The 144179-nt window shown below is 47.4% G+C and overlaps 1 protein-coding gene across 5 annotated transcripts; it reads right to left on the bottom strand.

The window, feature by feature from the left end:
* Positions 1–54574: 54574 nt before the first annotated feature.
* On the bottom strand, positions 54575–135590 carry LOC119970583 (isocitrate dehydrogenase [NADP], mitochondrial-like). Of its 5 annotated transcripts, none has more exons than XM_038805424.1 (11): positions 135421–135590; positions 120313–120404; positions 104153–104318; positions 89867–90027; positions 85975–86118; positions 84172–84308; positions 72825–72976; positions 63232–63344; positions 59623–59720; positions 58647–58739; positions 54575–55268 (listed from the first exon to the last, which is right to left on the bottom strand). In XM_038805424.1, exons 1-11 carry the CDS (start codon positions 135506–135508, stop codon positions 55184–55186), a joined length of 1329 nt encoding a protein of 442 aa, XP_038661352.1. In that variant the 5' UTR covers positions 135509–135590; the 3' UTR covers positions 54575–55183. The 5 variants fall into 5 exon arrangements, with proteins under 5 accessions (XP_038661352.1, XP_038661354.1, XP_038661355.1 ...); XM_038805426.1 differs by having other exon boundaries at positions 135342–135504; XM_038805427.1 differs by lacking the exons at positions 104153–104318; positions 120313–120404; positions 135421–135590 and adding exons at positions 99346–99373; positions 99508–99567.
* Between the last annotated feature and the right edge of the window lie 8589 nt (positions 135591–144179).

Raw genomic sequence — 144179 nt, 5'->3', positions numbered from 1 at the left:
CAAAGATGGCCGCCGCCAAGATGGCCACCCCCATGACTCACACGAGGTTGATGACACGTTGGAAGTAGGCATGTCTGGCCGCCGCGCGGCTGCGTTGCGGGGCCTGTGAGGCCGAGAGCTTGATTTCTGGGCCTGGTGAGGCTTTTGTTTGCGGCCTTTGGGCCCAGCCAGGCAGACTTTAGCAAAGTGCCCCTTCTTCCCGCAGCCGTTGCAGATCGCAGAGCGGGCCGGGCAACGTGGGTGCTGGCCTTGCCCACAGAAATAGCATGGGGAACCCCCGGAGTGAGTGGATTGCCGCGCAGCGCAGGCCTGTAGCGTGGCCACGTCTGGAGGGGATCGAGAGAGGTTCGCAAGGTCCGCGGAGTATGTACGGAGGTTACGGTGGGCCGTTTCGAGAGAAGAGGCGAGCGTTACCGTGCCTCGGAGATCCTTTGCCCCATCTTCTAGGAGCCGCTGCCGGATGTACGAGGACCTGATAGCGGACACGAAGGCATCACGAATATGTAAGTTCATGTGGACTTCTGCCGTCACTTCTTTATGATTGCAGTTCCTCGCGAGCGCAGTGAGTCTCTCCACATATTCGTCTAGAGTTTCCCCGGAGCGCTGGCTGCATGTCGAGAGCAAATGTCTGGCATGTACCTCGTTAATCGGCTTTACGAAGCGTTTCTTTAGTATTTCGACCGCAATTTCGTATGTCGAAGCGTTCTCGATCACGGAGGAGAGTCGGTGGCCCCACCCGGGCATGTAGTAAGCTCAGCTTGCGAGCGCCATCGACTTCAGTCTCTGAGGAGTTTAGATAGGCCTCAAATCACCGAAGCCAATATTTAAACATTTCTGGGGCCTCCGGCGACCGAGCGTCTTGGTTGAGTTTCTCCGGCTTTAGAGCGCTGTCCATCTTGATGTGTCTAGTAATTAAATTGAGATACCCTCAATTACGACACAGGAGAGAAGATTGGTAATTCAAAGGCTTTAATTACCAGAGAACCGGACAGCTGCCGAGAAGTGTGGTCACAGCATGCTGCCCAGTGAGCATCACCTTATATACCGTTTCCTGGGGGCAGAGCCAGAGGCCGAGTCCCCCAGGGTTCCAAGCCCGGTCTTAAAGGGCCAATGTATTAAAGGCAAGGTACAGTTACAGCAGTTACCGATAGCATTCATCACAAATATGAAAATATAAATTGAAAACAAACTGCTGGCTGATTAGTGTCTGAGAGGAAGGTAGGGTACTGTCTGCATGTCAGTACTGAATGAAGGATCGGATCCAAAATGGCCACCTATTTCTCTTTTTGACCTTGCCCTTTAATGATCATTCTTCAAGTATTTATACTTTTTAAAATGTCCTAAGAGGACATTTGTTAATACTGGCTGTTGATACAGCTGTTCTATTGCAGTATGGCAAAGCTGACAACAAAGTACCCCGTTGAAAAAAAAATAGAACCTGATCCATCAACAAATAATAGACATAGCAGTGTTTGTAATCAGACAAAAAGAAGATTGGAGCATGTGAGGAGGAAGATACGCCTCTGTGTTAACTGGGAGTGACCGGATTCAATCCCACGAGGCTCTGTATCAGCACTCCTCACTATTTCCTCTTTGCAACATGCACAATGTGAAACAAGGAGATTGACCATTTTCTGGACTTTTCAAATTCCTTTTTCTCTGCGCAACTCGCAGCTGAGTTCCCTTATTTCTTCAAACAAAGGAAAGGAAGCGGAATTGAAAACTCTACCCTCGTTTCCCCGAGGGACTGAGTTCACACAAGAATGACCGACATGGAAAAAAGAGGGATTATAAGAATACAATGGGACACAGCACAGCACAGCACAGAGAGAGCTGCAAACATCTGACCAGCTCACAGAAAGTTTGTCTACAAGCTGAAATTTTAATTACATATTTCCAGAAGCAACATTCACGCACAAACAATACACACAAACCCACACGCACATAAACCCACACCCATATAAACACACATACACACAAAACACACATGCACACACATACATACACAGATACACAAACCCACTCACAGAAAGCTACATACACATGAACTTACATTTTAGGTGGTGGTGGCGTAGTGGTATTGTCACTGAACTAGCAATCCAGAGACCCAGGATAATGTTCTGGAAACCCAGGTTTGAATCCCATCACAGCAGATGATGAATTTTCAATTTAATAAAAATCTGGAATTAAAAATCTAATGATGACCATGAAACTATTATTGATCGTTGTAAAAACCCATCTGGTTCACTCATGTCTTTAGGGAAGGAAATCTGCCATCCTTACCTGGTCTGGCCTATGAGTCGTTCCAAATCCACAGAAATGTGTTTGGCTCTTAAATGACCTCCAAAATGGTGTGGCGGTGGGTTGCTGACGGGGACGGGAACTTCCGTGAGAGACCAAAATCACATTTTACTTCGGTGGGATGTCTCGCTGTGACTGTCCTTACCCCCTCACCCCTGCCAGTGATGTAATGGGAATCCCAAAGTTGAACGTAAGGAACCCAATTATAATAAATTTGAACATAGTTATCAGGCCTCAAAGCCTCCACCGTTAGATATTCCATTCACCTCATCTGAGGGCACATCGGAATGAATTACAACTGATCTCCAACGTAGTGCACCTGGAGAACAGGCCTCCCAGAGGAGCTCAGGTGAGTGCATTGCTCAGGGGTGGGGGGGGGTGATGACCAGGCACAGTTCATGCATCTCTCCCTCACGCTACCCCCAACACTGACCCCCAGGCGCTGCCTCCTGGCAGCGTGAGCTGACGTGATAGGGTCTGGGGAGTGGGTGAGTATGGAGAGTGGGGGGGGGGGGGGGGCATATGTGGGGGTCTGTGCGGATGGGTGTGGGGGGTGGTGTTTCCATATTACTGTTTGTGCACCAGGATGGTCTTTAAAAATGGTCTTTAAAACATTCAGTTGCTGTCGAGCCCACCCCACCAGCGTGATGTCATGGGACCCGCCCCTTTAATTTATATACACTAAGTTCCTAGCAAGAAGGCAGAGACAGCTGTTGTTGGTGCCGGTGGCTTTGTTGCCCGCCCGCTACCACACTCTGCAAAAAAAAGGTAAGATTCTGCCCATGGCCAATTTGCCTGTTCAAACCTCAAAAGGGATGAATTTGGTGAACCCAGCCAATTGATAGGTTTGATCGTACCTCTGGTGTAATCCCATTCCCTGGAAGGACATGTACTTGGAAGTAGGGAGGAAACTTGGCCAGTGCTGTAGCAACAGTGGATTCCGGCTGCCGTCCAATAACAATAATCCAAATCCTCCTACTGATCCCCGACTCAATGTCCCGTAAGCAGAAAATGGACCTATTTACCGGATCACTGCCCTCCCGGAGGGGAGCAGGACACAAGACTGGAAGGCACATTGTTTGTGCCTATCTAAATGCAGACACATTTGCAGATACACACACCTTTGTTCACAGATACATACAGATACATTAACGTATTTGCATTAATTGCTATTTAAAAAGGATGCTAACTGATTTATTTCAAATTACAATTCATTCTGATATCTCAAGTCATATAGTAGGCATAGGGATGTCACCTGAACACATTTGTTGTAAATATAACACACCACAATTTCAACTCTAGAGATTGTTTTTAGTAATTCCCAAATTACTAATGTTTAACAATGAAAGTAAAAGATTCTGCAGATGATTGGGAAGCTTTTACAACTTTAGACCTAAACAGCAAGGTCCTTCACTGAACTTAGTATCAGAGAGATTGAACATATTTGGATTGTGCCTCATTTGAATGTAGTTTAAGAGCTCCACAGTCAATTGAGTGCCTTGGCCACTCGCCATTTATGGGAAAGTGAAATATCTTCTGGTTTCTACACTGGACTGGGCTTGGGAGGGGACCAAGTCTGCAAGGGGGCCTGAGAGGGGGAGGTGGATGGGGAAGGAGCTGGTCTGGGGATGGAGATGTGGAGTGGGACAGAACAGGTCTAGGGTAAGGAACAGGACTGAACCTACACTTGGGGCAGTGAGGGGGGAACCAGGTCAGATTAAGGATTGAAGATGAAACCGATCCCAGTGACAGGTCAAGAAAATGCTGACAGTGGGCACCAGTATATTTACAACGAGCCATTCTTTACAAACCTACTCAAAGATTGCACGAGGTGGGTTTCGGGGCCTAGATTTTCTCAAGGCGGGTGGATAGAGTAGGGAAAAAGTGTCCTGAATAATGAGGGGAGGGAGGTATGCATGCTGGAGTTGGGTTCACCATCCCCAGAGACAGTTTGGAGGCAGTCAGAGGGGCTGCTGAGTGCCGAGGTGGGCTTGTTAAAAAAGCCGCCTCAGTGTTCTGGTTGTATGTTAGATCCTTTAAGCCCTCCTCTTACACACCCTCACCCATTCCTTGTACCCTATCCATGTCGGCTCATGCCAACCCATGCCTTTTACCCATCTGCATTGCTCCTCATATCTTCCACACCAATCCATACCCTTCTGCCAAGTCCCCACGGCCCTGCAAACCCTCCATGACCTTCTACCCACACCCCATCTCCCCCTTATATGCTCCATACCAATTCATGCTCCTCTGAGCTCCTCGCTGCCCATACCCTCCATGTTAACCTATGTCCCTCACTCATCCCTAATGGTCCCTTTTAGTTTCTCTGCAAAAGAGTGCCAAGATATGATGACCCATGCCTCCACCCCTCCCTCCGTCCACCACTCTTTGACTTTGCAACTTCCATAAAAACTCACCCATTATACACCATAGGCAGTCCTTAGGAACCAAGATAAGATGAAATAAAATAAAGTTCCAAGTATCTGTAAAATATATGTGTGTGCATAATATATATAGAAAACACTCATTAGTAAAAGCCAATTATATTCATTTAAATCCCCTTAAGTACTTAATCCCTTATAAAACAAGAGCAGGAATTTATCAAGGCGCACTCTCCCCCCACTTAGTCCAACCCTCCCCCCCCCCCCCCCCCCCCCCCCCTACCCCCCCCCATGAGATTCTTCCTAGTGGAGCTGGTGAGCCATTGAAATCCCCATTCTCATTGGCAGGATCAGAAGACCCTGCCAGCGTGAGGTGCTGGGAAATTCTGGCCAAACATCAAATCCCTTAATAACCTCTTAGAGATGCCAATCAAATTATGAACTTACAGCCCTACCATTCTGATAATGACAGGTTGTGAAAGTAGTCAAACAGTACACTATAATGATAACCCTCGGGTTATGTCAACAAACAACATAGAGAGTTCATGTACCATTTTTTCAATTCAGGGGAACAGCAGGCTGTTTTTCCTTAAATTCATAGGTCATGAGTTTAAAACAACTTGAGGGGCGTGATTGAATGGCCTCATTGTACATGACTTGGTGACGCGACAAGGACATTGAATCTCATGATTGACATATTTAAGTGAACCATTAGGCTCATTTAGATATGTCTGCGCCATATTCTCCTGGTGCCCGTAAACATCGACTGGGAGACCATGGTGCCGTTTAGCACTGGTTTCCACAAACATGGACCAGGCGTAATGGCCCCTGAGAGTGGTCTCCCATTCCATTAGAGACCCCTGTGTGATCAGGCTCTGGGCATGATGGTACCCTCGCACTCCTGCTGACACCCGGGCACCTTGGCACCGTCAACCTGCCACCCTGGCAGTGCGCTGTCAAGATGACAAGGACACTTGTTGGGGTGCAAGGCTGGCAGTGCTAAGATGCCTGGGTAACAGGTTGCCCAAGCCTTGGATTGGGCCTTAAGAGGACACGGTAAAAGGTAAGCTGAGTGGGGGAGGGGGGGGGGGGGTCTGGAGGAGGTGGTGGGGTGGCTGAGGGGGGTTGAGGTGGTATTTAAAAGTGGCAGCCCAAGAAGAGCTGTTGGCGGTACTAGGTGCCCCAATTGGGCTGGTAGGAGTGGTGGAAGGGCTGGAGATGATGCAGTCAGGCAAGGCCCCAGGCCCGGACTGGTACGCAGTGGGGTTTTATAAAACATTCTCAGGGGTTCTGGGGCCTTGTTGATAAGGGCGTTTAATGAGGCCAGGGAGTGGGAGGTGCTCCCCCCGACGATGTTCCAGGCCTCGATTGCTCTCATATTGAAGCGGGATAAGGATCTGAAGCAGTGTGGATCATACAGGCCGATGTCCCTGTTAAATGTGGATGCCAAGTTATTGGTCAAAATCTTGGCCTTGAAAATTGAGTTTAGGGTAGCACAGTTGCTTCACAGCTCCAGGGTCCCACGTTCGATTCCCGGCTTGGGTAATTGTCTGTGTGGAGTCTGCACATTCTCCCTGTTTCTGTGTGGGTTTCCTCTGGGTGCTCCGGTTTCCTCCCACAAGCCCCAAAAGATGTGCAGTTACGTAATTTGGACATTCTGAATTCTCCCACTGCGTATGCGAACTGGCGCCGGAATGTGGTGACTAGGGGCTTTTCATAGTAACTTCATTGCAGTGTTAATGTAAGCCTACTTGTGACAATAAAGTTTATTATTATTATTATTATTAATAATAATCCCACTTTCCCCCCATATTGTTTGATTCTCTTCGCCCTAAGTGCTATATCGAACTGTGTCTTCAAAACATACATGTTTTGGTTACCATGCTTCCTATGGTAACCAATTCCACAGGCTCACCACTCTTTGGGTGAAGAAATTCAGATGTGCCAGCAGTTAAGCTACACTGGACCTGAAAATTAGGCCAGCATTTACGCCCTCATGGTGGCTTCCATTTGCCCAAGACCCTTTGCAGACTTCAACAGAAAATAAAATTGGGCGAATAGTTCAAGACAACCAGTTTTGCAGCACTATGGAAGTTGTCCCATTGGGCTTTTGAGCCTGGAAGAATGTATCCGAGAGCTGATCTCCTAAAACATTGAATATCTAAAAAAATGATTGTGAAAGTGAAATGAAACTATGCAAAAAGATGCTGTTCCACTGATTATAATTTATTGTCAGAGATGTAAGGTTCAATGCCAGAGACAGTCCAAGAAGCTTGAAGGGACAGTTTCCCTTTTTTAACAGAAAGGGCATGATGGAAAATTAGAATTTCTCATGTTGATGTTATGATCTTTGTTTGCTGCTATCATTCCCCCTGGGAATGGGCAACTAGGGAAGCAAATTGCCAGTTCTGAGGAGTGAGGGCTTGAGGTTGACTCAGAAACTAGACTCAGAGTGATAGCCAAACATGGTGGTCAACTAAAGCAAGTTAATGGGAATATTTGCTGTAAATCAATTAGATAAAGTACCAAAAGCTAGCTTCTTGGAAGACAATTCATCAGAAAAATGTGCATTAAAGAAAGATCATTTAGCCCAATAAATCCATTTCTTCTGTGAGTTATCTATAACTGACCCAATCATGAACAGTACCAAACTTTACTAACCTCTTGAAAGAAATGTTCCAAAATAAATTTGACTGCAAATAATGCAAAGTGAATCACTAGACTATCTAATGAGCCTTACAATCTCCATTATTCAACCCTATTCAGATATTTTTCACTGATACCATTTCTCTGATCAAGCCACCATTCATGGAGTGTCTGATTTATTCATATAACCTTTAGCCTTGTTCTAACCAGATGTTTGTCCAATTCCTTTTTTAACATGTTAACCAACATCCTATTGACTGGCGGTCTTTTGCATACATCCATTATTCTGGCAAGAAATCTTCCAATCTCTCTCTCATGTCATTGTAACCTTATTCATTTTGTATTTGGACCCATTAGATCTGTGTTAACAATCTAATTTAAATAGTCTGGCTGCCTCTATAGCACAAGAGTCAACACATTTATTCTCTTTGTGAACAAGGAAAGAGCAACCACTTTCTACAGAGTTGAATTAATGTTCCTATTAATTGGCATATATCTCAAGCTGCAGGTAGTGACAAATCTGGGGCGAATTCTCATCCATTCAGGGCAGCGGGATTTTCCGGTCATTCTACAATGAATGGGAGATTTGGCTGAAGCCACATTCTCCATCTTCGCGAGCAGTGGTAGCGGGCCGGACTTGCAACGGAGAATCCGGGCCCTGGTTGTCCCAATTTAGGGTTTATCCACCAGTCAAACAATAGCACTAGGACCGACACTTTACAAACTTCCAAATTAAATCAGTAACCAATCAGCAAACAACAAATACAGTACAAGTAGAACGTTAGTTATGTAGGCTTCATAAACCAGACTGCTCGGTACTGAGGGGCATGAAATGGCGCATGAGCACTCCTCTACTTCCACAGCATGTTTCTCCTCTGTGTTGGTTAATGGATGATCCTTCTTCCTCTTAGGATTTTCTTTTTTTAATGATTTAAAAAAAAAAATTAGAGTACCCAATAAGGGCAGCACAGGAGCATAATAGGAGCACTATGACTTCACAGCGCCAGGGTCCCATGTTCGATTCCCGGCTTGGGTCACTGTCAGTGTAGAGTCTGCACATTCTCCCCATGTCTGAATGGGTTTCGTCCGGGTGCTCCGGTTTCCTCCCACAAGTCCCGAAAGGTGTGCTGTTAGGTCATTTGGACATTCCAAATTCTCCCTCTGTGTACCCGAACAGGCGACGGAATGTGGTGGCTAGGGGCTTTTCACTGTAACTTAATTGCAGTGTTAATGTAAACCTACTTGTGACAATAAAGATTTTTTCTTAAAAATATATTTTTATTCTCCATTTTCACATTTTTTTCAGAATTTACACCCCACCAACAAACAGTAAACGGTAATGAATACAATGTCAATCCCATTATTTTTTATTTTTAAAAATAAATTTAGAGTACCCAATTATTTTTTTCCAATTAAGGGGCAATTTAGCCTGGCCAATCCACCTATCCTGCACATCTTTTGGGTTGTGGGGGTGAAACCCACGCAGACACGGGGAGAATGTGCAAACTCCACACGGACAGTGACCCAGAGCCGGGATTCGAACCCGGGTCCTTAGCGCCGTAGGCAGCAATGCTAACCACTGTGCCACCGTGCTGCCCTGTCAATCCCATTATTAACAACAACGATCCCATCCTCCCACCACCCCTCAAACAATGGCCCACCTGACAATATAAACATCAAATAAAACTAAACTGCCCAAGGAGGAAAAAAGAATAAGGAATCAGGAATCTCCCCTGGTCACCGTTGACATATACAGTCAACCCCCCAACACCCCCCTCCCAATATTCAATGCCATCCAGTCCCCGAAAGAGTACCATGAATGGCACCCATGAATTGTAGACACCCCCACCCCCCTCCCAGACTCCTCCCCTCCACTTCCTCTTGTAAACTCCTCCCCCAACCTCGACTCCTTCCCCCAACTTTTCACCCTGGCTAGACTCACCAAAACCTGTTCTACCAGGCTCCGATGGCCGCAGCCCTTCCCCCCACCTCACTCCCGTTCACCGGCCGGTTTAAACCGGCCAGCCTGGAGGCCCTCGCCCGGGTCTCTTTCCCCCTTGCCCGGCCCAGGAAAACCCAGAAATCCCCTTTAGCACACAACCCCCGCATACACACCCAAGCCCCAAAGAACCATCATTGCAAATGAAAGTCCCAACTCTTCCCTTGTCCAAATATACAACGTTGACTCATTTAGTACATACACCAACATGCAGTGAAAACATAAAGTTACATGAGGCTACATCGGGACACAACATGCTCTCAGTCCCATTTCTCAAGTCTGGCACAGTCATTCTGCCTTCGCAAACTCCTCCGCCACTTCCGCCGTCCCAAAATAAAAGTCCTTGGATTTGTAGGTTACCCTCAACTTAGCTGGGTATACAATGCTGCACTGCACCTTGCTGATGCACAGTGCCTTCTTCACCTGGCTGAAGGCAGCCCGCCTCCTCGCCAGCTCCACCGTAAAGTCCTGGTATATACGTATACCAGCTCCATCCCACTGCACTGAGGGATTTGGGTAGAATACTAAATTGGCTGACAAGTAGCAGATGTCAATTCATGAAAATGCAAATGTTCATAATAGAGAATGGTGAAGGGGAATAAGCAGGGATAAAATAACTCATTAATTTTCAGAAAGGGGCAATGAAATTGTACAGAGCACTGCTCAGACCTCAACTGTACGCCAGTTCTCCAGTCCTCTTGTACCACCCTGGGTCCAAGGAAGAGTAGAATATCATGGCCAGTGCCCCACAAGGACACAAGCAATAGTAGGAGCAGACCAAATGGGATATTGAGCCTACTTCACTATTAAATATGATCATGGCTGACCTTCAGCTCCAACTCCATTTTCCCACCCATTCCCTTCATTCCTTGAGACCAAACATCTGTTTATCCCAGCCTTAAATGTATTCAATGATGGAGTAGCTACAACCCTCTGGGGTAGAGGATCCCAACTCTTTGAGTGAAGTAATTTCCCCTCACCCCAGTCCTAAAAGATTAGCCCCTTATCCTGAGACTGTGCCCAGTGTTATATATCCCTCACCAGCAAAAACAATCTTTCAGCGTCCACCCTATCAAGTCTGTTCAGCATTTTGTAGGAATCAATGAGGTCGCCTCTCATTCGTCTGAACTCTAGAGAATGATTCCCAATTAATCAGCCTCTCATAGAACAACCCGCTCAACACAGGGCCCAATCTAGTGAACCTTCAGTGTTTCGGCTCCAATACAATCATATCCTTTCTTAAATATGCAGACTAAAACGGCATTCCAGATGTGGTTTCTGTGGCGCTAACAATTGCACACAAAGACGAGAGATATGTACAATCGAGGCTTTATTGCTGTGTGATGCTATTCCTCTGGCTGAAACTGTAGAATAGGATCTCAGTGACTCACGCGCATATTTATACACAAGCTCCCTGTGGGCGGAGCTAGCCGGCAGGGGCTTACCGGAGGAACCTGTATTACAGGTACAGCCATACACCCCCCTACTGCAAGTACGCATATCTACAGTGGTTATCACACATTCACCCCCTGTAAAAATGAGTCCGGCGGGGGCAACGTGTAACTATAATACAAAGGATGATATATTTACAAAAGGGTTCAAACAAAGAAAACCAAGAGTCCATCCGGTTAGCAGGTTACAGGTTGAGCCGAATCGGCGGTCGAACGGTCCACTGTGATCGGCGTAGCTGTGGTGGCGACGTCGGCCCAGGCGGTGATGGCAACGATGTTGCAGGTGCTGGCGGTGTTGGTGCTGGCTGCTGGCAGGATGACTCCGAGAGCGAGCCAAAATCTTCCGTGTCCTCCAGTGTGGGCAGGGGGACGAGGGATGGACCTGGTGGGGATGAATACAGGGGCGCCGGGGAAAAGGAGGGTGGCGCGGAGGGGGGGAAAAGGGGCGTGGGCATGGGATCGGCACCTGAGGGAGCCAGGTCCCAGAGCGAGACTGTGTCCTGGCGGCCGTCGGGGAACTCCACGTAGGCATACTGAGGGTTGGCGTGGAGAAGGCGTACTTTGTCCACCAGGGGTTCCGCCTTGTTGTGCCGGACATGCCTACGGAGAAGGACTGGGCCCGGAGTCGTGAGCCAAGTTGGGAGCGACACCCCGGATGTAGACTTCCTAGGGAAGGCAAAAACATATTCATGGGGTGTACTGTTAGTTGCGGTGCACAGTAGTGACCGCATGGAATGGAGCGCATCAGCGAGGACCTGCTGCCAGCGAGCGGCTGGGAGGTTCCTGGACCGTAGGGCCAGCTGGACGGCCCTCCATACCGTCCCGTTCTCCCTCTCTACCTGCCCGTTTCCCCGGGGGTTGTAGCTGGTCGTCCTGCTGGAGGCGATACCCCTGCTGAGCAGGAACTGACGCAGCTCATCACTCATGAACGAGGATCCCCTGTCACTGTGGATGTAGTCGGGGAAACCAAACAGAGCGAAAATGGAATCCAGGGCCTTGATGACGGTGGCAGACATCATATCCGGGCATGGGATGGTGAAGGGGAACCTAGAAAGTTCATTGACCACACTAAGGATGCAGGTGTTGCAGTCGGTGGAGGGAAGGGGCCCTTTGAAGTCCACGCTGAGGCATTCAAAGGGGTGGGACGCTTTCACCAGGCGTGCGCGATCTGGCCGGTAGAAGTGCGGTTTGCACTCGGCACAGACCTGGCAGTCTCTGGTGACTGTCCGTACTTCCTCGACGGAGTAGGGCAGATTGCGGGCTTTGATTAGATGGTACAAGCGAGTGACCCCCGGATGGCAAAGGCTCTCGTGCAAGGCATGGAGCTGGTTCACTTGTTCGCTAGCACATGTACCTTGGGAGAGGACGTCTGGGGGCTCGATGAGCTTGCCGGTGCGATACAAGATCTCGTAGTTAAAGGTGGAGAGCTCGATTCTCCACCGCAAGATTTTGTCATTCTTGATCTTGCCCCGCTGCGTGTTTTTGAACATGAAGGCTACCGACCGTTGGACAGTGAAGAGAGTGAATCTCCTGCCGGCCAGGTAATGCCTCCAGTGCCGCACCGCTTCAACGATTGCCTGGTCCTCCTTTTCAACAGAGGAATGTCGAATTTCGGAGGCGTGGAGGGTGCGTGAAAAGAATGCCACGGGTCTACCTGCCTGATTCAGCGTGGCGGCAAGTGTGACATCTGAAGCATCGCTTTCTACTTGAAAAGGCAGTGTCTCGTCTACTGCGTGCATCCCGGCCTTGGCTATGTCAGATCGAATGCGGGCGAAGGCCTGTTGTGCCTCGGCCGTGAGGGGAAAATGTGTGGACTGGATAAGTGGGCGGGCCTTGTCCGCATATTGTGGGACCCACTGGGCGTAATAAGAAAATAACCCCAGGCAGCGTTTGAGGACCTTGTGGCAGTGGGGGAGTGGAAGCTCCATGAGTGGGGGAGTGGAAGCATGCGGTCAGGGTCGGGCCCCAGTAGTCCGTTTTGGACTACGTAGCCGAGGATGGCTAAGCGGTCTGTGTGGAACACGCACTTCTCCTTGTTGTACGTGAGATTAAGGAGAGATGCGGTGTGGAGGAATTTAGAAAGGTTGGCGTCATGGTCCTGCTGGTCATGGCCGCAGATGGTGACATTGTCGAGGTACGGGAAGGTGGCCTGCAGTCCGTACCGGTCAACCATTCGGTCCATTTCTCGTTGAAATACAGAGACTCCATTTGTGACGCCGAAGGGAACCCTAAGAAAATGGTACAGACGACCGTCTGCCTCGAAGGCAGTGTAGGGACGGTCCGATTTACGGATGGGGAGCTGGTGGTAGGCGGATTTCAGGTCAATAGTAGAGAAGACCCGGTACTGTGCAATCTGATTGACCATATCAGAAATGCAGGGGAGAGGGTACGCGTCGAGCTGTGTGTGCCGGTTGATGGTCTGGCTGTAGTCCACGACCATCCTGTGCTTCTCCCCGGTCTTAACCACTACCACCTGGGCTCTCCAAGGACTGTTGCTGGCCTCGATGATACCCTCCCGAAGCAACCGCTGGACTTCGGACCTAATGAAGGCCTTGTCCTGGGTGCTGTACTGTCTGCTCCTGGTGGCGACGGGCTTGCAATCTGCGGTCAGATTGGCAAAGAGGGAGGGAGGCTCGACCTTGAGGGTTGCGAGGCCGCAAACGGTGAGGGGAGGTAGGGGTCCGCCGAATTTGAGGGTGAGGCTCTGGAGATTGCACTGGAAATCCAGGCCTAGTAAGAGCGTTGCGCAGAGGTTGGGGAGAATGTACAGGCGGAAACGGTCGAATTCCACGCCCTGTACAGTAAGTTTAACAAGGCAGAAACCCCGGATCGGGACAGAGTGGGAACCGGAGGCGAGAGAGATCTGCCGGTTGGCAGAATGGACCGCAAGGGAATAGCGCCTTACAGTGTCCGGGTGGACGAAGCTCTCGGTGCTCCCGGAGTCGATGAGGCAGGAGGTCACATGGCCGTTGACCAGCACCGTTGTGGAAGAGGGTGCCAGGTTGCGAGGACGCGACTGGTCGAGCGTAACGTAGGCGAGTAGCGGGCGATCAGCAGTCGAGTCTGATGAGTCTGACGAGGAGCGATAGCAACCCGTGCCCCGTGGCCCCGTCCCGGGGAGGACAAAATGGCGGCATCTGGAGTACCTGTGTGGAAGGAGATGGAAGAAGATTCCCAATACATTCCACTGTGCACCTTGAGTGAAGCAAATTATAGTTGATCACATAAAATGTACCAAATCATTTTACAAAGACAGAGACCAAGCAATCCAGCAAGAAGGATTAGAAGAGTTGGCCAAAAGCTAAATTAAAGAGATGGTTTTTGAGGAGAAAGTAAACATTTGTTCAAAATGGCTGTAAACCTTACAGAAAAGAAAGGATGCAAATTAGTTTAGATTGTAAGAGCAGAAGTGCATGCCGGAGCATTTCATTTGTTCTTGGAGTCTGAGCTTTGTTGGCTGGGCCATCATCTGTTGCCCATCTCTAATTGACCTTGAGAAGGTGGTGGGCTGTCTTCTTGAAATGCTGGAGTCGATGTGATGTAAATACACCCATAGTGCTATTTTATTTCCTGTAGTTCTTTTATACAACTGAATGGCTTGCTATGCCAATTCCGAGGTCAGTTCAGAGTCAATCGCGTTACTGTGGATCTGGGGGATTGCAGATTCCTTCCCTGAGGGACGTGGGTTTTTGTAACAATTTAATAGTTCCTTGATCATATGTAAACAAACTAGCATTTTATTCCAGATTTATTAACTGAATTTAAATTCCCCAACTGTCATGGTGGAATTTGGACCCATGTCTCTGGAACATTAGTCGGGACCTCTGAATTACTAGCCCAGTAACATTACTGTTATGCAATATTTCCCATGGGTGTGAATGTGGTTGTTGAAGGAGGATGGGGTAAGCTGAAGGATGGATTTATAGAAGAGGACACAAGGGTTTTGAATTGATATACAGATGGGGTCGAGGCCCAGTGAAGGTTGGCAAGCATAGACATTGCGACAATGTGGTAATGGGTGTAGCTAAAATAATTTTTGTTAATCAGTGCATTATAAAAGGGTATCACTCAAGACTCTGGCAAGGGGAGTGTAATTGATTCTGAATGTGGCAAAACCATAGCTGAACGTTTTTGCAGAAGTGTGTATGAGATAGTTGCAGACACCAGTGACGTTTTGAAGATGGGCACTAGTGGTCTTGATGGTAACAAGAATGTGGGATTTGAATGATCTACAAGATCACAAGAAATAGGAGCAGTGGTAGACCATATGACCTTTCAATGGAAAACAATCTTTCAGCGTCTGCCCTTTCAAGCTTCTCAGAATTTGTTTTTTAAATATTTTTATTCTCCTTTTTCACATTTTCTCCCAAATTTGCACCCACCAACAATAAACAATAATCAGTAACGAATGTAATGTCAATCCCCATATCAACAACAACAATCCCATCCTCCCAGCAAACCCCAAATAACTGGCCACATGGTAACATAAACAAATGACAAAAAGGAATCAGGAATTACTCATAGTCACCATTAACATATGCAGTCTCTCTCTCTCTCCCCCCCTCCATGTTCGGTGTTATCCAATTATTGAAAGTGCACAATGAATGACGCCCATGAATTGTAGAACCCCTCCATCCTTCCTCTAAGTTCAAACTTAAGCTTCTCAAGAGTCAAGAATTCCAACAGGTTGCCACGCCAAGGCACAGTATGGAGAGGCTGCTCTCCATTCCAACAGGATCCACCTTGGGGCGAAGGCGACAGCATCTGCCACCGCACCCGTTTCCAACCCCTGGCTGGTCCGACACCCTGAATATGGCCTCCTTGGGTCCCGGGTCCAGCTGAGCCGGCTCATCCTCACCCTTGTGAGGTGTGCTCTATGTATCATCTTCAGCTGTATCAGCCCCAACCTCGCACACGAGGTGCAAGCGTTCACTCTCCGGAGCACCTCACACCAGAACCCCTCCTCCATACCCTTTCCCAACTCTTCTTCTCACTTTGCTTTGATCCCTTCCAGTGGTGCCTTCTCCTCTGTCAAAATAGCTCCGTAAACCACTGACACTACCCCCTTCTCCAAACCCCCTGTCATCAGCACCTCCTCCAGCAATGTGGAGGCCAGCTCCACCGGGAAGCTCTGTATCTTCTTCCTGGCAAAATCTCGAACCTGCATGTATCTAAATATTTCCCCCTGCTCCAGCCCATACTTCACTCGCAGCTTCTTCAATCCTGCAACCAACCCCCAAGAAACAAATCTTTTAGTGTCTTAATTCCCGTCTCCTCCCATTTCCGAAAATTTCCGTCCCACTTCCCTGGCTCAAATCTGTAATTCCCCTGAATCAGCATTTCTTTTGACCCTGCCCCCAATCCAAAGTGTTGGCGAAACTGCCTCCAAATTCTGAATGAAGCTATTAAGCTATTATTACCGGACTCCCTGAGTATTTCCCTTGGGCCATTGGGAGCGACGCTATTGCTAGCGCCATCAATCCCGACCCCCCACACAAACTCTCCTCCATTCAGGGAAATAGATAGAGTAGACACTCAGAGACTTTTTCCTCAGGTGGAATAAACCAAAACAAGGGGACATAAATTTAAGGTGAATGGTGGAAGATATAGGGGGATGTCAGAGGTAGGTTCTTTACCCAGAGAGTAGTGGGGGCATGGAATGCACTGCTGGGGAAGTAATTGAGTCGGAACCATTAGGGACCTTCAAGCGGCTATTGGATAGGTACATGGATTACGGTAGAATGCTGGGGTGTAGATTAATTTGTTCTTAATCTGGGACAAAAGTTCGGCACAACATTGTGGGCCGAAGGGCCTGTTCTGTGCTGTATTTTCTATGTTCTATGCCTAATTTCTGATTTCTAACTGTTATCCAATCCTCTACTGATGTTAATGTATCTCTGCCCCCACTTCACCTCACCCTGCCCCCCACAATTTCACGAGCCCTTACCTTGCCTACAAACCTTCTGTGTGGCAACTTATTAAATGCCTTTTGGAAATCCAGGTATACCACATTTACTGGTTCCGGTTTATCTATCCTACTCGTTACATCCTCAAAGAGCTCTAATAAATTTGTCGGACAGAATTCCTCTTTAGAAAAACCAATTGCCAAGTAGATCTAATCATACTATGTTTTTTAAAGTGCATTGTTAAGACATCCTTAATAATAGATTCCAGCATTTTCCCAACAACAGATGTTAGGTTAACTGGCCTGTAGCTCATTGCCATCTCTCTCCCTCCTTTCCTAAAAGGCAGTGTAACATTTGGAAACTTCAAATCTAATGCGATTACTCCAGAATCTAAGGAATTTTGGAAACTAATACCAGCATATGCGTTATCTCTGCAGCTATCCCGAGGGTGGAAGTGATCAGGTCGTGGGATTTGTCAGATTCTAGTTCCTCAAATTTCTCCAATACTTGTTTTCTGCTGATTTTAATTTCCATTCTTTTTAGTCATGAAGTTAGTCTATTTCTGGTATAAAACTTCTGTCTTCTACTGTGAAGACAGACACAAAGGCCCAGATTTTCACTCACGGGTCAGATGTGCAGATATGGGAGAATTCCATGTAATTTGTTCATATTACTCCCATTTTCTATTTTGTTCCTCTTTTATCAACTTTTTGGTGGCCCTTTGCTAGTTTTGAAAACACTCCCAAACCTCAGACTTGCTACTGTATTTTTGCAACATTTTAAGCCTCTTTTAATCTAATATTATTCTCAGCATCCTGAGTGAGCAACTGATGGGCCACTGTAATTTGCACTCTTGTTTCTCTCAGTATCCTTGGATACATGTCATTCGGTCCTGGTATCTTGTCAACGTTAAGCACAGACAGCCTATCCAATACCTCGTCCTTGTCAATTTTAACCTCTTCAAACGTCTGAACTACCTTCTCTTTCATCATGATCTACACAGCATCTTCTCCATTGGTAACGACAGATCATTCAGCACCTTTACTAATCCCATTGTCTCCATGTTAAAATCCCCTCATTGATCCTTAATCGACCTAACTCTGAACATTACCACCCTTTTGCTATTTACAACTTATATGTCTATAGGAGACTTTTGCATTTGCTTTTATGTTAGGTACTGGTCTCTTCTCATATCCTCTATTTGCTTCTTTTTTTTACTCATTCAAAGGATTTTGGCTTTGCTGGTTAGGCCAACATTTATTGCCCATCCTGAATTGCCCTTCAGAAGGTGGTGGTGAGCTGCCTTCCTGAACCGCTGTAGTCCATGTGGCGTAGGTACAGCCACAGTGCTGTTAGGGAGGGATTTCCAGGATTTAAAGTGTCATTGCCTGACACTTGTGTGGTGCAAATGCTACTTGCCACTTATCAGTCCATCTGGAGGAATTTAGATGGATGGAATAATGATGGAGCTAATTCAGGGAATGGAATCATTTTATTGGGAAAACAATATATTGGACTCAATAAAAAGTCTCATCAAATGAAGAATTCAACTACTTGGCATGTTTTTACAAATCAAACAGTTTGATGTTGCAGCACTTTAGAGAAAATCAATCATTGTTACTTCAGTGACCTAATTAACTACTCCAGGAGGGGGAAAGGGGAGGGATGCAGTGGCAGAGAGGAGCTTGCAACTGCTTTTGGAGTGAAGACAGAAGATTCATTTATAGTATTATGGACCCCTCTACTCACCATGAAGGGTGATTAATGGCTTGTAATGTTTTATTTCACATCTTAATATGGTACCAACAGTAAATCAACCGAGGGAGTCTGAGTGAGATAGAACTTTTCCATTGTTTTGTCTGCTCTAGGTCGCTGAATGTTCATTATTCACAAATGATATATGGTACAATGATGAATTTATTTCAATTTAAATAAATACATTGTGTGCTGGCAGGGATTCAACTCTTGTTATTAATCATTGCTGTAAGCGTTCAGCCAATGTGTTTTAGGACTTTCATGGACAAAATAGACTGATTTAAACCTAAATCTTCCTGCCCGACTCCCCTGGCTGGACAGACGTCTCACATAAATACTGGGTGACCAAATTCAACCGAGGTGCTCAAGTTTAAACACTGCTAAAAGGAAATGAAATAATTGCAAAATTCAAACAAGGGTTTACAGATATTACAGATTTTGATCGAGGCCTACAAAAGGGAAACTACATCTTTCATGGTTGTTTTTCCAGATGACTATGAATAACAATCTTTTAACAACCATGTTTGGAGGTATTTGGGCATGTTTAAAAGGTGCATATTTTGATGAAGTAATATCTGTAAATACTTAATTGCAGCCTTCTAATTTCTGAATTTAACTCAGGGAAATGGTTAATTGTCAGGCAGATGGTGTTGGTGTGGGGTTGGTGAGGTTTCATTTACAAAAGTTAACCAGGATTTCCATCTGAGCCCGTCACCAGGAATGCATGATGCCCAGCAATGACAGTGGGGATGGACACCACACTTCTGCTCTTCCTGTCCACATGAAAATTTTTTTAAAAAAGTTTTAGTTAACTTTTCGATCCAGTCCTGGGCCTGCTGCTCCTTTGCACTCAGTGCCCCTGACACAATCGACACTGGGCATTTAACATGGCTGTCCAGGTCAAAACGACATCAACCCACCCCAATTTTAAAATTTCAATGAGACCCTCCCCTGGCAGACATGAGACCCTCGCTTGCTGGCTAGAATTTTGCAGATATAATCCTTTATTCTGCAGAACTCCCCTGCTAAAATGGCCTGTGGTCGGTGAGGATTGAAGGAGTGGATCACTTTATTAGGTACCTGGATCTGCATCTGAAGCGCTCTAACCTACCAGGCTATGGACCAGATGCTGAAAAATTAGTTTAAAATGGACGGCTAGTTTCATTTTTCTATTTTATGGCTGACTCAGACATGATGGGCCGAATGGTCTCTTTCTGTACCACAACTATTCTATAGTTCTAAATGTAACACTCTGCATTCCCCGAAGCATCAAGAAGTTACAACCAGAGCTCTAACAATGTTTACCACAAGGGAAGGAAACATCACAAGGGAACTGTCTTAACTAATAGCGCTAAACATTCTCAGTCATTGCAGCCACATGGCATAAAGTACACCTCATCAATCTCAGTGTTTCAATCGCTGTTCAACATCGTTGAGTCAAAGTTGTTCAATAATACTTGCAAAAATCCTCAATCTCTGAATACACAAATGTTTGCCAAGTAGTTTTTGATAATTGCCGTTGAATCTTTAAAGTCTAGACGACAATGCATTCAGTAAATAACGATTTTGGTAAAAAAAACTATTAGCACTGTTGACGTAAAGGAATATTTACTGTGCAACCTGGAAGCATCAAACCGCACACCACTTCGAAATGGTTAATTTCTATTCCTTAAGCATATGTTGTTTCTCATGTGAATGTTCTCAGATCAGATACAATATTACTGTAAATCTAGTCAAAACTGCTGTCTGAATTCCCACAACTTCTTTCTGTTTCTCCCACGTTGTGTGAAGAGAGACATGAGACCAAAACCATAAAATTGTTAGCTACTCACATCCTCTTCACAGGTTCCTGTGGGTGAAAATTATCTGTGCTTCATTCTGTTAAATATTATCCAAAAATAATGATCATCATTATTCTCCAGCAAAGAAAAATGATGCCTTTTATTCCAGCATTCTCCACCTTTATGAGACTTGGGCAAAATTCGCCACCTCGCGATGCCGCAAACAGTAAAATCGAGGTTCAAGCCTGGTGCCATGCTCTGGTCCCTCATTGGTGCCAAGGTTTGTGCCCCACATTGGTGGCAGCATGCAAAACCAGCATTCACATGTATTTAAACGTGATTAGCGGGTTGGACACTGTATGCCCTTCAGTGATGCTCCGCTCCTCTCAGGCGGACGTCTCGCGGGCATGAATTACTACAAGTATTTACAAACGTGGACTGGGCGCCACGGTTGGGGAGGGGGAGCAGGAGCGGGAGCGGGAGCGGGAGGCTAGAAAACACTGAAAAACCGTTGAAAACTGCCGGGCTTGCTGGCGGATGGCTGCCCGGGTTGGGGGCAGTTGTGGGTAGTGAACTGGTGCCAACTACATGGACTTGGGATGTCCCTTTTGGGTGGCCTGGCTCAGACCACCATTGCTGCAGTCTGTCTTTTAAATGCACCCCTTTGATGCTACTTCCTCTTTCCTGGCTGCTCACAGTGCTGAATGATTCCTGTGTCCCTTAAAAGCTCAGAAGACCTCTGGTCATCTGGGAGCCCACCCAGAATGCCCCACTGGACAACCTCATTGATGAGACCATCAATTCACGCGACACATGGTTAGAAGTAAACAGTGGTTTTAATCGTCTTACAACAGAGCCTGCCTGTGACAAGATGAACTCTAGATGAACTGGCAGGCAGGCTCTCAGCATCAACCTTTATACTTCCGGTTAGGGGGAGGAGCCGTGGGTGGAGCCAAGGGTGGAGCCCAGTACAAACACCCGTACACTCCCAGTGCATCTCCCCCTAGTGGCAGAGCAGCGCAACTGCTCGCGTGCCGAGCTTACAGAGACATAGTAGAACATGTTGGGGCTGGTTTAGCTCACCAGGCTAAATTGCTGGCTTTTAAAGCAGACCAAGCAGGCCAGCAGCACGGTTCGATTCCCGTACCAGCCTCCCCGGACAGGCGCCGGAATGTGGCGACTAGGGGCTTTTCACAGTAACTTCATTGAAGCCTACTCGTGACAATAAGCGATTTGCATTTTCATTTCATTTCATGTGTAATACAGTGTGAATTATGCTACTGTGATTCACCACACTCATACCTCAATTGTACCATCAAGGGCAAGCTCAATCAGGAGCCCACCAGGTGTGGGCACACCTCAGCAGCGCTGCCGCATTGCAGAGGAAGCAGGGGATCAGCATAATTTACCCCAACCAGAAGATACCTGCACCGCAGTCTTTGGAACCCTCCCTGTTTCTCTGCCCCTCTCCGGGCAGAGGACTCGCCACCGGATCACCAGCTGTCTCTTCCTGGTGAGATTGACAGCACTAATTGCCTCTGCCACCACCTACCAGGCATTGTTCAGGAAGGCAGGCTTGAGTCTGCGGTCCACCCAGGGGGACCTCACTGGCATGAGCTTGGGGTCCCCCTCAGACTCCCGACCTCGGGGGGGGGGGGGCGGGCAGGTCTCCTCTGAGCCATCTGGCTGCAGTGTGTGTGTGGTAAGTTGAGCGCTTAAAAACCAGCTTCAGCTGCCAGGCTGTTTGGTGCCATCTCCAGCCCCAGCTGTCAGAACGCCCACTGGGCCGGGAATTGCTTGGAATTTGTGTCAGCAGAGTGTTGGCTCATTAGCATATCCTAACTTGCTCCCTGAATAACCGCCCCACCCACCAATTGGAACACGAACCGCCCGCAATTCAGTCCCAGGGTCAACACTTAGGGCGGGATTCACTGCCCGCCTGAGGTCAAGAGACCTTTGTGTGCTCCACGTCTTGCCGTGGCGATCTAACAGTGGGGGGAGCGGAAGAATCCAGCCCTTAGTCTCCGAAATGGAGAATTTTGCCCCACATCCAATTAATTTTGCTTCATTAGAGGAGAATGTGCATAAATATTTACTTTGGAACATGCTTTTAGTAGAACACACATAAGGTGGCAGTTCTTTTGATCATTTGGTGAATTTAGTCAGGGAGTAGGTGAACCACAGAGCAGAAAGAGGCCATGTCCAATTCCTGTGCTGAATTCACTGATCTCAGCTGGGCTGAGAGTGAGGATTTTACTTTTGGCCTTGGCACCCTTGAATTTGGGAAGAAGAAATATCTGCCATGATTTCTGCTCCTGGTCACTATCCAGTGGATTTTGGGTGAGGACAGAGTTGGGAGAAGTCATAGGAATCATAGAAATTTCCGGCACAAAAGGAGGTGCTTGATCCATCATGTTTGCATTGGCTGACAGGTAGCTACCCAGCCAAATGCATTATCCTCATTGAAATCTACTTGTTATGTCCTCAAAAAATCTAATCATTTAGGCAGGAATGGTCTTCCTTTACACCGTGCTGACTGACTTGATGAATCTGTTTCATAGAATCTGTATTGTGCAAAAGGAGCCCTTTCAACCCATCGAGTCTGCACCAATCCTATAATGAGCACTCTACCCACGCCCATCCCCGTAACCTAATCTGCACATCTTTGGACTGTGGGAGGAAACTGGAGTACCCACATTCACCCAGGGCCGAAATTAAACCTGGGTCCCTGGCGCTGTGAGGCAGCAGTGTTAACCGTGGTGCCACTGTGCTGTCCTTCTAAACGAAGATTTATCTCATCTTAAAATAGTTTCCAATAATTTTTCCAGTACCAACATTAGGCTGATTGGCCTGTAATTCACAGTCTATTCATTTTGACCTTTTTAAACAATATTACAACATTAGCTGTCCTCCAGTCCTCTGGCACCACAACTATAGTAGCAAGTCTTACAACACCAGGTTAAAGTCCAACAGGTTTGTTTCAAATCACTAGCTTTCGGAGCACTGCTCCTTCCTCATGTGAATGAAGAGGTATGAAGTGGTTGCGCCCACTCAGAGCCCAACCCCCTCCCACCAGAGCACCCCCCACCCCCCGCCCCCAGGCCAACCGACCTTTAGATGGTCAAATTTTCTATCCCACTCACAACAATTCCCGTGGCGTGTGTGACCGGAACGTCAACCTCAATGTCTCAGTTATAGATATATTTTACTCCCATGTATCTGTGCTCTCAGTTCATTTGCCTTACTGTTTAGATCTCTTGTAATGAAGGATACCATTTAGCACCGCCAAACTCACTTGTTTATTTTCTAACCTGTTTCTTCGGCTTTCCAAATGCGTTTATTCATTTTCTGCCTTCCATTTCCAGCTCTTCTCCATTCTGAATGTACTCCCAGGTTCCCAATTCTTACCAAGCTCATTTAAACACTTCCCAAAAGCACAAATAAAACCTTGGATGGCACTGCTGCTTCACAGTGCCAGGGTCCCGGGATCGATTCTGGCCTTCAGTGGCTGTGTGGAGATTCAGTGTTCTGCCCAAGTTTGCATGGATTTCCTCCGGGTGCTCCAGTTTCCTCCCACAGTCCAAAGATGGACAGGCTAGGTCAAGGATGGGCAAACTATGGCCCGCGGGCCGCATGCGGCCCGCCAAAGGTCTTTATGCGGCCCACTAAGATCAAGTCATCAAAAAAAAAAATTTTTTTTTAATTTTTTTTTGTAAGGTTAATGGGGGGGCTGTTGGGTTACTGGTATAGGGTGGATACGTTGACTTGAGTAGGGTGATCATTGCTCGGCACAACATCGAGGGCCGAAGGGCCTGTTCTGTGCTGTACTGTTCTATGTTCTATGTTCTATATGAGGCGCCCAGAATCATAACCGGGTGAAGCGCCATTTTTGAAAAGTAGAGAAAAAGAGGGCTAAAGGCAGGATGCCGGCGGGGGAAGCGCTGAGGTATATGCCGCACGCTAATTGGTTACAACCGGGACTATTAATTAATATACTATGCGGCCCTATAAAATTGTGAATTTCTGAATGCGGCCCTTGCACGGAAAAGTTTGCCCAGCGCTGGGCTAGGTGGATTAGCCATAATCAATGCACGGAGTTATGGGGATAGGGAGGGGGAGTGAGCCTAGGCAGAGTAGTCTTTTGGAGGGTCAATGTCTGAATGGCTCCCTTCTGTGTGTAGGGATTTTATGGACCTCCTATAAGGACTTGAAAAAATTATTTCACGGAATGTGGGCATCCGTGGCTGGGCCAACATTTATTCCCCATCCTTAATTGCCCTCGGGAAGGTGGTGGTGAGACACCTTTTTGAACCGCAGCAATCCAAAAGGTGTAGGTACATCCACAGTGCTGTTAGGGAGGGGATGCCAGGATTTTGACCCAGCGACAGTAAAGGAACAGCAATCGAGCTCCACATCAGGATCGTGTGTGAATTTGAAAGGAATTTGCAGTTGACAATGTTCTGATGCATCTACTGTCCTTGTCCTTCCAGACCGTAAAGGTCTCGAGTTTGGAACGTGCGGTTGATAGAAGCCTCATGAGTTGCTGCATCTTGTAGACGGTGCACATTGCTGCCGCTGTGGTGGAGGGATTGAATGTTTAAAGGTTGGATTGGTTGGCAATCAAGCTGCTTACCCTGTCTTGGATGGTACGAAGCTTTCTGAGTATTGTTGGAGCTGCACACATTCAGGAAAGTGGGAAGTATACCAACACATTCCTGACTTGTGCCTTGTAGGTGGTGGACAGGCGTCAGAGCGTTAGGAGATGAGTTTCTCTTAGCAGAATTCCCAACTTCTGACATGCTCTTGTAGCCACAGTATATTCATGGCTGGTCCAGTTCAATTTTTGGCTATTGGTGATCGCCATGATGTTCATAGTGGGGGATTCAGCGATGTTAATGTCATTGAATGCCAAGGGGAGGTGGTTAGATTAATATCAGAGATGGCCATTGCCTGGCACTTATGTGGCATGCATGTTACTTGCTACTAATCAGCCCACAGCTGAATATCATCCAAGTCTTGCTGCAAATGCAAACAACACTCTTGACCACTGCTACACATAAATCAAGGGCGTCTACCATTCCATCTCCCGACCCCACTTTGGAAAATCAGACCATAAGACCGTGCTTCTTCTCCCGGCATACAATCAGAAACTTGAGCGGGAGAATCCTGCTCAGAGGTTTGTGCTGTGCTGGTCCAAGGAAACAGAAGATCTCCTACGTGATTGCTTGAAGACAGTGGACTGGTCCATATTTAAGAACTCAGCGACGAACTTAAATGAGTTTGCCACCACCGTCACAGACTTCATCAGCAAATGTGTGGATGACTGCGTGCCAAAGAAAGCAGTATGTACGTTACCCAACTGAAACCATGGCTCAATCACGAGATTGACTCCCTACTGAAGGACAGATCTCAGGCATTCAAGTCAGGCGAGAAACAAGAAATCCAAGTTAGGCCTCTGCAAAGCCATCTGGGATGCGAAGAGAGAATATCAGACCAAGCTAGAGTCACAGACTAGAGTTACAGACTCTTGGTGATTGTGGTAAGGCTTAAACAACATAACGGGCTACAAAGCAAAGCCGAGCAGTATCTTCAGCAGGACCACAGCCTCCTCCTCAATGCATTCTATGATCGGTTCGAGCAGGAAACTATCGATCCGCTGTCGAGTGCCCCAGCAGCCCATAACACACCCATATCCACCATCACAGCTTCCGAAGTCAGATTGGACTTACGGAAAGTGAAGCCTGGGGTGGCGATGGGTCTGGAAGGGATCCTGGTCGTGCACTCAGAGCCTGCGTGGACCAGTTGGCAGATGTGTTCACGGACATCTTTAACCTGTCCCTACTCTGCTCCGATGTCTCCACCTGCTTCCAGAAGACTACCATCATTCTGATGCCAAAGAAGAACCAGGCAACGTGCCTCAATGACTACAATCTGGTGGCCTTAACTTCAGTGAAGTACTTTGAGAGGTTGCTCATGAAGCGCATCACCTCCATACTCCCAGAACGCTGAGATCCACTACAATTCGCGTACCGCCGCCACCAGTCCACAGCAGACGCTATCTCCCTGGCCCCACACTCATCCCTAGAGCATCTCAACAATAAAGACTCCTGCATCAGACTCCTATTTATTGACTACAGTTCCGCCTTCAACACCATGATCCCAGCCAAGCTCATATCAAAGCTCCAAAACCAAGTACTTGGCACCTCAATCTGCATCTGAATGTTCGACTTTCTGACCCACAGACCACAATCAGTAAGAATGAACAACAACACCTCCTCCACGATAGTCCTCAATGCCGGGGCCCCGCAAGGCTGCGTACTTAGCCTCCTACTGTATTCCCTCTACACACAGGACTACGTGGCAAAATATGGTTCCAACTCCATCTACAAGTTTGCTGACGATACGACCATAGTGGGCCGGATCTCGAATAACGATGAGTCGGAATACAGGAGGGAGATTGAGAACCTAGTGGAGTGGTGTAGCAACAACAATCTATCCTCAGTGCAGCAAAACTAAAGAGCTGGTCATTGACTTCAGGAAGCAAAGTACTGTACACACCCCTGTCAGCATCAATGGGGCCGAGGTGGAGATGGTTAGCAGCTTCAAATTCCTAGGGGTGAACATCTCCAAGAATCTGTCCTGGTCCACCCATGTCGACGCGACCACCAAGAAAGCATAACAGCGCCTATACTTCCTCAGGAAACTGAGGAAATTTGGCATGTCCACATTAACTCTTACCGACTTTTACAGATGCACCATAGAAAGCATCCTATCTAGCTGCAAAACAGCCTGGTATGGCAACTGCTCGGCCCAAGACCGCAAGAAACTTCAGAGAGTCGTGAACACAGCCCAGCCCATCACACAAACCTACTTCCCATCCATTGACTCCATCTACACCTCCCGCTGCTGGGGGAAAGCGGGCAGCATAATCAAAGACCCCTCCCACCTGGCTTACTCACTCTTCCAACTTCTTCCATCGGGCAGGAGATTCAAAAGTCTGAGAACACGCACGGACAGACTCAAAAACAGCTTCTCCCCTGTTGTTACCAGACTCCTAAACGACCCTCTTATGGACTGACCTCATTAACACTAGACCCCTATATGCTTCACCCAATGCCGGTGTTATGTAGTTACAATGTGCACCTTGTGTTGCCCTATTATGGGCGGGACTCTCTGACCCCGCGTCGGGTCGGAGAATCCCCGTGGGGCGGTGCAAAGGGGGGGGGGTGCCAGTGAGGGGACCGGGGGCGAGGTGAGGGGACCGGGCAGGGTGGGGTTGGGGGTGCCGGTGAGGAGACCGGGGGTGCTGATGAGGGGGCCGGTGGTGCCGGGGAGGGGACAGGGGGGTGGCATGGGGGGTGCCGGGGAGGGGAACGGTGATGTCAGTGAGGGGACCGGGGATGCTGGTGAGGGGACCGGGGTTTCCGGTAAGGGGACCAGGAGGGGGGTGGGTGGGTTGCCGGTGAGTGGACCGGGGGTTGCCGGTGAGGGGACCAGGGTGATGGGGTGGGGGGTGCCAGTGAGGGGACCGGGAATGCGGATAAAGGGACCGGTGGTGCCGGGGAGGGGAAGGGGGGTGGCGTGGGGGGTGCCGGTGAGGGGACCGGGGGGTGTTTTGGTTGGGATGACCGGGGGTGCCGGTGAGGGAACCTGGGGAGGGGGGGGGGGGGGGAGGGGGGATAGGGTGGGTGGGGGGACAGGGGGTGCCGGTGAGGGAACCTGGGGAGGGGGGGGGGGTGCTGGTGGGGGACCGGTGGTGCCAGGGAGAGGGGTTGGGGGTTGGGGGGGTGCCAAGGGTGGGGACCGGGGGGGGGTGGGGGGCTGCCGGGGAGAGGACTGCTGGTGAGGGGATCGGGGGGTGTTTTGGTTGGGATGACCGGGGGTGCCGGTGAGGGAACCTGGGGAGGGGGGGGAGGGGGGATAGGGTGGGTGGGGGACAGGGGGTGCCGGTGGGGGACTGGTGGTGCCAGGGAGAGGGGTTGGGGGTTGGGGGGGTGCCAAGGGTGGGGACCGGGGGGGGGGGGGGGTGGGGGGGCTGCCGGGGAGAGGACCGCTGGTGAGGGGACCTGGAGCAGGGACGTGCCAGGGAGGGGGCGGAGGCTGCCTCAGAGGAACGTGCCGCAGAGGGGCAGGTGGCAGCCGCGCAGGCTGGAGGGCCGGTTGCCCGACAGGTCGATGAGGAGGAGGAGGAGGAGGTGATGGTGGTTCCACAGTGACGGAGGCGCCCGATGAAGCCCCATGTGTACCGGCGCCGCACATCGTACCAGGACCCCACGGACCGGGCATGCAGCAGGAGATTCAGGATGAGGCTGGAAACCGTCACCCATATCTGCCACCTGATGGAAGATCTGGCACTGCGTGGGACTGGGGCGTGGATACCCTATCCCTGTGGCCGTCAAGGTGACACGGGGTAATTCCAGTCGCCAAGTGGGGACCTCTCCGGCATCTCCCAGGGTCGGTGCACCGGTGCATCTGGGCAGTGACGGACACCCTGTACAATATCGCAGACCGCTACATCCAGTTCCCTGTGGACTGTGACCATCAGAATGCCCGGGCAGCAGGCTTCGCTGCCGTGGCCAGGATACCCATGGTCCAGGGGGCAATCGATGGGGTGCATGTCGCCCTGCGGCCACCAGTGGATAACAGGACCGTGTTCATGAACAGGAAGGGCTCCTACTCCATGAACTTGCAGGTGGTCTGCGACCACCGGATGAGGATCATGCATGCCTGCGCCCGATACCCAGGCAGTGTGTACGACTCGTTCATATTGGCACAATCGTTCATCCCAGGCATGTTTGAGAGCAACCCCCCCCCCCCCCCCCCCCCCCCCCCGGCTGAGGGGCTGGTTGCTGGGCGACAGGGGTTACCCGTTGCGGCCGTGGCTGATGACACCTATACGGAGGTCACAGAGTGACGCGGAGAACAGCTACAATGATGCCCATGCAGCAACCAGGGGTGTGATAGAGAGGTGCTTTGGGCTGCTGAAGATGCGCTTTAGGTGCCTGGACCGCTCTCGAGGGGCCTCCAGTACCTGTCGGATATGGTCGGCCACATCGTTGTGGTCTGCTGCATCCTCCACAATATAGCCCAGCAGAGGGGCGATGTGCTGAAGGCAGAGGGGGGGGGAGGGGGAGCAACATGACAAAGGGCAGGCCTCCCCTGATGAGGATGTAGGTGAGGGGGCAACGTGTGGGACAGATGGGCTGCACAGGGACGACAGGCTCCCCACCGATACCGGCTGGGCCAACGGGCACGGGAGGATTTGGCAGTCGCACGGTTCACAGACTGGAGGGGGGGGATTCTTTGACCATGGGCACGGACAGCACAGTATGGCACCACGCCACCACCTTTACCCCACCCACCACCCCGCACACCACCAACCACCCCCACCTTGCCCACCACCAACCACACTCACCCCGCCCACCACCAATCACCCGCACCCCGCCCACCACCAATCACCCGCACCCCGCCCACCACCCTCACCCCGCCCACCAATCACCCGCACCCCGCCCACCACCAACCACACTCACCCCGCCCACCACCCTCACCCGCCCACCTCCAATCACCCGCACACCGCCCACCACCCTCACCCGCCCACCACCAATCACCCGCACCCCGCCCACCACCAATCACCCACACCCCGCCCACCACCCTCACCCGCCCACCTCCAATCACCCGCACCCCGCCCACCACCAATCACCCACACCCCGCCCACCACCCTCACCCGCCCACCTCCAATCACCCGCACCCCGCCCACCACCAATCACCCGCACCCCGCCCACCACCAACCACCCTCACCCCGCCCACCAATCACCCGCTCCCCACCCACCACCAACCACCCGCATGCACACCAACCCTCCATTTCACATCCACCTGCGGCGCAAAGGACAGGGGTCACACGCTCTCCAGTGGAAGCAAGTCTATTGCATGGCGTGGAGGATGATGACAACCTGCTCTGTGATGAACTCCGGGCTCTACATCATTAGGGAGTGTCTGACTCATGGCCACAGTAACACCCTCCACCTGGGTAGTTCCTGCATGTGGCCTGGACACTGCGGCGCACGGGCCCGTCGTCTGCCCGGGGACGGGGTGACGAAGGCGATGCGAGGCTTTGGGGGGCGCATGCCACACTCACCTGAGCTCGACCTCCTATCACACACACTGGCACTGACATCACACTCCACCCCCACAGGCATTAGACAGAGTACAGAGGCAGCTTCTGTAGGTGTGAAAATGATTTTAATTACGAACAGTTCATACACCAGCCCTAGCCCCCATAACTAATCTGTGCCCTGCACCCATGACAACTTACTCTGTGTCTGATTTTCTGGACTTATGGGCCCTATGACTACATCTTGGGGGTTCCCCAGATGGTACAGCAGAACTGGAGCTGTACTCCTGTGATTCCTGCCCTGTGACAAGGGTCTCCTTTGTCGTGCGTTTCCTGGGACGGCCCAGCCGGGATGGGCCAGGCTGCGCCTCGGGTGGTGTGCTGCCAGCCTGTTCTGCCTGTTGCCCACCATATGTTCCTGGGAGGGAAGCGGGGGGGGGGAGTCAGAGGTGTCGTGGTGTTCCGGGACCTCCCCTGCGGGCGGACCCGGAACGGGCTCCAGCATCTCCTCCTCCCTTGAGGTGCCCGATGGACCCCGGGCCTCTCCATGGGTCGGAGATGCGAACGGACCGGCCATCCGACGCCCCCACGACACCTGGCGCTGCCAGTCCTGGAGGCCCGCCCTGGTATCAAAAAGGGACTGTAAGTTTTCAGCCATGGAGCTCAGGAAGTTGGCCATCCCTGTCTGTGTCTGGGCGACGCCGGACAGCACCTGGGCAATGGTACCAACGCCCTCAGCCATGGCCTGTTGACACTGGGCCACTGCCTGCAGAGACTGGGCCACTGCCTGCTCAGACTGGGCCACGGTGTTGAGCGCCTCTGCCATCTGCAGCTTGCTCTGGCTCATGGCTTCCTGTGAGATGTCCTGGGCCATGGACGCCGCCTGCACGGATAGCCCCAGGCCTCGCATCCTGCTCCCCATGTCTGACACCGTCGCACCCATTGCTTCCATCGTGGACTCCACCCGTGTGGTTTCGGCCTGGATGGCACGCATGACCGGCACCACTCCCAGCTCCTGCACGTGGGTGGACTCCTCCACCTGCGTCTGCAGCTGTTGCAAGCCGGCCGTCACCCCCTCTACTTGTCCCAGGGTCCCTGACTGCATCGGGTCTATGGGTGGGTGTGGAAACTCCAGGAACGTGGGACCAGTCTGGGCGGAAGCTGGTTGCTCAGGCTGGTCTGCCTTCCGACTGTACGGCCCCTCGGCTGCTCCTACCTCCACCTGTTGCAAGACAGCTGTGTTGTGCGCACCAGTGAGTGTACCAGAAGCCTCATCGCTTAAGTGCCCAACCGAGGTGGTGTCTCTGCGATGGTGGAGGCTATTGGAGATAGCAGTGGCCTTCCGTGGATGTCCACATCGGACCCAAAGTCTGGAGTCCCCTGGGGTGGTGAGTTCTGTCCATCCGTCTGTCTTTGTGTGTCCTGGGTGGATGTGTCCTGTCTCCCGGTGTCCTGGTGGATGTGTCCTGTGTCTCTGTGTTCTGGGGGATGTGTCCTGTGTATCGGTGTCCTGGGTGGATGTGTCCTGTGTCTCTGTGTTCTGGGGGACGTGTCCTGTGTATCGGTGTCCTCGGTTGATGTGTCCTGTGTCTCGGTGTCCTGGGTGGATGTGTCCTGTGTATCGGTGTCCTGGTGGATGTGTCCTGTGTCTCGGTGTCCTGGTGGATGTGTCCTGTGTATCGGTGTCCTGGGTGGATGTGTCCTGTGTATCGGTGTCCTGGGTGGATGTGTCCTGTGTCTCTGTGTTCTGGGGGATGTGTCCTGTGTATCGGTGTCCTGGGTGGATGTGTCCTGTCTATCGGTGTCCTGGTGGATGTGTCCTGTGTCTCGGTGTCCTGGGTGGATGTGTCCTGTGTATCGGTGTCCTGGGTGGATGTGTCCTGTCTATCGGTGTCCTGGTGGATGTGTCCTGTGTCTCGGTGTCCTGGGTGGATGTGTCCTGCGTATCGGTGTCCTGGTGGATGTGTCCTGTGTATCGGTGTCCTGGGTGGATGTGTCCTGGGTGGATGTGTCCTGTGTCTCGGTGTCCTGGGTGGATGTGTCCTGTGTCTCGGTGTCCTGGGTGGATGTGTCCTGTGTCTGGGTCTCCTGGGTGGATGTGTCCTGTGTATCGGTGTCCTGGGTGGATGTGTCCTGTGTATCGGTGTCTTGGGTTGATGTGTCCTGTGTCAGTATCCTGGGTGGATGTGTCCTGTGTATCGGTGTCCTGGGTGGGTGTGTCCTGTGTATCAGTGTCCTGGGTGGATGTGTCCTGTGTCAGTGTCCTGGGTGGATGTGTCCTGTCTCACGGTGTCATGGGTGGGTGTGTCCTGTGTATCGGTGTCCTGGGTGGATGTGTCCTGTGTCTCGGTGTCCTGGGTGGATGTGTCCTGTGTATCGGTGTCCTGGGTGGATGTGTCCTGGGTGGATGTGTCCTGTGTATCGGTGTCCTGGTGGATGTGTCCTGTGTATCGGTGTCCTGGGTGGATGTGTCCTGTGTCAGTGTCCTGGGTGGATGTGTCCTGTGTCTCGGTGTCCTGGGTGGATGTGTCCTGTGTATCGGTGTCCTGGTGGATGTGTCCTGTGTATCGGTGTCTTGGGTTGATGTGTCCTGTGTATCGGTGTCCTGGGTGGATGTGTCCTGTGTCAGTATCCTGGGTGGATGTGTCCTGTGTATCGGTGTCCTGGGTGGATGTGTCCTGTGTATCGATGTCCTGGGTGGGTGTGTCCTGTGTATCGGTGTCCTGGGTGGATGTGTCCTGTGTCTCGGTGTCCTGGGTGGATGTGTCCTGTGTATCGGTGTCCTGGTGGATGTGTCCTGTGTATCGATGTCCTGGGTGGGTGTGTCCTGTGTATCGGTGTCCTGGTGGATGTGTCCTGTGTATCGGTGTCCTGGGTGGATGTGTCCTGGGTGGATGTGTCCTGTGTCTCGGTGTCCTGGGTGGATGTGTCCTGTGCCAGTGTCCTGGGTGGATGTGTCCTGTGTCTGGGTGTCCTGGGTGGATGTGTCCTGTGTATCGGTGTCCTGGGTGGATGTGTCCTGTGTCTGTGTCCTGGGTGGATGTGTCCTGTGTCTCGGTGTCCTGGGTGGATGTGGCCTGTGTCTCTGTGTCCTGGGTGTGTGTGTCCTGTGTCTCCTGGTGTCCTGGGTGGATGTGTCCTGTGTCTCTGTGTTCTGGGGGATGTGTCCTGTGTATCGGTGTCCTGGGTGGATGTGTCCTGTGTCTCTGTGTTCTGGGGGATGTGTCCTGTGTATCGGTGTCCTCGGTTGATGTGTCCTGTGTCTCGGTGTCCTGGGTGGATGTGTCCTGTGTATCGGTGTCCTGGTGGATGTGTCCTGTGTCTCGGTGTCCTGGGTGGATGTGTCCTGTGTATCGGTGTCCTGGGTGGATGTGTCCTGTGTATCGGTGTCCTGGGTGGATGTGTCCTGTGTCTCTGTGTTCTGGGGGATGTGTCCTGTGTATCGGTGTCCTGGGTGGATGTGTCCTGTCTATCGGTGTCCTGGTGGATGTGTCCTGTGTCTCGGTGTCCTGGGTGGATGTGTCCTGCGTATCGGTGTCCTGGGTGGATGTGTCCTGTCTATCGGTGTCCTGGTGGATGTGTCCTGTGTCTCGGTGTCCTGGGTGGATGTGTCCTGCGTATCGGTGTCCTGGTGGATGTGTCCTGTGTATCGGTGTCCTGGGTGGATGTGTCCTGGGTGGATGTGTCCTGTGTCTCGGTGTCCTGGGTGGATGTGTCCTGTGTCTTGGTGTCCTGGGTGGATGTGTCCTGTGTCTGGGTCTCCTGGGTGGATGTGTCCTGTGTATCGGTGTCCTGGGTGGATGTGTCCTGTGTATCGGTGTCTTGGGTTGATGTGTCCTGTGTCAGTATCCTGGGTGGATGTGTCCTGTGTATCGGTGTCCTGGGTGGGTGTGTCCTGTGTATCAGTGTCCTGGGTGGATGTGTCCTGTGTCAGTGTCCTGGGTGGATGTGTCCTGTCTCACGGTGTCATGGGTGGGTGTGTCCTGTGTATCGGTGTCCTGGGTGGATGTGTCCTGTGTCTCGGTGTCCTGGGTGGATGTGTCCTGTGTATCGGTGTCCTGGGTGGATGTGTCCTGGGTGGATGTGTCCTGTGTATCGGTGTCCTGGGTGGATGTGTCCTGTGTATCGGTGTCCTGGGTGGATGTGTCCTGTGTCAGTGTCCTGGGTGGATGTGTCCTGTGTCTCGGTGTCCTGGGTGGATGTGTCCTGTGTATCGGTGTCCTGGTGGATGTGTCCTGTGTATCGGTGTCTTGGGTTGATGTGTCCTGTGTATCGGTGTCCTGGGTGGATGTGTCCTGTGTCAGTATCCTGGTGGATGTGTCCTGTGTATCGGTGTCCTGGGTGGATGTGTCCTGTGTATCGATGTCCTGGGTGGGTGTGTCCTGTGTATCGGTGTCCTGTGTATCGGTGTCCTGGGTGGATGTGTCCTGTGTCTCGGTGTCCTGGGTGGATGTGTCCTGTGTATCGGTGTCCTGGTGGATGTGTCCTGTGTATCGATGTCCTGGGTGGGTGTGTCCTGTGTATCGGTGTCCTGGTGGATGTGTCCTGTGTATCGGTGTCCTGGGTGGATGTGTCCTGGGTGGATGTGTCCTGTGTCTCGGTGTCCCTGGGTGGATGTGTCCTGTGCCAGTGTCCTGGGTGGATGTGTCCTGTGTCTGGGTGTCCTGGGTGGATGTGTCCTGTGTATCGGTGTCCTGGGTGGATGTGTCCTGTGTCTGTGTCCTGGTGGATGTGTCCTGTGTCTCGGTGTCCTGGGTGGATGTGGCCTGTGTCTCTGTGTCCTGGGTGGGTGTGTCCTGTGTATCGGTGTCCTGGGTGGATGTGTCCTGTGTATCGGTGTACTGGTTGGATGTGCCCTGTGTCCCTCGGTGTCCTGGGTGGGTGTGTCATGTGTCCCTCGGTGTCCTGGGTGGGTGTGTCCTGTGTCCCTCGGTGTCCTGGGTGGATGTGTCCTGTGTATCGGTGTCCTGGGTGGGTGTGTCCTGTGTCTCGGTGTCCTGGGTGGGTGTGTCCTGTGCCAGTGTCCTGGGTGGATGTGTCCTGTGTCAGTGTCCTGGGTGGATGTCTCCTGTGTCTCGGTGTCCTGGGTGGATGTGTCCTGTGTCTCGGTGTCCTGGGTGGATGTGTCCTGTGTCTGTGTCCTGGGTGGATGTGTCCTGTGTCAGTGTCCTGGGTGGATGTGTCCTGGGTGGGTGTGTCCTGTGTCTCGGTGTCCTGGATGGGTGTGTCCTGTGTCAGTGTCCTGGGTGGATGTGTCCTGTGTCTCAGTGTCCTGGGTGGATGTGTCCTGTGTATCGGTGTCCTGGGTGGATGTGTCCTGTGTCTCGGTGTCCTGGGTGGATGTGTCCTGTGTCTCGGTGTCCTGGGTGGATGTGTCCTGTGTCCCTCGGTGTCCTGGGTGGGTGTGTCCTGTGTCAGTGTCCTGGGTGGATGTGTCCTGTGTATCGGTGTCCTGGGTGGATGTGTCCTGTGTCAGTGTCCTGGGTGGATGTGTCCTGGGTGGATGTGTCCTGTGTCTCTCGGTGTCCTGGGTGGATGTGTCCTGTGTCTCGGTGTCCTGGGTGGATGTGTCCTGTGTCTCCGTGTCCTGGTGGGCGTGTCCTGTGTATCGGTGTCCTGGGTGGATGTGTCCTGTGTATCGGTGTCCTGGGTGGATGTGTCCTGTGTCTCGGTGTCCTGGGTGGATGTGTCCTGTGTCTCGGTGTCCTGGGTGGATGTGTCCTGTGTCTCCGTGTCCTTGGTGGGCGTGTCCTGTGTATCGGTGTCCTGGGTGGATGTGTCCTGTGTATCGGTGTCCTGGGTGGATGTGTCCTGTGTCTCGGTGTCCTGGGTGGATGTGTCCTGTGTCTCCGTGTCCTGGGTGGATGTGTCCTGGGTGGATGTGTCCTGTGTCTCGGTGTCCTGGGTGGATGTGTCCTGTGTCTGGGCGTCCTGGGTGGGTGTGTCCTGTGTCTCTTGGTGTCCTGGGTGGATGTGTCCTGTGTCTCGGTGTCCTGGGTGGATGTGTCCTGTGTATCGGTGTCCTGGGTGGATGTGTCTGTGTCTCAGTGTCCTGGGTGGATTTGTCCTGTGTCTCAGTGTCCTGGGTGGATGTTGATGGAACCATCAATTCAGCGAACACGTGTAGTTGGATCTGAACAGAGGCTTTAATACACTTGCAACAGAGCCAGCCTAGTCGTCCACAGAAGTGGCAGGATGGAGCAGTTGAATAACTGGTTTGGCGAGCTGAGTAGCTGGCTGGGGGTGCTGAGTAATTAGCTGGAGCAGCTGGATAGTTTGAGTAGTTGACTGGGACAGTTGGGCGGCCGGCTGTGGCAGCGCGATAGCTGGGGGGCCTTGCGGCACAGGCTTGGGGGGTCCTCATGCGGGGTTAGTGGGGTCCGCGGGAAAAGAGTTGAGGCTGCGGAAGGAAACTTCCATCGTGATAGCAGCCTCTACGGTAGTCTCTAAGCCCTGGGCCCCATTTTCTAATAGCCTCTGGCGTACATAGCTAGATTGAAGGCCCGCTACAAAAACATCCCTCACAGCAAGCTCCCTATGTTCGGCCGCGGTTACAGCCTGGTAATTGCAGTCATTTGAGAGATTGTTCAACTTGCGTGCAAATTCAGCTAAACTTTCAGTAGCTCGTTGTCGGCGAGTCGTGAACACATGGCGGGCAAAGACCTCGTTCATGGGTCTAATATACATTTTGTCCAAAATCGCCAGCGCTGCGGTGTAGGAACCGGCTGGATTTAGTTGTGTAGAAATTCTGTGGCTTACCCTCGCGAGCAATAGGCTGAGGTTTTGTTCCTCCGTAGTTTCAGCGGTGCTGATTTTGGCCAGGTAGGCCTTAAAACATTTCAGCCAGTGGCAGAAGGTTTCTTTCGTCTCTGCATCCTGCGGATCGAGTTCTAGACGTCCTGGTTTTAGAGCAGATTCCATGCTTTACTTCGGCAGCTTCTTAAGTGTATTAAATTGATGGAACCATCAATTCAGCGAACACGTGTAGTTGGATCTGAACAGAGGCTTTAATACACTTACAACAGAGCCAGCCTATTCGTCATTGAACTCCAGGTGAACTGCAGGCTGGCTCTAAGTCACTAATCTTTATACATCGGTCCCAGGGGGAGGAGTCCTGGGTGGAGCCAAGGGAGGAGCCCAGTACAAACTCTCGCGTACTCCCAGAGCGACTCCCCCTGGTGGTCGGACAGTGCAACTGCACTTACAATGGTGGATAGTGAACATTTATACACAGAGTTATATTGGCAACTATATACAGCATTGATCTTACAACGGGTAGATAACGAACATATATACATGGAGTGATATTGGCAACTATATATAGTGTGAATCACATTCACCACAGATGTGTCCTGTGTCTCAGTGTCCTGGGTGGATGTGTCCTGTGTCTCGGTGTCCTGGGTGGATGTGTCGTGTGTCTCGGTGTCCTGGGTGGATGTGTCCTGTGTCTCAGTGTCCTGGGTGGATGTGTCCTGTGTCTCGGTGTCCTGGGTGGATGTGTCCTGTGTCTCGGTGTCCTGGGTGGATGTGTCCTGTGTCTCGGTGTCCTGGGTGGATGTGTCCTGTGTCTCGGTGTCCTGGGTGGATGTGTCCTGTGTCTCGGTGTCCTGGGTGGATGTGTCCTGTGTATCGGTGTCCTGGGTGGATGTGTCCTGTGTGTCGGTGTCCTGTGTATCGGTGTCGCTGCACTGGCACTAGATGTGGGCGGCGTATGCTTGATGGGTCCGGGTCTATCCCTGGTCCATGATCACCAAGGAACTGGATGGGGGCAGCGTACACCTGATGGTCTGGGTCTATCCCTGGCTTGTGGGCACCCCGGCACTGGATGTGGGCGGGGTACACCTGATGGTCTGGGTCTATCCCTGGCTTGTGGGCACCCCGGCACTGGATGTGGGCAGGGTACACCTGATGGTCTGGGTCTATCCCTGGCTTGTGGGCACCCCGGCACTGGATGTGGCCGGGGTACACCTGATGGTCTGGGTCTATCCCTGGCTTGTGGGCACCCCGGCACTGGATGTGGGTGGGGTACACCTGATGGTCTGGGTCTATCCCTGGCTTCTGGGTACCCCGGCACTGGATGTGGGCGGGGTACACCTGATGGTCTGGGTCTATCCTGGCTTGTGGGCCCCCCGGCACTGGATGTGGGCGGGGTACACCTGATGGTCTGGGTCTATCCCTGGCTTGTGGGCCCCCCGGCACTGGATGTGGGCGGGGTACACCTGATGGTCTGGGTCTATCCCTGGTGTGCGGTCGCCCTGGCATGTCCTGGGGGCGGTCAGCATCCGCAGGGCCAGGTGGATCGCCATGTGGTCCTGCAACACACAATACAGCATGTGTGCTTATACACGCGGGGGCGTGGGGGGAAAGGGGGACATGGGAAGGGGGATGCGTGAAGGAGGGGGGGGAAGGGGATCAGAGGAGGGGTGGAGGGGAGGCAGGCAGTGGGGTCTCACTTGGTGGTGCACCCCCAATCTCTGCATCCGCGACCTCCCGGTCCTCGGGTCCGCCTGCAAGGTCCAGGGCTCTCTCTTCATGAACGGTGAGGAGGCACAATTCAGGTGGGCACAATGGGGGGGGGGGGGGGGGGGGGGGTACTCACCCTGGCTGCCCTGACTAGGTCATTGACCTTCTTGTGGCACTAGCTGCCGGTCCTGGCTGTTACGGCCACAGCGCTGACGGCCTCTGCCACCTCCCTCCACAGACGCCGGCTGGTGTTTGGAGCGACCCTGCGGCTGTGTCCGGGAAATAGGGCCTCCCTCCTCTGCTCCACTGCGTCCAGGAGCACCTCGATGTCGCGCTCCTGGAACCTCGGTGTTGCGCGGCCATCTTCCAACATTGCTGGGGGGCTCTCCGCCGGTGGGCATCTTTTGAAGAGCGACACCAAAGGCGTCTCTGACGCCATTCCACGCTTAGCGTGATGCCGCTGCTATCCCCTTCCGGCGCGGAGAATTTCAAAACTTCCAGTCGGCCCGACACCGTAGTGGCTCGCGCCACTTTTGATGCCGGCATCTAGTCATTGCCGCGATCGCGGAGAATTCCGGCCTATGTATTTTCTTTATCTTTTCATGTATTTAATGATCTGTTGAGCTGCTTGCAGAAAAATACTTTTCACTGTACCTCGATACACATGACAATAAACCAAACCCAAAGAGTTGATGGGGATGAGAAGAAACGGTGGGGATGAGTGGGACATTTCCTTAAGTACATAATTATCTTCTAGTGCATTATCTGTTAAGTATCAAACTAGAATTGTTAGTGATTAGAGGGCCCCATGAAGAGATAGGTACATATAAATAGGAATAGGCCATTCGGCCCTTCAAGCCTGTTCGGGAAGTCCCTTGGAGTGGGTTTTTGCAGGTGGTCCTCATGTGTGCCAATTTCTGTGTATAGAAAATGTGGAGAACTTTTTGTTTATAGAAAATGGATGTAATTGTATTTATACAGTGCCTTTGCCCCAAAATACTGTCCACCATCAATGGGCTACCTTGGAAGCATGGTCATTTTTGTGAAATACTGACAGTTTGTGCATAGCAAGCTGCCGCAAACTACAAATTAACAACCTGTTGCTCTGTTTCAATGACATTGGTTAAGGAAGGAATGTTGTCTAGGACAAGTGAAATACGCATTCTGCTTTGAATAGTGTCATGTTTATGTTCACCTAATTATGTAGATAGGACCTCGTTTTCATGTCTTATTTGAAAGATGGCATCTCTGTCCATGTACCATTGCCGAGGTGCTGCGCTGAAGTTGGTGCGGATCAGAGGCTTTCGAACGAGGAGAATGCCAATCTGATTGCAGCAGATCCTTGCCTTTGTGTTTTGTGGTACTTTGAATTGACAATGCCTGGGGTGTTCAGGTGACATAACCTGGGTGTCACAAGTTAAGTTGAATAAAAACATGTTGCTTCACTCTGTTCAGGGAGGCACAGAACTAACACCACAAGCAAACTAAGCTCAAAGCTTATAACACGATTGTTAAATGAGTGGTCTCCTGGAACATGGAATTAGGTGTTCTCTTAATCATATAGAAAGTTTCACCTCAACTCCTCTAGGTTGTGAATAGTTCCGTTTTAAGGGCATGTCCTCGTACTCAGTTGTTTCAGGGAGCACATCCCCTTTCACATTCATTTAAATCACTTGTTCCTATGTGGTCCGAAAATGAAATGGATTAAACTTCACTTTAATTATTTTTAGGTCTATTTTTATGCAGCAAAAATTTCAAATACTAATACATTGTAGCAAATCCAATTACATATTGATATGGTTGATAACCTGTAAAGATTGAAAGGAAACATTTACTATTGTTCTGTACACAAAAAGCAGGACAAATCCAACCCAGCCAATTACCGCCCTTTCAGTCTACTCTCAATTGTCACCAAAGTAATGAAAGGGGTCATAGATCATAGAATTTACAGTGCAGAAGGAGGCCATTTGGCCCATCGAGTCTGCACCGGCTCTTGGAAAGAGCACCCTGCCCAAGGTCAACACCTCCACCCTATCCCAGTAACCCCACCCAACACTAAGGGCAATTTTGGACACTAAGGGCAATTTATCATGGCCAATCCACCTAACCTGCACATCTTTGGACTGTGGGAGGAAACCGGAGCACCCGGAGGAAACCCACGCACACACGGGGAGGATGTGCAGACTCCACACAGACAGTGACCCAAGCCGGAATCGAACCCTGGACCCTGGAGCTGTGAAGCCATTGTGATATCCACAATGCTACCGAGCTGCCCAGGTCATCATCAGTTTTATCAAGCAGCACTTGCTCAGCAATAACCTGCTCACTGATGCTCAGTTTGGATTCCATCAGGGTCACTCAGCTCTTGACCTCATTACTGCCTTAGTTCAAACATGGACAAAAGAGCTGAATGCCAGAGATGAGGTAAGAATGACTGCCCTCGACATCAGGCAGCTTTTGACAGTATCAAGGAACCCAAGCAAAATGGGAGTCAATGGGAATCAGGGAGAAAACTCTCCACTGGTGGGAATCATATTGGTACAAAGGAAGATGGTTGTGGTGGTTGGAGGTCAATCATCTCAGCTCCAGGACATCACTGCAGGAGTTGCTCAGGGGAGTGTCCTAGGCCCAATTGTTTTCAGCTGCTTCATCAGTGATCTTCTTTCCATCATAAGGTCAGATGTGGGGATGTTTGCGGATGACTGCACAATGTTCAGCATCATTGTGACTCCTCAGACACTGAGGCAATTCATGTGCAAATGAGCAAGACCTGGACAATATCCAGGCTTGGGCTGACAAGTGGCAGGTAACATTTGCGCCATACAGTGCCAAGCAATGATTATCTTCAAGAAGAGAGAATCAAACCATCACCCCTTGACGTTCAATGACATTATCATCACTGAATCCCCCACTATCAACATCCTGGGGGGGTTACCATTGACCACAAACTGAACTGGACTCGCCATATGTGGCTACAAGAGTATGTCAGTGGCTAGGAATCCTGCATGAATACCTCACCTCCCCAAAGCCTATCCGCAACCTACAAGTCACAAGTCAGGAGTGTGACGGAATGCTCTCCACTTGCCTGGATGAGCGCAGCTCCAACACCACTCAAGAGGCTTGACACTATCTAGGACAAAGCAACTGCTTGATTGACACCCCATCCACATTCACTCCCTCCACCCCCCACACACTGGCAGCCATGTGTACCATCTACAAGATGCACTGCAGTAACTCACCAAGGCTGCTTTGGCAGCACTTTCCAAACCCACAACACTACCTTCTAGAAAGACAAGGGCAGGAACAACATGGGAACCCCAACAGCTAGGAGTTCCCCTCCAAGTCACTCACCATCCTGACTTGGAAATATATCACCGTTCCTTCACTGTCGCTGGGTCAAAATCCAAGAACTCCCTCCTGGATTGCACTATGGCTGCACCTACACCACATGGACTGCAGCTGTTCAAGAAGGCAGCTCACCACCACCTTCTCAAGGGCAATTATCCTGTAAAAATGAATTTTTAAAAAATAATTTACTTTCCCCTTTCCCTCTTGTTGATTTCACACTGGGATTCGGTTTTTGCAATTCAAGTTGCGTGTGGGTACCTTGTCTGTATGATCCTTTTCGTTTCTGCATTTAGACAGAGTGATAACAATATTAGTGAAACTGGGAATGAACTTACACTCACCCAATGTCTTCTCTCACACACACACACACAGACTTCCAGGACAGGACACTGGATAGCAATCAGGAACATGAACCATAGACAATTTTCTCTGGCAGCAGTGTTTTGAAAGGAACAATGTTTTTCTTCAATTTTGTTTTTTAACATACCTTAATTTTCTCCATTATTCTGTTCCTGTCCGTTTTTCCATTGAAATAAAAGCTAATGTTACATCTTTTGTTTTTCTTTCCTTCATAGGAAACTTGCTTTCCAGCTCGTACTGTTTCTTACCACTAACTGCTCTGATCTCATCCTACCTTTCATTCACTACAAAACTGACATCTAATATCACAAAAATATGTCCCTTTAAAACTTGCTTTGCTGTGGCAGTTTAACAGTCAGCTAGAGCCAAAATCATCTGCCAACTATGTCCACATAATGCTGCTAGCATTGTCTGTCTGAATTTCCAGAAGACACAATAAACTTCCACTGAAAAGGTAAACTCTCACACTCATCTGTTACCCCCAAAATAACCCACTCATCCTCGCCCGAGTCATATGCACCCTGTGCACCACCTTAAACTATCATTCTTGCACAGGAGGAGCTCCCGTTTATACCCTACGCAGTGCCTCACTCCATACTCCCCAATTGATCTCCCCTCTCAACTCCCGTTCCCATTTCTCCTTGATCTTCACCACCCGCTCGCCTCCCTGCCCCCCCAGCCACTTGTATATGTCTCCAATTCTTCCCTCCCCTTCCACATCCGGATGTCTTGTTATGCTCTTGGCGTAGCATAAGCTGCTTCCTTGATGTTCATTCTGACAAAGGAAGGTTCAGACGTGGAGATAACTTCAACACGTTTATTAAACTATTTACAATTCTCCTACTCGGATTCGCCTCTACTGTTAATCCTTCTATAGCTACTCAGACTGGCGAACCAGTCTGCTGCAATCCACGTGGTGGGTGTGATGTTGAATCAATCCTGTGTCTGTACTCACTGAGTGTCTCCACTGGAAAGAGGCAGATCATGTGTGCTATGTCCTTTATATATGGGTTGGTGTAATGCCCCCCTGTAGTAGTGTCACCTCTGTGTGTATCGTGAATGCCCATAGGTCGTGTCCTATCTTACTGACCTATTGGTTGAGAGTCTGTGTCATGCCTCTGGTGCTCCCTCTAGTGTCTAGCTAGTCTACGTGTACTTACATTAACCCCTTGTGTATCTACAGTGATGATATCATCACACCGGAAGTAGCTGGAAGTAGGGTGTATCCTGGCAACCTAGGGAAGCCCCTCCAGACCTTTTGCGCAAAATCCCTAACCTGCAGATACCTGGGACTGGATTCGCCGCCCCGCCACATTTCTGTTTCAGCATGCCGGCGGGATGCTCCGTAACGCCAGCTAGTCAATGGAGTTTTCCATTGTGTGCGAGACCCACGCTGTTGGGAAACCCCCGGGCTGCTGGCAAAACAGAGCATCCTGCCGGCGGAGAATCCAACCACTGAACTCATTCCTCCTCGGCAGTTCTACCCTCTCCCTGAGCTCCTCCAAACTGCCGAACCCTTCCTCCAAATGCCGATCCTTCACCTTAGACAGCTTCACTTCCCTCCACCTCCTGTATACACCATCCATCCACCTGGCTCAAGCCCATGATTCTCGCACAGTGCGTTAGCACCGACATCCCTTCCACCCTAAAATGCCTCCTCAGCTGATTCCATATCTTCAGCATGGACTGCATCCCCTGAATACCTACTCGGAGTCATTGACAACACTGCCATCACCATAGCCCACAAACTAGACCCTTACAAGATTCCTCCTCCATCCTAACGCACTTCTCTTTCCCACCACAGCCGCACCTTATCCACATTCGCACCCCAAGGAAAATGAAGCAGATCCGGCAACGCCATCCCCCCCTGCTGCACCTGCCTCTGTAGCAGGGTCCCCCTGACCCTCTGCACCTTCCCCGTGCAAACAAAGTCTGAAATGATCGTGTTCAATTTCTGAAAAAAGGCCTTTGGTATAAAGATCAGGAGAGCCAGAAAGATAAACAAGAACCTCTGCAGAATATTCATTTTCCTGGGCGCCATGGCTGTTGAGGGGGAGCGAGAAGGTAATAAAACTCTCGAAACTAGTCGGGCTTGCTGGGGGAGGTGGCTCCCTCAGCTGCAGGGAGTAGCAGAGAATGATTTGGTGCCAGGTCTGTGCACTCAAGGTGCCCCCTTTGGAATCAGGGTGGCCCGGCTCAGACCGCCATTGTTACAGTATTTTATTTAAATACACCCCTTTGGTGCTACATTGAATGGGGTGGGCTTGGCGAAGCTCAATCAGCTGGCCGCCAGGTGTTGGCACTCCTCAGATGCGCAGACCCACAGCAGAGGAAGTAGGGGATGAGCAGAGTTCACCCCAAGCACTGTGTCCTTTGGCACCCTCCCTGGCACCTTGCCCTCTGAGGGCAGAGGCCTCATCAGTGACACTATCAGCCAACCTAGCCCTCAGGATCGCGAGATATCTCCAAGTGCTGCCTGCTCCCAGCCAGGAAATCTGACCAGCTCTCTTTCGCAACTTGTGTGTTACACGCAAACCAACATCATACTGCAACGAAGGTCCCAGCAAACACACACTTCCCTCACTCTCCCCTTCTGTAGAATCTGCCAGCCCACAAGCCTCTAAGCATCGAGGCGACTGGCAGCACACGTTGAACCATCTCCAACAGTTGCCATCCTGTTGGCAATATAATACACGGCCGAAGGTGAGGAGACCCACAGTAGACCCCACTGGGGGAAACAGGGGCCACAGAGCCTATCGCTGACACGGGATGCGCCAACACTGGTACCCATATTGACAGGAACGGGTGGTTAGGAGAGTGGATCCCCACATCATAGGCCAGGTGCCACTCACCGATGGGGGACAGGGGTGCAGTACCGACAACAACGTATCGAGGGGCACAGGTGAGGGATGGTTTGGAGGGGGTGTGTTGAGAGTGACGGAGCAGTGCTACTTAGGGTGACCATGGTCAAGGGAAAACTCATCTTGCTGATTCTTCCCCCCCTCTCCCCACCAACCCCAGTGAATGAATTGCGGAGTACAGCCAGCTATACTTGTGGCTGCTGCCGTTGCGGAGGCTCAAGTGCCGGTCATTCAACAGGCTGAGGAGGAGGTGTGAAGGAGATCGTGGTCACATCGGCGGGACTTCGGCCCATCCAGCCGGGAGAATTCGGGCAGCCCCGGGGTCTGGAGCATTGCGCCGGTCCCTGCCATTCTCCTAGGCGGGCGGTGCGATTCACGCCTCGGCGAGATTGAAGGTGATATAGGGTGGGATTCTCTGACCTGGCCGGGGGGGGGGTTGGAGAATCCCGCCCTATATCACCTTCAATCTGGACCAGGACCACCAGGGTGCCTGGTCTAGGAAGGTCATTCACCTTCCTCCGGCATTGCGTACTGGTGCTCTTGGTGATGCTGGCAGCATGGACTGTTTGGGAGGGCAGGTTTGAGTGTTTACCCCACTCCTCCCCTCAATGGCATCGAGCTGTTGGTCTAATTCAGAGACCAGCCCCAAAATCCGGGGCCGCTGACCTGGGAGGCTCCTCGGCACAGTGGAGGCCAGGAAGAATGTCCTGTTCTCCCCCAGAGGGTGAGCCACAAGGTATGCGGCGCCGGCAGCTCGAGAAGTATGGCCAGGAGGACTGGCAGCACAAGTAGACACCAACACTCCCCAAGGGAACACCTACCCCCCCCCAAGCGACCCCCAGCATTCCCTCCCCCGCCTTCACACCCCCTCCCACCACTGTGAACCATGCATGTGGCTAATGATGCTCTCTGTCTCCTCAGGAAAAGCTCCCCTATAATCGCCGGGAGAGGGCCCAGACAGGCGGAGGAGAGCCAGGATAAGAATCCTCACCTTCGAGGAGTGTGCGTTGGGGGTGACTGGGGTGGCCGAGGACAGGGCGGTCACCAATACGAAGACTTGCAGACACTGCAGAGGTGAGGAATCACTGGGCTCCACCCGGAGGATCTGGGAAACATGAGTAGTGATTGCCTGACTGACTGACTGATCCCACCTGCTGACCACATGTCCATTCTCCTGCAGGTTCTCCAGCCGACATAGCCGGCCCATCCCGGGCAGCCCCCTCTCCTGACTCCAAGGAGAACATCTCGGAGGAGAGCTCATCACCACCCGCGCAGATACACACACCTTGGTGATACATGTTGGTGGACAGGCTTCTGGGGCACAATCTGGTGAGCACCACACTGCTGATGATGCACATCAGGTGGCGGCAGGAACCCCCAGGCTGACAGCAGTCAGAAGTCTGCTGGATCCCAAGATGCACTTAGGTCCCAACCTGATGCTGAGCCCGGAGCTGGAGATGATAAGGACCAACCTGGACATTCAAAGGGAGATGCCAGCAGATCAATGGCCACTTGGAGGAGTCCCAGAGGCTAGGGGCGCAGGAGATGTCGCCGGCAATGCGTGGCACCGAGGCCAACACGGCTAGGGTGGCAACGCAGTGGAGAGCCTGGTACCTGACTTCTGTATCACTAGTGGAGGTGTCCAAGGCATCGCACAGGCGGTGATGGCCATGGCGGAGGGTCTCGGCAGAATGTCCGACTCGCTGGGGATGTCAGCGAGTAACAAGCCAACCTTGATGAGGTTCTGTGGGACATGAACCGCTCTCAGGTGGGCATGGCCAAGGCGCTGCGGAGCCTGTCACAGGTGGGCATGGTTGGAGCACTGCAGGGCTTGTCCCAGTCACTGAGGAACGTCACCGAGGGTTTTGGCACAATGCTGCGGACCATGGGGAACCGCCAGAGCTGGAAGAGACAGATGGTGCAGGGGCAGCCAGGACTCAGACCAGCTACCCCTCTGTCCCAAGGTGAACCTCAGGGCCCTGCGGGTACTGTTAGGAGGAGGGGGTGCCGGGTGCCAAGCCGGGCCCCTCCCATGGAGTGGCGACGGTGGGCACAAGCTCCCTGATGAGGCTGCGTTTCGAGGTCAGCACACGGAACAGGACGGCCTAGCTCTGCTTGTGCCATTGACAAGTGAGCCGGGGCCCTTCGGTCCCAGAGCCACAAGAGGACGCCCGACAGGCCACAGGACGAGGTAAGCAGCTGGCTCCCGCCACCTCTGATGTGCATCCTGGGGAAACACCAAGATGTAGTAGTAGAGCTAGGAGGCCCAAGCCTGTCGAGGACCAATGAGAGCACCAGGAGAAGGGGTAGGGGGTGGGGCACCATTGGGAGTGAGGTTTGTACAGCATATTAAACACCTTTTCGCAAAATCATTATGAGGCCTCTGTCGCTTCCTTCTGCAATGCAGGCTGACCCTCGGACCCTTTACTCATCTCCCCAGCTTAGCCCATCCCCCCCATGGCAGCCCACCCCTGCAGAGAGTCCTGCATCCCCCACTAAGCAGTGGGATGGCAAGTCCAGCAACCCCAGGCTCGTTGCCTGAGAGCAAAGATGGCGACTCACCTCAGCTCCCCACAGACGTCCTTCTGCCAGGTTCACAAGTACTAATCGGTGCCAGCGTGACCACTTGCTGGGGAGGCTGCTGAATGGTGGGAGGCCTTGGATATGGGGTCAGCAGCGTAGCACAAGTGGATAGCACTGTGGCTTCACAGTGCCAGGGTCCCAGGTTCCATTCCCTGCTGGGTCACTGTCTGTGCGGAGTCTGCACGTTTCCCAGTGACTGCGTGGGTTTCCTCCGGGTGCTCCGGTCTCCTCCCACAGTCTGAAGACGTACAGGTAAATTCAAAACAGAAATGCGGAGACATTTCTTCAGCCAGAGAGTGGTGGGCCTGTGGAATTCATTGCCGCAGAGTGCAGTGGAGGCCGGGACGCTAAATGGCTTCAAGGCAGAGATAGATAAATTCTTGATGTCGCGAGGAATTAAGGGCTATGGGGAGAATGCTGGGAGGTGGAGTTGAAATGCCCATCAGCCATGATTGAATGGCGGAGTGGACTCGATGGGCCGAATGGCCTTACTTCCACTCCTATGTCTTATGGTCTTATGGTCTTAGGTTAGGTGGATGGGCCATGATAAATTGCCCATAGTGACTAAAAAAAGGTTAGATGGGGTTATTGGGTTATGGGGATAGGGTAGAAGTGAGGGCTTAAGTGGGTCGGTGCAGACTCAATGGGCCGAATAACCTCATTCTGCACTATATGTTCTATGGGGTCGTTCTTGTTAATTATATGGAAATGGAACTTATGTGGTGATAATTTGTTTCGCGCAACGCTACGACGAGATCCTGATTGCGCCTCGGGGAGCAGACTGATTGCCAATCTCTTTTTTGGCCTCTCCCGTTATTTATCGGCCTCAATATGCCTGAGCGAGAGCGTAACGAGGCTGGAGAATCGGAGTCTTTGTCCCCCAAATGGAGAATTAGCCTTTGGATTACGGAATAGAGAGCTGGATGTCCAAGCTTGCTAAATCATAAGACACGAAAACTGGGAATTACAAAGGGACACAGACTAAGTGAGTGGGCAAAACTGTGGTAGGTGGAATTTAATGTAGGAAAGAGTGAGGTCATCCATTTTGAATCCAAGAATGACAAGTTTAATTATTATCTTAATGGGAATAGACTAAAAACCATGCAGGAGCAAGGGATTTGTGTGTTCATGCACAGAAAACAGGTGCAAAAAAAAAATCAAAAGTGTTGATGGAGTGTTAGCCTTTATCTCAAGGGGATTTGGAATTCAAAGCAGAAGTTATACTTCAGTTGTACAAAGCTTTGATCAGACCACATCTGGAGTATGGTGACTGCACTTCAGGAAGGATATATTTACCCTGGAAGGGCATACAATAGACTCAAAAAAGTAGGTATGTGGACACGCTGTATAAAACCTGCAAACCAGAATATGATAGCACAATCTTAAAATTTGAAAAAGGTTAAATACGAGTGAAATCACCAAGCATTTTTTCACACACAAGTTAATAGAAATTTAGAACTCTCATCCACAAAAGGCTGGCGATGCTGGGTCAATTGAGATTTTCAAGACTTAAATCAACTGATTCTTGGTAAGGGTGTCAAAGTGCATCAAAGGTAAGTAAATAGAACATAGAACATAGAACAATACAACACAGAACAGGCCCTTCGGCCCTCGATGTTGTGCCGAGCCATGATCACCCTACTCAAACCCACGTATCCACCCTATACCCGTAACCCAACAACCCCCCCCCCCCCCCAACAACTTTTTAGGACACTACGGGCAATTTAGCATGGCCAATCCACCTAACCCGCACATCTTTGGATTGTGGGAGGAAACCGGAGCACCCGGAGGAAACCCACGCACACACGGGGAGGACGTGCAGACTCCGCACAGACAGTAACCCAGCCGGGAATCGAACCTGGGACCCTGGAGCTGTGAAGCATTTATGCTAACCACCATGCTACCGTGCTGCCCGAGTTGAGGTACAGATATTATTGAATGGCAGAACAGGGTGGAATGGCTAAAAGGATACTGTTCCTGCTAATCACCTGGTCCAGGCCACATTTTTGGTGTTTTCCATTAAATGCAGCCCCTGTTACCAACCAGAAACAAAATCTTGTCAGACCAGAGAACAAAAGGAATATTTCCCAAACAACCCTTCCATGTGGCTGACCCAATCCAATAAGTTTCAAACTGCTAGGTTAATTGGCAGAAAGGGGGGGGGGGGGGGAAGAGAGACGGAGAAGCAAGGGGATGTCCTAAAACAATTTTATGGCGGCGGGATGTCACCACTCAATTGTCTCCGATCCCACCGATAACGTAACGTAACAGGAATCTCAACATAAAAACTCAGGATCCCCATTTGCATTAGTCCCCTTCACGTTACATTGTCCATTCATGACAGGTCCCCTCACGATGTGCACCTGGCAAACAGGACCCCCAGAGGCACACAGGTGAGTACCACCCCCAGGGGAGAGAGGGCCATACCTGCCAGAGCCTAGGCACTGCCTGGGGGTGGATCGACAGGTGGAGTTCCACTGGGGTGGGGGTCCACGTTTTGATTTTTTTGAAAAATCTGAGCATCCTTTAAAAATGGCACCCTGATCTTTCAAAAGCCAAAGTTGCTGGCAGTGCGGGTTACGTCGTAGGACCCGCCCTTCCATTTTCTCTTCACAGGTGCTTGAAAACATGACAGGAAAACCTGGCTACCTCTGCTTTTCCCACCTGAGACAACACTTGGGGGAGGGGGAAATCAGGAAACTCCAGCCAACTCTTTCTCCATAACTCCCAGGAATTTCTTAATGCTGAGAACCCAAAGCAAAAAACCATTGAGGAAAGCATCAAAAACTAAATGCTGTAAATCAAATAATGATGATAAAACTCCAGGTTTTGGGTTTAAAACTCCGAAAATTGCCAGGAGGAAAGACAAAGCAAGGTAAAGTACGATCAGACTTTTAATAAAGCGTTATTTACGTGGATTTCCTCCGGGTGCTCCGGTTTCCTCCCACAGTCCAAAGATGTGCAGGTTAGGTGGACTGGCCATGATAAACTGTCCCTTAGTTAGATGGGGTGGTCTTTTGGAGGGTTGGTGAACACTTGATGAGCTGAATGGCCTCCTTCTGCACTGTAGGGATTCTATAGGCTGATTCTGGGTGGGTGCTTGCAACTAATTATGCCACCACTGCATATTTTTAAGAAGCAGCTGGTCTGATGGAAAGATTCCTGTATCAATGAGTCATTGCCATGTAGTCAATGTGAGTTCCCTTTCTCCTCTGATATCTTTAATTAGATTTGAGGAAATATGAGAGATTGGGGGTCGTTTAGGTAAAAGGGAAGTTCCTTTGTCCTGTTATTCAACAAGGTAGAAAGAAGACTCAAAGTGCACCCAAACTGATGTTTCCTTTTCAGCCGTTTTGACAATTATGCTTTGGAAGTGGGTGGCACGGTGGTTAGCACTGCTGCCAAGGACCTGGATTTGATCCCGGCCCGCATCCCTGTCCATGTGGATTTTGCATATTCTCCCCATGTCTACGTGGGTCACACCACCCAAAGATGAATGAAAAATGAAAATATGTAGATATGCAGAATAGGTGGATTAGCTATGCTAAATTGCCCCTGAATTGGATTTTTTTTTTAAAAACATCAAAATAAAGGATGTTTGTGAATGGATGGAGATATGCTTATAAATTGCAGGCCCCTGACATGCTCAGCAAGAAATAGGCAGATTCCACTAGGTCACCTGCTTTACACCTGACCTAAATTTATTCTCCATCTCGAAATAATAATAAAACAACACAAGTGGTTTACTCATGAGTCTTTAGTTAACATCACTGACAACATTTGACAGGAGTGATTCTACCATAATTGATCTTCAAAGACAAACGGAATAGAAAACAATAGGTAGCCATATGGATAACATCCAGCTCACAATTCGACCAAAAGGTTCAGTGAGTGCTCCCATATCTTGATTTGGTCACAATTTTCGGCATTTCCCATGTCCTCAATTGTCCGTACGCCAAATAGAAGGGGGGGAAACTTTTTTCCACACCTTTCATGGTGTGTGTTCACTGAAGTGAATCTCATGTTGACAACTTTAGTGAGAAAAGTCAGCCACAAGTACAAAACAAGAATCTTATTAAGTTGGGCTGATAAATTGTCAGTTGGATTTTTAGCCCCCCCTCGCCCTTTGATAAATATCTAGAACTTGTTTATTCTTTACTTGCTTGCCATTCCCAAATCTTGCCATTTTCCATTATTATCATTCATTGTTTTACACTGTTTTGTTTCTTTATTGCTCTCTTCTGTCCTTTGCCGTCTCTGCCCTTAGCTCTTCACTTTACATTTTCTCACTGTCTCAACTGTTCAGTTTATCGACATGCAATTCCCTCTTTCTTGTTCAATACATACAAGTTCCCATGTACGTCTGGCCCTCTGCAATTTGACTAGCTGGTGCAGTCTGCTTGCACATTCTCTCAACCTGATATGCTGGTCTGTCATTTCTGCCAAGCCTTTGTAAAGTTCCATGTCGGTCTTGTTCTTGATCATAGTTGGAGTCAGTGGGAAGAAATGTTACCCCAAATTTCCCTACAGTGTAAAATCAGTCTATTCATGTTCTGTGGAACAGACTAATTTCTCACTGTGGGGTGGGGGAGGATAACCTCAATAGCTTTTCCTGACTTTTGAGTGTATAACTGCCCTGTCATCTAAAGAGATAGAGGTTTGACCAAAGGGTCAGATTGTGCTCGATTGTACTGTTGATGAGCAGTAATGAAGATAGAGGGTATTTTCACAAGTAAGGAGAGTCAGGTTTGGGTCCATGCAGGGAGTTACATTTGAAATAAGTGACATCTGGCCAGAACCTAGACATCATCGCATTATCTTTCGGGTTTTCACCCAAACAGGTTTGCAGTCTTGTGGGGAACTCCCAAGCAGCTGTCGGGTACGGTTTTTAAATATTCAAATAGGTCATTAAATTCCGTTTTGACCAAGGGTCCTGACTTTATAAGCCAGCAGACCTATTTCATAAACTGTTAGCAACTCTCCAGTGTCCCTCTGGCAACTGCATACCGAGAAATACTTCAGTGAAAGTGACAGACTGGGAAGCCTTTAATCAGCGAAATTGAAGAACTCCAACCATGGTCAGGTGAGAGGTTACTGTTCACAGGTACCTTCTCAGAGTGCTTTCCGTACTTGATGGGTGATTGCCAACTTCTTGCAAGGCACTTCAGCTGTCCTGCATTTCACTCACTTTTAGCTGCACCGCCCTGTTGCCACAGAATGAGAATAGTTTATATTATATAATCCCTACAGTGCAAGAGGCGGCCATTTGGCCCATCGAGTCCAGGCCGCCTCTCCGAAAGAGCATCCCACCCAGGCCCACTCTCCTGCTCTATGCCAGCAACCTCTAACCGTTGGACACTAAGCACAGTCAATCCACCTAACCTGCACATCTTTGAACTGTGGGAGGAAACTAGAGCACCTGGAGGAAACCCACGCAGACACGGGGAGAATGTACCAACTCGACTCAGACAGTCACTCAAGAATCAAACCCTGGTCCCTGCCGCTGTGAGGCACCAGTGCTAACCATATCTTCACCTATCATTTCTGATGATGAGCAAGAGGGGTAGCAGCACCAATTCCAACTGCACCAGCAGCAGAAGGAGCGACAACAGCGACAGCTGCCTTCTCCTCGGCCTCATGCCTCTGCACAGGACAAAGGGGATGGACACCAAAGTCAGCAGAAGGCGGCAAGACATCCAAACTGCAGAGTATTTACTCTCTCAATATATTTGAGCCTCAGTGCCTCAGGTTTTCACAGCAGATCACTGAGAACATCTGTAGCCTCGTGGAGCAAGACTTCCTTCCCATTGGGTCAGGTGGCCACACATTGCTGGTGGTCAATAAGGCAACTGTAACTGTAGGGCCAGACCCGAGGTCTATCTCTCACCCAGGTTGCATGTTCACTTCTCCTGCAAGCAGAGGAAGCAGAGTTATTGAGTGGCAATATTGGCTTGTGTTGATAGCAGAGAAAGACACCATTTGTGGAGGGTGACTGGGAGGCAAGGGCAATAGGCTGAGGGTGAGTATTATCAGATGAAGGTGCCTCTAAAGAGGGATGAGTGGAGCTAAAAATATGCTGTTCTGAGGAGATGTGTGCAGGAAAATGCTAGGAGAGTCAGAGTATGGGGTTTGGCATCTGATATTGTACCGTCACTCAATCTCCCTACCCTCCTGAGGCCCTGGATCCTCCGGGTGCTTAGTCTCCAAGATAGAGGGCTCAAACACCTGTTGTTTACTTTCCCCATGCCTGTTTGGTTGGAGAGGTCGTCGCTCTCTATTCCTACGGCTGCTGCAGCCTCAAAAGGCCACGTTCAGATCAGTCTTTCAAGCGTCACAATCCTTTGAAGCAGAAATCCTTCCTTGGATAGAATTGGTCCACCAACAGGAGATTCCAACTGGTTCTCGATCCACTCATCAGCCTGTCTTTTGGCAGGTACCATCAGTTCTGCTCGCTATCTTTGCCATGCAGCCATTATTTTCTATAACCACAATGACTTGTTAGGAGCAGTTTAATTTCCCTTAATATTATCATCATTCATTACAAAGGGGCTGGAGATTTTAGCATAATTACTGCAAGTCCATTTTGTTTCACTCTCCCCACCGAGGCACAAAAAGAGTCATTATGATATTTAAAATGAATTGCCAGCATTTTAGGAATTTTATTATAAAGGCTGTCATTTTATATTGAGGTATACCATGCAGAGAGCAGCTTTTCACACATTTGCACCTCTTTTTACAGATATTCCGGTCTGTAACTCTAGCCTATCTGATCCGGGAAGGGTTAAAATGGTATTAAAGAGCAGCACGGTTTCCAAAAAAAGTATTTTCATTTATAAAACTTTCTTTTTTAATCAAAAGGCGTAAAGTACAAAGTTTCAATGGTTACTGAGCAGTTTCTATTGGCATAAAGAGAAGTTGCAATCGGCTCACTTCTGCGTTACAGGTAACAGGTTCTGTGACCGCATGAAACCATTAGTTGTTTTTGCATTAAAACTGCTGCTGCAAAGGAAAGAATTGAGGGCAGTTGAAATTAAACATTTTTTCAATATAAAATAAAACCCATGTTCAAATAAACATACAACAGTGATGACGAACAAGGCTTCATCCCAAATCAAAGCAAATCTTATTGTCCGAGAAAACTAACGTCTTCGTGCCTTAAATCTGCATCACAAAATAACATTGACGAACAGGCATCCTGGAATGAATTCTGAAGGTTCTTCATTGTTCTTGGTCCTTTTCAATGGCTCAACTTGTTGTCCAAGTTTTCCTTGATGGCATCAAGAAATTCTTCAGTGTACACATAGTGCTGCCCTGGTTTCACACTAGCCACGGAGGAAATGACAGAATGTTAGTGGAAACAGGTTTTCAGCATTCAGTTCCTTTTCAGCTCAGGCATAAACAACAGAGTTTGATCTTTCAACCATACCCAGTTTGAACTGGTGCTTATTGCCCTGTAGCATAACTATTCCAACTAACTACTCCCCGCAGCAGGCATGAATACTTGAGCAATTTTAAAGCAGGAAATCAGAACGAAGGGGTGAAGCATGGCATTTGGGCTTAATTTAGTAATTTTCCCAAATAAAAAACAATTCTGGTTTGTCACTACCTTAAATGTGTTACATAATTTGAGTGCAAACCTAACTGTTTACCGGTGTTCTTCATAAAATACTTGATTTTTACTTAGTTTTTTGCCTGACTCCTTTGGCACTGTGGATGCAGATGAATTTTGTAACTAACTTTCTTTGTCACCAACATTGCCTTGTTAGTTATTCATTCATCATTGCTACTATTTGCTACTTCACATTTGCTTACATTTAGCATTCGATATTTAATTGATTATTGATTGGGACTATTACCTAATTCTTGCCCCCCGATACATGATGTTTTACAGTGCACTGCATAGGAAGCCACACTGCAGGGTGTGATACCGTTGAGAGGTACAAGGACTATAGATTTGCACTGTATGCAAAACATTTAATTATATAGATAGTTCCTCAAGCGAGTAAACAGCATAAAATATGGTAAAATTATCAAAGAAATAAAGGTTGCAGATTTGGACATCAATACATCCTTGGGTCGGGCAGCACGGTGGCACAGTGGTTAGCATTGCTGCCTACGGCGCTGAGGACCCGGGTTCGAATCCCGGCCCTGGGTCACTGTCCGTGTGGAGTTTGCACATTCTTCTAAGTGGTCTTAGCAATTTGCATTCTGGAGTTTTGCCACACTGCCCAGCATCTAATAATACAGTAGTGTAGCATAGTCCACCAGCCTTCAATTTCAGAGCATTACTCACAATACTCTCCACTTATATAACATATTTATCCCACCAAAGGAAGGTCAATATGTGGCACAACATACAACTTAATCAAAGTCCTCAAGCACTTTGTAACAATGGTATGCACAAAAAGGAAATGGGAAGAGGTCATTCAAATCAATTACGATGAACTCTTTGGAATATTGAATCTCCCAGTATGACATTAAATTGTATTTGACACAGCCCTAATGTTTTACTGTACTTAGAAGAGTACCGCAAACATTTATCGATCAAAGGACATTTTTCCCAATAGCACATTTAAAAGTACATTTCACAAATGTCCTTTGGGTTCCCAACCCTGAAGATTGGTGTACTTTGAAATAGTAATCTACGTTTCCATATTGATATACAATTTTATAATTTAAGCTATTTTGATATATTCCCCTATCTTATTCTCTTTCTCATCTATAAAACTTAAGACTCTTTCCTTTTCTCACAGTTCTTTCCTTTTTCTGAACTCTTTCGAATTCCAATATTGTGGTGCAGTGCCCAAAATGACATTATATTAATTGTTGTTGGATCTATGTTTTGTAAAACATCATTACTTATAATCTTAAATTTTACTTTTAGGTGGAATTGCCTAGTGCGGTAGCGTGGCCCCCTTTAGGGGATAGGCTTGACAGACCACATGACCAGCTCGGGGCCAATCTCGTGGGAACATGCCAACCCTGACCAATAGGGAGTTTGCGCAGGGCTGTGGGAGCAACACCCCGGGTAGTGTGGACCCCAGAGCCAAAGTGGTTAGATCTGTTATTTTGTATTCTGTGCCTGTTACCTATCTGCCTTTGCCTTTGACCAATAAACCCCTTGTTAACTACTGGAAGCCTCTAACGTATATCTCGAGCCACCACACAATCTACTCGTTTCTATAAAATTATTTTGTTGCATTCATTGTCCCCAGAGTCGAGAACAATGTCGTTGCCATTACTGTCAGGTCCCATTCACTCCTTACTAGAGATTTGTCATCAGTTCCTGACACAAAGAACAGGTGCACGCAATAGCACCAAATCCGAGCGGGCAGCACGGTAGTACAAGTGGATAGCACAGCGGCTTCACAGCGCCAGGGTCCCAGGTTCGATTCCCTGCTGGGTCACTGTTTGTGCGGAGTCTGCAAGTTCTCCCAGTGTCTGCGTGGGTTTCCTCTGGGTGCTACGGTTTCCTCCCACAGTCCAAAGACGTGCTGGTTAGGTGGATTGGCCATGATAAATTGTCCTTAGTGGCCAAAAAGGTCAGGAGGGGTTATTGGGTTACGGGGATAGGGTGGAAGTGAGGCCTTAAGAAGGTCGGTGCAGACTCAATGGGCCAAATGGCCTCCTTCTGCATTGTATGTTCTATGTACTATGTACATGTGATGGGGAAAACCTGTACTGCTGAATCTGCCAATCTGTGTGTCAACAATAAATTTAGATTTTAGGACATTCTATTCCCCAACATAAATGTTTCTGAATATAGTGAATTGTTATGGCCCCAACACAGGTTTTTTGGGTGGCAAGTTAGCAGTGTGGTTTGCACAGTTGCTTCACAGCGCCAGAGACCTGGGTTCGATTCCCCGGCTTGGATCAGTGTCTGCGCAGAGTCTGCACATTCTCCCCATGTCTGCGTGGTTTCCTCTGGGTGCTCTATTTTCCTCCCACAAGTCCCGAAAGATGTGCTGTTCGGTAATTTGGACTTTCTGAATTCTCCCTCTGTGTACCCTAAAAGGTGCTGTCGTGTGGCGACTAGGGGCTTTTCACAGTAACTTCATTGCAGTGTTAACGTAAGCCTACTTGTGACAATAAAGATTATTATTATTTTTGTAGGACACCATTGGTCGCATCCTGCTGATTGAAGTACCTGCCCAATAATTTTCCTTCAATTCAATAAGCTTCAACCCCAGTTAACTGTCTTTTAGCATTAGGAGGAACTTCTTCACCCAAAGGGTTGTGAATCTATGGAATTCCTTGCCCAGTGAAGCAGTTGAGGCTCCTTCATTACATGTTTTTAAGGTAAAGACAGATAGTTTTTTGAAGAATAAAGGGATTAAGGGTTATGGTGTTCGGGCCGGAAAGTGGAGCTGAGTCCACAAAAGATCAGCCATGATCTCATTGAATGGCGGAGCAGGCTTGAGGGGCCAGATGGCCTACTCCTGCTCCTAGTTCTTATGATCAAATGCCTTCTGGAATCTACATCAAAGAATAGTCATGGTCGTTGCCTGATTAGGAATAATTGATCTTATGAGCTCTACTAAACCTCTAATGAGTCTTCCCTCATTCTTGTTCTAAATAACCCCTCACTTGAAATCTTTCTTTTGATTTCTCTGCTGTTAGTTTAGACCGTAGCTTTTTAAACTGATTTGTGGATTTAGGATTGATTGCATTTTTATGTTATTAAAACATTTTGAACTTACTTCTGTAGCCCATGAATACAGGCTGCCAGGTCCTTTGTCATGATGCCGCTCTCCACGGTTTCTACACACACCAGCTCCAGGATATCAGCAAACCTTGGAGAAGCATTAAGAACCAGAAAATTCTATCACAATGCAATAACAACATAATTCTTCAACAAGCCATGTCACAAGAGTGGGAACAATTGGGTTTGTGGCCATAGCTCTCTGATAGAAAATCCAGTCTCTGCGGTGGACTCGGGAAAATGTACTGAAGCAGACCACATACTTTCTTATATAGTGGGAAGAGCAAAGGGTGAGGCAATCCCACTGGACTGTTCCTCTCAGATGCAGCTCCAGCAAAGGCCAGGCTATCTTGGACAGAACTTGTCACTGGGTTTGAAGTGACCTCTTAGCAGTTGAATGCAACACAAAATCCCCGTAAATGATGAAGAGAGGCGTTTAATGGTATAAATAAGGAAGGATTGAGTTTGGACAAAGAAACATTGTTATAGTATATGCAGGATTTTTAAAATCGTGACGGTATTGATATCTGAAGGGAAAGCAGCTCAACCTGCACAGGACACCTGAAACACCTGTGAACCTAGGCAGGAAGTTTAACAAATCTGGGGACACATCACAGTTGAGTCACATGATGTCCATACACAAGCACTTTCCAGAATGGGTCACTGAAGTGATCAGAAACCAGAACCATAGCCCCAAATGATAAAGTTCCTGACCCAGAGGTTCTACTTTCATTAATTAAAAAAACTGGAACGAGCACTCAGAACTACCGTAAGCATAAAATCCACACTTCTGAAATTTGACGCTGAATGAAAGCTCCCCTCGGTTGTTCAATATTGGAGCAGAATTGAACCATTATAGCTCTCTAGATGAAACATTCAGGGACCAGTTAGTGTAATATTCTGTGCAGTCATGGTCATTCTTTAAGCTTTTGGGCATTCTCAACACATTGCTTTGAAAATCAGAAAAGACTCACTGTTTAAGTTGCTGACTGTCATCGAGTTTTGCCCTGTGCGCTAGCCCTCGGGTCCAGGCAAAGATACTGGCGATCGGGTTTGTGCTAGTGGCTTTGCCCTGGTTTTAGAACAAGACAAAAAAAACACAACGATTTAAAGTCACAGTATGGCGTGTTGAGCGTAGTCAGGGTTGATAATTTATAACTAAGCTGTGATTGACCAAATGTTTGTGCAAAATTCACACATATATCAGAGCTTCCCAAACTATGGGTTACAACCCTCAATGGGGTCGCAATTTGATAATTTAGGGTCGAGAGCTCGTAAACAGCAAAACTGCCCGGACTGAATGCTAACAGCTTGCGAGGCCCCTTTAAATCCCCATTTTTTTATTTTTTAAAAGCCTGTATAATGGTAGTTTTTTTTTAAAAACACTGCAGTTTAAACATTTGACTGTCATAAATCCCCTCTTCACTCTCACAAAACCAACACTATCCCCAACACACCGCAACCTGGCTCTCATGGCAATTTTCAAACCTCAAGATGGGGTCACAGAGGGTAAACATTTGGAAAGCACTGACATACATGCTTGTCAATCACAGGTCACATCGCACAAAGGCTCAGACCAAACTAAAGCAGGACTGGGAGATTGAATAGGGACAACAGATATTATTTAACATTTTACAGTCATACATTCCTAACTTTATTTTTATATATTCCACTAGAAATGCCGATATACTGGATACTGCATATGTAAACTTGTCCTGCTGTAATTATACCTGCCTGCCAATGGTGGGGCGCCCCCACTGGAAGCAGAATAAAATTACAAGCTGATAAATTTCCATTATATTTCCATCAGAATTTGTGTCTGTGTTTGAATTTTGTTTGGTAACATTCCTGTGAAACACCTGGAGACCTAGTACTATGTTTAAAGTGGTAATAAAGTGCCAGCTTGTGTTTAAATAGAATCCTGGAGAATAATAAGCACATTATGGAGTTGCAGGTGGTGTGTACAGCACTGTCCTTCACACATATACTTTGTGTAGAAGACTGTAACACAAGTGGAGCAGAACAATGGTACAGCTGCAGAATGGTAGAGATGGAGATTCAGTCCTGCGCATCTTAACAACTAACCTCACACATATCTACTGATGAAATGCTAACAGTTTAGTAACACTCAGGAAAAGGCCACCTTTTGGAAAGGGGGGGGGGGTTAGTTACCAGCAGCACTCTGCAAGTCAGTTGTATGCCTGCTTTCTCTGTAAATTATCCCACTCAGAAAGGATACATGTCCATTAAGCATCCATGGAGTAAAATGATAACGACAAAAGAAATGGGAAATAAGGGAATTAACAGGAATGACCCTTAAGAGTATATCGAGGCTTCCACTAGGCTACACCAGCAACAAACAGGCCACTCACAAAATTGTTACCTTTAAGATGGGGACATATCACAACGCCAAGGACTCGGGTTCAATTGCGGCCTTTGGTGACTGTGTGGAGTTTGCACTTTGTCCCAGTGTCTGCGTGGGTTTCCCCCAGGTGCTCCAGTTTGCTCCCATAGTCCAAAGATGTGCAAATTAGGTGGATTGGCCATGATAAAATTGCCCGTTAGTGCCAAGGGATGTGCAGGTTAGGTGGGGTTAGGGGGATAGGGTGGGGGAGTGGGTCTAGAAAGGATGCTCTTTCAGAGGGTCGGTGCAATTTCGATGGGCTGAATGAACATAAGAACTAGGAGCAGGAGTAGCCCATCTGGCCCCTCGAGCCTGCTCCGCCATTCAATGAGATCATGGCTGATCTTTTGTGGACTCAGCTCCACTTTCCAGCCCGAACACCATAACCCTTAATCCCTTTATTCTTCAAAAAACTATCTATCTTTATCTTAAAAACATTTAATGAAGGAGCCACAACTGCTTCACTGGGCAAGGAATTCCATAGATTCACAACCCTTTGGGTGAAGAAGTTCCTCCTAAACTCAGTCCTAAATCTACTTCCCCTTACTTTGAGGCTATGTCCCCTAGTTCTGCTTTCACCCGCCAGTGGAAACAACCTGCCTGCATCTATCCTATCTATTCCCTTCATAATTTTATATGTTTCTATAAGATTCCCCCTCATCCTTCTAAATTCCAACGTGTATAGTCCCAGTCTACTCAATGGGCAACACGGTAGCATAGTGGTTAGCACAATTTCTTCACAGCTCCAGGGTCCCAGGTTCGATTCCTGGCTTGGATCACTGTCTGTGATGAGTCTGCACGTTCTCCCCGTGTGTGCGTGGGTTTCCTCCGGGTGCTCCGGTTTCCTCCCACAGTCCAAAGGTGTGCAGGTTAAGTAGATTGGCCATGCTAAATTGTCCTCAGTGTCCAAAATTGCCCTTTGTGTTGGGTGGGGTTACTGGGTTATGGGGATAGGGTAGGGGTGTGGGCTTGGGTTGGGTGCTCTTTCCAAGAGCCAGTGCAGACTCGATGGGCCGAATGGCCTCCTTCTGCACTGCAAATTCTACGTAAACCTCTCCTCGTAATTCAACCCCTTCAGATCTGGGATTAACCTCTTGAATCTCCTCTGCACACCCTCCAGCGCCAGTACGTCCTTTCTCAGGTAAGGAGACCAAAACTGAACACAATAGTCCAGTTGTAGCCTCACTAACACCGTATACAATTGCAGCATAACCTCCCTAGTCTTAAACTCCATCCCTCTAGCAATGAAGGACAAAATTCCATTTGCCTTCTTAATCACCTGTTAACCAACTTTTTGCGACTCATGCACGAGCACACCCAGGTCTCTGCACAGCAGCATGTTTTAATATTTTATCATTTAAATAATAATCCATTTTGCTATTATTCCTACCAAAATGTATAACCTCACATTTGTCAACATTATATTCCATCTGCCAGACCCGAGCCCATTCACTTAACCTATCCAAATCCCTCTGCAGACTTCCAGTATCCTCTGCACTTTTTGCTTTACCACTCATCTTAGTGTCATCTGCAAACTTGGACACATTGCCCTTGGGCCCCAACTCCAAATCATCTATGTAAATTGTGAACAATTGTGGGCCCAACACTGATCCCTGAGGGACACCACTGGCTACTGATTGCCAACCAGAGAAACACCCATTAATCCCTACTCTTTGCTTCCTATTAATTAACCAATCCTCTATCCATGCTACTATTTTACCCTTAATGCCGTGCATCTTTATCTTATGCAGCAACCTTTTGTGTGGCACTTTGTCAAAGGTTTTCTGGAAATCCAGATATACCACATCCATTGGCTCCCCGTTATCTACTACACTGGTAATGTCCTCAAAACATTCCACTAAATTAGTTAGGCAGGACCTGCCCTTTATGAACCCATGCTGCGTCTGCCCAATGGGACAATTTCCATCCAGATGCCTCGCTATTTCTTCCTTGATGATAGATTCCAGCATCTTCCCTACTACCGAAATTAAGCTCACTGGCCTATAATTACCCGCTTTCTGCCTACCTCCTTTTTTAAACAGTGGTGTTTAAAGAAGTGCATATAGTACAGAAGTGCCTCCTTCTGTACTATAGGAATTCTATGTTTCTATATTTCAACTGTCAGGGAAAACAAATAGATAAGACATTCCATACTGTATTATTTCCTTGGAATACCAACCTTCTGGTGTTCTCTGAAATGGCGAGTTACGGTTCCATGGGCCGCCTCAGCTTCGATCGTTTTCCCATCTGGACAAATCAGTACTGATGTCATCAACCCAAGAGAACCAAAACCTGCAGACAAACAATGTCAGTGTGACTAAACTAGACAAAGCATTAGTCGACACAACCAAGTTATTAGTGGGCTTCTCCCCAAAACAACCTCAAAATATCTTTTTGTCAACATAAAATAAAAAGCATTTTCATGCACTCCGCCAAACACTTGCTTCAGAAAAACATCTACCAATTCAAAAATGTGTGGTAATTCTGTTTCTATTCCTTTTTGAGCCATTTCATGTTCAATAAATATTACTTCTGCAGAAAGGAAACACGCCATTTCAAGCGATTGATTGCTGTAAATGTTCATCTGGTTCATGAATGTCCTTCAGAGACAGAAATCTCTCATCCTTATCTGGTCTAGTCTACATATGGCTCCAGATCTACCCCAATATGGTCAACTCTTAACTGCCCTCTGAAGTAGCCTAGCAAGCCATCAGGGATGGCTAACAAATGCTTGCCAATTACGCCACATCGCATGAAAGAATAGAGTCAGAAGAAGAATAGAAATCCTCTTCCCTGACAATGGGTGGAGAAGGCCAGCCTGTGTACCAAATGAAGTCGGCATGGCTGGAGACAGCAGAGGCAGTGAGCAAGAGTATGAAGCCCGCAACTCATCTTCAGTGCCATAAAATATTTGATGACCTCATTAGTGGATGGCACAGTGGCATAGTGGTTAGCACAAAATGTCAGGGACCCAGGTTCAATTCCAACCTTGTGTTGGAAGGGAGGGGCAGGACTAGCAGCTCAATGTTCCGGGGTACAGATGCTATAGGAAAGATAGAACAGGAGGTAAGAGAGGAGGGGGGAGTTACATTTTGATTAGGGAGACTATCACGGCAATACTGGGAGGGGATATATCCGAGGGTTCGGCCACTGAGTCTATATGGGTAGAACTAAAAATAAGAAGGGAGAGATCGCTTTGATAAGATTGTACTACAGGCCCCCAAATAGTCGGCGGGAAATTGAGGAGCAAATATGTAAGGAGATTACAGATAGCTGCCGGAAAAATAGGATGGTAACAGTTAGGGACTTTAACTTTCCAAATATTGACTGGAACAGCCATAGCATTAGGGGCTTGGATAGAGAAAAATCTGTTGAGTGCATTCAGAAAGAATTCCTCATTCAGTATGTGGATGGAGAGGACTTCCGGCGGCGGAGGGGAGCGGTCGCATACAGAGGAGTATCGGGGGGGGGGGGGGGGGGGGGGGGGGGATCCCTCCCCGGATCCCTCCCGCTCCCGCACAGCAGAACGCGGGCGGCCTGAGGCAAAGCAGGGTCTGAGCAAGGACCCCCCCCCCCCCCCCCCCCCCCCCCCCCCCCGGCAACCACCACGAGACAGGCAGCGACGGAACAAAGGGGGACTCCCGGCCCAAGAAGCCTTTCTCTCTCTCTCCCTGGTCCCAGGTGAGTGAGGAGGAGGGGGGGGAAGGAAAAAAAAAGAGAAAACGAAAACTCCCTCTTTCTGAGGGTGGGAAAAAGGAGGGGGGGGGGGGAAAGAGAAAAAAAATAGAAAAAACAAAAGAAAAGAGAAGACTTAGAAAAAGAAAACTGTTAAAGGGACAGAACACACCCTCTCTCCTTCCACGCTTCTCAAAAAAGAAAACCAAACTTAGCCGAAAAGAGTCGGCTCAGAAGGGAGGGGGGATAAGAGAAAAAGAGGGGAAGGGGGTAGGAATAAGGGGGAATGGGAAAAATTCCCCCTTTTTCCCTGAAGTAGCCTAGCAAGCCATCAGGGATGGCTAACAAATGCTTGCCAATTACTCCACATCCCATGATGCCAGAAGGGAGCCAAAGCAGAGGGAGAAAGGGCACCAAGTGCAAACGACGCAATACACAAGCCCACTCAGACGAGCTAATGGGCACACAAAGCGGCGGAATAGAAGCATCGCCGCAACTAATAGAACTGGGCAGACAGGAGCTTCTACCCCCTGGGCCAGCGGGGAACTGGAAGGCAGCCTTTGCCGAGGCGCTGAGGGAACACCAGCAAGAAAGCAAGGCAGGGACCAAAGCAGACATAGAGGCTGCAGTACAGACATCAATGGCCAAGGCCCTGGCGGAGGTGCAGCTCGCCCTGGGCAGAGCAGAGAAGAAACTGGAAGCCCAGGAGGAGCAGCTTCATTAACTTCATTAACCCAACCAGGTAGAACCACGCATGGTCCTCCTTCCCCGATGACTGAACTTGCCTGCAGATGTGGCAGCCTTCGGCAGGATCATCGAGGGCCCCAAAAGGCTCGCACTACAGGCAATCTCGTGTGTCTGAGCTGAGGAAGAAGCAACCTACCTACATCTTAGCAGAAACCACAGCGGGAGCGATAGAAAGTGGAAGAAGAAAACAAGGGGATTTGCTTGGATGTTTATTCCAATCATAATGTAGCAATAATGATCTTTATTTCAATGAATGGATAATTATGTGTACTTCTCATTCTCCTACTTGTACGTTGTTGAATCCCCTTTCACCCTGGACTGTAGCCTTCAGGTGAATGGTCTGATTAGCCTTTCGGAGGTGGAAGGAGGATGAGTGTGATAATAATAAAATAATAATAATAATCATCGCTTATTGTCACAAGTAGGTTTCAAATGAAGCTACGTGAAAAACCCCTAGTCGCCACATTCCGGTGCCTGTTCAGGGAGGCCGGTACAGGAATTGAAGCCGTGCTGCTGCCTTGTTTTGCATTACAAGCCAGCTGTTTAGCCCACTGTGTTAAATCAGCCCCTACTGGTTGTCTGATGGAATGAGATTGGTGAGGGGGCTTCGGAGGTGGGGATGGGGACAGGCAGTGAAGCGTGCATGGCTGAGATTATTGTGGGTTTCTCTGGCAGCCCAACGTGCTGCTGTAGGAGCCATGGGAATATCGGATTCCTCCACCTTCTCAGAGGCCCAGGCCCCTTATCCAGGGATGGCTGACAACAGAGGTTGAGATGGACATGAGCAAACTCCAAGCCACTTGAAAGTAACTCGACAATGTTGCACTTTACCCTCAAAGTAGTGATTTCAGGCTGACACAAGTAATCCTTTCACTGTGGCTGAGTACTAGTTGGTGGGTTTCAATCTTTGAAGCCTTCCCAGCACATCCATTTCTGTAGTCAATCTGTCTCCATCATGCTCTCAATTCCTGGTGGGATTCGGAAAGGTTATGGAACCTATGTGCTAAGTCTCAGTTAATTGAGACTGTGACTAGTTTTGATTAGTTTATATCATATAGTTAATTATATTTGCTTCCTGACAGTTGGGTGGGAATTCCCTGCTCATCACCGAACCAGCGGAAATCCGGAAGTGGGCGGGATGATGGCTGGTTCCCAACCCTATGTCCCTTTTTGGAGGTGTCACTGAAGCTCACGCCTGTGCCCGCATCCCCTTGCCCAATCAAATTCCACCTTGTGGGTGTGCAACGGCTGAATCTTTAGTCAAACTCCGGAGACTCAGTGCAGGATCTAACTTTAATAACTAGTTAAAGTAGGCACAAGCATGCATGCTTTCAGCGCTGCATTTTCAGCTCCCAAGCTTGTGCATTGTAGGGTGGAGTGCAGTGAACCAGCCACATACCCAATTTCATGCTCCACATTCAACACCAGCGAAAACCCCTCATTGCCAGAAAAGCTGCATAACCGTTAATCTCAGCACTACTTGGTATAATATTGCTCGGGTCTGGCATGCACTCGATGGGTCAAATGGTCTCTTTTTACGGCTTACTGATTCTAGAGGCTGGATTTTATGCCCAGCTGCCACTGACATTTTTGAAGGAAAGGGGCCTTGCAAAATAAAACCAATCTGCTGCCAGCCCTTGGACTTATTGAGGCCCTTAAGGGGCTAATTAATGGCCGGACTTCATTCTGCTTCTGCCACTATATTACGTGTGGTAGAAGGTGGAGGCAAATCAGATGACCCACTGTATGGGCAGCTGTCAGGCAGGAAAGGGGACACCCTCCTTTGGCAATGTGCCCTGTGCCCACCATTCCCCCTGGAAAATCCAGTCCTGTGATATTATGAACACAATAATCTGCACCAGCGGCCTGTCTTTGGCTCATGAGAAGCATCTCAAATTAGACTCACATCACATTTCTCACTTCCCTTACCAATCATCCTGTGGCTTTCAGGAGATGGTATATTATACAGAACGAGGGCACATTTTGCACTTTGTTTCACTAACCAATGAATCAGATTGGGACTGAATGCATACTACACCCATCTATATCAGTCAAAGCTAGATTTGATTCTGGATCCCAAACCAGCTTTTTAAAAAAAAATTTGTCCATGGGATGTGGGTGTCGCTGGATGAACCAGCATTTATTGCCTGAGGGCATTTAAGAGTCAACCACATTGCTGTGTATCTGGAGTCACATGTAGGCCAGATGAGGTGAGGAAAACAGATTTCCTTCCCTAAAGGTTTAGTGAACCAGATGGGATTTTTACGACAATCGACAATGTTTTCATGCTCGTCATTAGGTTTTTAATTCCAGATTTTTATTGAATTCAAATTTTACCATCTGCCATGGTGGGATTCGTACCCTAGTTCCCATTATTACCCTGGGTCTCTGGATTACTCGTCCAGCGACAATGCCATTACTTCACTCCCTTAAGTTTCCCCTACAATGAGCTGAATATCTTATCCAAAGGTCCAGTACCAGTGGCCAGATACTATCATTACATGACGATCTAACCTTATTGATAGAAAGAATGCTTTCCATAATAACATTTATTTATTCGGTTCTGAACGCTTATTGACTTCCATTTGCCCGTATTACTGCTTTCTCCCTTTCTCTGTCTCCCTTGCACCTCACTCCTTTCAATAACTGTGAGGAAAGCCTGCTCAGCAACAAGTGACCAATTGAGACAATGAAAGGTATTGACGTGGAGTGGATGCTTCCTCTTGTGGGGCAATCTAGAACGAGAGGTCATAGTTTTAAGATGAGGGGTGGCAGATTTAAAACCGAGACGAGGAGAAATTACTTCTCTCAAAGGGTCTTAAATCAGTGGAATTCATACCCCAGAGTGTGGTGGATGCTGGGACAGTGAGTAAATCTGAGGAGGAGATAGACAGATTTTTAATTAGCAATGGGTGACAGGTTATGGAGAACGGGCAGGAAAGTGGACTTGCGGCCAAGAAGAGATTAGCCATGATCCTATTGAATGGCATGCGGCTCAAGGGGCTGAATGGCCTCCTCCTAGTTTTTATGTTCTAACTGCCAATCTTATACCCATCCTCTTCAAAGCCTTTGGCCTTTACTTGTAGCAAGAGCTTTGGCTTTGCCATCTGAAAATCTTCATAGGGCAGATATTTGTAACATTTGCTGAGAATAGTATCTAACGTCATAAACTTGTAAGTCCATAACAAAGCAGAAAAGGCAAACTGCACATAGCTCCATAAATATCAGTTGTGGGTAGGGGGAGGATGAAATTCAGTTTGGTCTAATTACTTATGAAAAACAATTGTATTTAGTGTCAACAGCTTCTCAAAACTAAGGTTCCTATTCATATCCACACATACAGAAGTAACACTATTTTCGCTTAAGGGATCTTTATAATATTTTCACTTCTTCATGAAAGTAACTTCCTTTCACGTGAAATGGCCGAGCCCGCTTGCTCATCCCTGTTGATAAATAACTAGTTTAAGAGAGATCAACAGCCACACAAGGTTTTTAAACCCACTGGGAGATGAAGGCAGCATGAACCAGAACAATTTGCATTTACAGAAGGGCCTTTAATACAAAAAGCAAAAATCACTAGGCAGATGAAAACAGACACTGAGCCGCAGGTGATTAGGAAGTGAAGATAAATCAGAGTGATGAGCTTCGAAAGGTGTAGTGGGGAGTGCAGAGCTGAAGAGATTTAGGAATCAACTTTAACATTTCAGGATTGAGACTCTGCCACCGAAGGGGAGAAATGATACACAGAAAGCAGGGGCGAGATTCTCTAATCCCGATGCAGAGTGTCCATGACGTCGTAAATGCCGTTGCGTTTTATGACGGCGTGAACGGGCCAACCCGACGACTAATTCTGGCCCCGACGGGGCCAGCACGGCACTGGAGCTGTTCATGCCGCTCCAGCTGCCGATCCAGGCGCGAACTGGGCGCCGCGGGATCTGCGCATGCGCAGTGGTGCCGGTGCCAACGCGCGCATGCGGTGGCTTCCTTCAACGTGCCGGTCCTGACGCAACATGGCGCAGGACTACAGGGGCCGGTGCGGAAGAAATGAGGCCCCCAGCCAGAGAGGCTGGTCCGCCGATTGCCGATCGCGGGCCAGGCCACATCGGAGGCCCCCCCCCACCCCCGGTTCAGACCCCCCCTTTCCCCCTCACAGGCCGCTCCCGACCCTTCCACGCCGAGTTCCGCCGGCTGAGAGCAGGTGTCGGCGGCGCTGGCGGGATTCGCCGTTTTTACGACGGCCGCTCAGTCCATCCCGGGCCGAGAATCGGCAGCCAGGCCCCAACCGGTGCGGCGCCAACCAAGCCGGCGCCAATGGCGCCGATTCTCCGCTCTACGTAGCATGGAGTGGCGTGGAGCGATTCATGCCAGTCACGGGGATTCTCCGGCCCGGCCCCCAGTTGAGAGAATCCCACCCCAGGTGTCAAAGGAGTGCCATGTTCAGGAGAGGTTAGAAGGCTGGAGGAGATTGTAGACATACACTGGGGTTAGGCCATTCAGATTTCTGAAGTACAAGGATTTTCAACTTGAATGTACTGGGGATGAGATATGAAGAAATGATAGACCAACAAGAACAATACATAACATAAGGAACAGGCAGAGTTTTAGACAGGTTCATGGATTCATAGAATCCCTACAGTGCACAAGGCTATTCAGCCCATCGAGTCTGCACCGACCTTCTGAAAGTGCACTCTAACCTCAACCCACTCCCCGCAGTATCCCCGTAGCCCCACCTAACCTATGGGTCCATTTTTAACATGACGAATCCACCTAACCTGCATATCTTTAGATTGTGGGAGGAAACCGGAGCACCAGGAGTAAATCCACGCAGACAAGGGGAGAATGTGCAAACTCCACACAGACCCAAGGCCAGGATTGAACCCGGGTTCCTGGCACTGTGAGGCAGCAGTGCTAACCAATGTGCCACTGTGTGTTGTTACTTTGGGTGAAGAAGATTACAGAAGTTCATGCCTGATGTCTATAATGACATACGTAAGAGTTTCAGCTGCAAAGGGACTGAGGTAAGGGCAGAGGTGGGCAATGTTGTAGAGGTTTAAATAATCCCACTTGCTGATGGATATTATAAGCAAAATACACTGGGTGCTGGAAAAACCGAAATAAAATCGGAAAATGTTTGAAAAACCCAGCAGGTCTGGCAGTATCAGTGGAGTGAAGAGCTCTGAATAAGAGTCGATGAACTTGGCCTCCCTGATGATGAGTTGGAGGAAGATGCTACTCCTCCAGGACGTAATGTCAAATAAGCAGTCGTTTCACCTGGAGGCAATTGAGTGTCTGAGAAAAGTAATAGAGAGCTACAGTTAAGCATCATCAGACCCACCTGTGCCAAAGGGTGTTGTCACCAGTGGAAGATTGATAAAGTGGAGGACACAACAGGGGACTCAACATCTCAGAAGGTGTGTAGAAAAGATGAAAGACCATTGCTGTGGATGCAAAGGTTGCTTTGGGACAGATAGGAATAGAATACTGCCAGGGAAGTGCCATAAAGTTAAACAAAAAGATGAGAGGCCTTTAAGGTGAATGACATGGGTCGCCATATCAAACACTGTGGGAAGAGAGAGGCAAAGAGGTAAAATAATGAATGACAAAGGTCACTTTAAGTGGGGCAATTCTGATAAAATGGGGCAATAATATTTTGTACAGCTCAATACGATCAACTAAATTTAGTAATACATAATGCAGAAAAATGCCAAACGACATGAAACATTAATAACACAAGCCAGAGCGTGTAACAAATGTAAGGACTGGCTAATATTTCAAGTGGAAACCTTGGGTCGGGAGTTGTGATGGAGGACTGAAACATTGGCTGGGATTTTATCAGCTGCCTGAATGTGTGGGAAAGCTCGTAAAATAGCAGCGGAAGAAGAGTCTGTTTGTGTGTGTGAGTGTGTGTGAGATAGTGGGGGGGGGGGGGGGGGCACGCTATGTTTTCTTGCCACCAAGGAATGTTCACAAAGGCAGAAATTTCTAAAGGCTTGGCCATCCCCTGACTGAAGGTGGGCAGCCAAGTTATTGAATTAACTGGCTAACTTACGCCCATTTTACGACCTTGCCAGCATTTTACCAGCAGCAGACCATGCTGCCGCCACAATGAGGTGGCAAGGTACCTCCAGGAACAAATATGCTGCAGATAACCAAATAAAGCTCAACATTTGATTGCTGATTCATAATTATAACAGCTCGGGAAACTAATTTTATTTATAGATGAAATGGAGTCGCTGCCAAGTTAGACTGGTGATTTTTGCTCTTGGCTATAGAAGGGGAAGCAGTCAGTTTGAGTGAAATCTGACATGGGAAGCAGGTAAACAGGAGAAATAGTGGGTGGTTCCGTGGCTGGCAGCGTAAGCCCCCCCCCGCCGGCAAACTAAACCCCCCCCCCCCCCCCGCGGGTTTCCGGGTGGTTTCAATGGGAAATCTCATTGACAAGCGGTGAGAAGAGACAACCCCGCCGCCAGCGAATGAAGCGCCACCGAGAAACACGCGGCTGGGGGCCTGGAGAATCCCGCCCCACAGCGGGGAGAGAGGATTCTGCCCAGAGCTTCGGGCATAAGTGCAGCAGTTCAGAGCCTTATAGGTGTTAGCTGTACAAAAGTAAGATAATTCTGAAAATACAGGTAATAATATGAGAGTTAGCACGTCAAGCTTATTAGTTTCTTTATCGGTGAAAATAAGGCGAAGTTGAAAGGCATTATTGGCTTTAGGCTTTAACGGCGTGTGTTGACGTGGTGTCAAATAAGGTACAGAAGCATTTTCTCACCAAGTGTTTGCTTGGCTCCTCTGTAGAATGATTGAAAGATACAATAATCTAATTCAGGTCACAAGAGGGAACACTTCTGTTACACTCCAGATTATCCGTCCTTACAGCAACAACTTGCATTTATGTACCATCTTCAATGCAGCAAAGCATACCATATCACTTCACAATAGTGTATCAAACAAAATCTGACATCAAGTAACAAAGGAAATATTAGGAGAGCCTGGTCTTGTAGGTAGTTTTTAAGGAATGTCGCAAAGGAGAAACAACTCCCATCAGAAGTAATAAGGCACTTAGACCATTTACAGCAGCAAATGATGCTACTAGAACCAAGAATGTATCTACACCTTGATTTACAGTTTTATACAGATAACCACATATCTATCTATTTATCAGCATACTATTCACAATGCATTTAAGCAAACCCCTTATTTTAATACATTATTGCTCTTTACTGCAGATGTTCTTATGTACACAGCAGCCAGTTACAAATAAAAGTATTTTAGCAAAAGTTTTCTGGATAAGCAGTAGCTTTCAGAAGCTAAGGCGAAAATTAATTGTCGCCTCTTAAATGAAGGTACCTTGTGCCAGGATGTCAGATTGAACATCCCCATCATAGTTCTTACATGCCCAAACAAAGCCTCCTGAGGACTTCAACATCTGAGCCACCATATCATCAATTAACCGATGTTCATACCAGATGCCCAGCTTCTCAAACGCTGTTTTGTAATTTCTGTTAGGAGCAAAAAGACGAAGCAATGAACAATGAGATGCAGGTATCAATCGTTATTAACTGCAGATCTTTCACCATGTAACCAATGACAGCCCAATCCAAGTAAGAACTTGTTTCTCTATAGTAAAATTCAGTTCAGTTCAGTGAAAATGCTATGACATCAGTTGGGAGCTCTGTTGGCTGGAAAGCTGGTTTCGTGATGCAGAGAGAGGCCAACAGCACGGGTTCAATTCCTATACCAGCTGAGGTTATTCATGAAGGCCCTGCCTTCTCAACCTTGCCCCTCGCCTGAGATGTGGTGATCCTCAGGTTAAAATCACCACCAGTCAGCTCTCCCCCTCAAAGGGGAAAGCAGCCAATGGTCATCTGGGACTATGGCAACTTTACTTTTTAATGTCAGTCTACGCTGAGCTAGGAATATAATTGCACAGCAGTGACCTGGTAAAATAAAGCTGGTTCAGTATCTACCTTTGGGACCCACACTGGAGATAGCTCTGCTAAATCATTTGATATGGTTTCTCTACACTGTGGGAGGCTTGTCTATGAATCACTCAAGCACTTAAACAATGGAGTTTTTGTAGTTAAATCGCAGGCTCCGATTGCAACATATAACTGACAACAAAATTTGTACTTCTTATTCAATGGTAAAGGCTCCAGATAGCTAGCGTTAAATTATTGGTTTCAGGAACAGTAAGGATTTTCACACAAGGTTGCCTAGCACGACCCCTGCTGGAGACCTTGTGCCTGCAGAACCAAACTGTCAGCATGGTACAAATGTTCATCACTATGAAATAACCATTGCTGAAAGCAAGAGAAAAAGAACAGAATTACAAAATGGATCATTGATGATTAATTATGTTTCCACTGTTATAAGCAGTTATCAATTTCTGATGAATCACCATATGGAAACTGAGAGTTATTTACTGAGTGATAACAGGGACCTTTCATTGCCATCTGGATCACTGGGTTGACAAGCAATTTAAAAAATTGATTCGGGGTAATGTGCCACTTCAATGATGGCTGAATTCTTGATAAAGTCAAACATCTCCATTATAATTTAAGTGCGAGAGTGAGCGATTTACCCCATGAAGCATTTACCACCAGTCAATATGGAGGGGGTGGCACGGTGGCACAGTGGCTAACGCTGTCTCACAGTGCCAGGAATTTGGCCTTGGTTGATTGTGTGGAGTTTGCACTTTCTCCCTGTGTCTGCATGGGTTTCCTCCGGATGCTCCGGTTTCCTCCCACAGTCCAAAGAGTACAGGTTAGGTGAATTGGCCACGCTAAGTTGCCCCAAAGTGTCCAGGATGTGCGTGTTAGGTTATGGGGTTACAGAGATGGGGTGGCATGGACAGGGGAGTGGACCTTTGGAGGATCAGTGCAGACTCGATGGGCCAAACAGCATCCTTCTGCGCTGGAGTGATTCTATGTTGAGATCATAGCTGATTTATGACGTAACCCCATATCCTCGAATATCTTTGGTGAACAAAAGTTAATCAATCTCAAACTAAATATATGAACAAAGGTACGAGGCCCTTGAGCCCACTCCGCCATTCAATAAGATCATGGCTGATCTGATAATCTATCCCCATTTGCCGTACAAATATTCAAAAGCTCTGCATCCCCCCACCATTTCAGGAAGAAAGTTCCAAATACTCCTGACCCTCAAAGAAGAAAATGGTTTCATCTCTGTTCAAATGAACGACCTGTTATTTTTAAACTGTGCCTTCCTCGTTCAAGATTCTCCCACAAGACAAAACATTCTCTCCACTTGCTGATGACACCACCGTAGTGGGTCGGATTTCAAACAATGACGAGACAGAGTACAGGAATGAGATGGAGAATCTGGTGAACTGGTGCGACGACAATAATCTCTCCCTCAATGTCAATGAAACGAAGGAGATTATCATCGACTCTAGGAAGCATAGTGGAGTACATGCCCCTGTCTACATCAATGGGAACGAAGTAGAAAGGGTCGAGAGCTTCAGGTTTTTAAGGTGTACAGATCACCAGCAGCCTGTCCTGGTCCCCCCATGCCAACACTATAGTTAAGAAAGCCCACCAAAGACTCTACTTTCTCAGAAGACTAAGGAAATTTGGCATGTCAGTGACGACCCTCACCAACTTCTCCAGATGCACCAGATAAAGCATTCTTTCTGGTTGTATCACAGCTTGGTATGGAGCCTGCTCTACCCAAGACCGCAGGAAACTACAAAAGGTTGTGAATGTAGCCCAGTCCATCACGCAAACCAGCCTCCCATCCATTGACTATATCTATAATTCCCGCTGCCTCAGAAAGGCAACCAGCATAATTAAGGACCCCACGCACCCCGGGCATACTCTCTTCCACCACCTTCCGTCAGGAAAAAGATCCCAAAGTTTGAGGTCACGTACCAACCGACTCAAGACCAGCTTCTTCCCTACTGCCATGAGACTTTTGAATGGACCTACCTCGTATTAAGTTGATCTTTTCTCTACACCTTGCTATAACTATAACATTATATTCTGCAGTCTCTCCTTCCTTCCTTATGTACGGTATGCATTGTTTGTACAGCATGCAAGAAACAATACTTTTCACTGTATATTAATACATGTGACAATAATAAATCAAATCAAATTTCCACCCCTCAAGACCCTCAGAATCTGTATGTTTCAATCAAGTCACCTCTTACTCTTCTAAACTCCAGTGATACAACCTAGCCTGTCCAACCTTTTCCCAGAAGACAGCCCGCCCATTCCAGGTATTAGTCTAGTAAACCTCCTCTGAACCAATTCCAAATTAACTGAACCAGCATCAACTGCTGGTTAAAGAAGAGAAATCCAAACTGCTATTATGCTTTCCATGATCTGATAGCCTGTTGACACTCTTATACTCAAGGCTCACGTGAATAAATACTACATTTGGTTGAGCTGCTAAGCTTTTCACACAATTGGGCAAAATTCAACTAAATGGGAACAAGTCCCATAGCAAGTGCACTTAGCTGCATGTTTCCCAGCACTCGCAGCGTGAGAAACACATGCCTTAACATCGGCACTTGCATTAAATAAGGGGCCTCAGTGGGGAACGCGCGGCCGAGGCACACATAGCCCCGTCTTCTACACCGAGAAAGGCGTCCTGATCATCGAAGCCGCCATGCGACCCCCTATCTCCCCCAAGCCCCATGCACTATGGGAGGGTCCCCGCACTCCCCCAACACTTGCGCAGGGCACCCTTGACTTGATCGCCAGCATAGAAAAAATGCCAGCATGGCACACTAGCAGTGCCAACCTGGCACCCTGGAAGTCCCCTGCTAGATGGCAGTGCCACTGGGCATCTCAGCATCACCAGGCTGGTACTCAGGTGGCACTGTCGGGGTGCCAGGCTGGCAGTGCCAGCACCCTTCCCAAAGGACAAGAACCCGAGGACCTCCAGCCCCCTGGGAAACCCCCACAAGTGTTGTTCTGTCTGGTTCCCGTTTGGAGGGGACCAGTGCTGAACGCCATTCGCCTAACATCTCTGAGGTGACGGAGGTAGATCCCAACCCATTAGGAAACTGCATACTAGCTGTCTCGCTCCAATATGCAGATTTGCTAAAAAGTGATCCCGCCCATAATGGGCAGGATTTACATCGCAATGTCTCGCGAGATCGCGGGACCAGGGTCTCCCGGCTTTTATCGGCAACGTTGCACCGCAGCGAGCTGCTTTTCGGGCGCAGTGAGGCTGTTGGATTGCGCCCATTATGTTATAAGGTTTCTTTTCTGACTGAGCTTAAGTTGTTCAACAGACGTCTAAAACGCAGTGTAGCTTTTGCAAGAAACAAAGGGGAAAAGTTCAAAAAATTCAGCATACTGAGAAGTCATTTTCAAGTCATGCAAAACGCAGAAAGTACAGAGAATGGTTAAAAAGGAAATATGAGGGGCAAAGACCGGAAATGAGAAGATGACTTTAAAACAGAACACTAAAGTCTATTAGAAACATGTCAGGAGTAAAAGTCAAAATAATAGTCCAAAGGAAGGGTGAGGTCGATTCAGGAATGAAAAGGAAATCGTGTTTTGGCTAAGGTACTAAATGAGCACTTTCCATCTGATTCTACAGAAAATAATTTGGCTAATATCACAGTAAAGGAGACGGGAGTAGAGCAATTGGATAGGATAAAAACAAAGGGCTTAAAATGTTGGCAGTGCACAACAGAGCAAAGTCACCAGATCTGGAAGGGATGCATCATGGATTGTTGAGTGAAGTGAGGGTTAGAAGTGATGGAAGCCCTGTTCCATCCTCTTGGACATAACCATAGTGCCAAAGGGCTGAATGCAAGAATCCTGGAATATCACTACATCAGGTTTTCTTGCTCATGAATGAAAACTAAAATAAATATTATGACTGATTAACATGATCATACTGAACCTTAAACTGAACCATATTTTTAATCCTGTTTGTGATATGCTCTGTGTAAAAGCAGTTAGGAGATGATTTGATGATTCCTGTCTTCATTGCTAGAGGGATGGAGTCTAAGACTAGGGAGGTTATGTTGCAATTGTATAAGATGTTAGTGAGGCCACACCTGGAGTATTGTGTTCAGTTTTGGTCTCCTTACCTGAGAAAGGACGTACTGGCCCTGGAGGGTGTGCAGAGGAGATTCACTAGGTTAATCTCAGAGCTAAAGGGGTTGGATTACGAGGAGAGGTTGAGTAGACTGGGACTATACTCGTTGGAATTTAGAAGGATGAGGGGGGATCTTATAGAAACATATAAAATTATGAAGGGATGGGATAGATGCGGGCAGGTTGTTTCCACTGGCGGGTGAAAGCAGAACTAGGGGGCATAGCCTCAAAATAAGGGGAAGTAAATTTAGGACTGAGTTTAGGAGGAACTTCTTCACCCAAAGAATTGTGAATCTATGGAATTCCTTGCCCAGCGCAGCAGTTGGGGCTCCTTTATTACATGTTTTTAAGATAAAGATAGATAGTTTTTTGAAGAATAAAGGGATTAAGGGTTACGGTGTTCAGGCCAGAAAGTGGAGCTGAGTCCACAAAAGATCAGCCATGATCTCATTGAATGGCAGAGCAGGCTTGAGGGGCCATATGGTCTACTCCTGCTCCTAGTTCTTATGTTCTTATGTTTTATCGATCTGAAAGGTGGAAAAGAGGACACATGGCGAAAAGACAAGCTTCAGCAGAAAGCTCGCCGGATATGAAAACAAACAGCTTGCTGTGTGGAAAATAAAAGATAGGTGTTCCCAGGGGCCCGATGCAGCTCAAACTGAGGGTGCCAAAGCCACAATTTGGCCAGGCACTAGCATTGATATGATTGTGAGCTGACAGGTGTCACAGAGCACGGGGAGCTGGAGTGTTTTGACCTGGTGTGAGTGGGCAGATGGTTCAATGACATCTTTTGAAATTGGGCCATTTAAATAATATTGGGATAATAATTGGGTTAAATCTGTCTCCACAGACTTAACTATGAAAAGAACGCATGAAAAGGGCATCCCTGGGCAGGGAGAAAGTGATAGCCAGCCAGAGGGGGTGTGGGGTTACATTGCCGATGACCCCCACAGAAGAACAGGGCTGGCAGAGTGACCATGGAGTGATTACATGGGGAGGCAATGGTGTAGTGCAGGGGTGGGCAAACTACGGCCCGCGGGCCGCATGCGGCCCGCCAAAGGTATTTCTGCGGCCCACCAAGTCATTAAAAAAAAAAAAAAAATTTTTTTTTTTAAAACAATTTTTTTTTTTTTTTTTTTAAATTTTTTTTTAAAGGTTAATGGGTGGGGGGGGGCTGTTGGGTTACTTACTGGTATAGGGTGGATACGTTGACTTGAGTAGGGTGATCATTGCTTGCCACAACGTCGAGGGCCGAAGGGCCTGTTCTGTGCTGTACTGTTCTATGTTCTATATGAGGCGCCCACAATCATAACCGGGTGAAGTAATTATTTTACTTAATATACTATGCGGCCCTTTGTGAATTGTGAATTTCTGAATGCGGCCCTTGCACGGAAAAGTTTGCCCACCCCTGGTGTAGTGGGATTGTCACGGAACTAGTAATCCAGAGAAACAGGATATTGCTCTGTGCTGCAGGTTCAAATCTCACCACAGCAGATGGGATGGTGAAATTTGAATTCAATAAACATCTAAAATTAAAAGTCTAATGATGACCATGAAACCATTGTTGATTGTCGTAATAACCCATTTGGTTCACTAATGCCTCTTTAGAAAGGAAATCTGACCTACATGTAACTCCAAATCCACAGCAATGTGGTGTTACTCTTAGTTGCCTGAGGCCTAGCAAGCCTCTCAGTTCAAGGGATGGGCAATAAATGCTGGCCCAGCCAGTGACACGCACATCCCATAAATTATTTTTTTTTAAATCACACTTTTACCTGAAGTGTAATGGTGGGCAGCACAGTGGCAAGCACTGCTGCCTCACACTGCCAGGGACTCAGGCTTAAATCCAGCCTTGGGTGACTATCTGGGTGGAGTTTGCACATTCTCCCCATGTCTGAATGGGTTTTCTCTGGGTGCAATGGTTCCTCCCACAGTCCAAAGATGTGCAGGTTAGATGAGGTTGCGAGGATGGGATGGGGGAGAAGGCCTAGGTAGAGTGCTCTTTTGATGGGTCAGTGAAGATTCAATGGGCCGAATGGCCTCTTTCTGCTCTGTAGGGATTCTATGAGAGTCAATGAATTGGATATTGATATTACTGCTCAGATATTAGCACTCTGTACTTCCCAAAATCCTACCATTCATTGTGTGTTCCTTTGCCTTGTTAGTCCTCCCAAAATGCATCACCTCACACTTTTCAGGGTTAAATTCAATTTGCCACTGTTCTATCCAACTAACCAGCCTGTCTATATCACCCTGTAATCTAAGGCTTTCCTCCTTGCTAATCACCATACCACCAATTTTTGTGTCATCTGCAAACCTACTGATCGTACCACCCACATTCCTATCTAGATCATTAATTACACTACAAACAGCAAGAGACCCAGCATCGATCCCTGTTGTACACCACTGGACCCAGGCTTCTAGCCACAAAAACAACTTACAACCAATACCTTCTGCCTCATACCGCTATGTCAATTTTGGATCCAATTTGCCAAATTGCTCTGGAACTCTTCGGCTTTACCTTCTTGATCAGTCTCCAGTGCGGGACCTTGTCAATAGCCTTATTGAATTCCATGTAGACTACAGCAACTGCACTGCCCTTATCTGCACACCTAGTTGAAATTCAGATGCCAAATATATGCGTATTCTGCAAGATTGTTGATATATTCTTGTGCATCATAAACCAGCTGTCCAGCCAACTGAGCTAAACGTTGCCAACAGTGCGGGTTCAATTTCTGTACCAGCTGAGGCTATTCAACCTCGCCCCTCGTCGGAGGTGTGGTGATCTTCAGGTCAAATCACCACCAGTCCTGTGTGGAGTTTGCACATTCTCCCCATGTTTGTGTGGGTTTCGCCCCCACAACCCAAAGATGTGCAGGGTAGGTTGATTGGCCACGCTAAATTGCCCCTTAATTGGAAAAAATGAATTGGGTACACTAAATTTAGAAAATAAAAAAATAAAAAATCACCACCAGTCAGTTCTCCCCCTCAAAAGGGGAACGACGCCTATGGTCATCTGGGACTATGGCAACTTTATGTGTTATTATATTCTTGTAATTGCTGTTGTTCTCCTTAGCAACTGGTGTTATTTGCAAATTCTGAAAGTGTGCTTCTGATTAGTTACTTTATATGGAGAGACGACAGAAGCTGGGATTGTTTTCCTTTGAGAAGTAAAGGAAAAGTTAATGGAGGTGCGTGAAATAGTATATGGGGAGATGAGGGGGGGGACTATTCCCAAAGGAGAGAGGGTTGGTAACTGAAGACAGACATTTCATAATATTTCCAAGTTCTGTGCCATCCAAATTTTGAAATTGTGTTTGGTACACCAAGGTCTTGGTCATTAATCCATATCAAGAAAAGCAGTGGTTCTTTTAGAATCCTGGGGAAACCCACTGTTCATTGCCATGGATTGGCTAACTATATTCACTAACTTGGCTAATAACATTCTGGCATGGATAAAGGATTGGATAACTAATAGGAAGCAGTGAGTAGTGATAAGACCATAAGACATAGGAGCAGAATTAGACCACTTGGCCCATCAAGTCTGCTTCGCCATTCAATAATGGATTAGAGGATACTTCTCAGGTTAGAGGGCAGTATCCAGTATCCCGTGGAGTGCCACAGGGATCAGTGCTGGGATCACAGCTCTTCACAATATATATTAATGATTTGGAGGAAAGAACAGAGTGTACTGTGGTCAAATTTGAGGATAATACAAAGTTGGGTGAATGGCAGGTTGTAAGAAGGATAGAAAAAGTTTACAGAGAAATACTGACAAGGTTAACTGAGTGGGCAGAAAATTAGCAAATAGAATTCAATGTGGGAAAATGAGAAAGTGTTCATTTTGGGAGAAAAAATGCAAAGGTGAATTGTTATCTAAATGGAGAGAGACTGCAGAAAGTTGTAGCACAAGGAACTTGGGATCCTTCTTCGTGAAACACAGAAAGTTAGCTTACAGGTGCATTAGGTAATAAGGAAGGCAAATGGAATGATGCCTTCAAAGGGGCTGGAGTATAAAAGAGGTGTTGCTGCAACTGTACAAGTTATTAGTGAGGGACATTTGGAATGCTGAGTACAGTTTTGGTCCCCTTATTTAAAAGAAGATATATTACCATTAGAGGCAGTGCAGAAGAGGTTTACTAGGATGATCCCAGGTGTGGATCAGCTGCCATACAAGGAAAGATTAAACAGGTTGGGTCTGTATTCCTTGAAGTTCAGAGGAATGAGAGGTGATATGATTGAAGCTTGTTAGGGGGTTAAACAGGGTAAATGTTAAGAGGATGTTTCTACTTCTGGGTGATTGTAGGACAAGAGGGCATAGTCGCATGGCGTACTCATTTAATAGGATTTGAGGAAAAATATCTTCTCTCAAAGAGTGGTGAATCTTTGGAATTCGTTACCCCAGGAAGCTGTGGAGGCCGAGTCTTCAACATTTTTAAGGCTGAGATCGATAGGTTTTTAATCAGTCGGGGATTTAAGGGTTACTGAGATATGGCAAGAAAATGAACTTTTTGAGCGGTAGATCAGCCATGATCTTATTGAATGGTGGCTTAGGCTTGGTTCAGGCTTGATTTCTTCAATTAATCCACATTTAGCAGGGCAGAACTGGTTTAGGGGCTGGTTTAGCATACTGGGCTAAATCGCTGGCTTTTAAAGCAGACCAAGGCAGGCCAGCAGCACGGGTCAATTCCCGTACCAGCCTCCCCGAACAGGCGCCGGAATGTGGCGACTAGGGGCTTTTCACAGTAACTTCATTGAATAAGTGATTTTCATTTTTCATTTCATTTTCAACTTGAGTATTGCTGAAATAAAGAGACTTAGTATCAGACAGCGATTTAACGGAAGTGTCATTTGTGGTGGGTTTGACTGAGAGTTTACCGCCGGTGCGTTTCCCACTGCTATCTAACGACACTTAGGGCGTGATCAAACGGCCATTCTGTGCCCGAAAAGCAGCTTGCTGCGGCGCAGCATGGTCGATAGAAGCCGGGGGACCCTGCTCCTGGGATCTATCCGGCCCGCAACGCCTCACAAAATCTACCGTGGTCCCATGAGACATCGCAATATCAATCTCGCTATTTGTGGGCAGGATCACTTTTTAGCAAATCTGCATATCAAAGCGAGACAGCTAGTCCCAAAGCATTGGGATCTATTCCTTTCTTCTCTGAGACCTCGGGTGAGCGCCGTTCAGTACTGGTCTCCACAAACCAGACAGAATGGCACTCGTGGGGTGTCCTGGGGATTGGAGGCCCCAGGTACATGCCCTTTGGGCAGGGTGATACCTGGCATTTATGGTGCCACCCAGGCACCAGTGCCCAGCACCCTGGCAGTGCCACCTGGGGGTGCTATCTTTGCACTGCCATGGTACTAGGTTGGCACTGCGAAGGTGCCAAGCTGGTATTTTGTGCGCGGTGGCGATCGGGCCAGGGTTGCCCTGTGTGGGTATTGGGGGGCACGGGGTCGGGGACCCTTCCATAGTCCGTTGGTGCTTGGCGGTAGTTTGGGGGTCGCTTCGAGGTTCCCGAGATCAGGACGCCAGTTTAATAATGGTGTTCTGATCTCTCACGACACTGAGGAGTTCCGTAGAGCTGAGATCCTCAGTGCACAAAAGGGGCTATGTGCGGCATCGTCCGCGCATTCCCCTGCTGAGGCTCCCCATATAACCCGGTGCCATTTAACAGCGTTGTGTTTCTCTGCACTGTGAGCACCAGGAAGCACGCGGCTAAACATTCTCACTATAGGTATTTGTCCCCATTTAGTTAACCCTGCCCTTAGTTGGTTTTTTTGGGCCTTGGGGAGTTTCTCACCGGTTTAGCCCAAATTATTTTCATCACTGTGGCCCCCTTGGGCCCCGACTCTGGCATCCCGGTACCCTTGCACTGCCATCCTGGCAGTGCTCCTGCTAGCTTGGCAGTGCCACCAGGGCACTTTGCCAGTGCCAGAGGGGATGGCCAGGGGACCACCCTACACTATCCCTGGCCACCCAGGGACCACCGATGGGCTGGGAGATGCCCCGGGTGCCATTCTGCCTGGTCCACATGTGTGTGGACGAGTACTGAACTGCGGCCGGCTGGGGAGGCCGGTAAGATCGAGGGAGACCGGTAGAAACTGAGTAAGCAGGTTTAAGGCCTACTTACTCGAAAGCGGCGTGGTCCCACCCATTGTGGGCAGGTTCCTGATTCTGAAACCTCGCGGAACTTGGATAGATCCCGTAAGGTGGCATGGCTGTCTGGAAGCCCACGGGAGGCTTCACCCGGGATCTACCGGCCATGTCATGCTCCCATTGGGACACAACGTGGTCAGTAGATCGCGCCATAATAACTACGTTTTTCATCTTACACTTGCTCTCACCAGGATAGCTCTAAGAAAATACCAACAGTAAAGGGAACAATGAGACGGATGCGCTGATTGGTTGGTAAATGGACTCTGGTTGCTCGCATTGCCACGGGGAGTGCAGCAGGGGACAGGCAAATCACAGGTTTTTTGTTCAAATTCAAATCAGCTTCTGGATTGTTCCATGTTCTTTTCCATATTTAATCTAAAGTATAATCAACAACTTTAGCTAGCTAGGTTGCACCATAAGATTTAATTCATCATGATTAAAGAGAAAAACTTACAGCTCAAAAATATCCTGGAATATGTCCTTAAATCGTCCATCATAAGCCTTCATAATGGTGTTTTTGGTGCTCATATAAAGGGGCCATTTTTTAGTTAGGGCATACTGAAAGCAGCTGTGTGCAAACCCTGTAATAGACTATGTATTTAAAAAAGCAGGTCAAAGACTATTCATAATGTAAGATTGTTAAAATCATCTGACAAAATAAACAAGGTTAGTAATATTGGTCCAATGTTCTATATCGAATCTTCCATGTGCTTCAAACTAATATTGGGATGGAATTTAACGGTCACAGTAGTGGGCCTGTTCATCAGCAAGAGAGATGGTGGTAACTCCACCATGGCCATTCCTGACAACGTTTCTTTCCCCCATCCCCTCCCCCAACTGATTTAGCACCAATCAGGCACTTACCTGGTTGGCCTTGGGGTCCTTGAATGCTCAGGACAGAAGAGGCCAGCAGCTCTCTAGCGCCAGCAGTATCCCTGGGAGCAGGATCACTGCCAGTATTGCAGGAAGCCTAGGCTGTAGTATTGGCAGCAGAGCCTGGAGTGAAGGTAACCAGGCGAGATCGACAGTTCCAGTCAAGAAGGTTCAAAATTTGTGCAAAGGGCATTTATTTGTGTTTTTAGATTACCTTTTGTGCTCACCTTGGTGGGAGTATCATTGGAGTTTAACTGTGGCACCCTGTATCAGCAGGATGTCATCTATCATATGGCCGGGTACAAAGTAACACTCTGTCCGTGGTCTTCCAATGTCATGTCTTTTTGTTTGCTTCAGAGAAACACCCACTTTTTCACTGAGGTGAACAGGCTTATTTTCCACACCAGCCAACCTTCTGGATAATATGCACCAAATTGTGTTGTGTCTATGAAGAATTGGGTTCTTAAGATTATCTAAAGACTGCATTCCTCATGGAAACCATACTGCTTTATGCAGGAGAAAAAATTGTTTCCATGTGACTGGACTGGATATGAACCTAAGTGTCAGAGGTAAAGCAAACATGTGGGGCAATCCATTGTGCCAACTAGCCGTGCATGCTTGTAAAATCAAAAATATATGTAATAGTATTTTATATGCAGATTGTGGATTATATTGTTAATAATAGACAGTAAAGCTAGTAGTATTTTAAAATAGATCTTTCTTGAATATTTAACTGTGAAAAGTAGGGTATATTATTATTATTAAAAAAGTGTACCATTCTCATGCCTGATAACATTGTTTTGTGATTACCTTTAAACTAGGCAGAGCCTGAACTTCTGTGGGATGAAGTCAAGAGTGGGATTGCCACTCTGCTCCCAGGTTCTTATCTGACAATCCAGCAGCTCCATTCATGCCCAACCTTCTAACTCAGGCCAAGCAAGAGCGGTCAAGTGCAGCTCATTGCTGCGGCCTTCAGGGGAGGGCTGGAGAGTCAGAGGACCAGCTGCCATAAGCAGCTAAATGTCAAGATCCAGCTATATTCAGAAGCCAGGAAGAAGGTAAGTTTGTAAAGTTGGGGGTTGGTCAGCTGGCAGGGGGTGGTTCACAGAATCAGTGAGTGGATGGGAGCCAGATGATCAGTTGGCCAGTGGTCAGTAAGGAGCTCCTGTGAGGGAGGAGGAGGAGGGGGGGGGGGGGGGGGACCGAGGAAGGTACTTGCTATATATATTACACAACACAAGCCAAAGGAAAATACTTTGAAAATGAATGATAAAACACAGAAATGACAACGTGCAAGATGGGTAAATGTTCACAAATATTAACAAATACTCAACAAAATTTAAACTTAAGCCACACTAAATTCCGATAATCACAAGTGCCTTACCTCATCTGTATTGTACATTCCCATTCCTACCCCTCCACCAGGGAAGTCAAACACATTCCATTCCAGGGATTTACTCCCATCCTTGGGTATGAAGACAAGTTTAAAATTACCAGGCTGGTCCATGACAAAATCTATGGCTCGATACTGGAATACAAATAGTTGTTACATATTAGAGATTCACATTTTTAAAAAACAAGTGTAAAAATACACTTCAATTTAATGGTCTCTACTTGTCTCCCGTGCCTGCTGTGTCTTTTTGTCCCTGCATCAGATTCATTTAATTTTTATACTTTTTAATCACATACAGAAGTCGTTGATTTCATCAGTTATTCACTGCTGTTGTGATGGCTTGGTTCAGTTCTCTGCTACTGTATGGTGTCGCTAATAAACTGCTATTTGACTAGTTTTGTTTCTGTAGAGAAAATTACACACTTGAAAATTAAAATCGCTTGTCACAAGTAGGCTTCAAATGAAGTTACTGTGAAAAGCCTCCAGTCGCCACATTCCGGCGCCTGTTCGGGGAGGCTGGTACGGGAATTGAACCGTGCTGCTGGCCTGCCTTGGTCTGCTTTAAAAGCCAGCGATTTAGCCCTGTGCTAAACCAGCCCCTTATGGGAAAATACAGATCCAGTAGCGCATCTTTAGTATTTCATCTTGTGTATTTTTTAAAACATAAGAATAAAATGGGTTCATTTATTTTATAAAACTCAATGTTCTTTGGCGACAACAAGATCCCTTTAATCAAACTCATGTGGAGCAACACAGGGGGCTGGATTTTCATGGTTGTCTGGGAGACTAAGTAGAGGCGAGAAATTGGTGTCCGAGACTGGATTCGGAGATTCCCGACTCCATTTCATGGGGAGGAAGTGGCGTAGTGGTATTGTCGTTGTACTAGACCCAGGACCATGCTCTGAATTCAATAAAAATAAAATCTGGAAATAAAAGTCTACTGATGACTATAAAACCATCGTCGATAGCTGTAAAAACCCATCTGGTTTACTAATGTCCTTTTGGGAACGAAATCTGTCACACTTACCTGGTCTGCTCTACGTGTGACTCTAGAGCCACAGCAATGGGGTTGACTCTTTAATGCCCTCCGGGATGGGCAATAATGCTGGCCCAGCTAGCGTTGCCCACATCCCATGAACAAAACAAAACAACAAAACAATTCCCAGGGTTTCTAATTGTCAGGAGTGCCTTTTAAGCATGTGGGCTGGTTTGGATTGACAGTCTGCACCCTGCATTCCTGACCTGGCTGGCTCCATTAGGCATGCCCTAGGCTTCTGCAATTTGCATGCCGTCGGCCAGCTTTTCAGAGAATCGTGGTTCACGGTACCCCAGAGTGGTGTCGTGAACATAGCCTGCATGAGGCAACCTTTTGAAAAGTAACTTCAAAAGATGTTAGTGTATGCCCCCCACCTCACCCACCCTCCTGCCTCCCATGCCAAGCTATGGCATTTTCATGCTTATTCACCCACTATACACTGTATGAAACCAATGGACCCTTTCGTGACAATAGAAAGTGTATAAAAAAAGCTTGAAATTAATTTTCTGCTTTCTTTAAATAAATCTTCTTTTTACTGCAAGCCAATAAAAGTGTCAATCATCGAGACCCTTTAACTCCAATGGGTGTCTGGCTCTCAGTCAAACCTTATTATGTATTCTTGGCTGACACCCCAGAAATCTATTAGAGTATTGGAACACTTGAGCCCAAGGGAAAACATTGCTCAACAGCTCTGGTTCTCTGACCTCTTCTATCAATTGCATAATGTTTATTTACAGAAGGTAAAGAGATGTCAAGTGCTCAACTAGTTGAAATCCAAGAAGAAAACAACACTGACATTGCTCGTGGAAGATCAGTATGCCGATGACATTGCCATCTCCACTCTCGCAGAAGAGAATCTCTAAATCATGCTTGACACCTTCACGGAAACATATCGAAGAATCGGGTCTCAGCCTGAACCTCAAGAAGTCCTTTACCAACCTACCCCAGGGCAAGATCCGGTCTCTCCCTCCATCAAATTCAATGGAGAAACTCTACTAAATGTGAAATGTTTCCCATATCCGGGAAGCCACCTCCCTCTAAGGCGGATATCGATGCGGAGATCCAACATGGTATCCAATCCGCAAGCACCTGCTTTGGATGCCCAAGGATGAAGGTCTTTGCCAACCGCGACATCCATGCTGACCAAGATCCTCATGTACAAGGCAGTCATCCCAACTCTTCCATAAAGCCCAGCCATGCCATAGGTTGGCAGAGTACCAACTGCCAAAGCAAATCTTCTTTGCCAAGCTCAAGGAAGACTATGAACCAGAGGACAAAGGATGCGCTTCAAAGGCACACTGAAGAATGATCTCAAGAAATGTAACACAGATGTCAATGCCTGGCTCAGACCTATTTGAAGGAGCCTCCTATTGAAGGGGCACAATTCCTCAAGGACAGCTGACGGCAAAAAGGAGGCCTGGAAAAGGAGCCTGAGAAAGGAAGACCAGCAATCTAGAGACAAAGGACTTCTCCAGGAAACACGTGCCAAATGTGCGACTGAAGACGTAGCTCTAGGATCGGGCACATCAGCCTGCAAGGACCCACAGAACCCATGACCAGTAATATATAGTTTATTAGATGGTCAATCGTACTAGTTAATGAGTGACCATCAAAGAAGAAGAATGTTGATTTATAGAAGGTAGAGATATCAAGTGTAGTTTCAGCTATTGATACGTTAAAGGGTCTGGATGATTGTCACTTCTATTGGGTTGTAATAAAAATGTTTTTTTTTAAGAAAGTGGAAAGTTATCAATCAATGACTGTTATTTTAAAGCTTACCCATTCAATTATCACTAGATGATTCACTGGTTCTATACAGACTATAATGGATGGATACAGAATTGCCGTAGCTTGGTATGGGGGCTAGAGGGGCAATACGGGGTGTATGGGGGGGGAGATTCGGGGGTATGTGGAGGTGTGTGTGTGTGTGTGTGGGGAGGGTGATGGTCCCTTTCTCTCTACACACACTCACTCACTTCCTCTCCTCCCAATAAAAATTCCATCTTTCCTGGATCTGTTTCTCCCGAGACAGGCTGACTGAGCTGGGAATTTTGCCAACTCCCGCCACTCGCCTCAAGGATGAAAATCCAACCCGCAATGTTAAATTAAGCAATGCTCAAGTTAGCAATATTGTGTTAAAGCATTTGGTTTTCTGTTTACCGTGAGAAGTGGGACCCAACTTTCAGCTTCTGCCCACGTCCTCTCAGAAACCAACCATTTTGACTGAGAGCTTTTAATTCCATTTCCTTTCCATCGCGAAGGCTGCTTATTCCCACCTGCCCATCTCTACCTCTCTCTAAGCTGAAAGCACCTGCTCCTGAAACCATCTGTCCTTGTTTTTTCACTATCAATTATATCATTCCACTCCTGGTTAGACTCCCTTCCTTGAACTGTCTGCAATTTCCAGTGCACCAAACGTCTGCTGCTCATGTCCTTTTCCCACCTCAATCACCACTGCCTTTGTTGACCTTGGCCAGATTTTCACCACCAGCCAGTATTGGAAGTCAGGAAAGTTACTGACCCTGCAAACACTGGTTTCTCTCTCTCCACAGATGCATAGATTATTTCCAACATTTTCTGTTTTAATTTCAGAATTCAAAATATAACTGCCAATTTGCAGACAGTAAGGTCCCACAAATAATACAGCAGACCCTCAGTACTACGCTGACCTATCAGCCTTATTTTACCTTCTTGTTTATGAAACTGATTTGCATTTTAAACCACAGTGGCTATGCTCACGTAATGTCAACATGAATGCATTGCACTGGTTTAACTGTAAGTGGAACACTTGATCACCAACTGTAAAGCAATTTGTTTACAACAAATCTCCTCAAATAACAGCCTTACCTGATCTCCATATGCATGTCGTCCTATTGTAATCGGTTTCACCCAACCAGGAACAAGTCGTGGGATGTTTTTGCAAATAATTGGATCTCGAAAAACGGTACCACCTAAAATATTTCGGATAGTTCCATTTGGGCTTTTCCACATCTTTTTCAGTCCAAATTCTAAAAAAATTACCAATTGGGTTTTTGTCAATGTTCACATTGCAAGAAACTAGATCGAATATTCTGCTAAGTCTGTGCAAAGAGAACAACCATTATTGAAAATGTTACATCTCTGAGTTGCTGCAAAGAGAAACGGTATGAAGAAATGGAGGTTACAACAGACACTCTTATGCGTTATCTCTATACATATATACAACTCAGTCTCTTAGGTGGATGTCAGTTCCTTTTGGGTTGTATTTGATGTTCTGGAACCTGGGGCGAAATTCTCCGACCCCCCACAGGGTCGGAGAATCGGCTGGGGCCGGCATAAATCCCGCCCCCGCCGTGGCCGGAATTCTCCGCCACCCGGGAATTGCCCCGTGCAGATCAGCGTGCCCCCCCCGCGGCAATTCTCCGGCCCGCGCTGAGAGGCCATTCCCACCAACATCGTTTCAACCACCTCTGGTGGCGGCGGGATTGGCGGCGCGAGCGGGCCCCCGAGGTCCTGTGGGGGGGGGCGATCGGGCCAGTGCCGTGGGGGCACTCTTTTTCTTCCGCCGCCACGGCCTCCACCATGCGGAGGCAGAAGAGAACCCCCTACCGCGCATGTGCCGGTGGTGACATCAGCGGCCGCTGTCGCACTGGCGTATGCGCGAACCGGCGAACGCCTTTCGGCCTGCCCCGACGCCGGGCGTCAAAGGCCGTTGCCGCCGGTTTTGGTGCCAGTCGGCATGGCGCCAACCACTCCGGCGCGGGCCTAGCCCCTAAAGGTGCAGAGAATTCCGCACCTTTGGGGAGGCCCGACGCCGGAGTGGTTGGCGCCACTCCGCTACGTCGGGACCCTTCGCCCCGCCGGGTAGGGGAGAATCCCGGCCCTGGTTTCTCAAGACCTTGGAAGTGTCCTCTTTTCCTTCAGTAGGTGGTACTCCCTGGGAAGTTACTCCAATGTTTGTCTGTACAGGAATGTTCTCAGAAACCGAATTTGAACACGAGCCTGAATTTGGTCTCTGTTCAGAAGTATCGCTGTCTAGATTTTCCAATAGAAACACTTCGAGAAGTTTCAGTGATTTCACTTCGTGAAGATAGTTGCTGGTCAGTGTGATGTTGCCAAATTCTATTATCCCTCTGAACTGTGTATGATACTGGATTTGTCTTTGCTAGGATTACAGTAGGCACAAATTTCTCAATAGTAATCTATAATTTGGCTAGCACTCGCTCTCCTTTAGTGGATACTCACTCTTTAAAGCTTTGTTCCTCCTAGTAATCTGTGCTAGCTGTTGCCACTTGCCAATCTCTGAAGTATCAGGCAGTATCAAAAGATTAAAATGTGTTCTGAGTTTCTTTTTGAACAGCAGTATTGCTGGTGAACTCTGCATCATTGCGTGTGTGATGTTCTGGTAAGACATTAAGAATTTGTTCACTCTTCTTGTTAATGTACCTTGGTCCATTGATGCCCTGATGGAAGGATTAAGTGCCTGAACGAATCATTCTGCCAATCATTTGTTGCAGGGTGGTATGGACCTGACTTTATGTACTGTATACCATTTCCCTTTAAGTAGTCTTCGAACTCCTTAGAAGTGAACAGAGTACCATCATCACTTACTGCGGTGTACCAAATCTTGCAAATATTTTGTCTATCTTCTCATAAGACCATAAGATATAGGAGCAGAATTAGGCCATTTGGCCCATCGAATCTGCTCCGCCTTTCAATCATGGCTGATATGTTTCTCATTCTCATGCCTTCTCCCCATAACCCCTGATCCCCTTAGCCAGCTTGTCAGGCGGCATGGTGACACAGTTGTTAGCACTGTTGCTTCCCAGCTCCAGAGTTCCAGGTTCGATTTCCGGCTTTGGTCACTACCTGTGCAGGGTCTGCACTTTCTCCCATGTCTGCGTGGGTTTCCTCCCACGGTCCAGGGATATGCAGGTTGGGTGGATTGGCCATGCTAAATTAGTGTCCAAAAAAGGTTAGCTGGGGTTACGGGAATGGGGTCGAGGTGTGGGCTTAAGTAGGATGTTCTTTCCAAGGGCAGATGCAGACTCAATGGGCCGAATGGCCTCCATCTGCACTCTAAATTCTATGATTCTATGAATTAAGAACCGATCTATCTGTCTTGAAGACCCTCAGGAATTTGGCCTCCACAGCCTTCTGCAGCAATGAGTTCCACAGATTCACCATTCTCGCTGAAGAAATTCCTCCTCATCTCTGTTTTAAAGGATTGTCCCTTCAGTCTGAGCTTGTCTTCGGGTTCTAACTTTTCCTACCAGTGGAAATATCCTCTCCATGTCCACTCTATCCAGGCCTCGCAGTATCCTGTAAGTTTCAATAAAGATCCCCTCTCATCCTTCTAAACTCCATTGAGTACAGACCCAGTGTCCTCAACCGCATCTCATATGACAAGTCCTTAATTCCGAGGATCATTCTTATGAACTTTCTCTAGACCCACTCCAAGGCCAGCATATCCTTCCTTAGATACGGGGCCTAAAACTGCTCACACCAGCTTGTCGTCATCATAGATTTCATAATCACTATTTCCGACCATTGTGCATCCGCAATCACTGTGAACATGTAACCCTCCACTGGACCAGGGTAGTCTATGTGTATTCTCTGCCATGGCTGTATCGGCCATTTCCACAGATGTAATGGTTGGAGTGGTGAGTGTTTATTAGTTTTTGCACAGGACTGATATTGCCCCACTTTGCCCCACAATTTGAGTGTCTAATCCTGGCCACCAAAAATAACTGCATGCCAGTTCCCTCATCCTCACTACACCAGAAGGTTCCTCAGTCAGTTGTTCAAACTCTTTATTACGCAGGCATGGAGGAATAATCGCTTGGATTCTCCATAATAAAACTCCTTTCTGGACTGTCAACTCAAGTCTTCTTGTGATAAGGGGCTTGAGGTCTGGATGTTTACGATGTACGTGTGTCATCATCTCTTTTTGGACCACGTTCATCAGCTTCCCAATCACTGGAACAGTTCTTCTATCTCAGTGCCTATCTCTGAACTTGAGAGGAAGTCACAGGTATGTTTCCATGAGTGAGAAATACAGGATGTTGACAAAATATTCTTCAGGTTCTTACTTAAAGCTTGACAAAGTATCAGCATTTGTATGTTGCTCCGACTTGCGACATTGTATATCGTACGTGTGCTGATATCAAAGGCCACCTTTGTAACCTACAAGCTGCGAAAGGAATTCATTTCTACAGCCCAAAGATTGTTGTCAAGGTTCTATGTCCCGTCAAAAGAGCAAAATGGTGTTCATAAATTTTTGGTTGAAACCTTCTTACCCCGAAAATGATGTTCAAAGCCTCTTTTTCTAGCTGAGAGTAATTCACTTCTGCGCTAGGAAGAGTTAGTAAAGCAAATGCTATCGGTTGTTCCTCTCCTGAAGGCACTGTGTGTGAGACAACTGTACAAAGAACAAAGAAATGTACAGCACAGGACTTCGGCCCTCCGAGCCTGTGCCGATCATGCTGCCCGTCAAAATAAAATCTTCTCCACTTCCGGGGTCCGTATCCTCTATTCCCATCCTATTCATGTATTTGTCAAGATGCCCCTTAAACGTCCCTATCGTCCCTGCTTCCACCACCTCCTCCGGCAGCAAGTTCCAGGCACCCATTACACTCGGTGTGAAAAACGTACCTCGTACATCTTCTCTAAACCTTGCCTCTCGCACCTTAAACCTAGGGCCCCTAGTAATTGACCCCTTGACCCAGGGAAAAAGCCTCTGACTATCCACTCTGTCTATGCCCCTCATAATTTTGTAGACCTCTATCAGGTCACCCCTCAACCTCCTTTGTTCCAGTGAGAACAAACCAAGTTTCTTCAACCTCTCCTCATAGCTAATGCCCTCCATACCAGGCAACATCCTAGTAAATCTCTTCTGCACCCTCTCTAAAGCCTCCACATCCTTCTGATAGAGTGGTGACCAGAATTGAACACTATACTCCAAGTGTGGCCTAACTAAGGTTCTATACAGCTGCAACATGACTTGCCAATTTTTATACTCAATGCCCCGGCCAATGAAGGCAAGCATGCTGTATGCCTTCTTGGCTACCTTCTCCGCCTATGTTGCCCCTTTCAATGACCTGTGGACCTGTACACCAAGATCTCTCAACTGTCAATACTCTTCAGGGTTCTACCATTCACTGTATCTTCCCTACCTGTGTTAGACCTTCCAAAATGCATTACCTCACATTTGTCCAGATTAAACTCCATCTGCCATCTCACTGCCTAAGTCTCCAAACGATCTAAATCCTGCTGTATCCTCTGACAGCCCTCATCGCTATCCGCAATTCCACCAACCTTTGTGTCGTCCGCAAACTTACTAATCAGACCAGTTACATTTTCCTTCAAATCATTTATATATACTACGAACAGCAAAGATCCCAGCACTGATCCCTGCGGAACACCACTAGTCACAGCCCTCCAATCAGAAAGCACCCTTCCATTGCTACTCTCTGCTTTCTATGATCTAGCCAGTTCTGTATCCATCTTGCCAGCTCACCTCTGATACTGTGTGACTTCACCTTTTGTACCAGTCTGCCATGAGGGACTTACTGAAAAGCTTTACAGAGGCCTTACAAAGACCTTACTGAAGTCCATGTAGACACATCCACTGCCCTATCTGCATCATTCATCTTTTTGACCTCCTCGAAAAACTCTATCAAGTTAGTGAGACACAGGATTGAAAGCACTAGCAACAGCGCCGCTCCCAATAGCCCCGGGGAAATACTCAGGGAGTCCGGTAATAATAGCTTCATTGAGAATTTGGAGGCAGTTTCGCCAACACTTCGGGTTGGGGGCAGGGTCAAGGGAAATGCCGATTCAGGGGAACCACAGATTTGAGCCAGGGAGGTGGGATGGAAATTTTCGGAAATAGAACGGAATTAAGACACTCAGATTTGTTTCTTAGGGGTTAGTATGCAGGATTGAAGGAGGTGGAAGCAAAGTATAGGCTGGAGCAGGGGAAATGTTTAGATACATGCAGGTTCGAGATTTTGCCAGAAAGGAGATACAGAGCTTCGGACGACGATGAGCTGATTCTTTGAAAGATTAAAAGATGTGTGTGATCATTGCGTTGGGGGGGGGGGGGTTAATCAAGTTCATATGTTTTGGTCCTGTCCAAAGCTAGAGGGTTACTGGAAGGAGGTTTTTAGGGTAATTTCCAAAGTGGTGCATGCGAAACTGGACCCGGGCCCCCGGGAGGCCATATTCGGGGTGTCGGACCAGCCAGGGTTGAAAACGGGTGCGGAGGCAGATGTTGTAGCCTTCGCCTTGTTGATCGCCAGAAGGCAGATCCTGATGGGTTGGAGAGCAACCTCTCCACCCTGTTGCCTGGCGTGGCTGGGGGACTTGTTAGAATTCTTGACTCTTGAGAAGGTTAAGTTTGAACTGAGGGGAAGGATGGAGGGGTTCTACAATTCATGGGCATTATTCATTATGCACTTTCAAGAACTGGATAACATTGAACATTAGTTGGGACGTGTGAGTGGGAGGGTTGGGGGGATGGGGGCGGTGTGTTATAATGGCGACTATGGGTGATCCCTAATTCCTTTTTGTCATTTGTTTGTGTGAACATGCGGGCTAATGTTTGGGGTTTGGTGGGAGGATGGGATCGTTGTTATTGATATGGGGATTGACATATTTGTTACTGATTATTGTTTATTGTTGGTGGGTGTAAATTTGGGAGAAAATGTAAGAGAATGAAAAATATTTTTTAAAAAGTTAGGGAGACACGACCTCCCCTTCTCAAAACCGTGCAGCCTCTCGTTAATATGACCACTTGCTTCCAAACGGAACCTGGCTCGAAGAATTCTCTCCAGTAATTTCCCTACTACTGACATAAGGCTCATCGGCCTGAAGTTCCCTGGATTATCCTAGCCACCCGTCTTAAACAAAGGAACAACATTGGTTATTCTCCAGTCCTCCGGGACATCACCTGAAGACAGTGAGGGTCCAAAGGTTTCTGTGAAGGACTCAGCAATTTCCTCTCTAGCCTCCTTCAGTATTTTGGGGATAGTTCCCATCAGGCCCCGGAGAATTATCCACCTTAATATTTTTCAAGACGCCCAACGCCTCGTCTTTTTGGATCTCAATGTGACCCAGGATATCTACACACCCTTCTCCAGACGCAACATCCACCAATTCCTTCACTTTGGTGAATACTGATGCAAAGTATTCATTTAGTACCTCGCCCATTTCCTCTGGCTCCACACAAAGATTCCCGCTCCTGTCCTTCAGTGGACCAATCCTTTCCCTGGCCACCCTCTTGCTTTTTACATACGTGTAAAAAGCCCATTGTGCCAGCCCAATAGTGTGGCATCGCAAGCAAGTTGTAGCTTCAGCTTCAGACTGCACTGAACCAATAGCGTGGACTTCTTTAAGGCATCTTTTACCTCGTTATATGGACTTTTGCATCCTTCTGACTAGTGCTATACCGGTTTGGCACAGAGTGTGTTTAGCGGCTTCAATCGTGTTGCCAAATTGTTGCTAAACAGTTGATCAATCCTTTTTTTGAAAAATAAATTTAGAGTACCTAATTCATTTTTTCCAATTAAGGGGCAATTTACCGTGGCCAATCCACCTACCCTGCACATCTTTGGGCTGTGGGGGCGAAACCCAAGCAAACACGGGGAGAAGGTGCAAACTCCACATGGCCAGTGACCCAGAGCCAGGACCGAACCTGGGACCATGGTGCCGTGCTAACCACTGCATCACCATGCTGCCCACATAGTTGATCAATCCTACAAATTACCTCAGTGGTGTCACATTTTGAGGACGTGGTGTTTTGAAGATTTTGGTAATCTTTTTCACTCCATTTGCAAGTCATATTGATGACCGTGACTCAGATAATTTATGGATGTCTTGGAAAAGTCGCACTTTTCATTTTTAACTCTGAGATTATGGTTTTGTCAACATTTCAGAGCAATTTCCAGGTTTTTCAAGTGTTCTTGTTCACTTGAATCGGTGATGAGAATGTCATCTAAATAACATTACACCCCATTTAGCCCACTCCGAATCTGATGGATAGACCTCTGAAAAAGAGCAGGCACAGATGTTATTCCAAAAAGGAAGTCTTCTGTAACGTAACAGACCTTTGTGCGTAACGATTGTTAGTAGTGGCTGTGAGTCCTCAAACACCTTTTCATTCTTCACCAGAAGTTGGAGGTCATTCTTTGATCCCACTAGTTGATTCACTGCTCCCCAGTTGGGTTTAATTTTTGCCAGCTACGCTCCACCAAATACGGCAGGAAAGTTTCCAAGGACAACATGAAGAGGCAACTCCACTGCTTGTCCATTTACTTCTACTTTTACCATAATGTATCCCTTTAATGTCCGTGTGGAGTTTGCAAATTCTTCTGTGTAAGTCCTAAGGATCACAATTGATGGTTTAAAAGACCATATTTTGAAACTTCTGATCATAAATTCTCAGGTATCAAGAATACAGCTGCCATTCTACCCACTTCCATTCTAATTCACATCAAATTTTGGAAATGCCCAGAAACTGTATCGACCCACACTGACAAAATGCCTAGTTTCAACTCCTGAAGGTATTCCGAGTACATAGTCACCCGAGGGATTTTGAACTTTGTCTACTAACTTATAATGTGGAGATACCGGCGTTGGACTGGGGTGAGCACAGTAAGAAGTCTTACAACACCAGTTTAAAGTCCAACAGGTTTGTTTCAAACACTAGCTTTCGGAGCACTGCTCCTTCCTCAGGTGAATGAAGAGGTATGTTCCAGAAACATATGTATAGACAAATTCAAAGATGCCAGACAATGCTTAGAATGCGAGCATTTGCAGGTAATTAAATCTTTACAGATCCAGAGATAGGGGTAACCCCAGGTTAAAGAGGTGTGAATTGTCTCAAGCCAGGACAGTTGGTAGGATTTCGCAAGCCCAGGTCAGATGGTGGGGGATGAATGTAATGCAACATGAATCCCAGGTCCTGGTTGAGGCTGCACTCATGTGTGCGGAACTTGGCTATAAGTTTCTGCTCGGCGATTCTGCGTTGTCGCGCATCCTGAAGGCTGCCTTGGAGAACGCTTACCTGGAGATCAGAGGCTGAATGCCCTTGACTGCTGAAATGTTCCCCGACTGGAAGGGAACATTCCTGCCTGGCGATTGTCGCGCGATGTCCGTTCATTCATTAAGATAGGATAGATGCGGGCAGGTTGTTTCCACTGGCGGGCGACAGCAGAACTAGGGGACATAGTCCTAAATCTACTTCCCCTTATTTTGAGGCTGAGTTTAGGAGGAACTTCTTCACCCAAAGGGTTGTGAATCTATGGAATTCCTTGCCCAGTGAAGCAGTTGAGGCTCCTTCATTACATGTTTTTAAGGTAAAGATAGATAGTTGTTTGAAGAATAAAGGGATTAAGGGTTATGGTGTTCGGGCCGGAAAGTGGAGCTGAGTCCACAAAAGATCAGCCATGATCTAATTGAATGGCGGAGCAGGCTCGAGGGGCCAGATGGCCTACTCCTGCTCCTAGTTCTTATGTTCTTATGTTATTCGTTGTCGCAGCGTCTGCATGGTTTCGCCAATGTACCACGCTTCGGGACATCCTTTCCTGCAGCGTATGAGGTAGACAACATTGGCCGAGTCGAACGAGTTGTCGCGGGACGTGCACGGTCCCTGCAGCCCAGACTCACCCACTTCAACAGCAAGCACGTTTTTCGAACTGTAGTTCTTCTTACTCATGGCTGTGTTCCGTAATTATTATGTTTTTTTTAAAATCTTCAGCATCGGCGGCTTTTCTACGCCTGATGTACGAGTCCAATCCAGAAAATCCTTTCTCTACTCTCGACATCGCCTTCCCTTTAATTTAGTTTTTTTGCCTCAATCTTCATCGCCAGTTTTCTCATTTGTTACATTTTGAGTTGCCACACAGACTTGGATTTCTTACAAACACGATGGGAGGGTTTATCAGATGTGACTCATATATGATGGAGAACAATCGAAGATGGAGAACTGAAGCACGCACAAAACACTCTGATGTCACTGCAGATCACGTGACGGTGCCACAGCAGGGTTGCATTCTCTGATACATCAGGAAAAAACAGTCAAACATTCACAGGTGGGAGATTCCCTGCTCCTGAATTTCAGTCAAGACGTTCATATTCATAGCAGTGAATCATATTCATTCTTTAACACAAGTTCACCAGCACCACCAGGTGGCAGTTTGATTTAACAAAAATTAAGATCACAGTGAGAGGATGCTGGTCTTACAGCGCAAAATGGAAGAACAGATATCTTTAAACCACTTTAAAGCAGCAAAGCTGCTATCAATCTTTTTTCAATGAGGACGTCAATGTCTGGCATTTCTTACCAACTTCAGATGAAGTGACTCGTCCTCCCTGTGTACATTGAACAGTGATAGCAACAGGCATTCATAAATCGGATCACGTTATGCAAAGCCAGTAAAAAAACTGAATAACCAATTTAAAATAATTTTGTTCTGAAGTAAAACTGATCACATTATAGCACTCACAAATAGATTCTTAGGGCAGGATTTTCTAGCCCTTCCCACTGGCATGATTGTCTAATCCTGCCGAAGGCGCCCCCCGACCCAGGTTTCCCCAGAGGTGCCATGGACGAGCCACTCAAAATGGTGCAGACTTCAGTGGGACCTGGAAGATCAAACGGGTGGCCAAGAGACAGCCGGCTCCGCCGCCGGAAAATACACCGTGACGTGGTGGTGGTGGGGGGGCATGGAATTGCTCCCCCCCCCCACCGTAATATTTTAATAATCCTCTTTCCTCAGTGCTAATCACATCGCAAACTGTGAAAAATGCTTGGAGATGTCTGTTACTTTGCTGCCAAATTAAATTTAAACATCACAGAGACACAATACCTAATCCAAGTGATATTCCACCCACAACCAGAGCTGTGAGAGCAGATGAACCATGTTACAATCAGCTTAACCTAATTATTTCTTTTAAATCTTGTCTTCACAAATCGGCTGCTCTAATTCTTCCTGGCTCCAACTGTTATCTTTACAGTCTCTCAACATTTGAGTTTTTGTTCTGTCATTGCTCATCTGCCCCTAGTTTTATCCCACTGATTAGCCTCTTGAACCAACCTCTGTTTTATTATCTGTTTAAATTGCTCTAGAAGGAAGATATTTTGGCACTAAACAAATCACAATGTATCTAAAGTATTTTTATTGAAACTTACACTTCTGCCCACATTCCTACTTAGTTCAACTAGTCATAGAACCATAGAAAGCTAACAGCACAGAAAGAAAGAGTTCACTTGGCCCATCATGTCTGTGCTGGCTGATAAACAACCCACCCAACCTAATCCCACTTTCCAGCATTTTGGGCTGGATTCTCCCAGCCCTGGGCCGGGCCGGAGAATCCCTGCAAATGGGCCACGCCGCCCCGATGCCGGCACGCGATTCCCCACTATGGAGAATCGGCACCATTGGTACCGGCGCGGTTGGCGCGGCACCGGTCGCGAGCCGCTCTACGCGGCTGGCCCGCCGATTCGCCGGCCCGGATGGGCAATGCAGCCGTAAGAAAAGAGCCGAGTCCCGCCTGCGCTGTTCTAACGTGCTCTGGGCCGACAGGACCTCGGCGCGCAAGTGTCAGGTGGTGGCCTTTGGGGGGGGGGGGGGGGGGGGGGGGCTCCGCTGTGGCCTAGCCCGCAATCGGGGTCCACCGGCTGGGGGCCTCCTTTCCTACATGCCGGCCCCTGTAGTCCTGCGTCATGTGGCGTCGGGGCCGGCGTGTTGAAGGAGGCCACTGTGCATGCGCGCGTTGGCACCAGCGCCATTGCGCATGTCCTCGTTGGCATTGGTGCAACTGCGCATGCGCGGATCCCGCAGCGCACAGTTCACGCCGGGATCTGCAGCTGGAGCAGCGCAAACCGCTCCAGCGCCGTGCTGGCCCCCTGTAGGAGCCAGAATTAGTTGTGGGAGCGGCCCATTTACGCCGTCGTAAAACGTGACGGCGTTTATGACGGCGTGGACACTCTGCCGCGGGATTGGAGAATCCCACATTTGGTCTGTAGCTCTGTAAGTTCCGGCAGTTCAGGTACATATCCAGGCACTATTTAAATTAATTGAGGGTTTCTGCCTCTAATAATCTTTCAGACTGAGTTCAAGACCCCCACAGCCCTGTGAGTGAAAAAGGCTTTCCTCATTTCCCCTCTAATCTTTCTATCAGTCACTTTAAATCTATGCCCCCTAGTCACTGATGTCTCCGCTATACTGAATAGGTCCTTCACATCCACTTTATCTAGGTCCCTGGCAATTTTGTGCATCTCAATCAAATCTCCCCTCAGCCTCCCCTGTTTTTGGAGAACAACCCCAGGCTACCCAATTGTTCCGCGTAGTTGCAATTGTCCAGTCCTGGCAACACCCTCAGAAATCTCCTCTGCATCCTCTCTAATCCAGTTACATTCTTTCTGTAATGAGATGACCAGAACTGCACAGTGCTCAGGTTGTGGCCTAACTAATATGTTACATTGTTCCAGCACAACCTACCTGCCCTTATATTCTATGCGTCAGTTATTAAAGGAAAGGATTCCATATGCCTTCTTTGTCCCCTTATCAACCTATTCTGCTGTCCCCGGAATCCTGGATTAACGACATGGCCGGGTTCATCAAACTGGAGAGGGTCAAGTTTGCCCTGAGGGGGTCGGTGCTGGGGTTCTTCCGGCGGTGGCAGCCTTTTCTTGATTTCCTGGCGGAGTGTTAGGCGTTGGTCAATCTCAGCAGCAACCGGGGGGGGGGGGGTGTGTGATTATTGGTCTGTTAAGGGGGTTTGTTTTTACAACTATATATTTGTTATTTTCCTTTTTGTTATTAATTTGGGGGGGGGCTTTTCTTTCTGTTTTTTCTAATGCCTTGTTTATTTTATTGTTGGGAGAAAATTTGTTGTTGAAAAATTTGAAATAAACATTATTTTTTTTTTAAAAAACTATTCTGCTGTCTTTAGGGATCTGTGGACATTCACTCCGAAGTTCTCTCACTTCTCCACAACTCTCAGTATCATCCAATTTATTGTGTGATCCTTTGCCTTGTTTGACCTCTAGGTTGAATTCCGTTTACCACTTTCTGTTCACCTTTAGTGTTCACCAACACATTGATATCTTCCAGCAGTCCACAGCTATCTTCCTCGCGATTAACCATGTGGCCAATTTTTGTATCTGCAAACTACTTCATCATTCCCCCTACACTTATGTCCAAATCATTAATATATAACACACAAAAAAAGCTCTAGTAATGAACCATGTGGAAATCCACTGGAAACAGCCTTCCAGTCACAAAAACATCTCTCTACAATGACCCTTTGTTTTCTGCCAATAAGCTAGTTCTGTATCCAGCTTGCGACTCTCCAGTGACAATACTACTATGCCTCCCCTTATCTACTCTCAAGAGTGCTGATCTCCTCAATACTTCCTTTGCCCGTGTTTATTACATCCAATACTTCACACTCCTCCTCCGTAAACACAACGTTTTCATTGTTCCCCTCATTTGTGAAGACAGACACAAAGTATTCATTAAGAACTATACCCACATCCTCCACCTCCACACATAGATTACCTTTTGGTCTTTTATGGGCCGTAGTCTTTGCTTAGTTATCATCTTACTTTTTTTATTCATTCATGGTGTTTGTGTCGCTGGCTAGCATTTAATGCCCACCCCAAATTGCTCCAGACAAGGTGGTGGTGAACTGCCTTCTTGAACTGCTACAGTCCATTTGGTACAGGTACACCCACAGTGCTATTTAGGGAGGAAGTTCCAAGATTTTGAGCCAAAGTATTGATAAATCATTTTTAGTCAAAATGGCAATTTGCCTCAGAAATTGTTTTTGACCAGCACAGACGCGATGCCAAAGGGCCGTTACTGTCCTGATACCTCTATGACTCTTTAACTGAAGTAAACACTCAGTACGAAAATTGAAAAAGATCCTGATTTCAGCAAAATAATATGGGCACACATAGATCTCACGCTCCCGTCCTTTCATGAAGGCCTGACTCTTACTGGGTTTGGTTCTACAAGCACCAGCTGTCCTCTGGGACATCACCCACGTGCTCATCGTGTGTGAGCGAATGCCGACAAGCTACTTCCCCTTAAGGATGTCAATATTAAGTATGAATTCTCCCCCCATCACAAATGCAAATTCCAGCAGTGTTCATTGGATAGAGATGAGGAGTAGGTACCCTGATTAATTTTGATTTCCCTGATCCACAAATGAGGAGGTCCATCAAAGAGCTCCAACTACTGTCCCACCCAGATCAGCTTAAACACAGAATGTTAACAGACTTTCCTCAGCTGCATGCTTCAGGTTTAGCTGAGATGCCAATTTCAGATTCTGCTTGTAACTGGAGTCAAAGATTTCTTACACCTTCCATATAACGCAAAAGTAAAAATCCTTTGTCAAATCAATTCAAACTAGATCACAGAAAAAAAATGCATGTTCCGCATGATGTTTTAGTCCCCTCTTTGCCCAGCAACTGTTCAGAGAGACAGAGCTCACTGCTGCATAATATAAATACCAATCTTTTTATTACTGCATACAATTTGAAACCAGTTTCGACAACGAATTGTGCAAAAGCAAACTAGCTGGTTATACCATCAGTTACTGCGCCAAGAGTCACTTCTATGTTTGCACATGAACATTCCCCTTCATGGGCAGCACGATAGCACAGTGGTTAGCACTGTCGCTTCATAGCGTCAGGGACTGGGTTCAATTCCCGGCTTGGGTCATTGCGTGGAGTCTGCACGTTCTCCCCTTGTCTGTCTGGGTTTCGTCCGTATGTTCCAGTTTCCTCCCACAAGTCCCGAAAGACGGGCTTGTTCGATGAATGGGACATTCTGAATTCTCCCTCAGTGTGCCCGAACAGTGTGGCAACTAGGGGATTTTCACAGAAACTTCATTGCAGTATTAATGTAAGTCTACTTGTGACACTAATAAAGATTATTTATGAGATGAAAACATGTACAACAGGATACCTATGCCTGGAAAGACAAGTACAGGTTTCCACACACACAGCTCATTCTTACCAATTTCACACAAATGGAGAAATGAGCTTCGGCATTAGAAGCAGAAAGATTGAATTTGCTTCTTTGAATTTTGACAGTATTTGGCGGGTTATCAATTCTTGAATCTGCCTCAATCATTTACCTTTGACACGGTCTTCATCTGGTGTAATGGTGGCACATTTCACTGCAACTCCATACTTTTGTGTTGCCAGTGCAGATTCAATGGTCACTCGGTCAGCTGTCCTATCTCGATTTGGGAGACCAAGGTCATAATGTTTCAATTCCACATCCACATTGGGCAGAATAAGCTGCAAAGTAAAAACAGATCAACATCAGTACACTGCGAAAAGAGACATGTCCACAAGCCACATTGGCTCTTGGGTACACCTTGGGAAAATGCATAGAACTCATTTTCAAAGAACGCCAGTATTCTGGCACACAAGAATGTGTACATTTTATTATATTGTCTGCAATATAAAATAGATATTGGTCACGAGTGAACGGGAAAAATAGAGAGTTCTGTTCTGGGCGCATTTAGTGGGTGTTTCTCGGCGCCTGCAGCTCGGAGAACGATCCCGCTGTCAAACAGGACCCTTATTTTGGCCTCGGCGAAGAAAGCCCTGCCGAAGCCACCCTTAGGAAGAGTTTGGGGTGCCATTTTTAATGCCGCCACAATCTCTTGATGCTCCTCGGACTGCGGGGGCTCCAGATCCGCCCTTCCCAACCTACCTGTTAGGTGGCCCTTGAGATCCCCTCACCCCACCTCATAAGGGTAGGGCATCCTGGGCCCGATCGATGGCATGGGCAACATGGCATTCGGGCACCTTGATACTGCCAACCTGGGGCCCTGGCAATGTTCTGCCAGCATTGCAGTGCCACCCAGGCAGTGCTAGGGTGCCCTGGACGCAGTGCCAAGGTGCCAGACTAGCAGTGCCAAGGTGTCCGGCTGGCAGCGGGAATGCCAGGTTATCACCCTTACCAGAGCCTGACCACAGCAAGGGCAAGATCCAGATCATGATGTTTTACGTGATTGGGTGTTCTGAGTGGCCCAAATCTTGTGAGTGGCCTCGCTTGTTATTTAATGGCCTCGTTGCGTCACCAAATCCGATGCGACGAGACCGCTCGATCGCGCCACAACATGAAAATGGCATCTTCTATCTGCACCTCTGAAGAAACTGCATCATTATTTGGGAGTGGTGTTATGGTGGTGTCACTGGATTGGTAATCTAGAGGCCAAAGGTAATACCTGTGGAAATGGATTCAAATCCCTCCACAGGAGTTGTGGAATTTAAATTTAATTAATATATCTGGACAATAAAAGCTAGGTGAAATTTCCCCCCCAAAAATGATAAAGGTTAGGGACTGGTTTAGTACAGGGCTAAATCCCTGGCTTTGAAAGCAGACCAAGGCAGGCCAACAGCAAGGTTCAATTCCCACACCAGCCTCCCCAAACAGGCGCCGGAATGTGGCAACTAGGGGCTTTTCACAGTAACTTCATTTGAAGCCTACTTGTGACAATAAGCGATTTTCATTCATTTCATTTTCATTAAAATGCCAGGTTCAGTCACAAAACGGTTTCTTTCTCCCGAGAGATTCCCAATGAGATCTTCCCACAATTGGTCACTTTTTTGAAAGAAGACATGTTTTACGCTAGCATTGAGGAGCGGGGCCTAAAGACCCCCTCAATAAATGATCGCCAGCATGAACTCCCCCCGCATTCCGCAAAGGGTCGCTGGCATCAACACCCTTGCCTCCCACCTGGCCCGCAAAGGATTGCTGGCATCAGGGTCCTCCAATGGATCGCCCCATAAGCTCTACTCCTGGCCCCACCTGCTTCAGGCCCCACCACTTGGCAGTGCCAATGTAGCGCTGCCAGGGTGCCAGATGTCTCTGACCACCTGGGGGCTACAATGGCCTCCACGCACCCCAGCGTGGTCATCACGTCTGGTCTCCATATATGGAGACTGGCAGTGATATGGCAGTGATATGCCAACAGGTGGGAACATTGCACTTCCCTGGAATATTCGGCGTTAAACCAACGTCCACTTAGGAAGGAAATCTGCCGTCCTTACCTGGTCCGGCCTACGCATGACTCCAAATCCACAGCAACATGATTGACACCTAACTGCCCTCTGAAATGACCCAGCACCCCACTCAGTTCAAGGACAATTAGGGATGGGCAACAATTGCTGGCTTTGCCAGTACTGGCCACAGGTAACAAAACATTTTATAAAGATCATCTGTGGCATCAGATATCGAGTTATGTAACCAGTTGGACCGAGTCAGGCTGTTTACAAGGAACAGGGCAGATTGATGACCTAGAGGTTAGACACAATAGTGGAGCTATAGATGCTGATTAAGTTATACATCAGCAAAACATTAGCATCTATGAGATGTGACATTATCATAAATGTAAGAACTTCAAGGGTTAATGTAATGTATAAATCAACCACTAGAGGGAGCTAGGTATCCAAGTATATAAGACATTGATGCTAAGCCTTGTGGGTGAGAGGTTGAGGAGAAAGCTAGAGAACAGACTGAAGGAAAGATAGTATGAGTAAGAGCAGATCATAGTTAATATAATAGTATAGAGATTAGTAGTAGATGAGTGTAGATTACATGTTTATTATCAACTGTGAATTATATAGAAGCAAGTGTCAAATCCAAATAAGTAGTGTTAATAAATTTATAGCTTTGTTCAATTTAAAGCTATTTATGGTCTTTGTGAACACTACGCCAATCATCCTAAAATTAGCAACACAAAGAACATCACATGAGAGATTGGAACAATGTGGAAACAAGCTGTACATCAGCACCTTATGCTCTAGTTTGCACCATTGTGAATGCTTAAATTATCTCAGATTTAAGGGACTTGTGCTTAAACACATTAAAAAGGTGGATGTTCCCTTGCCGTTATTTCTGGCTGGAGAAATATTGTGCCATCCACATAAATCATCATATCACAAAGCCTCATCAACGACTGCTTCATTTAAAACCACACTGCTATTAAATCGTGCAAGAAATATATTCTAAAAGGAGCACTTTAACCCCATCTAAACTGACACTGTCGAATGTTTACATACTGTACTCCTACTGCTTCTATGTATTATTCAATCTGTAAATCATTCCATTAAGTTGAGCCTGTATGCATTAGATTGCATTTCCTAGGAAACATGAATTTGGTGGGTGTTCCATCTCACCTGCAATGCACTATTATTAATTCTAGACTTGCATCTCCATATGGGAGCACAGATTTCCAAACTCAGAAGAATGTCTACTTTTGGAAACTGTTTTTGTTTCTCACTTGCCAAGAACACAGAAATATTGGAAGAAAGTTTGAAGTGAATATGTTCCATCCCATTTCACTCAGTTCCCTATCTGAAACTCTTGGGCAGAATCATTTCAATGTCGTCCCATGGTGACGCAACACCAGAATGGGAGTTCCATCTGACCAGTACCTCACAAATCATAAGACCATAACACATAGGAGCAGAATTAGGCCACTCGGCCCATCAAGTCTGCTCCGCCATTCAATCATGGCTGATATTTTTCTCATCCCCATAACCTCTGATCCACTTATTAATCATGAACCTCTGATCCACTTATTAATCATGAACCTATCTATATCTGCCTTAAAGACTCTCAGTGATTTGGCCTCCACAGCCTTATGCCCACCCTCTGGCTGAAAAAATTCCTCCTCATCTCGGTTTTAAAGGATTATCTCACAAGTCTGAGGTAGTGCCCTCGGGTTCTAGTTTTTCCTGTTGGGGCTGGTTTAGCAAAGTGGGCTAAGACAGCTGGCTTGTCATGCAGAACAAGACCAGCAGCGTGGGTACAATTCCCGTTACAGCCTCCCCGAACAGGTGCCGGAATGTGGTGACTAGGGACTTTTCACAGTAACTTCATTGAAGCCTACTTGTGACAATAAGCGGTTATTATTAATTATTATTAGTGGAAACATCCTCTTCACATCTACTCTATCCAGGCCTCGGCCTTGTAGTATCCTGTAAGTTTCAATAAGAACCACCCTCATCCTTCTAAACTCCAAAGAGTACAGACCCAAAGTTCTCAACTGCTTCTCATATGACAAGCTCTTCATTCCAGGGATCATTCTAGTGAGCCTCCTCTGGACCCTTTCCAAGGCCCGCACATCCTTCCTTAGATACGGTGCCCACAACTGCTCACAATACTCCAAATGGTGTCTGACCAGAGCCTTGTACAGCCTCAGAAGTACATTCCTGGTCTTGTATTCTAGTCCTCTCGACATGAATTCTAACATTGCATTTGCCTTCCTAACCGCCAACTAAATCTGCACGTTAACCTTAAGAGAATCTTGAACAAGGCCTATTGCTGTTGAGTAAAATTAGAAGTTATATTTCTCCAGATAAATGCAGCAAAGGAGAATAATTAAGAATAACAACTCCAAACTTGCTAAATCATTTACATTTTAAATTATTTCATTTTGAGATAATTTGGCAAAAGTTTATTTTTTTCTCCAAGAAATGAAGATTTATTCTGATGGTGTGGAAACAGCTGATGCCTCATGTTATACATCACCTGGGCCTGAAAATGCAGGAAACAGATTACAAGATGCGTGGACAGTATCCTGATGATTAGCTGAGGCACAGTAGGGGAACCGAAGGAGCAGGCTTCCTTCTCCTGCCTCACAAGATAATCCAAATGGGCTTCAGGCGTATAGAAAATACAATAATAATCAGCAATTGAACACATGCTTCATGTTAGAGTTGTCACAGCTCACTATTCAAACTTCTTTTATTTGGTTTCTATCTTTCTCAGAACACTGAGACCGTGGTCAAGATTCAACATTATTGCAATTGTAGCGCTTCCTCAATCACTTTTATCATCCTGTGTGTGGCCTTTTTACATTGATGGGCAGACAATACCAATGCCACCGCCGCCACCACCACACCTTGGCCATGTAATCCATTCCAGTAGCATTGCCTCACAGGGCTCCTTTCATAGAGGTACCCAATGCAACCATCGCATCTCCAGTATTAGCTTCTCCATCCATATTGACACAGTCACCTTGAGTTACCCCAATGCTTCCATCTTTGGTCCCCCTACTTGTCTAGATTTATGTCCCGCAGGGATACTGTCTGAAAATATAGGATTGGACTTTCACATATAGATAACAACAGGAGTTGGCCACTATGTTTGATCATAGCTGATCTGTATCTCAACTCCATTTATCCGCCTGCTCTATGCCTCTTGGTAACAGTTACAAAACAAAAAGCTATCAATCTCAGTGGACATTTCCAACTGACCCAGCAGCCTTCATAAGGCAAGAGTTCCAGACTTCCACTACCCTGCTCAAGAAAAAGTGCTTCCTGATTTCACTCGTAAATGTCTGAGTCATCTCAGCTCACCGGAACTCTATTTAAGATAGAACATAGAACAGCACAGCACAGAACAGGCCCTTCGGCCCTCGATGTTGTGACTATAGGAAGTTCATGATTGTGCACGAGCAATGGGAGAGATCACATCCTGAGCGAGACGCAGCCAGAGTGAATGTGGGTATTGGGAATTTGGGGCACAGTGGGGAACCGAAGGAGCAGGCTGCCTTGGGAATTTGGGGCACAGTGGGGAACCGAAGGAGCAGGCTGCCTTGGGAATTTGGGGCACAGTGGGAATTTGGGGCACAGTGGAAATTTGGGGCACAGTGGAAATTTGGGGCACAGTGGAAATTTGGGGCACAGTGGGAAACCGAAGGAGCAGGCTGCCTTGGGAATTTGGGACACAGTGGGGAACCGAAGGAGCAGGCTGCCGTGGGAATTTGGGGCACAGTGGGGAACCGAAGGAGCAGGCTGCCGTGGGAATTTGGGGCACAGTGGGGAACCGAAGGAGCAGGCTGCCTTGGGAATTTGGGGCACAGTAGGGAACCGAAGGAGCAGGCTGCCTTGGGAATTTGGGGCACAGTGGGAATTTGGGGCACAGTGGGAATTTGGGGCAGAGGAGAACGTGGTGCTCTTTGCTTTCTAACCTTTTCACTCTTTAGAGACAGCTGCAGCAGTAGAGACTATAAGGGAGAGAGCTGATTAGTAAGTAGTGGGTAAATTTGGGTAAGTATTTACTACTTATAGTTTGTAATGGCTTGATGTGGTTTATAGTTTGTAAGGGCTATATTCTGTCATTACGAGAACCAGGAAAGAAGCTAATTGTGTAGGCCACAAATGAGTCCTAACCAAGTTATTAAAAGAAAACTTGGTTTGTTACAATGTACTAGTATTGATAATATATGTCAGATCCCAGCCGGGCCTGTCTCCTCGGTACCACAGCTGGCTGACTTTATACAGAACTTAACCATGGATGATTTAGGGATCCCCATCCCCTTAGCAGGGAGCTCGTATTTGGCGAGATTCATTGTTCCAAACCCGTAGGTCTCGTGCAGGTTATAACAGATCCCTAAAGTAATTGATATTATCTGATATTAAGCATCTTCTAAAGGTTTAACTTAAAAGGGTTAGTAATGCATGCGAGCTCAAAGCTGTGTACTCCTCATGCTCCATGTGGGAAGCCGGGAACATTTCCAGTGCCCGCAGCCAGCATGTGTGCAGGACGTTTCTCCAGCTGTAGCTCCTGGAAGCCTGGGTTTTGTAGGTGGAGCAGTAGCTGGGGACACTGTGGGGCATCCGCGAGGCACAGAGTATTGTGGATAGCACGTATAGAGAGGTGGTCATACCGGATGCTCAGACTCCACAGGCAGGAAGGGAATGGATGACCACCAGGCAGCGCAAGAGGACTAGGCAGGCAGTGCAGGAATCTCCTGTGTCCTTCCTGGTGCTAGGGTCAGGGGTGTTTCGGAGTGGCTACAGGACATTTTGGAGGGGAAGGGTGAACAGCCTGTGGTCATGGTGCACATCAGTACCAACGACATACGTGAAAAAAAAGTAAAAGCCAAATATACGGGCCGGGATTCACCGATGTCGCGGCCAAGTGTTGATGTCGGTGTCAACAGGCCTCCAGGCCCAGTAATTCTCCTGTTCTTCGGGGACTAGAATGGTGCTGGACTGTTGTGCGCTGCTATGGCACCGAAAGCCGGCCGACATGGCCAGTGCAGTCGCCGCATGCTCCTGACGTCAGTCTCTGCGCTGGTGCACGCACGTGGTTGCCGTATTCCCACCGGTGCATGCGCGTGGTGCTGTCTCCACGCTGGTGCGGAGCAACATGTCGCCGACCGAACAGCGGGCCAACGCTGCGGGAGGCAAATCCCCCCCCCAAACCAGGACGTCGACATCGGCCACGGGTCCGGGCTCCCGTTGGGTGGTACCAGGTCTGAACCACGGCGGAGAGACTCGGAGGGTGTTCGGCCCGTTGCATGCGGAGAACCGCCGCGGGGGCCTATTTCAGCGGACCCCTACTGGCGCTGCGGTGACCGCGTGGGTGTGATTGGTGACGATTCTCTGGTCACTGGAGAATCGGCGGCCCGACGCCGAGTGGCATTGCGGGATTCCCGCGCCCCTCCCCGCGATTCTCCGACCGCGCGGGGACTCGGAGAATCCCGGCCAGGGTGTTAGGAAGTAGGGCGGTATTTTCCTCTCCCGATAAAAATCGGGATGGCCGTCGCGAAATCGGCTGAGGTTCACGACGGCCTCGGGGCCCGCTCCCCGCACCTAATTCACCCCCACCCTGAGGGCTAGGAGCGGGCCTCCATCTTTCCTGGCCGTGACCTCGTCGCGCCAGAAATGACGCGCAAAACGGCGCATTTGTGAGGTCATCCGTGCATATGCGGGTTGCCGGTTCCAACCCGCGCATGCGCGGATGACTTCATCGCGCAGACGGCATGTACCACGCATGCGCGGTGTCCGTCTTTCTCCTCAGCCGCCCGGCAAGACGTGGCGGCTTGATCTTGCCGGGCGGCGGAGGGGAAAGAGTGCGTCTGTTTTGGACGCTGGCCTGATGATCAGTGGGCACCGATCGCGGGCCTGTACCCTCCCGAGCACAGTCGTGGTGCTCCCGTGCCAATCGGGCCCCTAGATGCCCCAAACGGGCATCTGGCGCCCGTCTCACGACGGCAGCGAGCAGGTGTGTTTGCTGCCGTGGTGAAACGGGCGTGAAGGGCCGGCCGCTCGGCCCATCGGGATCGGTGAATCGCCGTTCGCCGTGAAAAACGATGAGCGGCGATTTTTCCGAGCGGTGGGGGAGAATCGCTGGGGTTGCCAGGGGGGGCGTAAAAAATGTCGGGAGGCCCTCCCGCGATTCTCCCATGCCGCGTGGGGAGCGGAGAATTCTGCCCATGATCTCAGGATTACTACCAGTGCCATGTGTTCGCCAGAATAGAAATAGCAGGATATATTGGATGAATACGTGTCTAGAAAGATGGTGTAAGGGGATGGGTTTCGGATTCCTGGGACATTGGGACTGGTTCTAGGTGAGGTGGGACCAGTAGAAACTAGACATGTTTCACATGGGCAGGACCGGGAGTGATACCCTGGGGCAAGTGTCGTGGGGGGTTTAACTACAAATGGCAGAGGGATGGGAACCTAAGCAAAGTGACAAGGAAAAGAGCAATAACGACAGTAATAAAGTAAGAAGTCTTACAACACCAGGTTAAAGTCCAACAGGTTTGTTTCAAACACGAGCTTTCGGAGCACGGCTCCTTCTTCAGGTGAATGAAGGAGCCGTGCTCCGAAAGCTCGTGTTTGAAACAAACCTGTTGGACTTTAACCTGGTGTTGTAAGACTTCTTACTGTGCTCACCCCAGTCCAACGCCGGCATCTCCACATCATGGACAGTAATAAAAGAACAGTAAAATGCAAAAAATGGTAATCAAGGTCAAGCGGCAAATATGGCCATTGTACGAATAAAAGTTAGGATGAGTAAAAATGGCAAAAAGGTGAATCTAAAGGACTTTGTATTTTAACCCACGAAGCATTTGGAACAAGGTACTCAAACTGACGGCGCAAATCAAGGTAAGTGGATATGATCTCATCGCCATTACGGAGACATGGTTACAAGGAGATCAAAACTGGGAACTTAATATTCAGGAATATTTGACATATAAGAAAGGCAGGAGGAAAGGAAAAGGTGGTGGGATAACACTGTTAATAAGAGATTAAATGAGGACAGTTGTGAGAGACGATCTAGACTCGGATGATATAGAGTCCATTTGGGTGGAGATTAAAAAAAACAGCAAGGGAAAGAAGACATTGGTAGGAGTAGTGTATAGATCCCTACTGTAGGAAATTATATATATGAACGAATAATAGGAGCGTGTAAAAGGAATAGAGCAATAATTATGGGTGACTTTAATCTTCATGATCATTGTGGTAATTAAGTTGGAAAGGGTAGCTACAACAACAAATTCATAGAGTGCATTAGGGATAGTTTCCTAGAGCAATATGTCATGGAGCCAACCAGGGAACAGGCTATCTAGGATCTAGTAATGGGTCTATGAGACAGGTTTAATAAATGACCTCAGAGTAAAAGATCCCCTAGGAAGTAGTGATCATAACATGATAGCATTTAATATCAGTTTGGGAGTGTGAAAATTGGATCAGAAACAACTGTGTTTAACTTAAATAAAGGGAATTACAATGAAATGAGGATAGAGTTAGCTGAGGTGGCCCAGGTGGATAGATTAGCAGGAAAGATGGTATACATTTAAGGAGGTAATTCATGAATAAATATATCCCAGTAAGAAGATAAGATTCTAAGAGAGGGATTAAGTTGAAAGAAAAAGAATATAAGCAGGCAATGGTCAGTGATAGTCCCGAAGACTGGGATAAATTCAGAATCCTGCAAAGGAGGTCTAAAATGATAATGAAGAGAGAAAAAGTAAATGAGGGCACACAAGTGAGGAATATAAAAATGGACAATAAGAACTTCTTTAAATATATAAAAAGGAACAGAGGGGTCAAGATGAACACAGGCCCCTTAGAAAGTGTATCTAGGGAGATAGTTATGGGGAACAAAGAAACAGTGGAGGAGTTCAAAAGATATTTTGCATCCAAATTTATGGTGGAAGATACTTCAAACATCCCATTAACATTAAAGAATAGGGACAGCAATTAAATACCATCACTAAAGAAGTAATATTAGACAAACTAATGGGGCTATTGGCAGTTAAGTCGCCTGGCCCGGATGCCTTGCAGCCGAGGATCTCAAAATAAGTAGCTACAGAGTTAGTGGATGCATTGGTTGTAATTTTCCAAAACTTCTTGGATTCTGGAGAAATGTTGGAGGGTCGGAAAACTTCCAATCTGATACCCCTATTCAAGAAGGGAGGGAGGCAAAAAGCAGGTAACTTTATGCTGATTAGCCTACATCTATTGTTGGAAAAAATGTTGGAATCAATTATTAAGGAAATAATAGCAGCACTTTTGGAAAACCATAATCTAATCAAGCAGTCAGCATGGCTTCATGAAAAGGAGCTAGTGCCCGACGAATTTATTAAAGTTTTTTGAGGAAATCCCAACCAGAGTGGATAGAGAGGAACAAATCAAATGTTTTGTATTTGGACTTCCAGAAGGTGCCTCACAAAGGTTACCTCACAGAGGTAAAAGTTAAGATTCAAAACAGAGGTAAAATTAAGATTCAAAACAGAGGTAAAATTAAGATTCAAAACGGAGGTAAAAAACCCACCATAAGTGTACTTTACCTGAATGCTCGTAGTATTCGGAATAAAGTAAATGAGTTGATGGCACAAATCATCGTAAATGACTATGATTTAGTGGCCATTACTGAAACATGGTTAAAGGATGGTCACGACTGGGAGTTAAATATCCGAGGGTATCAAACTATTCGGAAGGACAGAGTGGATGGTAAGGGAGGTGGTGTTGCTCTGTTATTTAAGGATGACATCCGGGCAATAGTAAGGGATGACATCGGTGCTATGGAGGATAAGGTTGAATCCATTTGGGTGGAAATCAGGAATAGTAAGGCGAAAAAGTCACTGATAGGAGTAGTCTATCGGCCACCAAATAGTAACGATATGGTGGGGCAGGCAATAAACAAAGAAATAACTGATGCATGTAGAAATGGTACAGCAGTTATCATGGGGGATTTTAATCTACATGTCGATTGGTTCAACCAGGTCGGTCAAGGCAACCTTGAGGAGGAGTTTATAGAATGTATCCGCGATAGTTTCCTAGAACAATATGTAATTTAACCTACGAGGGAACAAGCGGTCCTAGATCTTGTCCTGTGTAATGAGACAGGATTGATTCATGATCTCATAGTTAGGGATCCTCTCGGAAGGAGCGATCACAATATGGTGGAATTTAAAATACAGATGGAGGGTGAGAAAGTAAAATCAAATACTAGTGTTTTGTGTTTAAACAAAGGAGATTACAAGGGGATGAGAGAAGAACTAGCTAATGTAGACTGGGAGCTAAGACTTTATGGTGGAACAGTTGAGGAACAGTGGAGAACCTTCCAAGCGATTTTTCACAGTGCTCAGCAAAGGTTTATACCAACAAAAAGGAAGGACGGAAGAAAGAGGGAAAATCGACCGTGGATATCTAAGGAAATAAGGGAGAGTATCAAATTGAAGAAAAAAGCATATAAAGTGGCAAAGATTTCTGGGAGATTAGAGGATTGGGAAATCTTTAGGGGGCAACAGAAAGCTACTAAAAAAGCTATAAAGAAGAGTAAGATAGAGTATGAGAGTAAACTTGCTCAGAATATAAAAACAGACAGTAAAAGTTTTTACAAATATATAAGACAAAAAAGAGTGGCTAAGGTAAATATTGGTCCTTTAGAGGATGAGAAGGGAGTTTTAATAATGGGAAATGAGGAAATGGCTGAGGAACTGAACAGGTTTTTTGGGTCGGTCTTCACAGTGGAAGACACAAATAACATGCCAGCGACTGATAGAAATGAGGCTATGACAGGTGAGGACCTTGAGAGGATTGTTATCACTAAGGAGGGAGTGATGGGCAAGCTAATGGGGCTAAAGGTAGACAAGTCTCCTGGCCCTGATGGAATGCATCCCAGAGTGCTAAAAGAGATGGCTAGGGAAATTGCAGATGCACTAGTGATAATTTACCGAAATTCACTAGACTCTGGGGTGGCCCCGGTGGATTGGAAATTAGCAAATGTGACGCCACTGTTTAAAAAAGGAGGTAGGCAGAAAGCAGGAAATTATAGGCCAGTGAGCTTAACTTCGGTAGTAGGGAAGATGCTGGAATCTATCATCAAGGAAGAAATTGCGAGGCATCTGGATAGAAATTGTCCCATTGGGCAGACGCAGCATGGGTTCGTAAAGGGCAGGTCATGGCTAACTATTTTAGTGGAATTTTTTGAGGACATTACCAGTGCAGTAGATAACGGGGAGCCGATGGATGTGGTATATCTGGATTTCCAGAAAGCCTTTGACAAGGTGCCACACAAAAGGTTGCTGCATAAGATAAAGATGCATGGCATTAAGGGTAAAGTAGTAGCATGGATAGAGGATTGGTTAATTAATAGAAAGCAAAGAGTTGGGATAAATGGGTGTTTCTCTGGTTGGCAATCAGTAGCTAGTGGTGTCCCTCAGGGATCCGTGTTGGGCCCACAATTGTTCACAATTTACATAGATGATTTGGAGTTGGGGACCAAGGGCAATGTGTCCAAGTTTGCAGATGACACTAAGATGAGTGGTAAAGCGAAAAGTGCAGAGGATACTGGAAGTCTGCAGAGGGATTTGGATAGGTTAAGTGAATGGGCTCGGGTCTGGCAGATGGAATACAATGTTGACAAATGTGAGGTTATCCATTTTGGTAGGAATAACAGCAAACGGGATTATTATTTAAACGATAAAATATTAAAGCATGCCGCTGTTCAGAGAGACTTGGGTGTGCTAGTGCATGAGTCACAGAAGGTTGGTTTACAAGTGCAACAGGTGATTAAGAAGGCAAATGGAATTTTGTCCTTCATTGCTAGAGGGATGGAGTTTAAGACTAGGGAGGTTATGTTGCAATTGTATACGGTGTTAGTGCGGCCACACCTGGAGTATTGTGTTCAGTTTTGGTCTCCTTACTTGAGAAAGGACGTACTGGCGCTGGAGGGTGTGCAGAGGAGATTCACTAGGTTAATCCCAGAGCTGAAGGGGTTGGATTATGAGGAGAGGTTGAGTAGACTGGGACTGTACTCGTTGGAATTTAGAAGGATGAGGGGGGATCTTATAGAAACATTTAAAATTATGAAGGGAATAGATAGGATAGATGCGGGCAGGTTGTTTCCACTGGCGGGTGAAAGCCGAACTAGGGGGCATAGCCTCAAAATAAGGGGAAGTAGATTTAGGACTGAGTTTAGGAGGAACTTCTTCACCCAAAGGGTTGTGAATCTATGGAATTCCTTGCCCAGTGAAGTAGTTGAGGCTCCTTCATTACATGTTTTTAAGGTAAAGATAGATAGTTTTTTGAAGAATAAAGGGATTAAGGGTTATGGTGTTTGGGCCGGAAAGTGGAGCTGAGTCCACAAAAGATCAGCCATGATCTCATTGAATGGCGGAGCAGGCTCGAGGGGCCAGATGGCCTACTCCTGCTCCTAGTTCTTATGTTCTTATGTTAAATGTTAAGATAAGAGATCATGTGTTCAAGATAATATATTGGCATGGATAGAAAATTGGTTAGTGGTCAGGAAACAGCGAGCGGGGATAATGGATTCTTTTTCAGATTGGCGACCTGTAACCAATGGGGTTTCACAGGGATCAGTGCTGGGACCGTATCTGTTCACAATATATATTAACGACTTGGAGAAATGAAGCAAACGTACTATAGCCAAATTTGCGAACAGCACAAAAATAGTTGGAAAGCCAAGTTACGAGAGGGATACAAACAGTTTGCAAAGAGATATTGATGGGTTAAGTAAATGGGCAAAAAGTAGGCAAATGGAGTGTACTGTGGGAAAATGTGAAGTTGTTCATTTTGGAAAGGTGAAGAAAAGGGCAGAGTGCTACTTGAATGGAGAAAAACTGCAACACAAAGGGACTGGGGGGGGGGGGGTACTTGTGCACAAAACACAGAAAGCTAGCTCACAGGTGCAGCAGGTAATCAGGAAGGTGAATGGAATGTTGGTCCTTATTTCAAGGGGATTGACATATAATGGGGAAGTCTTTTTTTCAACAGTACAAGGTGCTGATTTGACCATATTTGGAGAACAGAGCAGTTTTGGTCTCCTTATTGGAAGAAAGGTATTGGACATGATTTAATGAATGCAAAATAGAGTCCTGTTTTGGGCGCAGAGAGCAGGGTGTTTCTTGGCGCCTGCAGCACTGAGAACAACCCCGTTATCTCAGGGAACTCTCCCTTTTTTTTGGTTTCTGCGGGGAATGCCCCATCAAGGCCGCAATGACCTCATTTCAGCTTGTCAGTGCAGGAAGATGACTCGCAGATTGGGGCACAATTTTTAAATGTCGCCCTGATCTTCCAACTCCCCTCTGCATCCCCACAGCAGGCTCTGGAACCCCCCCCCCCCCCCCCACCCCCCCAAACTTACTGTCGGGGGGTCCTCGAGTGCCCTCCTTCACCCCACCTCTTAAGGGCAGGGAACTCCCGGGCCCAATCCCTGGCTCCCGAACACCCTGGCACCACCAGCCTGGCAAGGCTCCTGCCAGCCTGACAGTGCAACCTGGGCAACGTGGCAGTGCCAGGGTGGCACCGCTAGGGTGAAAGTTTCTCCCAGTGCCTTCGCAAATGACCGACTTCACGCATTTCGTACAATTGTAGAATTGTTACAACACAGAAGGGCACTGTTCAGCCCATCTTGTGCATGCTAGCTCTCTGGAGGAGCTGTCCAGCTAGTCCCACACCCCCATCTTTTTCCTGTAGGTCTACAATTTATTTTCGCCCCTTCACTCCACCATATGAAAGACCAGCACATAACAGAAGCACATCTCAGTCGCCTACCTCAGTGCTAACTAGACTAAGATGAGAAACTCTTTGGAGTTACTAGTCTAAAATAAAGTTCTGAGAGCAGGTTTGACCTATCCCCTGTCCTACCTTTGCGTCCCTTTGCAATAATTTGTATCCCTTAGGAGATAAAGAGGGGAGTAGAAACAAAATGGAATTTCAGACTCAAATTAAAAATTCAAATGACACTTTCTTTAATTGAGTCAAAGAGTCACTACTGCAATGATTGACTGTCCTGCTTGTGTGACACTGTCAGCGAAGAAAGGTACGTGCCATTATTCACAAATTAGATACTTGCACAAAGGCAACTTAAATTGATACAAAATGTAACACTGCTAAAAGCTGATACCCTGAACGTTTTGGTTGATTCCCCCCCTCCCCAATCCAGGAAGCAAATTGCAGCAAACAAGTTAATTCAGACTGGACCAGTTATCAAACCCTACTATCTCACCCAGTAACCAAGCTCAGTTCTGAAGAAGGCCCTTGACCTGAAACATGAACTATGTTTCTCTCTTCGCAGCTGCTGCCAGTCCGCTGGATATTTCCAACATTTTCTGGGGCATTTTCCCAATCAAGACTTTCAGGTAATGTTTCAGTGGTTAGCACTGCTGCCTCATTGCGCCAGGAACCTATGTTCACTTCTGGCCTTGGGTGACTGTCTGTGTGGAGTTTGCACTTTCTCCCTGGATCTGCGTGGGTTTCCTCCGGGTGCTCCGGTTTCCTCCCACAGTCCAAGGATGTGCTGGCCAGGTGGATTGGACATGATAATATTGCCCCTTTGTGTCCAGGGTTGTGCAGGTTAGGTGGTGTTACGGGAATAGCGCGGGGGAGTGGAACTTCTTAGGGTGCTCTTACAGAGGGTTGGTGCAGACTCGATGGGCCAAATGGCCTCCTTCTGCACTGCAGTGATTCTATGATTCAAGGCCTGCATGTCTGTGCTTCAAGCCATTGTGGGTATTCTTTATGTCTGTTAATATAGATACTGTGAAGTAATGAGAAATCCCTGTAAGCTGACATTGTAACATGTGCCATTACATTTTAAAAAAAGACTTGAGTTCACCGTGATAAATTGAGTCACATCAGATTAGCAAATAGTTAACAACGTTAGCCCTGGGCGGGAAAATTACTTGGTCAACAAGTGTTTAACTGGACACTATAACAGAGGGAAAAGTGGATTGGACATATAGGTTAATCACAATGTTCATCACCTCCACTAAATATAAATGATTTAGTATTGAAAAAGGATTTTTGACAGTAGCAAGAGCTCCTGCTGATTTCCGACTTTGTTACGCTATTAATGCTTCTTAGTGATTTTTTTAAACTTTCAGAAATAATCAGATGCAGTATTAAATGATTCTTGAAATCAGAACAAATCCTCTATTGAGGAGGAGAATGGCACAGAACATAAAGGATTTTCACTCATTTGAATTCTGTCCGTCACAATAACTACCTTTTCTTTAATAAAGCTCCATATCACTCTGGTCATTTCATCTCCATCCATTTCCACAACCGGATTTTCTGCTTTGATTCGTTTTTTGGCATCTGCAGACAAATAACAAAGAGACATCTTTCAATCACTTACTAAAATCTTTAATATCAAAGGAAGGCAACCTGTCTGTATGTATATGTGTGCAGACTGGAGAACTTGCATGTGTGCATACAGTCAAGTGCACATGTCTTTCATGTGTGTATACAGTCACATGCACATGTCTTGTATGTGAGTATAGAGTGTCCTGGGAGTGCCACTTTAAGAAAGGTTTTTGTCTTAATAATATGGAATAATATGATTAGGGACAGTCAGCATGGTTTTGAGAAGGGTAGGTCATGCCTCACAAACCTTATCGAGTTCTTTGAGAAGGTGACTGAACAGGTAGACAAGGGTAGAGCAGTTGATGTGGTGTATATGGATTTCAGTAAAGCGTTTGATAAGGTTCCCCACGGTCGGCTATTGCAGAAAATACGGAGGCTGGGGATTGAGGGTGATTTAGAGATGTGGATCAGAAATTGGCTAGTTGAAAGAAGACAGAGAGTGGTAGTTGATGGGAAATGTTCAGAATGGAGTTCAGTTACGAGTGGCGTACCACAAGGATCTGTTCTGGGGCCGTTGCTGTTTGTCATTTTTATAAATGACCTAGAGGAGGGCGCAGAAGGATGGGTGAGTAAATTTGCAGACGACACTAAAGTCGGTGGAGTTGTAGACAGTGCGGAAGGATGTTGCAGGTTACAGAGGGACATAGATACGCTGCAGAGCTGGGCTGAGAGGTGGCAAATGGAGTTTAATGTGGAGAAGTGTGAGGTGATTCACTTTGGAAAGAATAACAGAAATGCGGAATATTTGGCTAATGGTAAAATTCTTGGTAGTGTGGATGAGCAGAGGGATCTCGGTGTCCATGTACATAGATCCCTGAAAGTTGCCACCCAGGTTGATAGGGTTGTGAAGAAGGCCTATGGTGTGTTGGCCTTTATTGGTAGAGGGATTGAGTTCCGGAGCCATGAGGTCATGTTGCAGTTGTACAAAACTCTAGTACGGCCGCATTTGGAGTATTGCGTACAGTTCTGGTCGCCTCATTATAGGAAGGACGTGGAAGCTTTGGAACGGGTGCAGAGGAGATTTACCAGGATGTTGCCTGGTATGGAGGGAAAATCTTATGAGGAAAGGCTGATGGACTTGAGGTTGTTTTCGTTAGAGAGAAGAAGGTTAAGAGGTGACTTAATAGAGGCATACAAAATGATCAGAGGGTTAGATAGGGTGGACAGCGAGAGCCTTCTCCCGCGGATGGAGGTGGCTAGCACGAGGGGACATAGCCTTAAATTGAGGGGTAATAGATATAGGACAGAGGTCAGAGGTGGGTTTTTTATGCAAAGAGTGGTGAGGCCGTGGAATGCCCTACCTGCAACAGTAGTGAACTCGCCAACATTGAGGGCATTTAAAAATTTATTGGATAAGCATATGGATGATAAGGGCATAGTGTAGGTTAGATGGCCTTTAGATTTTTTCCATGTCGGTGCAACATCGAGGGCCGAAGGGCCTGTACTGCGCTGTATCATTCTATGTTCTATGTTCTATGTCTTATCACATGGCTACAGTGATGTCATTTTGTGGATGCGGCTGTGAGGCTTGTTTCACTTTCACTTTCAGTTTTGACTGCTGTGGACTGCAGACAGAGAAAATAAGTGTTTTGGCCTGTCTCTCTCCATTTTCATTTTAAAGAGTTGTTCCAGAAAAAAAACTATTGATCATAGCTACCTGCTTTGGAAACTTAAAAGATATAGTTTGCTTTCCGGAAGGGTTTAAACCTGCTGGTGAGACAGGGTCAGAATCTCAGTGAAAGCCAGTCTTATTCAAGTGAGAATGCAGAGTGATGGGCCATGCCCTTGAAAAGGGATTTTTGGTTTATGGGATTTTGTTTTTGAATTTAAACAGTTAAGGGGGATTTCATTAAGTGTTATACATAGATTACTATAGCTGGGCGGTGTCTTAATGTTTGCAATTGATAACCATTCTTGCCCTGTGTTTATATAACTAAGTTCTTAGAATAAATCTTGTTTGATTAAAGTATCTGGGAAGACTGTTGAATCACACCTGAAGTGGAGGCTCTTGTGCTCATCCTAGTCAAATTCAACAGAAAGGTTGTAGGTCAGGTGGACTTCATAATATACTTTGGAGTTTCTAAGCGCTTGCCCATAACAACAGTCAGGTGCACCTGTTTGGTAGGCAAAGGAACAGAAGAACAACATTATTGGGCTGTGAAATAAATCACTGTGGCATTCATTAGTGATTTATTTCACAGCCCAATACTAAGGTAGGCTTTTGTCATTCAGAATGCTCGTATAAACTTGACCAAGAGCCAAATTTTCAATCCTAAACTGCCACCTTAAGAGGAATTGTCACACAACGCTGGCAGAATGAGGTTAAATACATAACCAAGGCTATGGACATAAGTTGCAAGACTTTCCCAATAAAATTGAATCCAATGATAGATATAGGAAAGATTTTGGTTTCTAAATGTTACTCCAATCAATTCTACACATTTTGCATTTAAAGTATTATTTCAGTTGCAATCTCATGTGTCTGTACCACGTTAAAAAATATTATATCTACCAACTTCCAACATCAACTTTTTAAATTAAAAGATGCAATGACCACATTTATAATGGAAAATGCCAATGTAAACTTGTCACATTCAATTGTAACCTCCTGCCACTACAATTTATATCTCCCAGCTCATCAGCCTGTACTGCAAAGAACCAACTGTACTTACCTGCTTTCAAAATTACGTTTATCAAACATATATGAAAATAAGAGAATGTATGACTATGAATGGGCACCAAATTATGTCTGCCCGCACAGTCCAATTATTCCCTGCTCTCTAATCTCGTCTGGAATTTGCAGTCCTTTCCTAGAAAAGGGTCACCGTTCTGAATTGGACATAACATTCCAGATTTAGCGCAAGCGCAGAACAACAGGGAAGTCTTGAAATTGCGGCCTGTCATTTACTGCAGTTTCGATGGTGGTCCCAAGCTCCCAACCCCCTCAGAGCCAGAAATCAGTGAAATCAATTGATCTGATCCAAACTTTCTGCTCTCATATCACAATACAGTATCGCAGTTAAACGTTAAACCTTGGTCAATTAGGTCTAACTGGAGTTTATGTCAATCAGAGGAATAACTAGGAATGGACAGCTAATTTCACCCTGAAAAAAATTAGGAATATTGTTGCATGTTTCCATGCAGGGCAGCACGGTAGCACAGTGGTTAGCACAATCGCTTCACAGCTCCAGGGTCCCAAGTTCGATTCCGGCTTGGGTCACTGTGTGTGTGGAGTCTGCACATCCTCCCCGTGTGTGCGTGGGTTTCCTCCGGGTGCTCCGGTTTCCTCCCACAGTCCAAAGATGTGCAGGTTAGGTGGATTGGCCATGATAAATTGCCCTTAGTGTCCAAAATTGCCCTTAGTGTTGAATGGGGTTGCTGGGTTATGGGGATAGGGTGGAGGTGTTGACCTTGGGTAGGGTGCTCTTTCCAAGAGCCGGTGCAGACTCGATGGGCTGAATGGCCTCCTTCTGCACTGTAAATTCTATGAAATTATGATTCATCACTGGAACTTTTAATCTAGACTTTTTAAATAGTTAAACTTTTTTTAAATTACCATGATATTTCAGCTTCTACCTTCACCTCATGTGTATCTTTACTTCCCTCTGTAATATTTTGGAAAACATAATTTGATTTTGGTGCTTTTCCTTTCCTTATTGGCTGTCTGTGAGAATTCTTTAACGTGATTGCCTGCTTCGAGTGTTTGATGACATCACTGCAGCTGGGAATCCCCATTAAACTATGACACAATCAATTACATATCAAAAGGGTTACAGTTCTCATCACATAGATCAAACAATCTCTTAGCAAGAAGTCCTTGGAGGTCAGCCATCAGTACTCTTGCACAGACCAATATCTGAATTTATGCGCCTGGTATGCACAGCCTGCTATGGGCACTTATTATCGGTTGTCACACTTTTGCTGTACTACTTTGTTGATTGCAATGCCCAAAACAAATCTGAACGGAGAGATTGAAAATGGGCAAATCAAAAGTGACCATAAACAAACTAGAAAATTGCTAGTGAGAAATGACTCATTAGTTTAAACTGACTAACCCGGAGTGACCAGTCAAAAGAATACATCGATAACAAAAATCGAATTTACAAAGCTAGTGAAGTGAATCACTCAAAAAGCATTGAGAACAATGTGCATGTGCATGAGTTTTTCATTAATAGCTGAAATTTCTAATGCCCAAAATAAGATTAACAAAAGTACATATTTCACATAAACTACGTTTATTTACTGAATTGTCATTGAATACCTTCATTAAAGATTTGTTCAAAGCTTCTGCTTACTTTCAAAGCATAGGACTTGACTCGATACTCTTCCCTGGAAAGTTGAAGAGAGTTGGGCATTCAGAGCAAAAACAGTTTGCCGAATTTCCCAACATGCTCATGTGCATTTTGCAGAAATGCCCTGTATGCATCAGGAGCATTCTGAATTGATGCTATACAAAGATATGACAGTAACTGACTGGTCTGTCCAGCTTATCCCACAAACGCTAAATGTCTGGAGCAAAAAGAAATCTGTTCAGCTGGATATTTATACCTGTATTGATGTTTCAGTTTGATCTTTTGTCAGATGAACTCGATCTTGCTAGCCCAGTATCACAACTCCTTCGTCAGCATCTTCCAAAACCACCTTGAACGACTAAGTCAACAGATGCTTGGGAACACCACCACCTGCAAGTGCCTCTTCAAACCGCACACCTTGAAGATTTTGAACAATATTGCCGTTCCTTCACTGGATCAACCTGGAACTCACTGCCTAACAACAGTGGGTGCACCTACACCACATAGACTGCAGTGGTTGAAGAGGAGACTCACTGCCACCTTCTCAAGGGCAATTAGAGATGGGTAACAAAGAGTGGCCCTGCCCGTGATGCTCCCATTCCGTGAACCAATATATTAAAAAAAACACAACCATATCAGAAAGGATCATCAGCCTGAACTGGCAACATAGCCCCGCCTTGATTGACAGAAGCTACCCGTCTTACTGAGTGATTCCAGCATTTCCTCTTTTAATTGATATTGTCAGCTTCAACAGTATTAGCGACCCAGCATGCATAGGAAACACTTAAAACATGTTTAAACACTTCACAAAATACTTTTCACTGTACCTCGGTACACGTGACAATAAACAAATCCAACCCAACTTTTCGGGCCAATAATCACAGGTGGCCCTTCTGTGGCTGAACTGCAGTTTTGTTTGGCTGTCCTACCCCAGCAAGGTTCAACATGACATCAGCTGCCCCACAAGAGATTTGCTTCCATTTTGATCTGGCTGTGCTACAAAATGAATCGCAGCATATTAACATGGCACAGGGGACACCTTCAGAAGACAGAAATCCTAAACACCAGTTTGCTTTCTTAAAATAAAAGTAGATTCTTTTTTTGCATATTTCAACCACATGCAGTTATTAGTGAAACAACTCCTCTGAATGCCTGTGACATTCATTAGATGTTTAATGAGGTAGACTGAAGGTGGATACTGAGCTCTTTAACAATCACTAGTTTTGTGCCAGACAAAGTAACAAACTGTAACTGATACTGCGGCTGCTGCCAGAAGCCCACTCCATCAATGGAATCAACCTTTGCAGCAAAAAAATAAAACAGATGGCAATATGTGTCGAGGACTTGCGATTCAAGATAAAGAACTATTGTTGACATGTGGGAGGAGAGGAATGAGACCAATATACAACAGAAACTGGTAGAAGGAGGAAAAAGGAATGGCAAACAAAACTGGAACAAGAGAATTAGACAGTAGCGAGGAAGGGGAATGAATGATGGGACAGAATGAACAACAAATTTGAGGAAGAAATAAGAGAGAATTAGAGGGAACAGAGAAGCGGGAAAACACAATGAGTGTAAATCAACGAGCAGAAAGGATGAGTAAAAGAAATTAATACAATTTAAATTTCATGTAAATAGCTGGGGTGAAGACATGAGAAATCATACTGATGGGCTTTGCCCGAGATGATGGTCGTTGGATGGGGTCACTGCGGCAGAGGTACACAGCACGCCAGCTCTCACCCCGCTGAGATAAAGTGTCAGCCAGCCAATTAACAGCTGTCTGGTGGGGTTGCTGGTAAACAAACTGAGGCAGTCAGGAAGCCAGGCAGAGGCAGGGTGGGCACTCACCAAAGAGCAGCTATTGTTGGGTGGGTTAAAGAGCCATTGACCAAGTGCATCAGGGCAATGGAGAGACTACATCAGGAGGTCAGCATAGCCAATCATTAAAAAATTGCTGCAGACAGGGACTGCCACCAACTTTGAAAACCTCAGCCTGAAGTACTCAACATGACTGTTGACTCTTTATCAAGCTCTCTCCCTCCTCCCCTATTGGCACTGATTGAGAAGCAGCAATTGCCGCAGTACAATCACAGGTGACCTCGCGATTTGATGATGACTCCCTGCCTGCCCTCCTCGGAGACAAAACAGTGGATAGCTCCCCCTGGGAAGAGGCGGCATTGCATCAGACCAAGCAAACCTGGATGGAGTAGCAGAGGAGGTGGGTAAGCTATAAGGTTGGGCATAGGACCTAGCTACAGTGTCACAAAAGGGCGAACACTTTCCCCATTCTGCAAGGAAGAGTGAGGATCCTAACCCTCAATGTGAATAAACACTGATGGGAGGGTCTGTGTGTATTGTGTGTAGGGGATGCTAGCCAGGGACATGGATGAACGGAATCTGTGAAGCCAGAATGGCAACACAAGGAGCCTCGGCAACCTGCCTGACACTCGAGGGTTGGGATGTGATGGTGGGAAAGGTTGGATGGCATGGGAGGAGCACCGTGACGTGAAGAACCAGAACTTGTGGCAACCACCCATAGAAAGTTTATGGCACAGAAAAAGGCTCCCGAGTCTGCGCCGGCTGAAAAGTGAGCCACCTAGTTTAATGGGACTCCTACAGATATGGAACTCATCAGTATCTCACTATCTTCACAGTGATGGAGAGCCAACAACACACAAGAGAAAGAGGACAGGCAGAAGAGTGCTAACAAAAGTGGAAGAGGGCAATTTGGCGTGCCAACCAGCTTGGGGGGGGGGGGGGGGGGGGGGGGGGTGCTGAGTTGGGGATGGAGTATGGCTGGGACAGGGGAAGAGGTTGAGTAAGAGTATGGCAGTGGCTGGCTACACATCATTCTGTAATTTTCGTGATTTGTGAAAGGTACCTATCTGAGATACAGTGATCTCGGCTCACTTCATCTGCAGTGTTGCGGGATACTCACCTTTGTGTTCTCTTCAACAGATCAATCATCAGCCCAAGCAATCACCATCCTCAAGGTTTCTACATTGACCAATGAGGAACAGGAAGGGATCTCAGTGGTTGCATCATCACATCCTTGCTCCAAAGTACTGTACACACCCCTGTCAGCATCAACAGGGCCGAGGTGGAGATGGTTAGCAGTTTCAAATTCCTATGGGTGCACATCACCAAAAATCTGTCCTGGTCCACTCACGTCGACGCTATCACCAAGAAAGCACAACAGCGCCTATACTTCCTCAGGAAACTAAGGAAATTCGGCATTTCCACATTAACCCTTACCAACTTTTACAGATGCACTATAGAAAGCATCCTATCGGGCTGCATCACAGCCTGGTATGGCAACTGCTCGGCCCAGGACCGCAAGGAACTTCAGAGAGTTGTGAATACCGCCAAGTCCATCACACGAACCTGCCTCCCATCCATGGACTCCATCTACACCTCCCGCTGCCGGGGAAAAGCGGGCAGCATAATCAAGGATCCCTCCCACCCGGCTTACTCACTTTTCCAACTTCTTCCATCGGGCAGGAGATACAGAAGTCTGAGAACATGCATGAACAGACTCAAAAACAGCTTCTTCACCACTGTCACCAGACACCTAAATGACCTACTGACCTCATTAACACTACCCTCTGTATGCTTCATCCGATGCCAATGCTTATGTAGTTACGTTGTATATCTTGTGTTGCCCTATTATGTATTTTGTTTAATTCCCTTTTCTTCCATGTACTGAATGATCTGTTGAGCTGCTTGCAGAAAAATACTTTTCACTGTACCTCGGTACACGTGACAATAAACAAATCCAATCCAATCCAATCCTCCTGTCAGCTTGGATACTAGCACCTTGTTGCATATTCGTGCATTGCCAAAAAAGATAGCACCAACTGTTTTAAGCACCACACAATCGCCACACCAGTTGATGGAGGTGGTGACAGTCCAGCCTCTGACACTTGGAGGAGTGTAGGGATGTTCAGGAAGAGGCTTGGTCCCAGGCACATGATGAGCCCCAGAGTCATCGGGTATAAGGCAGCAGATTTTGGATGCGATGAAGATCTGAAAATTCCAGAGGGAATCAGCTATATGCATTTGGTGGCTCCTTTTAGGGTATTTTTGATGATGACAGTGTCTTCTGTGCCCCTCTGCCAGTGACACCATTGCCTCAGGGTGCGAGAAGAAACTTCTGCTATTGGGCAGGAGTCAGTTACAAAGCCATGGCCCTCAAGGTCAGGGGACCAGGGAAAGCCTGCCAATGTCATTCAGGCCAACGGGGCTTCAAGGTCAGCATCCTGCCTCCAGCGCTGCTGGAAGTGAAAGGGGATCACCACGGTGCAACCTGATGGGTTGCTGACAGAAAGATGTGGCTGAGCCTGGCGTAGAAATACACCTTCAGAGCTACAGGCATCAGAAGGCCACCCAAACAATGTCAGCTTTTTGCCCTTGCAAGCATCTTAGAAATAAATGTGACTGCCTCGCTGAAGAGCTACAGCTACCGAAGAGACTGGCGCTGTGAAATATGGAGGCAAATTGAGCCCACTGGTACAGCCTGTCTTCAGGGGAAGCTCTTCTACTTGGACAGACCAGCACATAGTACTCTCTTCTTCAGAAGCAGTCATATTGGACTCAAATGTTAACTCTTATTCTCTCTCCACAGATGCAGAGAGCTGCTGTGCTTTTCCAGCACTTTGTTTTTATTTCAGTTCGCCTGAATCTGCAGTATTTTACTTTTACTCTCTTGGCGTTTTCTGCCCCTTCCGCTTCCCCATGCGCTGCAACTGGCTGCCTAGCAGGGCACTGCAGTCCTGCGTAGCAGCACTCCACGCCCTCTCCATTTCCTTCTCGCTTGATAACCTCCGTTGGATTGCACTATTAGCTTCCCCTGTAAAGGTCGCTTCTGTAGCATATATCCTGAATGCAAGTTCCCAAAACTGTCAGCATTCGGAATCTTCACACAGAATGAATCAATGGTACTTTACTAATGGTGCAGTATCCCAGAGAAGACACTCAGCTGTCACAGAGGACATTTCAGGCATCTTCATTGGGAATAAAATGTAGCAATGTTTGTGTTGGAGAAAGGACATGTTGTTGGCAGGAGCACCAACATCTGTCTCTGCAGCATGCATCTCGTGTCATTGATGTTTGTCCTATGCAGACAACACCAGGATTGATGCTGTACAGTTTCCATATAAGAAATTTTTACTATATTAAATCATTTTCCGATCATAAACCTTCAATTTGAAATTTTTAGCCTTGAGAGCCTTCTTTTTTAGGAACATTTCTTCGATATCCTATGCATGTTTCCTAATTATCAAAAGCTAGATACTATAGGCGCGATTTAACTAAATGGGAGCAAAGTACCGGAGCTAGTACGTTTAGCACCGTGTTTCCCGGTGCTCACAGCTCACAGCACCGGGAAACACAAGGCTATAAAACACGACTTGCGTTTGCGGAGGGGTCTCAACATGGAATGCGACATAGTCCCATTTTGTACAATGAGAAGGTCTGCTCGCCAGAACTCCTCAGCGTAGCAAGAGCTCGGGACACCTTTTTAAACGCCGTCCCGATCTCCAAAACCCCCTCCAAGCCCCAACGCACTATGGGAGGCTCTACAATCTTCCCTGTTTCCTACCCCCCACCCCCCCCCAAAACACCGGACACCCCTGGCCCAATCGTACCTGCGCAAATGCCAGCTTGCCACTTGGGCACCTTAGCAGTTCCAGGCTGACACCCAGATGGCACTGCCAGGGTGCCAGGCTGGAAGTGCCATGGCGCCACCCTGCCCAAAAGGCATGCACGTGGGGTCTCCGATCTCTTGGGAGACCCCCACGAGTGCCATTCTGTGTGGTGCCAGTTTGTGGAGGCCAGTACTGAATGGCTCTTTCTGATGTCTCAGAGGCGAGGGAGATTGATCCCACATCTCAGGTAACTCAGGAATCTGCACATTACACAGTGAGACTAGCTGTCCTGCTTTAATATGCAGATTTGCTAAGAAGTGATCCCACCCACAATGGACGGGATTCACATCACAACGTCGGGCGAGATTGAGTTAGATCACGAGACGTTGTGAGCTGGGTAGATGGCGGGAGCGCGGGTTGAATTTTGGATTCAATTTGCCAAATTTCCCTGAATTCCATGGGATCTTACTTTCTTCATCAGTCTCCCATGTGTGACATTGTTAAAAGCCTTCATGAAGTCTATGTAGACTACATCAACTACACTGTCCTCGTCAAATACCAAGTCACCCTCTCAACAAAATTCAATAAAATTAACTAGACATGATCTCCCCTTGACAAAGCTATGCTGACTATCCTTGATTAATCCTTGCCTCTCCAAATGGAAATTAATTCTGTCCCTCAAAACTTTTTCCAATAATTTCCGTACCATTGATATTAGACTCACTGGCCTGCAATTACCTGTTTTTTCCCTCCTGCCCTTCTTGAATAATTGTACTATGTTAGCTGTCCTCCAATCCTCTGGCACCTCACTGGTGGCCAGAGCGGATATGAAAATTTATATCAGAGCCCCTGCAATCACCTCTCTAGCCTTACACAGCAGCCAAGGATACATCTCATCTAAGCCTGGGAATGTATCCACTTTTAATCCTGCTAAAACTGCTAACACCTCATCCCTTTCAATGCTAATCTGTCCCCCTCCGCGCTTCCTATACCTACACCATCCTTCTCCACAGTGAACACAGATGCAAAATACTTATTTAATACCTGGCCTACCTCTTCACAGATTGCCACTTTGGTCCCTAATGCGCTCTTCTCTGATGTGGATGTTTCTACAAGTAGCAGCTCCCGGGCTATTTTTGGCCAGATCCAGAAATATACATGGAAAATAGAAGCAGAAGGAGGCCAAATGGCCCTTCAAACCTGCTCCGCCATTCATTATGATCATGGCTGATCATCAGGTTCAATACCCTGATCCCGCCTTCCCCCCACATCGCTTTATTCCTTTAGCCCCAAGAGCTATATCTAATTCCTTCTTGAAATTACACAATTTTTTGGCCTCAACTACTTTCTGTGGTCGTGAATTCCACAGATTCACCACTCTCTGGGTGAAGAAATTTCTCCTCACCTCAGTCCTAAAATGTTTACCCCTTATCCTCGAACTATGACACCTACTTCTGGACTTCCTCCAACCCCCACCCCCCCCCCCGCCTCCGCCCCCCAGCCCCCACCGCCATCGGGAACATTCTTTCTGTATCTACCCTGTCTAATCCTGTTAGAATTTTATAAGTTTCTATGAGATCCCGTCTCATTCTTCGAAACTCTCATGAACATAACCCTAACCGATTTAGTCGCTCCTCATATGATAGTCTCACCACCCAGGAATCATATTATAACTTGCCTTTCCCTAATTCAGAACCTTTATTTCCAATCCCATCTTTGTCCTTTTCCACAAGTACCTTAAAACTTACCGAGTTATGGTCACTATCACTGAAATGCTCCCCCAATGACACTTTTACCACTTGCTCAGCTTCATTTTCTAAAATCAGGTGAAGTACTGCTTCCTCCCTTGTAGGACTTTCTGTCTGCTCAAAACGCTCTCCTGGATGCATCTTAAGAATTCCACCCCTTCTAAGCCTTTCATACTTTTCCTATCCCAATTAATATTGGGGAAGTTAAAAATCCCCTACTATTGTTGCCCTATTGTTTTTAGACTTCTCTGTGATTTTCCGACACATCTGCTTGTCTATCTCTCCCCGACTGTCTAGGGGCCTACATTATACTCACAGCAATGTAATTTCCCCCTTTTTGTTTTTAAGTTCTACCATGTGATCACAATTGAGGACCTGCTAAGTTATCACCCCTCCTCACTGCAGTAATTGACTCCTTGATCAATATTGCCCCCCAGTCTCACCTCAAGATTCTATACCCAGTAATATTGATCTGCCAATCCTACCACTGCCTCAAACCATGTCTCTGTATTGTAATAATATCATACACCCATGTGTTAATCAACACCCTCAGTTCATCAGCCTTCCCTGTAAGACTCCTTGCATTAAGATGCCATCTAGCCTTGCCATATTCCCTTAACATGCTTATCCTTGCTCTGCCTTCCAGACTGACTTTTTTCTTCAATACTTAGCTGTGCATCACCCCCTGCTATTCCTTCACTCTGTACTCCATATCCCTGCCAAATTAGTTTAGCTCCCCCCCCCCCCCCCATAGCACGAGCAAACCTCCCCACAAGGATGTAGGTCCCATTCAGGTGCACCCATTTGACTTGCACAGGTCTCACCTTCCCCAGGAACGTTTCCAGTAATCCAGAAATCTAAAGCCCTCCCTCTTGCACCATCTCTTCAGCCTCGCATTCATCTGCTCCACCCTCCTATTCCTTTACTCACTAGTACATGGCATTAGGAGTAATCCAGAGATTATAACCTTTGAGGTCCTGCTTTTCAATCTGTGACCTCGCTCCCTAAATTCCTGTTGCTCTACCTCATCCCTCTTTCTACCTATGTCGTTGCTAACAATGTGAACCACGACTTCAGATTGTTCACCCTTTCAGAATGCACTGCAGCCGTTCAGTTACATCTTTGATCCTGGCACCAGGGAGGCAACGCATCATCCTGGAGTCATGTCTGCAGCTGCAGAACTGTCTGTCTGCACCCCTCATTATTGAGTCTCCTACCACTGCTCTCCCATTCTTACTCCTTCCCCACGTGCAGCTGAGCAGAAGACAAAAAGATAAAAGGGTGACAAAAACTGCAAAGAAATACAATCAGAGAGAAAAAAAATAATCTCAACAAGAAAAAGATGGCAGACATGTTTGCTGTGATGTTTCAGAGAGGAACTCTGTGGAACTGTTCATAGGTTAGATCACCAATTCTCCAAAATAGAAAGACTTCTTTTGCATAGCATCTTTCACTGCCTCAGCCTGTCCCAAATTGCTTTACTGCCAATGAAATAGCTTTTCTGAAGTGAAGTCAGGTTGAAATATAGAAAACATGGCAGCCATTTTGCGCACACACACACACACACACAGCAAGTTTCCACAAACAGCAACGTACATGTCCAGATAATCTGTTTTGAGGATGTTGATTTGATTGAACACCAGGACTAACTCCCCTGTTCTTCCTCATAGTATCTGCAGAATCACAGAATCTACAATACAGAAGGCCATTCGGCCCATCGAGTCTGCACCAGGCCTTGGAAAGCGCACCCTAATTAAACCAATGCCTACTCCCTATCCCCGTAACCCCACCCAAACTTTTTGGACACTAAGGGCAATTTAGCATGGCCAATCCACCTAGCCTGCACATTTTTGGTTGTGGTCGGGAGCACCTGGGGGAAACCCACACAGACACGGGCAGACTCCGCACAGACAGCGACCCAAGCCGGGCATTAAACCTGGTGCCCTGGCGCTGTGAAGCAACAGTGCTAACCACCGTGCTACCTGGCCGCCTCGAGATCATTGATGTTCACTTGAGGGAGCTGACTGAACCTTGGTTTAAGATTTTATCCAAAAGACAGCACATCTAACAATGCAGCACTCTCAGTGTCATAGAACAGTACAGCACAGAACAGGCCCTTCGGCCCACGATGTTGTGCCGACCACTTATCCTAATCTACGATCAACCAACCTACACCCCTTCAATTTACTGCTGTCCATGTGCCTGTCCAAGAGTCGCTTAAATGTCCCTCATGACTCTGATTCCACCACCTCTGCTGACAGTGCATTCCATGCACCCACCACTCTCTGTGTAAAGAACCTACTCTGACATCTCCTATACCTTCCTCCAATCACCTTAAAATTATGTCCCCTCGTGGCAGCCATTTCTGCCCTGGGGAAAAGTCTCTGGCTATCTACTCTATCTATGCCTCGCATCACCCTGTACACCTCTATCAAGTCACCCCTCTTCCCTCTTCTCTCCAGTGAGAAAACTGAAGCCATGCGATAAGACAAAAATATTTCTTAAAGTAACACTTCCATGACACAAAATATTAGCCTTGATGGAACTCTCCTGTTTATTAGTTATAAAAAATATCAGATGTGGAAACAGTGGATTGACAGTAAAGAATCATTTGATTGAGTAATGAAGAATGAAGAGTTTTCTTTCCCACTTTCCAATTGATGCAAGGCTGGACATTTTAGACGATCAATGGCAGGGAGGTGAAATTTGGTTACTGGATATTGTGTAATGAAACATCCTGGAATAAATTGAGAGTTAACAATCCCATTCATGGTATGCAAAGAACCCAGCGGCCTAATTGAGTATTTTACAGCACACGTTTGTGGGTGAATGGTATTACAAACGTAGACACAGGAATTTGGAATGCGTAAAACCCCAATTCACAAAGTGTTGACAAAAGCATGGCACAAGGGCTAAGATTTTTTTTGAAAAAGGAGATATGCATATAGGGGGATTTTTCAACAAAACTGCTTTAACTCAGTTGTGCATTGAACCATAATGGACCATTGCGACAAGTTAGATTCCTGCACAGCAGGTCCGCAGCCACCACTGGCATCGTTCTGGGACTCCTGGAAGAAGCATCTTTTCTGAATTGAATGCTCTCGCAGCGTGCAATCTGACCCGAAATTACATTAGAAATCTAATAATAACGAACAAATGATAAACCTGCCAACAACAACGCCGGCAACCCAGCTCAAGGCAGACCTTTGTGTGCAAGCCGTCACGTTGCAAAAGCGGGGCTAAAGTTTCGGAGTTAATTGTGAATGGTTTCAGGCTGACTCACAGTCTCTTCGCTGGGCAGTGCAGACACTGGGGAGGCTCCGGGAGCCGCCGCCGACTAAAGAAGGCACAATCTTTAACAAACCCGCCATCCCTCTCTTTCTTTCTGGCTCTGACTCCACAAGAGAGGCTCTGATGTGGGAGCAGGAAGGGAGCAGCACGCAAGCAGCGTGCAGGCGGCCGCCAACGTGCTCCCATTGGATTTGTGAGTGAGAGTAAATCTCACCCAGCCGGCAATGCGGGGATACACCCACACACACACAGACAGCATTGTTCCCAAAGATTATCAGCACAACCCAGCCTCTATTTACAGAGAGGGCTGGAATCTCCATTCAAAGATTGCTTTGTAAAATGAATGGCGAATTCAGCGGCGAGTGACAGAAGGTTACATTTCTTCCCAGAGACTGCCTGCCAATTATCATCGGGTTTCCTTCCCAAATTGGATTCCTTGCCCGAATGGTCTTATCTCTGAAAAACACTCGTTTAAATTAGGACAACGGAGGAGCGGGACACTTCCCAGGAAAACGTCCAAACATAGAACCATAGAAATGATACCGCACCGAAGGAGGCCCTTCAGCCCATCTTGTCCGTGCCAGCCCGAGGATACCCAGGTCCCTCTCTAATTCCACCTTTCTGCATCCGGCCCATAGCTCACAGCAGTTAAGCTGCAGATCCAGATACTTTTTAAAAGAGTTTAGGGTCTCTGCCTCCATCACCAACTCAGGCAGTGAATTCCAGACACCTACTACCCTCTATGTAAAAAAGTTCTTCTTTGTGTCCCCTCTACACCTCTGCCACTTATCTGCTTCTATGTGAAATGAAAATTGCTTATTGTCACAAGTAGGCTTCAATGAAGTTACTGTGAAAAGCCCCTAGTCACCACATTCCAGCGCCTGTTCAGGGAGGCTGGTACAGGAATTGAACCATGCTGCTGGCCTGCCTTGGTCTGCTTTAAAAGCCAGCGTGTGCTAAACCAGTGTGTTAAACCAGCCTCTATGTCCCCTGGTTCTAGAATTTTCCACCAAGGGAAACAATTTTATCCTGCCCACTCAATCTCTCCCCCCCCCCCCCCCCCCATAATTTTATTCACCTCAATCAAATCACCCCCTCAGCTTTCTTTGTCCCTCGGAAAATAACCCCAACCTTTCCAATATCTCCTCGTAGCTATACTTCTCTAGCCCTGGCAAAATTCCTGTAAACCTCCTCTTCACTCTCTCCAGAGCAGTTATGTCCTTCCTGTATTGTGGCCAGAACTGTGCACAATACTCCAATTATAACCTCACCGGTGTTTTGTACAATTCCATCATTATATCCCTATGTTTATATTCCATACCTCTGCCAATGAAGGAGAGCATTCCAACCTGGTGTTTTTTAAATTCAGAGTACTCAATTCTTTTTGCCAAATAAAGGGCAATTTAACATGGCCAATTCACCTACCCTGCACATTCTTGGGTTGTGGGGGTGAGACCCACGCAGGCACAAGGAGAATGTGCAAACTCCACACGGACAGTGACCTGGGGACCGGGATTGAACCCGGGTCCTCGGTGCTGTGAGGCAGCAGTGCTAACCACTGCGTCACCATGCCACCCGGCCACATGGTATCCTCAAACTAATGACCTTTAGTTCTAATCTCTCCAGCCAAGGGAAACAACACCTAAGCATCTATCTTATTGCTATTTTTTCCAAACATAAACTAATCTTGATTGACTGTTGGTTTGTAAACCTCACATGTGGCATATTTAAACTCTAATGATTCAGAGCTCTATAATAAAATTATGTTACTGCCCTATTTGGGTACAATGGCTCCTAATTTTAGGGATGGGACCATCTGAAAAACTCCCCTCTCAAAATTGAGGCAGTTCCAAGATGGAGTCCTGAGAGGTTGCTGAAGACAGGTGTTTGATCCCTTGAATGTCTGACAATAGACCCCCAAGAAAACAAAGATGCAGAACCGTCAAACCTGCTCCCACTAATGAGGTTCTCTCTTGGAAGGTTCAGTCTCTTCCCTTCATGACAGTCTCCCTCAGGGATAGGGGGAGCAAGATGGTTCATGGGAGGGATCTCCCTCTCTCCTAGAAACTCAGAGAAATTTATGGCACAGAGGAGGCCATTCAACCCATTGTGTCTGTGCTATAAACAACTGATTCTTGAAAATACCCTGCAAGTAAGTCACAACTAAAACTTTTTTAAAAAGTGTTTTTATTGCCTTTTTCAATTTTACAGAATGATACTTTTAACGGATGGTTTATCTGGTATTTACATGTTGTACAGTTTCTTATTTGCATACATATTTCTGAACATACATTCTCCCCTTCTCCCCCTACCTCCTCCCTGCCCCCCCCCCCCCCCTGCCCCATTCCCTGTTCCCTCATTGGTAGCCCCCTCTTCCGCCCTGGGTGTCCTACTGCTGAGCTCCTCTTTTCTGCGGCTTTTGCTGTTGACCTTGTGGGTTTAGGGGGGTGGGCTTCCTGCCCCCTCCCATCCCCTCCCATCCCCTCCCCCTTTTCTCCCCATGTCTCTCTGGCTTCTTTGGGTTCCCTCCTTACCTCCTCCCCCATTCCCCCTTTGTACCTCCTTGTTTTATGCGTTCTTGTCAGCTCTCCCCCCTCTTCACAGGTCAAACTTTGAAACTAATAAAAGATTTCCTGTAAGTTTTTGGTTCATTACCGAATAATTTGCCATTCTGACATGTTGGTTCAGTTTACTGACTCCTATCAAAATTGGCGAGGCTTTAATGTAAACCCAGATTCTTTACTGGCAGATACTAATGTGGCCATGTAACCTGACCAGAACTTGCTGCTTCCCAATAAAATACACTGGCCCCAAACCCTGCTGTAAATGAGGCAGAACCCGCAAGTGATGAAGAAATGTTTCAGGTGCAGGGAGTCATGCCTCATGCAAGATTTTACACAACACTTCAGGAATCTAAAAGAAACAATAGTTGGGATGTCAACAAAAGGCCTGCACCTGTGCAGGACCAGAACCAATGTCCTCAGGGGAGTGTTTGCTAGTGCTGTTGGGGAGGGTTTCAACTAATATGGCAGGCAGATGGGAACCAATGCAGTTGGAGGGAAGTAAGGTGGGGACAGAAACAAAAGGCAGTAAAGGGAAAAGTGGAAGGCAGAGAAACCACAGAAAAAAATCAAAAAGGGCCACATTGCATCATAATTCTAAAAGAGCAATAAATGTTAAAAAAAATAAGCAATATCTCCAAATTTGCAGATGACACTAAGCTGTTTGGCAGTGTGTACTATGAGGGGGATGCAAAGAGGCTGCAGGGCAATTTGGACAGGCTGGCTGAGTGGGCAAATACTTGGCAAATGCAATATAATGTGGGTAAATGTGAGGTTATCCACTTTGGTGGCAAAAACAGGGAGGCAGATTATTATCTGAATGGTGGTAGTTTAGGAAAAGGGGAAGGGAAACGAGACCTGGGTGTCATGGTGGAACAGTCGCTGAGGTTGGCATGTAGGTTCAGCAGGTAGTGAGGAGAGCTAATGGCATGTTGGCCTTCATAGTGAGAGTACTGTGTATAGGAGTAGGGATGTCTTGCTGCAGTTATACAGGGCCTTGGTGAAGCCATACCTTGAGCATTGTGTACAGTTTTGGTTCTCCTAGTTTGAGGAAAGTCATTGTTGCTATTGAGGGTGTCCAGCGAAGGTTCACCAGACTAATTCCCGGGATGGCAGCACTGACATATGAAGAAATACTGGATCAACTGGGCTTCTACTCACTGGAGTTTAGAAGATTGAGAGGGGTTCTCATAGGAACATATAAAATCCTGTTGGACTGGACAGGGTAGACATGGGAAGAATGTTCCTGATGTTGGGGACGTCAAGAACTAGGGGTCACAGCCTCAGAATAAGGGGCAAGCCATTCAGAACTGAACTGAGGAAGAACCTCTTCTCTCAGGGAATTGTGAACTTGTGGAATTCTCTACCACAGAAAGCTCGCAACAATGGCGCCGAGGAAACAATCCCCAAGATTCGGAGATGCTGACTTGGGGAGGCTGCTAGATGCTATGAAGGCCAGGGGGATGTCCTGTTCCCCTGAGCGTCCAGGTGGGTGAGCTATGTTGCAGCCTGCGCGTGCTGCTTGGGATGAGGTAGGGGGTGAGGAACCACTGGGCCTCACCTGAGTGACCTGTCAAACTTGAGTTGTTATTGCCTTACTGACTGACCCATCCCTCCCACTGGCCACTTGTCCGTTCTCCTGCAGGTCCTCGGTGCCGGCCCATCCAAGGCGGCACTCTCTCCAGCCTTCCAGGAAAACACCTTGGAGGAGAGCTTCAAGGCCACCACAATAGTCACAGCACTGCTGTCATCCCACCCTCCACCAGCACAGAGACACACACGTCTGTGGGAAATATTACTGCACAGGCTTCTGGGGCACAATCTGAGGAACACCACATTGCTGCTAATGTACATCAGGTGGAGGCAGGAACTGCCAGACGAGACAGCAGTCGGAGGGCTGTTCCCAGCTTGATGCTGAGCCTGTGGAAGAGGTCATCCTGGAGTTGATGGAGACGTTAGGCTGCAGCCGGGACATTCAGAGGGAGGTGTCAGCGACACCCAGTAGTTGCATAGCCACTTGGTGGAGTCCCAGAGGCTACGGGTGCAGGAGATGTCGCGGGCAATGCATGGCACTGAGGCCAACCCTGTTAGGGTGACAACCGCAGTGGAGAGCCTGGAGCACGACGTCAGCACCATTAAGTGAAGTTGTGCAAGGCGTTGTGCAGTCGGTGACGGCTATGACTGAGGGCCTTGGCAGAATATCTGCCTCGCTGACCTTGATGAGGTTCTGTGGGACATACCCGCTCTCAGATGGGAATGCCCAAGGCACTCGGAGCTTGTCCCAGTCACAGATGGGCATTGCTGAGGTGCTGCTGAGGTCGTTGACACAATGGTGCAGACCATGGGGCGCTGCCAGGGCTGGCAGAGCCAGATGATGCACATGCAGTGGGGTCTCAAAGCAGCTGTCCCTCCATCCCAAGCTGAATCCCAGGGCCCTATGGACATCGACCAGGAGAACGGGCCGCCGGGTGCCAACCCGCACCCGTCCCATGAAGTGCCGACAGTGGCCAACAGCTCCTTCGAGTTCCACCCTTCTGATGACACTGCCTTTCACAGCCAGCACATGAGACAGGGCGGCACGGCAGTGCATATGGACGACAAGTGAACCGGGTGCCTCTGACCACAGAGCCACCAGAGGATGCCTGCCAGAGACATCGAAGACCGCGGGATGAGCTAAGTAGCTGGCTGCCTCTACCTCAGATGTGCATCCTGGGGAAACACCGAGATGTAGTGGGAGAGTTAGGAGGGCAAAGCATATTGAGAATCACTGAGCGCACTGGGTGAGAGGGTAGGTAGGGGGTGAGGAGCCTAGGGGTGGGGAAGGGGGTGGCAGCAGAGGGAGGGTGAGGAATTGTCAAACACAACAAACACTTTTGTACACAAACTGTATGATGCCTCTGTCACCTTCTTCCACAATGTTCATTTCCTCCGTGTGGCACCCACCCACTCTCCAGCCGTGAACAAGTCCCCGGATCTGTGCCCCATCCCCTGGGTGTTCGGCTGTTGCGTGTGCGGTATTGCCTCCCGCAGTGTTCAAACACAGTGTCCAAGCATCAAGGTTTGACTGGGATGCTAGGTAATGACTCTCACAGACTACATGGCCCGTCCACCCACAGGAACACAGTTGGGTTCTGTGAAGTGCTCACTTAACCACAATTGCCAATTACCTATTAGCGATAGCCTTCAGCTGCAAGGCCAGAGGCCTCAGCAATCAGTGGGGATTATGGGTGGTCAATTGGGCAGACAGGCAGGGACAAGGGTTTCCCCAGGAACGGGTATATCCAGGGGTTGGCATGGTGGTTCCGCGAGATTTTGCCTCCCGGCTGCCTACCTCTGCAGAGGCCCCCACCCCCAGCCGAGGGCCTCACCCCCCACTGAGTACTGGAGTTGCATGCCCAGCAACCCCAGGCTCTTTGCCTGGGAGCAAAGGTGGATACTCACCTCCTCGGCTCCCACATAAGCCCTTCCGCCAGATTCACTTTTTTCAAAAGGAGTACTAATCGGTGCCAGCGTGACCACTTGATGAGGAGGCCACTGAATGATGGGAGGCCGTTAGCTATGAGGGGGGCTCTCGCTAATTGTACGGAAATGGGGCTTAAGTAATGATAATTGGTTTCTCACCATGCTATGGTGAGATCCCAATTTCGCCTATGGGAGCGGGCTCGTTGCATTGTAAACTGAATGGCGCCAGGCGTAGTTCTCATTTTTGGCCTCTCCTACTATTCACCGGCCTCATTTACCATGAGCGAGAGCGTAATGAGGCTGGAGAATTGCGCCTTATGTTTCTTAAGTTAGAAAGTTTATTTATATTAACTGAATTTTACATTAAACTAATTCTTTGCATTCAAAAGGCTGGTTGACAAGCAACTGGAACCATGTTTATCTTTGATGGTCCTGATGCTGACCATGACCTTTGGCCCTGGCGGGAGGGCGCATATCCAGGAATGACAGCTATACTGGCATTACAACCAGTGGAGCCCACATTTGCCTACATTTACATGGGCCTGTCACACCTGCTTGGGCTTTGTTCACCAGTATGATGAAAACACTGGAGCTAAACTGATGATGACCCCTGTCTTTGTCAATTGTGAGGGCTATAAAATTGGGTTTTAGTAAATTATGGCTGGGTCCAATAAACCTGTGCACTTCAGACTTTTCACTTGCCTGCAAGTCATTATGTATTCTTAATGCAGGTATCTGGAGCAATGTCCAATCCACCCTTGTCGGCACAGTAGCACAGTGGTTAGCACTGTTGCTTCACAATGCCAGGGTCCCAGGTTCGATTCCTGGCTTGGTTCACTGTCTCTGCAGTGTCTGCATGTTCTCCCTGTGTCTGCGTGGGTTTCCTCTAGGTGCTCCAGTTTCTTCCCACAAGTCCCGAAAGTGCTGTTAGGGGATTGGACATTCTGAATTCTCCCCGTGTATCCGAACAGGCGCCGGAATGTGGCGTCGAGGCTCTTCACGGTAACTTCATTGCGGTGTTAATGTAATCCTACTTGTGACAATAAAGATTATTATTATTATAGTCAGCTTGCTTGCTGCAGTGCCATCAATCAACCACCCTTGCTCACCCTTCCTTGGCTACACCCAGGCAGTAGGTAGTGTTGCGGTGCCATGGGTCGAGCCTGCTAAGGGCAAAGAACTGAAGGAATAACACCTCTAGTTGCCCAAGGTTGATTTATGGTACTTCCCCCAATTTCCTTGAAACTTAGTAACTTTGTATCTGAGAAAATAGTGCCAGTGTCACGAACTCCCAAACCCTCTGTTCACCCTCTGTTCCTCTAACTTAAACCTCCTCTTCTGCTTCATCCTTTCCTCCCACAATTGAGTCATACTTTCAGCCTCGCAGGCCCCATTGTGTAATTCTCTCAAACCTCCATCTCCTTGAGAATTTTTCTTTAAGCCCTTAACCTCTGTTGGCTGTCTTTTTTTCATTATTTTATGTAGAAGGCTGGGATCAGAAACATACACCTCAGAAGACCAATCAACCATCATGCTTGTGATAGCTCTTTGAAAGAGCTGTCCAATTCTGTCTCATACCCCAATTGTTTCCCCTTAAACCTGCAAATGTGCTATCTTCAAGGACAGGTCCAATTGTCTTTTGAAATTCCTATGGTAACCGCTTCCAGCACTTTTTTGACGTAAGGCATTCTGGATTGTATCAACCCTATATATGAAAATGTTTCTCCTAAGTTCCTCTCTAGTTCTTCCATCCATTATTTTACCCACTTGCCAGAGAGAGCATTTTCTCCCTATTTGCTCCATCAAAATCCCCCCAAAGTTTCTGGGATCTTTCATTAATCTTCTGTTTTGATGGTGAATGTTTCCGCATTTGCTGAACTCCTCTGCACCTTTCCCAAGGTAATTAATTGATTTTATTATTTTGTGATTTTGGAAGGGATTTCCCCAAATATCAGGGTCAATTTTGTCAGTTGTTTTGAATATGGACATCCCTTTGGACCATTTCAATCTCCCGAGTGATCCACATAATGCATATCAGTGCCTAACCAGTTTCTTTCACTTTGAGATAAACACTAGCAAATCCCAGTGACTATTTGCTTTGAGTTTTTATTTTAGCTTTCTTCTAATTGGAGTCACTTGATTGCTTACCTTACTGTTTTTTTTGCGTCTATTTCCACATCTTCTTTTGTGAAAGGGAGAAGTAATAATTCAGAATATTTACAAACTTTTTGGTCGAAGTGGGTTTCAATGAGTGTCTGAAAGGAGGAGGGAAAATAAGACAGAGCCTCCCGTAGTGGAGTGATTACTCAAGAGGCCACATTTGGAGGAACACAGAGGTCTCGGGTGATTGTCGAGCTGGAGGTTATAGAGTTAAGGAGGCAGCAAGACCATGGACGGATTAGAAAACAAGGATGCAAAATTTTAAATTGAAGCATTGCTTAATCGGAAGCCAAGGTAGGCCAGAGACCGTGGGGTGGAAGAGGACTGGTATGAGTAAGGAGACGTGGCAACAGAGCTTTGGAATGACCTTGAGATTATGTAGGATAAAAGGTGGGAGGCCAGCCAAGGGGGCATTTTGTTTTGAGGTAACAAATGCACGAATGGGGGCTTCATCAGCAGTTCAGCTGAGACAAGTGTTAGAGGTGAAAATAGGTGGATATGTGGTCAGAAGTTTGGTTCAGGGTCAAACATGACACCAGGTTTACAAACAGTCTGGTTCAACGTTGCC

The sequence above is a fragment of the Scyliorhinus canicula genome, chromosome 8 (genome assembly GCF_902713615.1).
Source record: "Scyliorhinus canicula chromosome 8, sScyCan1.1, whole genome shotgun sequence".
Taxonomy (NCBI): domain Eukaryota; kingdom Metazoa; phylum Chordata; class Chondrichthyes; order Carcharhiniformes; family Scyliorhinidae; genus Scyliorhinus; species Scyliorhinus canicula.
This window is presented reverse-complemented; position numbering and strand designations above follow the sequence as displayed.

Excerpts from the sequence above, each read along its gene's own strand:
- LOC119970583 (XM_038805424.1), bottom strand. The coding sequence starts at position 135,508 with ATGGCGGGTTTGTTAAAGATTGTGCCTTCTTTAGTCGGCGGCGGCTCC. Across the intron at positions 90,028-104,152 it reads AGATGAAGACCGTGTCAAAG|AATTTGGACTGAAAAAGATG; the intron begins GTAAATGATTGA and ends TAATTTTTTTAG. Across the intron at positions 58,740-59,622 it reads GACAGTCAGCAACTTAAACA|GTTTGCTGATATCCTGGAGC; the intron begins GTGAGTCTTTTC and ends TGCTTCTCCAAG.